The sequence below is a fragment of the Struthio camelus genome, chromosome W (genome assembly GCF_040807025.1).
Source record: "Struthio camelus isolate bStrCam1 chromosome W, bStrCam1.hap1, whole genome shotgun sequence".
Classification (NCBI taxonomy): domain Eukaryota; kingdom Metazoa; phylum Chordata; class Aves; order Struthioniformes; family Struthionidae; genus Struthio; species Struthio camelus.
The window spans coordinates 44,685,241-44,807,136 of NC_090981.1; the positions used below are offsets into that span (position 1 = coordinate 44,685,241).

Consider the following 121,896-nt stretch of genomic DNA (forward strand, 5'->3'; position numbering starts at 1 on the left):
ACTGAGTAGGGAGGGAGGAGCAGCACTTCTGCTAACTCTCCAGGACAAGGAGACCATATATGTACATCATTTCAGGGTCATTGTTAAAAGGAATATTTCCATCCACTCCTCGCACAAGTATTTTCAAAGCAAGAATGGCTAAAGCTTTTTCCAATTAAGGCATTGCTAGCTTGCAAGGGACGTGAGACTCTAGATTTTCAAAGGAGAGGAGAGTGCTAAAGAAAGCACTTCTGCATGGGTTGCTCTGGGCCTTGGTCCCTCCATCCCTGTCCTAATGACTGGCTGCATAGCACGTATGCTAGTTTGCTCCTGAGCTTCTTTTTGGAGTGGACCAACTATTTCCTCCCAAGAGTAAACCCAAATGTGGCTGACGAGGAGTACTTTGTTCCAGGATCTTCTCCATGCAGCCAGGGAGGATGTGGGCTGTGCAAGGATTCACCCCTCAGCCCACGAATTTTTTGACATTACCTCTGTAAGTCTTGTGCTCCCCAACATCCCATGCATGTGCGACACATCACTGCCTTCCTGCTACAAAAGCACTGTGCTTGTGGGTTCTCAGGACTTGCTCTCTAAATACATATGTTTTTTCTCCATTTGGGAAACTAAAACCAACTAGCACGCTGTAGGGGCACAGAGGGGCAAGCTGGGGCCCCGAGGAGACAGAAGCTGTATGGATCAGGCAGTTTCTGGCAAGTGACATGGCAGCTTTGCAGGGTGAGATACAACCACTGTGCAGAGCAGTGCCAGCTTGCATTTCAGAATTTGAAACCAGCCTTTTTAAAGGCCAGAGATGCCACCAGAAGGTCTGGTACAAATCAACATAAATGTGCATGCTACGCCAAGCAATACCAGGGCTTTGGTGATAGGGCCGTCAGTGCTCTTCCCCTCCCACCCTGTATTCAGTGTTCCTCTGATCTGGGACTGGGACTGCATCTGAAGCTTGAGAGCCCAGCTGTCACTTCTGTGACCTTGACTTTCAATGCTATGGAGGAGAAACCAGGGAAGGGGCTACCTAACTGTTGGATTGTTATCCGCTACAACTCCTGAGGAGAGGGTGCTCCAGAGGAAGACCAAACCTCTGAAAGGAGATAGGAGCTAACCTTGAGTGAGTCAGACTCAGAGTTTTTTTGTTGCTAGTGCAGTGTTACACGTGTGCATAAGTGGCAACAAGTGCTTGCCTCCCATCCAAGGGGACAGGCGCATGGATGGTCATTGTGATTGAGCCTGTATAAACCAGACAGCACTGTCCTGCTGTGGCCAGCTGACTGGAGCAGGGACATGCAACTTGTTAGTTGCTCCTCCTAAAATGGGAAACTGCTGGACAAAGGTCCTCACCACCTTAATTGGGCAGTGTGGACGATGTGGGTGCACAGCAGCTTCAGAATGGCACTGCAAGCATAGTTAGGGGCTTTTCAGTCCCTGTCTTGACTGCGTGGTTAAGTCTAACACCTTCTCCATAAGAGTGGCCTCGAAGTGTGGTGAGGTGGCCGTGAAGGGGCTTCAGGTCCCAGTCAGGCACCTTATAGGTGGCCTTCCACCTTTTAACATATTGCATCTGGGACTGGTTATCTCACGTTGTTAGTCCCCACCAGGGACAGATGCTGGTGTCCGTAACCCAAAACCTTCCCCATATGAGGGAAGGACTGTCATAGGCTGCAGACTCCAACCATGTTGTTTAGAAAGTGAGGATGTATTGGGCAAAGCTAAAAACAAGATCTAGGGGTCAGATTTGCTCCATACTTGGTGCTACCTGTCACCAAAGCCTTCTTTATCCCCATCCCAGCCGGGCCCCCCAGGCTGAGTTCACCCCATTGAAGGACCTCTGCCCTCATGTGCTGAGAAGGAGTGGATACAAGCATAAGTGGAGCAGGAGCAGAGGTGAGGGTCAGCCTTGTAAGTGAGTAATAGGCAAAGTGTGAGCTCTTTTTTGGGGTCCTCTGCTGTGGTCTTGTGCAGAGTGCAGCACAGAGGATGATGAATGCTATGTGCATTTCAAGCTACTAGGGCATGCTGGTGAATTAATATGAAGGGGCTGTGGGATTGAGACCAATATATGATTTGTTTTAAGTTTTGCTGCAGTTGGTCTGCTCCAGGGGGGCTAATCATGAAGAGTGTGGGCATGAGTCATCCACCATCAGATGATCGGAAGCCCTAGTCTCCTTATGTGGATCACAAAAGCAGTATATACATAGCCTAAATGTCTCTGTAAGCATCAAGAATCAACTCTTAAGCACCACTGTTATTCACTGCTTCCCATCTGACAGAATAAGTTCTTCAGAGTCTGTGTTTCTGATAAAATCCTCTAGATTTCTGGTTTTGGGTTTTTTTTTTTTTTTTTTTGCTCTTGGGTAGATGTCCAAATGATAGTGCTGTACAGGGAGAACTTCATGACTAAATCTTGCTGGAGTTCACAAAATTTACATCCTCCTACTGGAATTCACAAAATTTACATCCTCCTACTTACCTCACTTTGCAGCTCATTGTCACACACCTATTCTGAGCCTACCAAACACAAAAATGTGTGAAAAGGAGGAAAAGAGCCTGGTCACAGTAACACCTCCTTTCATCAGCTTCCTCAGAAAGGACCAAGAACCTGGCCCTCTCCAAGCCAGGGCGCCCCAGAGCCCAAGGGCTGGAGGGTTCATCAGGCTTGAGACCCTTTAGTCAGCTGCTGCCCAGACACATACCCAATCACCAGGTGCGCTGAAAGAAGGACTCTGCAATCAACATCTTGGGTTGCCGCTTGGAAGAGAGGAATGACACTCTTTCTCCAAACTAGTTGTTTCAAAGAAGAGTTTAGACAGCTAACCATGGGAGAGGGTTCATGAATCAATAAATCGTCAATTTTCCCCAAAATATTTTAATCAAACAAGCCAAAAAAAATCCTCCCTGCCAACTCATATAGATCAGTATCAGATCAATACTGTAAAATAATCCCTATAAATTCATGTTTCTCTATTAAATATATTAAACTAATTTCTGTATTAAATGTGAACAGGGAAATGGGAATGTCCAGTTCCCATTTTGTAACAAAAATACATACCCAGGCTACTGTAAATTGCATCAGTTTGGTTTATATTGGTCTGAATTTCTCTATAAATCTGGCAGGAAGGGCCATGTTTTGTAGCATTGATGTTCGTAAGTGGAGGGGGAGGAGTGGCAGATGGTAGTCAAGAGAGTCTGCAGCTCTACTGTATTAAAAATACTGGAAATGGCGCTCAGGTCTTCTAGTTTAACTGCAGCACAAGGGAAGACCTTAGGAATGTTTAGTGGTTTGAATGAAAAGGAATGAAGGTTGTGGATCTTTTAACAAAAGCTTCCTTATTTCATCTGTTAATTAATAATCGATGTTACCTAGGTGTTAATAAAAGCAAATGAAAGACAAAGAGCTTTGAACAAGCCATCTTAACATGTTCATACTGAGTTTTTTTTGCCCTTCATAATCTCAGCAGTTCATTAGCTCTTTGCTCAGTCTTCTAGTCTGCAACGTCTTCTAGCCTGCCTTTCTAAAGTAAAAGAAAAAGAAACTCCTAGCGGGAGGGATGCCTTCTTGCTGTTCATTAGAGCAGAGCCCAGCAGTCATTGGGACCCTGACCTAGTAGCAGGGTCTGTAGCTACCATGCCAGTGACAATCATGATAAGGGCCAAAAAAGCCATCCTTGACTTTAGGCTGGGACCCAACTGTTCCCAGGCTCTTCACGTGATGCCGTGCACCACTGTCATTTCTGTAGTGCTGCAAATGCTCACAGCAGATGATATCACCACGAAATCAGCCTCCTCCCTGTTGCTGTCTTTACAGCTTCCTAGGTGCTGAAGAGCTACCACTTATCAGAAATCTAAATATTATCTTTTATTCTTACTTTACAGCCATGGGTCTCCACAGTTGCCTCACAAATCTCAAAGGGAGGGCTCACATTTGGGGGCTTCATAAAAATGCCACTATAGTCTAAAGCAAAGGAAATTTTGCTCTTCTCAGTCCCACTCATTCACACTGTGCAAAGTCAGGCCTGCTGTCATGTGAAGTCAAAAATAAATGGCATATGCTTGTTAATTATTCCTCTGTTTACTCTTACTTTTATTGGAAATACTCCTATAGTACATTTTCACTCTCAGTAAGATCTGATCTGGACTCATGGCATGACTTACTGCAGTACCTTATCTTTCTTCAGACAATAACATTAATATTTCTTGTCTTTATTGCAACAGAACATATCAAGTTTACTTTTTTAAAAACTTAAATGACCTTTCAATTTCATCTCAAAAATCTATTTTAAATAAACCTACAGCTTTTCCTGTGACCTTAACTTTCCAGCTAAACCTGTGTCTAATGCTAGCTATTTCCTTTTCATGGTGAACATCATTCAGTTCCTCCTTCCCAGGCAAACTCCACACTGAATCTTTTTGATCTCCACAGTAAAAAAGCACTGAGTAAGTAAAAACATAAGTGTCTGAGATGGGTCACATCCCCAGCCCTTCAACAGTTAAGTAAAGGTAGTTCTTCATTCGTGCTGACTTCATCCCTTTGGGGTTTTTCCATCCCCTCAGACATGTGGTACACTCTGTCTTTCCTTTTTCTGATGCAATGCAGCCTACATTATTGAAACACTCCATTGCTGATTTACTAATTAGCCTTTATTACCAGAATTGGTCTGACCTTATCTACCTTCAGTACTGTTCTTCCTGGCTCTGTTCCCTCCAGAGCATTCTCATCTATTCCCATGTACAACGTACATTCAGGAGCTTGTTTGGGTTATGAGTCAGAAGATAAGCCTGTCTCCCAGTCTGCAGCTGTAGCTGGAAGGCTCCTGAGGTTTCGCTGTAATCTCCAATATTCTTTACAGTAATTGTTATATTCTTTACAGGACAGATTGAGGGATCAATATCTAAAAGCAGTAAAGACGCTATGATAATCTGTCTGCATCTGTAATCCAGACTATAGCTGCTGAGAGCAAATCTCACAAGTATGAAAGTGCACGCATGCCCTGAATATCCCAACAGTTCTTCTTACAGTTACAGCAGAGGGTCAGTGCTGAGAGACTGTGGTGTGAGGAGAATAATCATCTCCGAAGGCAGACGACCGTTCCACCACTCACTCCTTGCTTTGACAAGGATGCCAGAGGTTGGCGGGAAACAGTCATCCCACCTTCTCTTTCCTGAGCGTCTGAGGTAACCATGCCATGACATAAATAATCAAAATAACATTAACTGAAACCAAACGCAAACCAAAGCGCAAAACCTTTCTGTTGGAGTAGGTGGCCATACACTGCAGTCTCCCACAAATGTGTTTATCTGTCTGCTCACCACTCCTAAGCAGCGTGTAGGAAGCCTGTCCAATGGGACTGATTCACTAGCAGCCAGCAAGATTACATGAGATTATGGTTTTATTTGGCTGAAAGACTAGGGGTTTTGTGAGAAAAGGCTGAAGAGTTCAGCTCAACGAGGAAAACGTTTTTTTGGACCCCTAAAACCTGCTGCCTTCAGTGCAGCAATACCTTCCTGCACCAGCTCAGAGCTTAGGCACTAGGAATTACATATTGTTGAATAACAATTCATCCTCTGTATTTTAAGAAAGTCACAGTACCCACACAGGGCATCCTGGTAATCTTAACATTTTGCTACCCACCTGAAACGTAGGAGGAATTCCCTGCATTACATTTTTGAGTGTGACTACATAATTCTAATCACATACAGTTTATCACAGAGATTTGGAAAATAATTTCCATACAGCATATCTTTGCCCTTGAAATGGAACAATTTCCACAAAGTCAGAAGCATTTCTTACAGAGGGCCCTTCTTTTTGCTCCCCTGCATATCAGGTAGACTCACTTTATGCTGTTTTACTATTATGCTTAGCAAATTTTTAAGCACAATGCAGAGCACTTCTAGCAGAATACTGTGGATAAATCTGTCACATAATGTTGTCTCCCTCATTTATAAAACAGACTATACAAACTGCTTGTACATGGGATATACTGTAGGCAGAGGAGCAAAATTATTGCATGGGAGACATTGCTAAATTATTGACAGCTTATAACTGCCCAATCATTAGCAGGTTGGAACATGTTGTAGCGCTTGGAATAACACCTGTGGTTTTCCCCCTAGATTTTGCCCTAAGAGAAGATGGTACAGTCATTATTCACTCTCTTTCTAAAGCTACAGAAATTTGGCACTCAGTCCAGTTGAGGGAGAAGAAAGGGACTGTGGTCTTTATTCAGACACAGCCATTTTCAAGAAAATACAGCTGACAATGACAGACCACTTCCCAATAGAGTACACAAATCGAGGACTGAGAAAAACTAAAAAAACTCCTAAGTTTCCCCAAAAGCATGAACCACCCTCCTCAAACAAAGAAAAGCGTTTTTGCCGTAGTGACCAATTTCCTATTCCTAAGTAGGTGCTCTTGAAAGAGGATAAACTTACCATTTCTTCTGCTAAAACTATTTTCTTTTGATCGTACTGGGACAACTAGGAGATTGCAAGAGGCTGGGTAAAAAATGAAAACAAAATAAGAACAGCATAATATTAGTGTGATGGGAAAGGCCAACACCTGCTTCAATAGCATCCAACAGTGGCAGACTGGGTGGCTCCATGCAAAACCCTAGAAAAAGCATACTGTACTCCCTGAAGACATAAAACAATCATCTATCTTCTCAGCAGGAGTATTCACAGAGAGCGAGAACAAGAGACTGATCGAATGACAAAGCATGCAAAAGGATCAACTCTCAAAAGGTGAGGCAGTTTGGGCTATATTCATAATCACGATGAAAGGCGATGGCATTCAAAGGAAAATGACTCAAAAGGCCATGTAATTCCAGCAAGAGCTATAATCTCAGGCTAGGCTAATGGACAAGCTGCCATCCAAACAGAGAGCAAAGACCGGATAGGCAAAGGGGCTGCTTGCCAAGGCACAGCAGAATAGTATGAAACTATGCCAGGAAATGGAGTGGCATAAATATGCCCAAAATACAGAGGAGACAAACTACAAAGACAGCCCTCTGAACAGAGTGGCAAAAATGCTTACAAACAAAGGAGACAAAGGAACCAAGTCACAGAAACAAGCAGGCGTTCCAGGGCTGAGTTTTTGTACATATATGAACTCAGTACAGTGCAAAACAGTAAATGAAACCACCAACCAAAAAAACCACAAACAAACAGAAGATGTCCATAAAACTATATGGAGTACCAGATGCAAGAAAAGGGCATAAGCCACAAATGAAATAGGAGCCAAAAGCCAAAGAGACACTGGGACATGGCTCAGTGTGTTATGTCACAAAGGCACCTTAAGCCTTTTGCAAGAAAAGGAAGTGAAATTACAGCGAAGTCAAATTAAAATCATATGATGGCATGCTCACAAGACTAGAAAAAGCATGTAACCTACAGCAGAATGCTGAAGGAAAGTATGGAATTTCAGGTGGTATGGAGAATACAAAAGCCACTACTTTTACCAAAATATATGACCCTAACAACCTCTAAAGCCAGAAGAAATGCTTTCTTTCATAGATAAACAACAAACTGAAAGTGTATGAGGAGGAACTAAATTTTCCGTTCTATCAAGGCAGCAAGAGGCTAGTAAATCACTGTGATGTTATTTTTTTGATGGACCAGGATGTCTTCCAGACTTCTTACATGTGATAATAGATAAAACAGTTTGGCTGTTATAGGATCTGCCTCCCAGAAAATCAATTCTATTACAACAGCAAAACAACTAACAATGGGAGCCGCAAAGGGAGTGGAAAAGGAGATAGCATTGCCACAGAAGCCAAGAGTTGGATGAGTAGTATGTAGTCACTGAGAAACCAGGCAAGCTATTTGACAGAGACCCACTCACTTCAAACAAAGCACTAAAAAGAGCTCAGCATCAAAGGCCGGCAAATGAAGAAATATAAACTGACTAGACATCAGCAAAACATGTTAGTGACTAGTGCCAACAATGAATATTAATAAATGTCATTGGAGCTACTTCACCATATTTGGGATGTCATCAGGTTGATAGAAATGGCAAAGAATGACATTTGAGGTAAAAACTGAGGGCAACACTTTCAGTGTTACCAGAAGGATGTACAAACAAGATTCTTAAGGAGTTGCATCATAGTGGATGATGTTCTGGTGACACAGCCTGGTGAAGGCTGCTGCAAATGACAGCAAAAATCTTAACTGTCTGCTGGGAGCGTCCAGGGAAGCAGAAGTGTAATTACATGCAGAAGCGTGCTGACCACCCTAGGTCTGTGACCTGACCTTGGGAAGGCAAAATTAGTAGAATAGAAATTTACGCTAAAGGGATTCAGCCAGTTTAGAGACTATTAGACTTTGTAAACATGTTACATTTTTTTCCCTGAGAACCTTTAAGTGTAGTAAACTTCCATAATTACTGTTACACAAATGCATCCCAGGTGTATGGTTACCTCACTGTGACACAGCTATCACACACCTCAGAGACTGCCTACCCATTCCAAAATACTGGATTGTGAGCAGAAAGATGTGACAGAGGCTGCAGAGGTAATAGCAAGTAGCTTTTGTATTGAAAGCTCAAATTGAAACAGTGGCTTGCAGGACTCCGTACATGTGAAAAGAACATGAAAAGTACATCCAGTGTGTCCAAGGGTGAGAAAACTTCAAGGAGAAGGTGACCATGAATGAACGACTGCATAACTTTTTTAAAAGCTGCTAGTACCAGCCTCTGAAGGCTTTCAGTATGTGTTACTGATATTGCTAGCATTTAACTATACACTTCAAGGGACTAAGATGTACCTAGTTGGCTTTTTCTCTAAAGGAACCTTGTAACATGAAGCACAGCAGCTGACCAAAAATATGAGATCATCAACTTGAAAGAAATACAGGCAACTGAATGACACAGAAAACATCATTCAAGGTAGTTATGAGGCAATTTTAAGACAGAGGTTAGAAGGAGTCTGAGAACAAACTACATAAAGCAACAGATCGCAAGTAATCATGTCAGTCATTCCACTAAGGTGGTGAACATTCAGAATGAGGAGGTATGGTCTGCCTCTAAGAGGCAGTGAGATAGGTGGAGCGAACCATGATAACATCACACCTAAAGGCAATCATACTGCAGAGAAATTTTTCTCAAGAACACGTCGGAACTAGTTCGGAATAAAAGCTGGGAAAGCAGAGATGCCACAGCCAGCTGACCGTGAGGCTGTGGTCAGCTCTGATATATGTGAGAAGATTCAAAGGCAACCACTTTCCCAACAGACCTTGGAGCACTGCAGGGGTGGAATTTTTCTGTGCAAGTCATCCAGTGTGTATCCAATAAAAACTGCTACTCAGACTTCTAGGGAGCAGAGACACAGGCAACACAATGACGGTGACCGACCCAGACAGTGCAAGGAAGATTCAGCTGGCCTGTAACCTCACAATGTAGCTTTACAGAGGAAATCCAAGTTACTCAATGTTTTATGCAGATTACCTATGTCTGCGAATTCACTTGTACCATATCACTACCCACAGATGTAGGCTATAAATGTTTTTTCCTGTCCAGCAGGAAGATTTGATTTCCACAGTTTGCCCCTTCATTGGCAAAATTTACCAAAGGCATTTCACATTTATTGTGAAAAACAGGAGGGAAAAAGACACTCGAGAGAGAGAACATTTGTAGTTGAAAGGTGGGGCTCCCATTTTTCAACTGTGGTAGATTCAAAGTTCACATTCTTTACCCAGTGGTGAGAAAGGATTTTTGCCTGGGTCTTCCATATTACAGGAAAGTGTCCCAAGTAGCAACATACTCTGAGCTGAGATGATTTGGCTGGATTTTCTGGAATTAAAAAAAAAAATTCTGGTAAGGATGTCGCTATGACATAAAAAGGTTACTTTTCATAGAAAATTGACATTTTTAAATGAAGAAGCATGTCTTTGGTAGGATCCTGATCAGCTCACAAGCTGTCAAATGCAAAGAAGTTATAGTTAGTAGAACTCAATTAGAGTACAAAAAATTTCAAAAAGTCCCTCGAACACATGGACAACTCTTTTTGAATGATTATGAAACTTGTTGCCACAAATTCCAGCACTGGGCACAGTGATACGAGTGAGGGCCAGACAAAGAAGAAGAGATGTACAACAAGGACAGCCGAGTTCAACCAACAAAGTGACAGCTTCTGAGAAGTGTACGTACAGGAGCCTCTCTCTCCTTGGGAAAGAAGCTTAATCTGGGTTACCCATCGCCAGGGTTTTCAGTCCAGTCGCGTGTTCTGCTGCATCTCCAGGAAGAGCACCACTGAGCAGCACCCGGAAGTCACCGGAGGCCCTCAGGGAGTAGTGAGCATTGCTGGAGGTGCTCTGTTCACGGTCCCCCTTTGCCCATCTGGCCCTACATTTTTAGTCTTCTGATCCTCACCACTTCCCTTTTTACTTCTCTGAAGTCACTTAGTTTTTCCTTCTAGTTTCTTTCCTTTGCTCCTTCCTGCCTGCTCCTCCCCCTGCTTACGTTTGCTTTGTCGGGGGAAGCAGGGGAGGAGACATCAGTTTTGCTAGGCATAGGCTGGAGAAAATCAATGGGAACAGTGTCCCATGTCTGGGAAGAGCAAGAACAGGGCAGCCCTATATGATATTTCCTCAAGTACTCTAGCTTTGACTACTTCGGCTCAGGGGATATCCTGAATTAGATGTGCCTTAGCCTATTTGTTTTTTTCCAGGTGCTTGTCCAGTTTCCCCTTGAGCTCCTGTAAACTTTCAGTAGTTACTACTTTGGCATGCGCTTGTTTTATGCGTGTACACTGAACACAGACAGCTGCCTTAAGCTTTTGCTTGATTCTTCCATGTGGAGAGTTGTAAAATAGCCTCTTCAGTAAAGAAAATCCTTGAAGTGGTGCAACGCTCATGATCTGTAGCTGCATTAATTTAAAGAAAAGTCCCTGATGAAGACAAGAAAAATGAAACACTCCAGATTTTTCATTTTATCAGCTCGTTTTACCAGCAGCATTGCTTAGATTTAGAGTCTATCCCCACTAATGATAGTTTTAAAACTTCACTTGCTGAATGGAAAGTTATGTTCAATGGGATGTTTAATTAAATGACATTAATAGCTACCTCATGAATTTCTTCAGTGCTCCTGCATATGAGCCTCATACTGCATTTTTCTGAGAAGTCATGAACTCCAGCTAATACCAAAACATCTGTTTAAATTGACCATCTCTTGTAATGTATAGGCACATTAAGCTCTTTCCTAAATTCTCTTAGATGAAGCTCTAATCCTTGCATTGTTGATAGCAAGGGGAGAGTCGATATTGACTCCAGTGAGAGCAAGATTGGTCTGTAATCACTGAGGCTCACTGGCAGGTCAACTTCTTTCTGGGTCTGCTTTGTATACTATCATAGCAGAGGTCTGCTGCCAGTCATGCCTTATCTCCCTAAAAAGGGTTGGGGATAAGATTTTGACCAGAAGGAATACAGGCCTGATATTAAGAGTTAATAAGCCAGAACTAGCTGGCATCAAGGATGAGTAATATTGATCTGAGTTCATGACACAGAAATGATAATAACTAGACAGGGGCAGATTTCTTTTTCTCAACCTAGGGGAATCTTTAAGCTTTCATAATTTTTCTGTGTCTCAAATCAAGGCAGAAAGTTGAAACACTGGAAATCAAGCCAAACTCTATCCCCCTCTCCCAGTTTTGGATCATGTTGTTCAAAATATCTTCTTTCAATTTCAAATGTATTTTTCCTTTTTCCTCTATTTTTACTTCGGGATTTTGAAACAAAATATCCTTTGATATTTCATCCCAGTACTGCTGCCCCCTCTGCCCTCCAAAAGGCTCGTGCTCACTTTGAATTCCTTTTCACAGTAAATCCTTGTTCCTTGGGACCAAGCCCTCTCACAGCATCCCTGTGAATAGTGGGACTGAGCTAGCGTAGGGCTCCTCAGCTCTGTTCCTCTGTTACTATAGTACCTAGCAGGCATCATATAGTAAGGAACTAATTTTTTTAATTTAAAAAACATTTAAACAAGATGTTTCAACACTGCAAAAATGCTTTTCCAAATGTTTCAAGGCAAGAAGTTCTTCCAATGTATCCGTTGTCATAGACATTAAGTTTGGCAGCAGAAAAAGGGGGCAAAATCAATACTTCTTATTTTACTTACATCACCAAACTAGTGACTGTAGGTAAGTCTGTGGTGGGCTTATACCTAGTCTAGAAAAGCAAGATATTATGTCTCACACAAAGAGATCAAGCAATTTTACTCAAAAAAATACGTGTTAAGCTTGACAGCTCCTGACATATATTGTCTTTGCTTACACCTTTAATGCCACAGGGTATGTATATCTCCAGCGAATAAAAATACTTGATATCAATAAGGAATCTCATACCATCTAGACACAGGTGTACACAATTTAGCTGTGATCAAGTGACATTCCCCCTAATGTGTTGCCTTCCTTCTCATTACTCTTTCCTATTTGTTAGTCATTTGCACCTGAAGCAAATTGTAAGGGAGCCTATTTTCCTACAGAAACTAGGAAAAAGGTGTCTTCCTCTTGAAGGGCACTTTTGAGCATAGTAACAACTATTTTGTCTTTATATTGCCGTGGCATCTAGAAACTCTACTCAGGATTCGAGACACTCTTGTTCTTGTGGCAGATGAGCATATTAATTCCACAGTACCATGTCTTATTTTTTGTTCTCCTTATATACCTTTTAAAGACAGAACACAGTGGGCTGCACCATTCTCCAGCTGAGATCCATAGGTTGCCGCTTGTGTTGCCCCAGCCATAGTAACAGCATCAGCTGGTTAATGTCATTGTTACAGTAGCCGGCAGTCTTTGCTGCACACCAGGAGTCACTAGGCCAAGCAGGGAACAACCACAGCATGCAAAGACAGTCCCTGCTTTGAGAGGCTGCAACATAACAGACATAGGAGGGCATGAGCAGATGGGAAAGCACCAGGAAGCAATAGGAGGGCACTGGCTAACATGACAGAGAGTATTCACACTCCCAACAGCACACTGGCGGGCTACCGCTGGCAGGTCGCTGGTGGACAACTCTGCAGAAATGGAAGCAGAATCACCTTGTGGTTCTCCCAGCCATGAACCAAGTGCACAAAAATCAAGTGGCAGACAAGGGGGAAAAATAAATCTGCTTAAATGCCTTCTTAGAAACTCAGAGACTGAAGCACCGAACAGGGCTGGGATCTGGGGACTTGCTGAGATCCCTGCAGCTCCAGGTTCTTTGTCACCAGGAACCACACTCAAAGAATATCTCCAGAATCACCAGAGTATCACCACTATCCTAAAAGTCCTCTGACCTTCTGATTACTTGGCTACCAGGGACGACCGCTCCCCTCAAAAAATTTTAAGTGACACCGGAAGCAGCAGTTCAATAAGGGAACTGATTCATCGATATTTGTTAGCACTGAGGCAATTTTGATTAAATGAACATAGACGGATTCAGCCTACTTCCTCTTCAAGTAAAACAGTATTTATCCACTTTCCATGCACACCGAACAGGAGAGTTAGCCCTTTTTTGTGTTTAACCCGGTATGGTGGATCTTATCAGTGGATCCAGCATCAAGAGGAGATTTTTGTGAATCAACATTAACAGATTTCCAAGCCAGCTCCATTTCTGCAGGAATCCCCAAAGGTTGTGAAACTGCACAGTGAGATAAGCAAAAGGGATGACAGTAAAATAAGAACAACAGTGACTGGAGACTCAGTAAAAACCTCATAGAAGCAAGATGGCTTTGTGCAGTGTTTCTGATGCTTAGGATTAGTGCTGTGACTTAGCAGTCAGGCTGGGAAAGAGCTTGGCCCTGCATCCCTGGCTGTGGCCCAGATCAGCTCATGACATGAAGAAATCCCTGGAAGAAGCTGTAAAGAGGAACATCAGCAAGGGAGCGCTCTCTGTTATACCTCTGGTCTGAGCCCTGACATGGCAATGGGGTCTCATTGCCAGACCCTGCTGCTGTGGTGGCTGCCAGCAAGTACACACAACACTCCTCAGATACACAACATACCACATCACTCGAGCTGCGGGGCTGGAGAGATGACAACATCACACTCCTTCAGCATTATTCTGGCCTTTTCCAATTCCTCTACTGTCTCCAAGATGAATTGGGAAGTGCCTGGCATACCAGCATTCAAAGTTAGGGTGCTGCACGTCCCTGGCAGTGATGTACTGTTATCGCTTCAAACACGAAAGGGAGCTGTGGTGTTTTGCATGCGAGACTGGTGAGGCCAACGGCAGCAGCGCACCCTCTCGTCTCTGAACTCAGTCTTAAATAGAGTTTTAATTTGTTTACTCAGAACTATTTATCAATCATTTTTAAACCGCACACACAAGGTGTCAGCCATTTGAAATGCTTTAACCCATTTTACACCTCCTCATTGTTGAAAGAACACATACCTCATATACGTTATTGAATACTGAAGATGGATATAAATGAAAAACAGACAAGCTAAAGCTAAAGAAAATATATTCAGCAGTATATCTGTTACACTCTTGCTTGGCTTGAAAAGACCCAGTTGAAATTAGCCTCATGATATCCAACCTGTGCTATGTACCATTTAGAAATCAGAACCTAAGGAAGATCTTTGGCAATGTTTTGTCAGCAAATAAGCTGGCTAAACATTAACCTCTTTTTTGCAATCCCTAATCAGAGATTTCCATTCATACAGCTGCTCTGTACTCTGAACCTCGAGTTAATGTGTCTCCGTTTTACAGGAAAACTTTGCTCACGTAGCTTTTGGGTTCTGCAGACTTTACAATGTGACCTCCTGCTACCAGCTCAGTATGGAACATGATATCGCCTTCACTTAGGTCACATTAGTTAACAAGTTCGCATTAGGTCCGACGTTTAGCTTGTTAAATATGACTTGTGGTCTGCTTCCAAATGAAGTAGACCATCCTGAAGACTAGAATGTTACAGACCAAGAGAAAGCACTGTTATTTTGAAATGCACCTTAGATGGACAAAAATAAGTTTAAATTCTTATTTAGAAATGACGTAAGCTTAAAACTTATTGTTTCCCTGGAAAAAAAAAAACCCGCAATAGAGCACTTACAAATCTCTAAGCTCCTCAGGATTCATTTCCCATCAAAAAATCAAAGGGAAAACTAGATGTTACGTTTTATAGAGTTTCTAGATAGTATATTAATGTGGTCTATTTTGTTAATATAAATAAGAGATAGACATTAGCTCAATATTCTCATTTGTCAATACTAAGTATTAAAAAAGAGATAGAGATAAGAGGCATAATATCAACTGAAGTGTTAGATTTGCATAGACTAATGTCATATTTTCATTTCAGTAATTTAGGAAGGCTTTGTGATTTCTCTGTAATTCAGAGTTGATGCAGTTAAGCTGGTCGCTGGGCAGATGCAGGGTTGTGGGGTAAAAACATTTTTGCAGAGCAACTCAGTGGCTCCCTGAGCCATAATAAAGCCCTACCAGCAGCACAGCATGAAGAAGACTGGAGGATCTGGAGCGAAAAACATCTAATGATATTCTTCCTCTTTCCCAGTCTGCCTGTTCTCCAAGACTGTTGTGTGGGCAGTGCTGTGCCAGCACACCCCACACAAAGAAATGACCATCCCCTTTTTCTCTCCCAAATTCTGTAGGTCAGTGACCTCCTGAAACATAGGAATACAGGACATTAACCTTTGGTGTTTAAGTGTACAGCTGCAGGCTTAGCCTGTCTGGTCTGCATTCTGAGAACCTATTTCTGAAATGCTTCTCCTCAGATATTTTATAATCCAGACAAGAAAAATAGCTAGGTCACAATTCGGTAAACCATCCCCATTCCACACCCCACTTCATCACATACTTAACCGCAACTTTAGCACTGACCTGAAGGGGATGTGAGCACATACTCAACTTGCTGTCCATGCTAAATTATTTTCCTGAGCAAGGACTGGCAGAAGGATCAATCCTGAACTGAACTGGGGCCTTGCCAGCTTTTATTTCTTAGAGCTCAGCTGTTTTTTGTAGCTGTTTACGTTTAAAAAAACCAACAGTGGTGCAAGAATTCATTTTGCAACACAAGAAAGGATATGTTTTTTCTACTCTGCCATAACTCAGTAACCATTGAAGGGATAAAGCTCACTAAAATAATTTATTTCTGTCCAGAAAGCAAAGATGAACAATTTCAGCTCAAAAGGTGAACGTTTTGAAGCTTACAGAAGGCGAGAACTAAGGGTGAGAACTGAAACTGTCTTGTGGTCTTATTGCAGGTTCTGCTGGCAGCCTTCATACAGAAGCTGGTGGGTAAATTAGTTTTTCTTACATATAGTCTAAGGCAGTAAACTTTTTTAGGAGAGGTCCCTACAGCATTGCAAAGCAGTCCTGTGAACATAACAGTGCCAGAACAGGGATTGTACTTATTTTTCCAGTTTGTACAGCTCCAAGCACATCTCTGACACTGAACAAGTAGGGGATAGTAGCCTAGTACAGGGTCACATTCATCTCCGCATTAGAGACCTAACATTGGTTATTGCATTTGCTTTGAATTTGGACTCACATGAAGAGACCATTTTCTGTTTGCCTCATAATTGTGACCATAATTGTGGCTCTCCACCAGTTTTCAGCAACCGCCATTCTTGCATGAGAATGTGAATTTTAGTCTCCTGTAAAGAACAGCCATAGCACAGAAGCATCCCCTCTTTCTCCACATCCTTTCTGTGTGCACCATGCGGCTTAGGTGCATGTAGGTTTGCTACAATATCGACAACAACAAGCTGTTTGTAAGTATGCAGGTCCCCTAGAGCCTTCTGTGATGGCTGTACTGAAGGTAACTCTCCCTGCTGTGTCCTTCCCTTCTGGACCTCTAGAAAGCCTTCCTACAGCCTGTGTCATGTAACCAAGGCGGGTTTACTTCTTTCGGAGGTCTTCCGTGCTTCTTCTAGAGAGTGGGGAAATAATTTCCTCCTAATAAGAAGTCTACAGGTTTACTTTCAAATCCCCTGTGACTCACTCCTCTTATGAGCAGATTTCTGGTACCATTTTTAATGTCAGATACAATCTAAATTGTATTTACATGTTTCCTAGGCTTCTGCCATGTAAAGGATTTCCAGCATATTGAAGCAAAGCCGGATAACTGCTTAGGACTAAGCAGTATTATCTGATTTTTTTTTTTTTTTAGCGTCTCAAGAAGAGTAATCATACAGTACTCTGCGGTAAAGCCATTATATAACTACCCATCTGTGGAAGAAGAATTGCTATGAACCTAGGGGCAGAGAGATGACCCATTTTAGCTGCCTATCACTTCCATGTTGAAGTACAAGAGCACCGCTGTGTCACCCAGAATTTCCTCTCCAGGATCACTGGTGAGGAGGAGAAGCCAGTGGATGGTTGAATTGTAAACATTGAATAATGTTTGGTATGGAGAGACTGCATCATTATAAGTATCTGTATCTATTCAGATTTAATTCTGTGTCACTGAGGGATATCAGAACCATATAATGTCAGGTGCAGTTACAGACTCCATCCCTCTCCACGTGGGAGGAGGCAGTGCAGCTTTCATTAAACATTTTTTTATTCAGAGCTAAGAATTGTATATAATTGATCAATAAACTACAAAGTAAAATACATCTTTTGTTCAAATTAATAAAAAGTTCAACTGAAGTACTAAGCACAAGAGTCCTTATGTGATGTCCTTATGGGCAAAGAACAGCCCTGTGTGTGGCTCAGCGGAAGCGAATAGTGGATGCCAGAGAGCCAAGCAGTTATTCAGTCTCAGGAAAGCATCACAGTCAGACAAAATCCTGAGGAAAAGAAAGAGAGAAAGAAGAGGAGGAAGAAAAAAAAGTGAAGGCAAGAAGTCTGGTACGGTATCACCAGGGTTTTAGGAAACCTAACGGTTTTTTTTCTGCAGAGGTATGTGAGACGCTTTTCCAGATATTCAGTGGTTGATACACTGACATCCCTTCTTACACCAGACTTCCATAAAAAGTTCCCATTTCCGATGAACCTATCAAAACCACTAGCTCTTGCACTGCCTCAGTGCAAAACAAAATTTGGCCTCATTTTGTGTGAAACTTCATCTCCTTCACTCAAACTGAAGACCATAGCCACAAAATGTGAATCAAACAATCAGAGAACTTGTGTTTGTCACAGACTCCTTGTTTATTTCATTTTGTTTTATGGTTAATGCGAAAGTTTTCAGTAGATCAATAGCAATTTTTTTCCTGTTGTTGTTTTTAACTGAGAGTTAAATGAGTCTGTGAGATGGATGGGAGCTTGTGGTCACCAACAGTAACCAAAAGCTTCCTACAGGCCTGGTTATATATAGCCTATAACTGAAGGGAGAAAACTACCCAGATCGATAGACCTTCCTCCACCAAAACCTGGGATTGACTCATCCACAAATCTGAATTTTCCCTCTTCTCTAGGTGTTGTACAGAGCCTAGAGCTCTGAGGGTCATAGTGAAAAGTGCAGCTGACCAGCTTGCTCAACTACATATTTTCTGTAGTTGCCAACACATTGATGTATAGAGTGCTATATGCTATAGAATATAGTTATATGCAGCTATACGATATTTATGCTATATGCATGTATGCTATATATAGCTCTTAGGTATATTCTATAGCATAAACACATTACCTGCTATAGAGTGGCCACTGCAGAAAAATGGCAGTGACCCTTCACAACTTCCAGCGAAGTGGGTAAACCAATAAAAGGTAGCAGATTTCTTCCTGCACTTGCAGCACATGGAGGATGGATGCACATTCTCAAGAATGAAGTGGTGCTCTGTAACTCTTGTTTTCGTTGCTATTATCTGACTTTCTGTTGGTTGACTTATCACTTACTTGTGCCTCTTGCAAGGTAACTTGATGATGATGTGAGTAACTCTTCAAGCTGCTCTGGGCAGTGCTCTTTAAGTTGGCTTGTACTTCCAGGTAATCATAGGATTTTGGTTTGTTTGTTTTAGGGGGTATCTTTTGTTTTGCAATTTCCAGCTCTTGGCTTGGAGGTATGATTTATAGCTTGCTTTGTTTTTATGCAAGAGCAATCATTCATTTCTTTTCTGCACAAAAACTTTCATCAGCTTTTTTGTAGCTGCTTTGCTCTTCAAGATTAAGGCTCCAGGCTCAAGAGGTCCTAGCTCAAGGGTTGAAATAGTCAAGGCAATTGCAGGCCAGCAGTTAGAAGGCACAGGGCACTAGGGCTAGATGTAGGCTGCAGCATTGACTGGGGAAAAGCAGATGAATGAACAATGCTGGTGATTCCCTACTCCATATTATGTGTGCCAGATATACATATGGTGGGCAGGGAGGGCTGTCTGGTGCATTTGTCCCTGGATATGTATCTTCCCATGCAGAAGGCAGGGCTTGATAACTGCGGATCTGTTTGAAGAACTATTCTCTTGACCAAAGAGTAAGATGTTAAGGCAGGCCCTCAGTACATAAACAATGAATGATGCTAATCTCACCTGTGTTAATTTTGTACCAAACCAGCTGCCTTCACTTTGTGTGTCAAACACAGACAACCTCCTTTCCTATCCAGTGGTATGCACCACTGACAACTGCCAGCATTGCCCCAAAAGTGACCCAATTCATTGAGAAGTCCTTTGAAACTGAGTCCCACAAGCTTTCTCTTTTGCGACAAAGCATATACTCTGATTTATCTTCATGTCCATGCACAACTGCAAATACAATTGCCTGTGACAAAACTAACATCTAGCCCCAGCTTTTAGCTCTGTAGCCACTTCTGAAGTGTGAGCCAGGAATATTTATAGTTCTGCTGTTGAAAGGTGGGTTTCGGAGATCAGTGTGTCCTCCTGGATTATAGCATACACAGCCCAACAGAAATGAACATTTTATCCTTCCCTAAAGCAAAATTCCCAGGTGAAAAAGAGCCAGCAAGGGACCTAACAAGATACAGATCTGAGACACATGCTTAAAGGTGAGTTCGTCCCTAGTAGCTCCAGAAGCATACCCCGGGCTCATCAGCCTATGGGAAGAGTTTATGGATACCAAAGGTTTGGAGTGATAGACTGGGGTAACACAGTTCTTAGTAATAAGGTACTAACAGTTATACAGAATGAATCTTTGCATTGATACAATGCAGCTCCTCTTTCTCCTGCTAACAAAGCACTTTGCAAAACTTGCATCTTTACTGTCACTCCCCATGAACAGGAATTCTCCCATTTCCACAGATGAGGTAATCGCATCAGAGAGGTTAAATGATTTACCCTGATACAAAGTTAGAAACAGATCTCAGAAATATCTGATTCGTCTTCCGGACTTGAACCATCAGATGGCAGACGGACTAAGAAAATATTCAGCTTTTGAAAAGTAGGTCATTATTGTTCCACCACAGGGAAGACTGCAGGGCTGTTATTAAGCAGTGTTTGTAACCATTAAGAATCTCATTTTAAGAGGTTAATAAAATGTGAACCATCATTATGAAATGATTGTTCTGGTCTCTGTTCTTCTTAGTACTGGCCTTGTCACTGTGATCCTTCTATGTCTCCAAAACCATGCCATTTGTCTTCTTCTTCTTTCAGTCTCCAAGGAGTTCTTCCACAGGCTCTGTAGATAAATTTGATATTTTACATAAATGATTTTATGATGGATCTTAAAAACAAATACAGTGGTCAAATCTTGCTCCCTATTTATGTGCTTCTGACTGCCACAGAACCTCGTAAGTCAGCATAATAGAGCATACTCTCATGACAAAGGCCAAGACTTGACTAACAAAGTTGTCTTCTAAGCTTTGAGAGAGTCTTCACAGAGACTTGTGTCATCTTTCTTTCCCTAAGTGTTGCTTTCCTAAATGATGCAGATTTAAAACACAGGAGGGGGGATGGGCAAAAAAAAAAGTCCCAAACCCCATGGCCTAAATACGGAAATCAAGACAAATGAGTAGAGCAAGGAATGTTTTTAATAATGCAGGGATCTAGTTCTTCAAGTAGAAAGAAGTTTAATCGATTTTTAAATATTTAAACTAGGGAATCTACCGTAGGAAACATTTGAGATAATTCATTCCATTAAAAAAAAAAAAAAAGGATTACCAGAGATGTGATGGAAAGCTAGAATTTAAACCCAGCATGGTGAGGGATTCATGGTATGCTCCTGGTTACTTTCCTAATATGTCCTGGAATGTTTTTCTAATTCTGTTTTCAGCTGCACTTTTAGCATTAGGAGTGACAACGTTTGGATCAAGGGGGCTATAGAGGTGACAGTGGTAGGTAGTCAGGCCTTCAGGGGTGTATAGGCATGCTGTATGGCACTAGGGGATCAGAGAGCTCTCCAGAGTAAAGTATCAACTCCCAGGCAGAGAAGAAACAGGGCATGCTGCAGTGACATTGCTGTTTTCCTTGGATGAGCTAGCCAGAACTGTGCTAAAATCTTTCCATCTGGGCATTGACAAAGATCTAATTTTCACAGGAAAGAAAGATTGCTTTGGGCCCTGTAAGCAGTTTCCTTGCTTTTTATTTGGCCTTTGGTATTTCTTTTTCTTTCCTGTTTTTCTTCCCCTTTTCTATTACACCCTAGAGGAAGAGAGCAGTGCCATTTGGGGTTCAGAAACTTCAGGCTTTGAAATTCATAGCAGCTCCCCTGGACTGCTAAGAGAACAAGATTAGGATGTTATCTTGTACTCAGTGAAAGCAGATCATGTAGCCAGTTTGGGTAGCTGCAAGCAGCTCTTTCTAGCTCTGTGCATACAACTATGCCTGACTGGTCCTTGGATGCGACATAAATCTCTCTATGCATTTAGCTATTCAGATCAGATGGAGGCAAGGAATGAGAGGATGAGGCTCATCACTGTTTCCCCTCCTTCCCACCATAAAGACGGGACATTTATTTCCAGGCTGTATTAGCTGTCCTAAGGATAGACTCACTCTGCAGAAGAGGCTGCAACGAGATTCATCAGTTTGGCTAAAAGAGGTGATTCTTTGAGGGTCCTCTGGGACGTATAGTAACAGCATTGGTCCTTCTATTTTGTGGAAAGCTCTCCTCTTCTTGCTTTGCTTTCACATATTAAGAAGGGAAATATGGACATAGCTGGATTGCAAATAATGCCTTTTATTCACAGGCACACAAATTTTCTCTGAGAGGATTCTAGTGATTTCTGCAGCGCAAGAAAAACTCAGCCAAGGGACCCAAACTAGCAGAATGGTTGCAAGCCTATATCTTTGTGCAATTGGAATAATCAGGGAAAATCATCCTAGGAAAGTATAACTTTCCCCTACCTGCTTCTGAATGTGGAGTGTTGTATGCGTTTTGGAGGCTGCATTGAAGCTAAGCACTCGGTACTAGCAGCTCCTTGAATTTAATCATTGCACAGGCAAATCTGCCCAAGGAATCCAGACATGCTGTTGAGTTGTAATCTATTCTGATGTTGCAGGAGCAAAAACCTTTGATGAATAGAGAGGTGGTATGGTTGTTTGCTCTTCTAAGTGTTTGTTACTGAAGTATGTTTTATTACTTCCACTTGGTCTTGTTCAGAGTTCACCCAATGACTGCTGTTGTGGTGCTAATCTGAACTAAGCTCTTTCAAAGGTTTCCTCTTCAACTGCTTGCACAATTTCTGAACGGAAATGAGTACCAAATCCCACAAGCAAGCATGGATTTTTTTCTTCTAGACTATAGGTAGATGATATCCTGTAAGTGTTACTAAAAGTGTTTTAATACCATAGGTCAGTTTCAGGGACTTGCCTGGTGGTCAAAAGATTTAAAAGAAAGCATTTCTTCATAGGTATGTCTTCATTTCCATGGCTGGTAACTTCATACTTCAAAAGTGCTTTGGAGCCATGCATAATTTATGGGATTTGTCAGGTACAAAATGTGCTGAAATCTGGGAGAAGGGGAAATATAACTTCTTGTTGCTTTGTGTATGGTTGTTCCCATGTGGTACGGGCTTCTGCAGTGCCAGGGATCCCTGATGCATACGTTTGTCAGTCCCTCACATCATGCAAAGCTGATTTCTGGGGAGAATGGGAAGCACTGAAAGCTTACAAGTGGCTTTGGAGGCTGGAGTGGTCTGGAGCGTGGGAAGGACTTCAACTCCTGCAGAGGCAGAGCTGAGAGATCTCCCTACCTCTGCCACATCCATATGTAGGATTTTGGGAACACTTGGAGGATGTCTGAATCTGATAATCTTTTCCATAACTTCTGTTCTATTTTCCTTTTTCACAGTTCTGTGGGAATGGTTTGGGGACAGCTTGTGCTTAAGTGGTAGCATATTTAGCCATAATTCCTTGTCAGCTTTTCAGTGTCATGGTCCAAGGAGGAGGAGACATTCTTAGAGGGAACATTTCACCTGTGCAGCAACAAATGGGTTTGAGGCAGGCTGAACATGTAAGATGAGGTTAACGCACAGAAAAAATGCACTACTCTGTTGAGTTTTGAGGTGCAAAGGGAATAGTGTTATATCATAAAACGGATTTGCATCCCTTAATTCATTCTCCCTGTAGTATAAACTGCCCTAAACAAGCCTCTGTGCTTCTCTTCTTGATGGTAAGTGTACAGAGAAGAACAGCAAAGGATTAAAAGAGCCAAGAAGAAAAGAAATGACAAAAAATTCTAACACTTTAGAGTTGTTCTGTGATGAATCAACTTAACTCTTCAGCATAATGCTTTGATGTGTGGGGTTCTTAGCTGATTTGTTGTTAAGAGATCTTATGCTGCCTGCATGATGATTAGGAATGCCAGTCCTTCCTGAGCACCAAGAGGAAGGTGGGCTACCCACTTGGTCAACACTTTGTAGAACAACAAGCTTTTAGGTTTGGCTGGACACTTAAAGTGTTTCAGTTTACTCATTTCCAGCCTGAAAACAGCCATACATAAACCAAGACAGTTTAATAAGAACACAAAGTGGGAGAGGGGAGACTTACCATCAATGAAATTTGGATCTTAGTTTTGAGAGTATCCAAACAGAAAAGCTGAACAAGCACACTGATTGCAGCTAATGAATTTGTGTTTCTTCTTATAAACACAAGATTCAATATATGTTTCACTGAAGAGTTGCTCTTACAGTAATGCCATCCATCCTGTGGTATCCAACTTGAGCCTCTGACACAGCAAGAAGCTCTAGTCAGCTATTGCAATGTAATAAACTATAGCTCACCTCTCCTGGGCCTGATCAAGCCTTCAATATGTGCACTAAAATCTCCAGAACACAATCCTTACCTTCTGCTTGGCCCAAACACAATCCTTCCCCATGCAATTAGAAAGGTTAGGTCAGTTTTCCTTTAGGAGACTTTCCTTTGGGCTGTTCCACCTATATCCCCTGTCCCTGCAACAGCACTTTACTTTTTTCAGTATAAGTAAGTTAAAGGTGCCATGTCTCGGTGACCCAGTATAATCAGTGCTGGATATCTTTCTCAGTGTAGTCAATAACTGTCAATAAGATAGTGTGTGTGGAGCATATACTACTATCTAATGAACAATGAAAGTTTTGTTCTGTTCAATATCATATATTTTAGATGGAAGAGTATATTTACAATGAACTAATTAAAATGTAATAATTCCATTCTGAGTTTCCATTCAGAAATAGCAGTGTCCTTAGGAGACTTGTGGCCCCTAAACACAGTACAATGGTAACAAAGTAGAAAGCCCAAAATCTTTGATTGCGGAAAGGATCAGGATTGCACAGAGTTCAGTGAAAAGGTAGAGTAGCCTGAATGTTATCAGATGGGTAGGTTCAAAGGTGAAAAATCCATAATTGTGAGTAGGATACTGGAGGATTGTCCTGTTACTACTATGCTTCACTCTTTAGTAGAAGACACAGTTTGATCAGGAACTTCCAAGAAAATAAAATCAAAGGAAAAACTTCTCTCTGAAGAACTGCAAGGCGGCTTGGACAGACAAATGGGGATTTAACATACACTGGGAAGAGGAAAAAGATGGGTTTTCCACTTTGATTTTAATAGAGCCAGTGCTCTGTTTGAGCAGTCCTAATGAGAGGAATGCATTAATAAATGTAAAGAAGCTAATGAAGAAATAGTCCACAGAGTGCTTTAAGTATGAGGTTTAGAAGAGTAACTTGAAAGGAATATGAAGGCAGGAAAGACAGTCTCTAGACGGAATTGCAGGGAGCATAGGAAGTATTAGGCAGTAAGAGGCCTGTATCTATCACAACAACGGATGGAGGAAGAAGTAAGCAAATAGAGAGGAGCTGTGCATAGAGGTTTAAATACAGACCATTTTTGGCTTTGTCATCACCCTATGTGTGACTACAGCCAAGACATTTTACTTTCCTTGCGCTTTTCTTTTTTTCCTTCCCATTATGGAAATGGCTGTTGTTTGAAGTTTGCATGGTTCCTAGTACAGGAAGGCTTCAGGTTTTCTGAGGCCTTCAGACGCTCTGGTAGCGAAATATTACCCAATTATAACAGAAATAATAGAAAGGAGGCCAGATCCAAGTACACACATAGGCTCCTGTGTTGAAAGGCCTGGAAAAATGATGGTAAAAACGCAGAGGGAAAACACAAAATGTCTATAGCCTTTACTAGGAAGGAGGAGTGCTCATCTGCTTTGAAATCTCTGTGTCTGCTTTCCTTTGTCCGTTCCATTCTTTCTTGCCATTCTTCTTACATTGTGCCTTGATTTTTATAGCTAGCAGCTGACATCCAGCAGCTAAAATCTACATGTGTCATTCCCAACTACAGCTTACACATTGCTACAAACTGCCTTTCTAGTCCTGTTTCCATGGAAATGGAAGCTAGCAGCATGACAATAAAATAAGAGAAAATCATCAAAAGAGAGCAGTCTAATACCTTCAACTTGCTTTTGCTTAGTAGTGGTAACAAGGCAAATGCTTTCTATCTGGAGCTATTTCCAGTGGTAGATCTCAAAGTGCTTCCCAAACGACAACTGTAGTTAGCCTCAAAACATCCCTGAGATAAATATTGTTCCTATTTTATAGTAAGGGAATATAATTTTTTGATTTGAAGCTCCCTTCTCAGGTGTATACAGAGTCCTTGCTTCAGACTGGGTCTTTTAGGCACTGCATAGTACTGATGTACATTACGTGATAGGACCGTGATAGCGTGTTCAGGAATAGACCCAAGGGCCATCAATCCCATCCCTTTCCCTCAAGAATAATCTTTCTAGGCGCAGAAGGAACTAAATGACTTTTTTGGCTTTCCAGATTCAGATTCAGATTAAATATCACCAATAACAGCAAAAGTCAGCATCTAGCTTTCATTCCCACTTCCACTCAGAGAAATCAGATCAGGAAAAACAAAGCCTTTCAAGTACCTTTAGAAACAATTGCCTATACCATATATCTGACCTTCTCACTCCAATTTCCATGGAAACAGAGCAAAAAAAACCATGCAATAGAGTGGGACAGAGAATAGTCATGCAAGTATATGTTGCGGTTCTTGCTAACAGACTCTAACTTCAGGTTGGGTGCATTTTAAGCAGGGAAATTAAAAATATGCTGCATATCAGAAGGTGGATCTCTCCCCAGGCAGAACGTTTGCCAGCTAGTCAGAGCTCTCCTTTCATAGTGTTCACATTATAGTACACTTTATGGCATTGATAGGTCTCTTCAGCTATGTCTCTGATCGCAGCAAACCCTGTGGTACAAACGTAGTGGAGCAGGTAACTATGAACACCAAAATCTTAAAACAGGTACCAGACACACTGAAAATAAATATGTCTGTCTATCTATCTATCTATCCATCCACCTTTGCATTATCTGTGGAGTTCTGTATTTCTACTGGGCCAAGCACATAGCACTGATTTCATACACCAGCTGCAATACTGTTTTCTTCGCATTCTGCGGTGAGACAAGCATGGTATTGAAATGATGTTATTCATTCTGAATAATAAAACAGTAGGGAACACTACAGCATTTTTTCCCATAGGTATTTGCTTTACCTATGCTTACTTGCCCTCAATGAAAATTGTATATGCATCAACAAGTCCATGGGAGGCAGCAGACTACAGAATTGGGATATAGGTTCATGGAGTAAGAGAAGGCTCCTGACTTCCTCTAGTCTTTGGCAGAGCGAAGAGGGAATGAATCAGACAAAGCAGCGCTGATGGGTTCATGCGCAGTTGTTTATTTTGTGTCAGTGACAAGAGCGATGACAGAAAATTCCAGAACAGTATGTAATATAAAGCTGGAATATTTTATGTGGGTCAAACTGACATTTAGCAAAAAGAAAGGAATAGGTTTCTAGAGCTATTTGCTGTCATCCTGGTACAGAGCTGATCCCACAAAGCTGTGCGCATGAGGGGACACTTCTGCATAGATTGAAGGTTGTCGAAGATGGCCTGGGCTCCAAAGTTTGCCTGTGGGCATCATTTTGCAGGATAAATCGATCTTCCCATGACACCCTCCTAGACAAGGTGTGTCCTCCACAGGAAAGCTCCTGGTTACGCACAGCAGCAGAGGGGGATGCTCACTGTTAGTGGTTCACCAGGCAAACAAGAGCTCACTTTCAGGAAAGAAAACCTGAGCAAGAGCCCATGCAACCTTAAAACAAAAATTTTATAAGATGCTGTAATTCTTCATTACAGCTACTTCTGAGCTACTTCAGGCTCTGCCCTCACTACAGATCATCCAGCCAGAAAACGGGGAAAAAATGCCCTGTGGCCAGGAGCAGGCAGCCACTGCAGGCTGTCCTTTGAAATACCCAGGGGAGCTCAGAAAAGGAGGCTAAGGGATTTCAGTGTGTAGAGGGGAGTTACTGAGGGGCAGGAGAGGGGGAGAGACTCTGCAGAACACGTGGGTAGGAAAAGAGGAACTGTCTAAAGGAGTTCTGCCGGCAGGAGGAGGAGGGGGAAGAGCAGGTCAGAGAGTAAAATTAGTCTTGCAACACTCTTATTGGGAAAATGCAAATAAAGAGTAAATGAAGGGGAATTGTGGTCTGCTTATGGATATTCTGGAAGCAGAGAAATAGGCTGACTTAAATGAGTATGATATCAACTGTGAATTATTCCTGTCACCTTAATGATTAGCAAGTCTGTTTATCCTTGCAGTCCATTTTGTATTTCTTTATAGATCTCGCAGGTAATGCAGCATTGGTTACTTAGGTAAGCCATTTTGATAAAGGAACAAGGTAAACTAGTCAACTTGCTTACAATGGCTTCCTGCCCAAGGGCACTTGACATAGATTACCTTACACAAAGAAATAATTCAGATGTGACTCTGAAGCAACAGCATGACTTGCACTTAACCTTTATTAGAAACCTTGTTAATTGTTTACAACTGCAATTAAAAAGCATGTACTTCATTTTGGCATGAACAGAGCCGGTATATTCTCCTTGAACTTTACTCAGAAAAGACTGAATTTAGTATAAGTAAAGCTGATATACTTTTATCCATAGACCCAAGTGTTTTAGTTTGTGTCAACCTGAACTGCAGACAGTGTCCTTCCACTCCAGCAAAGGAACGCAGGAACTGCCTTACTCACTGGCTTATTTATTATCTTAAGATATTGCTTGGACAGAGAATTTGCTACCTTGGGAGAACCCTACCTTTTCAGTGCTAGGGAACAGTCAGGGCAGGCCTGTTCAGAAAAAAAAGGGCAGCATTAAAATTCGGCTCTTCTTAGAACAGTTTTGAAAATCTACCTCTTTGCTTTCTGCCCCATCTATCTTCCGAATTAAATGAGCTCCTAGGAAGCCTAACAAACTTCTTGCCTTGTCCGATGGAAGCAGAGCCCATAAGCTGGGGCAACCAGAACAGTTTGCTTGCTGCTTCTGAGGAACGGACGACAAAACCCTGTTTTCTTGTGAGTGGCCCGATTGTCATGGTCTTCTGCCCTGGGCCGTCAGGAACTTGTACGCACCTCTGTGCAAAGGGTCTTGCAGGGCATGGTTCACCCAGAAGCTCTTCCCTTGCAGGCCGATGTATGCTTGGGACTGCCAACATGGCCTTGCATCCTGTACAGCTTGAGTTAGTCCTCCTTCTGTTATCGCAGCTGGGGTCCCTGGGTGTGTTTCCTCTGTCCTTGAAGCCCACACAGCAGGGCTCCTTCATTATGTAGGTCCTACCATCAACAGTCACAGGATTTTTAATCTGCTTATCCGGATATTTTGGGCCTGGTACCCTCCTTCATGCGTGAAAGTGGAGGGTGATTATTACAGCTTCTCTATTTCCCAGTCTCCCACCTCCTTGCTTTGTGCCCCCCTTTCTAATAAGAACACCTTGCTGGTTGTTAGACCAGTGACTCTTTATGGGTTACTCTGCTTTGTGGCTACCTTGCAAGGAGCAGCACAGGGGTCCAGGTGCTGGGTAGGGAGGAAGGCTTATGTCCGCCCTTAGGAGCTTGCTCCCCACTTCAGCCATGCTTACCGCACCAAGGCAAGGTTTCCTTCCCAACCTGAATGCTAACGCCTCTCTTTTGTATTCGAGTGGATGTTTTTGTCATGCGCCGCTCAGAGCCAACGCTGTGGGAGCTGATGTCCTACAGTGGTTCCTGTGCCCTAGAGTGAGGCACCTCTTGGCCCACTCAGTCACCCCATAGCCATGCTTTAGATGTGGTTTTGGGAGCCAGGGGCAGGTCTCTTTCTTAGCAGATTCTCAAACCTAAGCTCTGGCTTTCTTCCGTTGCCTAAAATTAAAATGGTAAAAAAGGCATACAGTGGAGAGAGGTAGGGCAAATATGGAAGATATTTGTACTTGAATCATCTTTTGGAAGCAATTTCCCTTGTTTACTGGAGACCCTTCAGGTCTTTTGAGGAGGGAATCACCCTTTTATAGGGACAGTCCAGCTCATCCTTGAATTTCAAGAATTGTATTTAGAGCTGTATCTGTCTCACGCAGAGGAGTTCAGTCATAACTTCTCTGTACTGCAGTGCCTCCAGGATTTCCTGATGCGGTGTGAGGGGATTCAGCTGGCAGCTGGCAGCGGGGGGGTCTCTGACTATGCCCTGCCACACAGAGATTATATATGCCACAGGACACTAGGGAGAAGAGGGGTGTGGAGCCATTCATTTCTTCAAAGCTTGCATTGCCTTTCCTGCTGATGTGGTTGAGACTGTAACCTTGGAAATGTGCTGAAATTTTGCAAATATTAACTTTTGCTTCCAAACATTCTTTAAGAATCTTATTAGCTATGCTGAACTGTTTTTGCATTAAGCTAAATTGCCAAAATAGCTATTTAGATGGGTTGTGACTCAGAAGACCTGGCTTCTGTTCCAAGCTCTGCTATTGTTTTCTTCTGTAGCCTTGAGCAAATTCCTTCTTCTGTCAACTAGGTGAATTAATAGGGATGTGGTGGGATTTAATTAGCTAATGTTTCACTTACTTGGATGCAGAAATTATCATGGCCACTAAACACCTTGAGAAGAAAGGGAGACAGTGGAAAACACCAATCAGGTCTATACTGCATCGCCGTAGCACCCAAGAATGGAGAAAAGGAAGAAATAAGCTTCTAGAAAATTCCAGACAGTCCTGGAGCTATCTGGAGTCTCTAGAAATGTTTTCACATTTATCATATCAGAGCCTTTCAGATTTTACTTTGTGGTTAATTAATGGTTTCATACAAAAATGAACAACCATGTATGTGTATGTATTTTCGTATGTGTATATAGCTGTACAGATGTATAGTTCTAAAGTTCTAGTTCTAGTTATAAATGTAGGTTACAAATATTGTTTGTAATTTTTATATGTAACTCTATACCTACTATAAACCTAAACACACACACGCACGCGCGAGAGCACACACACACACACACACACACACACACACACACACACACACACACATGTGCCTCTCTCACTATATATATATTTTTCTGCTTTAAAGCAGCAGTGAAAACTATTCCCAGTATCACAAGAACCTCTCTTGAAAGAATATCAGCTCAAGTCTATCTGCCCTTCTAAGTGTGGTAGAAATTAACCATCTCTTCAAAAGTTATTGGGAAGACAACTAGGCCAACAAAATAGCCTTCACTGCTGTAGAAAAACAGGTCAAAAATCAAGCTTAGCATTTGGAAAGATTTCACTTACACTGTACCACTTCAACAAGCAGAATTAATTCTTTTCAAATGTCCTTACAGAAAATCTGCTTTATCCATGTATTTACCTTTTTGCACTCTAATTTCGCTGGGTTATTTATTGTGTTGTTCAGACTTGCATCTCCTTTGCCGCCCCATTCCTTCTTCTTGTTGAAAACAAGTTGTAAAAGAGCCAGGCAAAAATTTGCACAGCCCCATGCTCAGGCCAGTGATACCATGGGTCAGATTCTCCCTACCTGGAAGATGATCAGTTTCATCTTCCTCTGCAAATATCTTTTAAATTAGGGGTGTCCAACTGCCAGGCCAGTGACTATATCCATCCTGTGAGATGCTTCTGTGCAGATCTAAACTGACTCCAGATCTTTTGTAGCTGTCAATACATGCCTGCACCCTGAATCTCTGAGCTGTTGTTGCATCCAACTGACTGGCCTACAGCACTGCCCCAAAATTAGCATCCCACTTTTGGAAAGGTTGGTTGACACAGTTCTCAGCTTTAAATGAACCTCCTCAGGCACCCTTCAGTACATACACACAAATGCCCTTGTTCCTTTCCTCCCATTGCCCAGAAAGTCCACCAGACCGCTACAGAGCTTGGGCACACACAAAAACATCAAGAGAGACTTGGTAACCATAAAGAAATTGAGAAAAGAACAAAATTGTCAGCTATTTATAAACAATAATATCCACTACTTATTTTTGACCCAGAGTGTTTCTTTCTTCCCTTTAAATGTAGCTTATGAAGTATTTTTGCATTGTCATCTACACAGAGCAGGAAACTTGGTCTTTTTGAAGCACAGTGTGGACGCGTTGCTGGTCGTCACCAAGCGAGCGCAGCCAGAGGTCTCTCTAGGCACTGATCTACACAGCATATGTTTAATGCATATTTGAAACACAGATTCATGGTGTGAAAAGCATTTATGTGTCCCCGTCTCTGCTTCCTCCCCCAAAGTCCTGTTTAGACTCAGAGAAAGGAATCAGAGCTGTTTTCACACTTCTCCAATCTCGGGCCACTAACAAATCCTGTTCAACCATTTTCAGCAATGGCCACAGAGTTCAAAGCAATTTCAAGGAGCTCTCTCACTAATGGCAGCTCCAGCAGTGTCAGTTCTCCACTCAGCAGAAGACTGTACGGGCAAGAGTCCCACATGTGGCCAAGGACGCAGGGCCAACCTCCTACAAACAATTGCTTGTGATCTTAAGATCCTCATGAGCATTATCCTTTCAGGGGTTCCTGTGTGATGCCAGTGATATCACAGAGAATTGAAGAAATTCGGCACAATATATAAGGGATTTGGCCCAAAGAAAGCCTTCATTGCATCTGGACAGAGCGGTTAATTTTGAGTGCTCTCGGGGATGAACGATGCTATCTAAACAGAATATTAGAGATAACACAACAGATATTAGACTAACCAAGAGAGCTAGGCAACATTTTGCTCTGAAAGAATTTTATCATTTAAAATAGCCTTTCCAAAAGGCTATTCATCAAGCTGTAATTCTTCTCAAAACATATCAGTTTTGGATAACATTTTTTGGATGACTGGGGCTTGAGAGTACTTACGGCCATATTTGACAGGTTACCTAACGGAAATTCCCATTCCTTGTGACTTTGGAACTGAAGGACCCAGTGCAGCATATGATGCAGGAAGTTCTTCTAAATCCTACCCAGATACGCATTCCCCTCCCTCCCTCTCTCCACCCTGTCTCCATGACCTCCACTATCAAACCCAGTGTAATCTTCCAGGGCTTCTTGCTCAGCAGCCCAACCTCCAAGAACAGGAAAAATCTTTGCAGGATCCTGATATCATCATTTACAAAGTTCTGTGTGCTGGCACAGCTGATCCTCTTGGAGGCTGCTTACATGCAGTGCAGGCACTGGCTTTTGGTCCCATCTATCTCCTGTTGTAGCAGACTCTGTGTTTCTTGCCATGCCTGTTTCCCTGCTCTCCTGCTCTTCCACTAGGCTGCCTCAACTGCAGTGAGCACTGTCTAATGACCTAAAACATAGCAGCTATAAATATTTACATAAAAGCACAATACACAGTGAAGCTAACACAGTATGTCTATCAGAAAGCCCAAGTACATTACTTACCTTCCCAACCTGATGTTTCTTTAGCTCTTTTTATTTTCTACATTTTTTAAAGTTTACAGGGACCGGGGTTGCTTTTTCCATCTGGTTTTGTATCATGTTGATCATGGTGGACTCTGTTCAGCAGCAAGAACAATGATCAAGAGGAAGATGGACATAGTTTTGGACAGAGCCTGACACGAGGAAGCTAAGCCATACCAGTCTGAATAAGCATCATGGTTTTTGAAGCTAACTGGTAGTCTCTTATTCAAGCCATTAATTTATTAGAACCACCAGAATAAAGTATTATCAGATTTTGTGCATTTCTCAGTGCTTCAGTAGGTATCCTGTCAACTGCAGAAAATCATTTTTTGCCTGAAGGTATTCAATTGCATAAATAACCTATTAACCCAGCAGGATGTAGCCTGAGCTAGCGCAAAACATCAATGGTACACTTCATTTTTGAGAGCATGTCTTTCTCCCATTCCTATTGGCTGTACAACTAGTCCTGGCTCTGACAACATACTTTCATCCGGTCACAAATGGAAAAGCAAACAAGCATATTTTTGCACATCTTCCATAAAACTCTGTGAATCACTTCACTATAAACCCGTTTCTCCTATGAAGAAGACACTAGCTGCTGACACTAGCTGCACCAGATTCTGCTTCAGAGCACACAAGAAGTTAGGGAAAAACGGTAATCTCCAGATTCAGTTCTGACCTGTCAGATTTCCTGTTTTTGCATTTACCGTTGGTTTTCATGTTCTAATGCAGTTAGAACAATACACAGCTTCCCTCTTTTAATTCAGTGGCTTATGAGGGAAAAAATCTCCAAGAAAAAAATCTTTGAAATTCTTCATGCTCTTAGGTGGATTTAGGTCCATAATGTTTCATAAAATCAAGAGTACTTGATCAGATTATACTGATGGAGGGTGAGGAAGGGCAGGTAAGCATGTTTTAACATAGTGAAACGCCTTGAAAGATCTCAATCAGTGGGTGGAATAAAATTCAATAGACTCAGCGTGCTGTTGAAGGTTATTTTTTGCAGCACAACTTTGCCTAAACACACTCTCCCTGCTGCTGTAATCTGTATTAGTTGGCCACAGATTCTTCAAAGAAGATGAAACACTGTTCTCTCCTGAATTTCACGTTTATTAAAAGATTTCATCTTCTCCTGTGTTATGTTTGCATCACAACACAAATCATCAGCTTGCTTTGACCCTGACACCATTTTATAGGCTTAATAATAATAAATCTATGTCCTGAAATAGTTTCTGCAGATTACAGCAATCAATCAAAATTCAGGGAGCCTTAAACCATTAATGTCATCGGCAATGATCCAGCACCCTGGGAATCCATCTAAATCAGCCATTATTACTGAAAATGCTCCTTAAGAGCCTTAAGATAAAGGTAGTATTTGGAAGCATAAATTGCAGTTCTATTTTTATCAGCCATTGAGGGATGATTTTCATAGTAATTTTTGTATCTGTTTTGAACAAGACAAAGCCAGAACAATTCTTTCTTTTGCCTCATGGAGATGTTTTGGTTACTGTAATGGAAAAATAGAAGCCAATATATGGAAGATTGCTTTACTAGGATGAAACTAAAGTATTTGTTATATAAAGAAGTCTCTGCATTTTTTGAAGGAAAAGAAAAGAACTGTCATCACAAGTCCTCAGTGGACTTTATATGGCAACATTTCAAGTTCAAGACCACACTCCTAAGGGAAGCTGTGTTCGGTTTCCTGGATTACAGATATCTATAGGTTTTGGTAATTTCATACTCTCGAGTTTTGTGATGTGGAGAAACATTGCAAGAGTTCAGGATAAAGCAACTCCTTCAAAGAGTGATACCTTTACAACTATTTGTCTTAGGATTTCCTGTGGCCTTCCGTTAACAGAGTACTTGAAAGTCTATCAGGTAAAATCAATGGCTATACTGAAAACTTGCAAAACTCTTTTCTCTTTTTTGGGTAATATTTGGTCATTGTATGTAGATTTTTTTATTTTTTTTTCTTTACCTGTTCTAATTGTATGTGAATGTGGATTTTTTTTGGTTACTGGTTAGGTTGAAAAAGGCTAGTAAAACAGAAGAACTACATAGTTGGGGGTAGGGTCTTTAAAAAGTGTCTGAAGCATATCCTCTTGATTATCATGCCTGGCAGATTTTTCCCACCCAGCCTGAGCATTCAACACGTCTCAAACTCATCAGCATAGGTTTTGTGATCAGCATTGCTGTGAGAACAGCTATCATGTTATAAAAATCAGTGTTTCATATCTAGTAGTAACGGATTCAAGAGGCCATTTAAGTTTAGGACTAGCCTCACAAATTTGCTAGAAGTGAGCTAATCTCACAGCAGCCTAAACCATAATGAAAAACATTGAGAAGCAACTGAGGCAGTCCAGCAGTCTCCATCTTCAGCATTCTGCATCTCAGGAGAAATCTAACCAGATAGCTGCAGTACGTACTAGCAATCTCAAATTCACATGAAGCATTTCTAAGTCACATTGCTACAGATTAGCTAATCAGACTGTCTCTATCACAAGCTATCTCTGAACCAAGAACAGCTCTATTTTTAAATGGCCTAATTTATCCACAGGTGCAGCTACTATTGTGTCGTTCCTGTCATGATTTTTCCCATAAATAAAGCAAACATGAACTTACTGCATGGGTGACTTTGAGTCCTGATATCTACAAAGAAAAGAAAAGAGTACAGACAAAGCCCTGCGTCAGAAAGCACATCATAGGAGACTCACTGAAAAGCAGCTCGTGTTTTGAGCCAATTAAAAGGAAATATATCAGGAAATATATACAGACAGGTTTTTAGCCTTCCATTTCATACTGAAAAGTGGAATATGTACGAAAATGATCTTCTGGCTCCCTGCTTGTATGAGGCACTCCAGTCTCACCTGATGGTTCCCTGTTTTTTCAACTGTTATAATTCCCTGATAAGAGATTTACTACTGTTTTGCACTTGAAATATGACATTGACATTGTTCTCTGATGATGACTGAAGCTTCAGGTGTCTAGGGAAGAAGATTTCCACAGCTGACTCATTCCCGGTGAAAAAGGGCTAAACTTTGCTCCCCATCCCCACACTGATCTATAAAATTCTGGTCCCACCAGTGGCACACCAGGTTCCTTTATCTGAAGCTACATTATAGGCCTGCAGAGACTGTGCAGCAGAGAGAGCCAGGTGTAAGGGGAAAAGCAAGCAGGTGTTCCTCTTTCTCATCTGTTCTGCAAATTAATACAGGAATAATCTATGAAAATCATAATCTAAGGAGCATGCAGCTGAATGATCTTCTCTTGTTCTCTCCTTATCCTTATATTTCCTAAAATGATACACTTGACCTTTTACGTCTTTTAAATTTGATAGCAATATCTTTCAAAAACAGACAGGCAATTGTGACCTCGACAATGTCAAACAGTTTTATCTACCATTAGATGCCAGCCTTTCTCATTTAACTGATTTGCATTCGGGACTGCAGCTCTCCCTGAGCTAGGTGGTTGTTAATGGGGCCTGCTGCTGTGGTTGGTGATGCAATAAGCTATAAATGCAACCTTTTATTTTAGCTTTTACTATGCAAGTAACACCAGTTACTGTAAAAGCTATTTGGAAATATGGGTGATGAAACCCATCAGTTGAATGATGTAGCCCAACCTATGTCTGAAATTGTGCTACAGGAATTACAGCTAAAGATGGAGGGTAAGGGCCAAAAAAACCTCAAGGCCAAGACTTTGGAGGTGGATAACTACTACTTTAATGGAGTAGAAGAACAAGAAACAAAGTTTTTATTACAATATCTGAGTAAAGTTTCCCAGATGTACTGAACAAAGCATTTGGCTAAAGAGAGAAAGCACAGGAAAAGGAATTCTACCTTTTCCTGGGGATCTTAAAATTCCCCAGTGTCAGGATTCTGGGGCTGGTCTAGTCCCCATCTCACTGCTGCTACCCATGTGATAGGCAGGATGAACATGAGTTTCTTTGGGTGCTTTCTTCTTTCCACCTTTAGCGTGTGCCACATCTATCTGTGTTTCCTTCAAGCTACGTCGTACGGCTCTAACAAATGGTTTGGAGATTCAAATGTGAGGTAACGTTATGACCTAGAACTGGGCCCTTACTGATCCCTGGACAATGATGAAAAGCATGGATCTGGGCTCAGGGATGTGCCAAATAATGACCTAATCCTCAAATGAGGATAAGATCCGCTTCTATCCGAGTTACATTTTATCTTCAGCAGAACAAGCACAGGTTAATGAAATGCCTCTATTCTCCAAACAGGTTTGAAGAGATTTAAATCCCTGGAAACTCTTGGGAAGAGCATCTGGACTCTGAACAGCTAACTCTTGACACAGTATCCCTGCTCTCAAAGGGATGTTATCTTATCTGAGAGAATTGCTAATTTGCACTGAGTTGTAGTCCCATGCATTCCAAACAGGAAGAGAGTATTTCAGAACTAGGACGTCTGGTGTGTGCAGACTCCTTGTACTTTTGAACGTTTAGTATTTTGCTTAACTTTTGACCTTCCAATAGTGACTGTCTCGTTCTGGAAATCTGAGGCTTTTGATCTGTGAACTCTAATCTTTCACCTAACCTGCAAATTGAGACATTGACATCAGCACAGCGAAGGAGAAAAGACCAGCAGGATCACCTACATGCACAATATGTTATATGGCATGGACAGTCCTTCTGGCAACTAACTCCATCCTAGAGATTTCTAACTGTCTCCTGGTTCTTTTGAAGAGCAGCCCAGATTCTGTCATGTTTCACCCTAGTGAAAATACTTAAAGGAGATTTGTTATATCAGTGACAGTGTGTATACTATGGACATAAATTAGATCATAATCTTACAAATCTACAAAATCTACACCTGATCTTTACAAATGCTTAAGTGTATTCCAAAAAAAAAAGTTCATTGCATTCAATTAAGTGTATGCATAAAAAGTCTCTAAGATCAGAACCTTAATTATTGAATGTATTTAGTGCTGTCCCCCATTCCATCTGATTTATACCATAAAGAAGACATAAGTGAAAAGCTTGCAATAATGTGACCTTCCTGGAGGCTAATGAAACCAAATGAGTATAGAAAGACCTGGCTTATAACTGTATATGTCTTGCTAAATAAATCAAATCCTATCCTTCTGAGTTTGTATGAGTTTCATCTCAGTGGATTTCCAAGTTCCACAGACCTGAAGATTCAAAACCTTTCTGCTAGTCCAAGCAGCTCTGTTGGTCCCAGCGCCACTGTGTAGCTGTTCCTTAGGCACTCCTCCCCCACAAGCGCGTAGCACAACTGTGTATCTGCTGAACGTTAACATGCTCCTCAAGAACATCAAGTACCCTCTGCAGGAGCTCCTAGAGATGTGAGGTCCTGAGTGACTTTGAGATAAAGAATATGATTCAGAAATGGCACTGGGCTACACAACCGTCGTTCCTGCCTGCAGGCACAAGGCCCTTAAATCCTGCTATAGCTGCAAGATGGAGCAATTCAGTTCATAGGATGGAAGGGCATATTGAAGAGAAAAATTGGAAAGAGGCAAAAAAATTAGTTTGGTCATGCAAAACTACATAGAAAAATTCTTCAAAACATCTGTAAGCTTTTCTGCTCCTAATCTGAAAACCCACATTTCTTCTGCAGTGAACTGATACTCCCAATACCTGGCACAATGCCTCTGACTATTTCCTTATTGGATGGGGACAAGAGGGAAACAGCAGGAGGTGAAGGCAGGCTGGTGACCTGGGAGAAAGCAGTACTTATAATATTTATTGAATTTAAAGTCTCTTACTGTTTATGAGATCATTTATGAAGCTAAAGATGGAAGCAAAGATTACTTTTTTGGATTACCATTATGCTACTTATCCTCTGAGAGGGGCATTTAACAATCTCCAAACTCTTCATGAGGAAGTGTTGGTCTTTCCTGGATTTTCAGAAGATTAGGCCAGCTATCTGGTGTCTGATGTTCCACAGACCCAAGGGGGGAATTAAGTACAGTTATGAATAGTAGGATTAAAGTTCTTTTCTTCCAGAAAATATAAATCGGACCTTGCATTAACAATTGTTAGAAGCATCTCCGACTCCTTCCTTTCTGTGTAAACACATGCTGTCATTGCCATAGGGTTTACCTGGAGTTTGCATGGGAGAAGAGAAAGTTGAGAGTACAAACTGGTGTTGTCTTTACAGTCGTAGAGTATTGGTCCATAGCTGGAAAGCACTTCAAGCATCAGGATTTGGTATTGTGATGAGGATTAGTGTGCCCAAGGACTAAAGCAGCCTATAGAAGAGGTTGGTCAAAACAGAGAAGCAACTTTCTTCATCTCCTTTCTTATCCACATTGTTCCAGATGTAGTATGAAGCAACCTCAAGAAGTTACTGCTCTGAAGTGTCTAATAAGATTTCTTCATCACACAATTTAAACTGTGAAGTTTTTCCTTCTCCAGGATGAAATGTCAAGTGGAAGCATTGTCTTAATTGTGGATGATGAATTCTGAGTGCAGTGAGGGAGCAGAGAGCTGACAACTATACACGGGAGGGTTTCTGAAAACTGGCTGTGGTTGTGACTCATTAATTGTACAGCAAACCTGTGCTTGGACTGACACTATGCTTTGCTATTGGCAGAGATGTAACTGAGAAAGTGAGTATTTCCCCTCTCAGGGCTTACCAAATGTGTAATTCCCAGTGGTGATGAATATTCCTGAATCCTGGTGAGGCCAACAGGATCAGAAGGTGCTCAGCATGTCTTCTCCGGGGAATAAGCCTACAGCTCATTGCAAATCAAGTCCCAGGGCAGAATAGGTAGGGGAGTGCATATCTGCTAGTGAGCTTGGGGTTGAAAGATCTGTAACTCCATGCTTAACATCAATCCAGGCAGGGTCAGTCGCAATCCTGAGAGAAAGTAGCAGTCTGGCCTTGTGTAACAGAGAACTGGACTTGGCTGGACAAGTTGTTACTGATAGACGTCCCGTCCATCCATGGTGGTCCTTTAAATGTTAACTACAAAACAGAGCAATGTTTCATGCTTTTTTCATGCATATTAGATTGCCTGCCTACCCAAAACAGCACTAGAGTACTACAGAGGGTGTTGTGCACCGTTGGCTGTTTGGGATGCGACTGAGTACAGGGCTAGAAATATCAGCAGAGGAGAGCGAAGAAAAAGTAGCATATGCAACACCTCTATACCGCAGCAATGGTAACATTCGTGGCTGTTCAGGAGTTTGCCTTGTTAATTTTGTTGGCCAGAAAAAACAATCCTCGGCATAAGCTTACCCTTTCATTCCGAATTCAGTTCCTGCTTCCTCAGAGAGCCTGTCTCAGTAGGCTAAGAGGCATCATTTTTCACTCATGTTAGCTCAAGCAGTGCAATTCATGCAGCTCAAAAACTATATTAGGCTGCAGGCTAATATGCTCAAAAACTTGTTAGCTGCCTATATTTGGCCCAGGGCAGGAGTCTAGGCTACAACACCTTCAAACTTTGCTTTGTTCTTAACATAATGTAAATAATAACAGAAGACCATATGGGTATAATTGGATTCCAAAGAGACGTATCCAGCACTGATATGTATGTAGATAGATACACATATATTCACTATCTAGCCTCTCTAGCAGGTTTCCAGCGGCATTCACAATAGGGAAGTGAAAGCCCACTGAAAAGCTATTGGATATTTAGAAAGACGCTCAAAATTTCACAAGCTGTAGTGATGTCTTCATTGTACTGGGCTTTTCAACCATCTTAAGTTAACTTAGCTGTACCTTTTGCACCCCCAAAGAAGGATCAGAGATGTGCGATCAAAGACATCTTGTCTGGATCCCTGGTTTGTGGTGAATGAGACTTATCTGGCTGAATAGTCAAGCTAAATCAGCAAAATAATTCTACTTTACTTAAACAAGTCTGTACAAGAAACACATTGTATATACAAGAAATCCCAATGTTCCTAATGCTCACAGTGGCTTGGTGTAAATAACTGGATACAGGGGGTTGCTTCCTGGCTGCTAATTTCAAACCCAGACTGAGATCCAAGGTTCAGATTTTTCAGGAGTTTGGATTCAGGCCAGTAAAGAGATGAGGACATGGTGGCACAGTTCCGACTCAGAGCCACGGTTTCTAAACACACAGGTGAACTGACATATTGTTACTGCTGTAAGCTCATCCCAAGCATACAGCATGATACAGATCTTCTGCTTCCCAAAGCCTTCTGGTAGATTACTATGTTTGCTGCTGTGGTGGCTCCATTTCTGTTTGTAGTAAAATGCAACAATAATAAAGTATTAAAACTAAGAAAACAATTCCTTAGTTCACAGTGGAATAACATCCTGCGTGAGCTGGGCAGTTCTCAAACCTTTCCGCATGAAACACCCTCTCCGATGAGAGACATTCTTGTGTACTGACACTTTGGGGTCTGTTACCTCTCCCCTGTTTCTTACGCTCGGGCTTACATGACTTCCACCTCCATGCAGCCTTCACCACCAATCTTCTTGAATGCTTGCTTTAAAAATCTAACCAAAAAACATCTAGATCACTTTGCTAGTCTTTCCTATTACTCATAGCTTTAAAATATCTAAGCAGTCTATTTTAAGCCATTCCTTCGTCTAATTCCATGTCTCTAATCAAATTATCCTGCTGTTGGCTATTCTCTTTGTAATCCTCAAAAAATTGTTTCTTAGCTAAGCTGATTTGTAACAAATTCTCCTCCATAGGCTCAATTCTTGGTCCCTCCACCCTGACCCTGAGCTTTTAAAAGAATTCAGCATTCTTAGGATTGGTCTGCCTTGAAGTAGACAAGACAAGGTGATGTCACACCGCTGAAGGGCTCGACAAACAAAGCCTGTTTCAGATTATTTCAATTTCCATTTGCAATAGTCCTTGGCCTCCTTCTCTGTTCCAGACATCCCTGGAAAGGTACCCACTAAACTGAGGCAACCCTCCAGCTGGGATGCAGCCTTTTTGCCACATTAGTGGCAGGCAACTGCTTGCTTCTTTCATGAAAGTAAAATATATTTAAATAATGTTGCCACTGCTCATGGGAGAAAACCCAAGGGGAAGGGAGACTAGTCTTCTGCTCACCAGAAAGGCTAATTTGACCTGTTGTCAGCAGGTCGAGGGAGGTGATCCTGCCCCTCTCCTCAGCACTGGTGAGGCCTCACCTGGAGTACTGTGTCCAGTTCTGGGCTCCCCAGTACAAGAGAGACATGGCACTACTGGAGAGAGTCCAGCAGAGGGCTACCAAGATGATGAGGGGACTGGGGCATCTCTCCTATGAGGAAAGACTGCAAGAGCTGGGCCTGTTCAGCCTGGAGAAGAGAAGACTGAGGGGAGATCTGATCAATGTGTACAAGTATCTGAAGGGAGGGTGTCAAGAGGATGAGGCCAGCCTCTTCTCCGTGGTGCCCAGCGACAGGACATGAGGCAACGGGCACGAACTGAAACACAGGAAGTTCCGCCTGAACATGAGGAAAAACTTCTTTCATGTGAGGGTGACAGAACACTGGAACAGGTTGCCCAGAGAGGTTGTGGAGTCTCCTTTGCTGGAGATATTCAGAACCCGTCTGGATGTGATCCTGGGCAACGTGCTCCAGAGGACCCTGCTTGAGCAGGGGGGTTGGACTAGATGATCTCCAGAGGTCCCTTCCAACCTCAACCATTCTGTGATTCTGTGATTCTGTGTAATTACTAATGAGTTTCTGTCTCTGAGTTGGTTTAAGAATAAAAGGCATCTTTTTCCACAATGTAGTGGAGTGCTCTCACCATGAAGCTAATAGGTACTTGGTACAGGAGTCTTTTAAACAAGATCTCTTGTTAGGGCTATTAAGGTGGATGAATAGTGCTTATTAGTTTATTTACTGTAGTGTTCTATTAGTGTATATAAATAATTAAATGGACATTGGAGCAGGATCTCGAATGTTGTTCTCCCATATCCCCAGTGAGAGACCCAGCCAGTGGGCCATTGTATCCCTCCTAATTGCTTATGCTTGCTCTGGTCCCATGGGTATTTAAATATTTCTACAAAGGGGAATAATTCCCACAGAAGAGACAGGTGTTGGTTGGATTGGTAGTGATATTGGTCTATGAGCTTAGCATGTAGTTATAATATTACAATGCTCCTCCAGAAGTGCTGTGTCTTTGCTTGTTTCTCCCAGGCACTAAAAGTTGATGTTTGATGATCATAGAGCCTGTGGAACTTCTCCCATTAATTTTTTGTGGTTTTTTCCTACTTTTTTGTTTCTAATTTCTCACTTTGTATTTCATGTAGATTGAGTGCTGTCTCATGCCCTCCCTCGCCACCTCAAAGCAGCTTATGGCAGCAAGCTGAAGAGATAAGGCTTTGCTGGGACAGAGAGAAAGAAGGATTGTGACCAATTGCCATGACAAGCCTGCATTGGGTAATTTACTATACGGTCAAACAAACTCCCTGCTCAGTATGCTTGCCCTGCAAGCTTGACTGCATTAGTCAGTTGTAGTAGTCAGACGGCCACAAGAAAAGAAAGAACAAAAAGGAAAAAAAGAATCTAAGGGAACCTCAGAATTACCGTTTTAAGAAAACATTGCAGTTGAATTGTGCCCACTTCTCCCCAGAGCCACCTGTATTGAAGAAATGAGCTGACGAGAGTGGCTGGTGACACGGTTTCTGTGAACAGCCTGATAGGCACGGGGCTTTTGCAGAGTCTCCTGTCAGTTACCCCCTTTTCTCTCATAAGGCCTGAAATGAAGTAAAAATGGCTCTGAGGCTACTGAATGAAACTGAAGAAGCAAGGAGTGGAACAAAGTAGATCAAACCCATGTTATGCAGTCTCTCCTATTACAGAGCTTCAGCTAGTGACTGGAACGAACTCCACTTGCTTCCTTGTATACCACTGAGAAAGAATTGGAATATTTGCCTTGAAAATGACCCAGAATGTACAGTTTGGATCGAGCATGGCTCTTTATTTCAAAGCTGGAGGAAAAAATTGGATTATCACTGTCTTCAGTTGAAAGGTGTGTTTGCTTTTTTATTTGCAGTGTTTGGAAATAGAAAGGGAATCCACTGTGCTAGTACTTGTTCAAGTAATTCAGAATGACAAACCAGACAGATGACAGGAAGAAATACAAATTCGTAAATACTCAGATGGGCAGGTAATGACTGACCCATGATAATTCAGGGATGAATGGACAGAATCTTGCATGACTCTAGGGCTCTTGTTTTCTCTCCTTTCACTCCAAGATGAAACTTCCCTTTATGGCTAAATACTGGGTAATAATGAACGAATCTTCATTTTTCATCCTTTTTGGAGAGAGTTTTCTAAAACGAAAGAGAGGGGAAAGCCTTATCTAAATGCCTGGAAATTAGAGGGACTAACTGATCAGGAAAATATTTTTAACAAAGTGAATGCTATTTTCATGCAACATGAGTTCAGGATATTACAGGCCACTACATACTGAAAGGCAGCTACTGAACTCTGGGCTTCAGCTTGTTTGGATAGAGTAGTACCTTAATTCTTCTTCCCCTTTCTGTTAATGGGAAGAACAGCAGCTGGGAAGAACATTTGCTGTGGGCAAAGTATAGACTGCATTAAGGATCAAACATTTAAGCAGGACATTTCAACAGGGATGCAGAACCCATTTAGATTTCAGCTGTGAACATGTTTAATCTTGTTTAAAACTGAGCCTCCTAGAATGTGTCTGTAAAAGCTGAGAAATACTAGAAATTAGGCTTGCATTTACCGTCAAAGTAAAAGGTCACAACAACACAGTAAGAATAACCCCTTATTTGTTTGTGTTCTCTAATACTTGGTTTAATTTTAGTATGTGTAGTTATGGTATAGTACACCCAAGAGTATAAATGTGAGTCTGACATCCTCCTTTGGGGATGGAGTTCTGCCAGATTTTCCAAAATCTTTTATTAGATCAGTCATGAGCTCCTGGAGATTAAAAAAAAAGAAAAAGTAATATTCATGAGAGATAAGTGACTCCAAATCCTGGAAGAAAAGTCAAAGCAGAGAAACACACCACACTTTGGAACATAGAAGTCTAAGTAAGGATGTGAAGCTGTATATTGCAGCTGAAGTTATAATGAGGCCAACCCCCAAATCCGTAACAAATTCATCATCCAAGTCTGAATTATGTCAGCAGCATTTTTTCAGATAATCTGGTTAGTCCCTCGATAATAATTTTCTTGTTTCATTACGGTTTCAGTTCTCAAAGAGTACAGAGAAATGCAATATAAAAACACAAAGAAGGCTGTATATGTATTGAATTAGTGGTCCATGTGTTTTAATTTTCTGTCTTCTAATGTGGCCAGTAGCAGATTATTTGAAAAATAAGTATAGAGATAGTGCACCCTAACACTTGTCTTGACTGTACCCCAGCTTCTAGCTACCTGCAGTTTAAGGATTTTATTGCCTGGCAGTTGTAGTTGCAGGTTTTTGTTTAGCAGTCCTGATGAATTTTATTGCCATGAATTTGTCTGATCACTCTTCAGCCTTCAGCTTCCCAGGTCAAAGAGTTTCACAGTTCAGCTATGTATTATTTGTATTCATTTGTTTTAAATCAACCACTAGTTAAGTTCCTTTGATACCCTTGGCTTTTGTGTACTGAGAGGCAGTAATCAAATTTTGCCTATTTGCCTTCTCTCTGCCTTTCAGAAGTGGGTGTACTTCTATTACACCCACTCATCAGCTCCTTTTCCAAACTAAAGCACCCTAGTCTTGCTAATCTCTGCTGCCAATGAATCCACTCCACATCTGCAGCCATCTTTGCTGTCCTACTTGATCTCTTTGCTTGTTTTATTACCTGCTTTTCCAAATAGGTGGGACTACAACCATATGTAGTCTAAGATTTCCACTATCCTTAGAACAGCAGGGTTGCTTACTGATTTCTGAACTGAACTTCTTCAGGTGGAGTACTATATCAGGGTTTTCTCACAGATTTTTCTTTGATAAGGCAACAGACTGAGGTGTGAATTTCCACTGCCCACTTGCAGAATGTGAGAAAGAAGGTACGTATGAAGCGCCTGACTGCTTGTGCTTACGGTGCAAGCTGGTGCTGCAGCAGGGTCAGTTGTTCATTGGCTTGTCCCATATGTCTGTCTACCCCCGAAAAACCCTTTATACTCTACATTTTTGTAAGATGAAACGGACACCTCCCTTTGCCCTTACCACTAACGAAAAACCACTTCCTTCTCCCACCCCCTGCTATCCCCACAATGAAACAGGAACCAAAAGAGATGAACCTTGCTGATCCAGCCGACCCCCACAAGATTATCTTCACAAGCCCCTGTGAATTTGCCTTGAGATTAGCTGCTGGTCCCATCCTTAAAGTGACTATTGATGGCCAGGTAAGCCAAGCATCTGATCAGACTACCAACTTGCCTGCCCTCACTCTCTTCCCACAACTTATTGTTTAGGTAGAAAGGTGAACATGCAGAAGAACACTAAAAAAATAATATAATAAATCCTCAAAGCTAAAACCCAAGGACATCAGTGTGGGAACAATCTTCAAGCAAAATTTATAGCTCAGATTGGATGGGCAAAGAACTTACAAAACTTAATCGTCTCTAAGAATAGTCAAGCTCTCTAGTTGGGAATTACAAGTTCCATTTTCCATTGCAAATATCATTCAGACAACTGGGGGCATACAGTCGGGCACACAAGAGGAACATGTTTCTGTGACACTACTACAAAAGCTCTCCACAGGAGTATGTGGCAGCAAAATTAAATGATAATAGTTCACACTTTCTCACTTACAAATGCAATATCATCAGTGCTAGATAAATTATTGAAGAAGCTGACAAATAAATTGCCTAGTGGCTAAGATCACCATTTTGCTGGCTGAAGAACACTTGGACAGCTGTTTCTCCAATGCCCTCCAAAAGGGATTATTTGAGTGAAGCTGTAATGTGACTGTTCTTCCACTGAACCTTCTTTAATGAATACCCTTGGTTTAATTCTATCACCCATTCTACCAGTGCATATTTTGCACTTTGATTTTGCTCCCATGGAAAGGATAGGAGAAAATTTGCTCCCTTACCAGACGACGTATGTCTTTAAGACTAGGAGGCCAGACTAGTGATTTCTGTTCATTCACTTTTTAACATGTAGGTAAAGAAAGCAGAAACTAATATTAAATATTTTAGCTTAGCAAGTACGTAGGGCTGATCACTTTAATTTAACAATTAAAATAGTAACCTGGACTGCAGCCAAATCTATGTATAGAGACTGAAAATAAGTCAGGGGAGATTCTTGTGCTGGGATAAGTCAGTGAACCTAAAGAGATTTTTGGCAGACTCTGCCCCACCATGTATATTAGTCCATTTCTAGCTCACATGAATTTGTGCTAGGGTTGGAGTAATCTGGAGGGAGGGGTTCCTTTTGAAACTAAAGTTGTGAGGGTCTTTCTTTTTTGATTTGTCATTTCTAAACAGTTAACTAATAGTCATGCAATTTTAGAGCCACATAAGCTTCTAATGCATTAATTAGCCTTTTTGTTACTGCTGCATTCACGTGCTCATGTTTCTGATCCACAATGTTAGACAGTATTGAGCTTTTCAGTAAAAATGAGCCAAACAAAAAATGAGGATCTAAAATACCTTTGATTTTTGGGTGGATAAAGCACAGTTAGGAGAACACCAGTCCACTCTGGTTTCTGGGTCTCAGTCAGATGTGGCTAGGCTTGGTTTCCTGTTCTATTTTTGAGTTCGCTCTGTTCAAAGTAGAGCCCTTGCAGCTTCTGCAAATGTATGAGATGGTTTCTCACGGCAGAAAAACCTCCCAGATTTTGGTCCTTTAAAATCCAAAGCCAGACTCACATCACAGACCAACTAGGCCTTGAAATGTGACTACTGATCTAAAAGTAATTCTGATCTAGACACCACTTCTTGAGCTGTAGTACTCAGTAAAGAACCAAGAAATCAAACTGACTAGAGGAAAACAACAGCATCTTTATAGCAACACGGTGTGCTTAGTTTTCAGGAAGCTTGAGGCCTGATGCTATATAGATTGAATAACCAATGAAGGAGGGATGTGAATTCAGTCTTCTCTTGTCTCTGGTGAGTACCATAATGACTGGTTACTGTAATCAGTTTTCTTTAGCCCAATGAATATTTTTATTTATACAGTGTAAAACACCACCAGTGGATTGAAGCTAATTCTTTAGTGTGAGGGGAGAAAAACTCACTCAGGATGCCAGATCCCTGATTTCAACCGCTGCCCACCAGAGACTTTGGCCCTTCTAGACATGCTAAGTGATTGCTAGTATGGTCACTGTTAGCCAATGAACTATTTTAGATGGAAGGTGGAGTCCTTCTTTTCATTTTGAACAGTGAAAAAGTTTTACCCATGTGGGGGTTTCATATCAAATAAATGATTTTTTTTAAATGAGAATTTTATTTGCTGAACTATTCTTGACCAACTCCATTACTTGTATGCTCAGCCAAAAGATAAATAAAACCACAGTTTTAGAAGACTGTGGATAGAAAAGCTACTCGTTAACAATGCTGTCATATTTCTGTGCCTTGTCCCCATCCCCTTGCATTCAAGTAGATCCCCCATGAATGTGATCCACTGAAAATGACGAGCAAGCAAAACATTAGAAACAAAGTTATTTTCCCGCAGGTCTCATGGTCCCTCTCTCTCAGCGGGAGCCAATTCCCAAAGCGCCAGAGCCAAGTTCACTTCAGAAGAAAAAAAAGGTGAAACCTTATTGAGGGACTTAAGATGCGAAGTGTCTGGTGGGACTGATAGCCACAGGTACCCGTTATTTTTATGCTGGGGAGCCCACAGACACCCACCTAATTCAGCTTCAAGACTGTAGAGAATAGAACTCAAATTTTCAAACAAATCAGGAGAAACCAGCTGCCTAACTGCTGCTGATGTTCTGGTAAGCTAAAAAGCTTTGAAGATGGCAGCTCAAAGAAGACAACATATTGAATTTGGCCTGGACACGCGTATGTAGCAAAGGCTACATATTTACTACCAAATATGGGAACACTTTCTCTGAGTTTTTGAGTTCAGGCATATTCCTCAGCTGCATCTTGAGTTCACATCAGGGCATAGCTCAGCTGCCATCTTTCCCTGCAACCCAGTTGCCACAGAAAAGAACCAGGAGTGTGGATGAGGGCAGCTTTGGCCCACTTCAGCTGGTCCTCCTGTGAGCGACAGGAGTATTAAGACTAGAATATAGTCAAAAAGACCCCAGTCTTTCTTTCTGAATGGGGAATGAACCATGCAAATCTGATCTAGAAATCACAGGCACATTCAATAAGGATTGGACACAGTGATAGAGCTGTGATAGACTCACTTCCCAAGCTCCAGAATAACTTTTCTGGAAAAAACCTACAGCAGCCTGTTTCACTTGTGGAATATGGTTACGTCTTTCTTAAGGGGTGATATGAATTTCTCAGCATTTCTCAAGAAGCCTGTGGCAGTTGTTACTTTTCGCAATTTTCACAGCATTTTCACAGGACAAATTAGTTTAAAAAGTAGGGGGGAAGGTGGCATATCCGGTTAGAGGATGTATTCTTCTGTACATTACACCAAGATGAAATTAATAGCAATCCTTCCTTCCCCTTCCCTTCCCTTCCTTTCTCTGAAAATGGCTGCTCTAAAACAGCATTACGCAGGAGCTGCTACATAGAGCAAGCCGAGAGAGTGCACATGAATCCCGACATGACTTACAGTGATGAAAGACAAGCTGAGTCCAGCCTCTGGCTGCACCCTGCTGGAAGTTCATGTGGCCCCAGCCAGATAAGAAGCATTTTCTCCACTGGAGAACTGGGAATGAGGCCTTGCTCTACTGTCGATGACAAGATTACTGTGGGAAATAGACAGATCATGACAAGATTTCAGTTTTAATAATATTATCATTAGTAATGAAGATCAAAAGATTTTGAAACATCAGCATCATTTAGTTGTGCAACTTTGTACGCCAATAGGTGCTTTTTTTCTCAGCTTATCCTCTCTTCCTCTTTGAAATACTCAGCCATGCAAGGGGGTGGTTGTGCACGTTTATTCACCTGCTGTCTAGAGGACACACTTTTGCACATATGGCAGGCTGCTTGTGATAAAATTCATAAAACTGAGCTTTTAGCATGCACCCAGAAGGAGACATCCCATTTCTATGCATTTTATGTTAGTGAATCACATTTTCAAAGTTCAAATACAAGAAGCTCAACTGATCTTGAAGACTGGGAGGATTGTTCTGCTGTCCAAATGCTTACACTGTCTAGGAAAAGAATGGTGGGATACTGTGAAGCCATCCTGAGGATGTTTTTTACATAGCTCAAGGACTCCCAGTGCTTGTTGGTTGTTAGACAGTCCACAGTTTTCTTGTTTACATGGCCTGCTATAAGTAGCGCAACAGATACTTGTGTAGCAGCTTCTTCTCTTTCATCCTAAGTCTTCCAAAGCTTCTCCCCAGAATTTTGTTACTGCCTTAGACCCTGATCCTACAAGTCACTGTACCTGCTGAAGACCCTGGGGCTCTGCAAGGTCACACCTTCTGCCTCACCGCACAGGGAAACGCCCAGGGCAGTCTGCAGACCTTTCATGGCGGAGCATTTTCCACTAAAATGCTCATTTGAACTGTACTATACATGCAGTGTTGCACCCAGGAGATATTGTAGAGCCTGCCACCTTTGTGAATTGTTGAAGTAGTAGGTAGATGCATGGGGAATCTCACACAGTACTCCCACTCTGAGATAGAGCTCAGTCTGGCTGGGAGGTAATATGACTGAAGTCATTCCTTTCTTTGTTTTATTATCATTACTATTGTAGCTTGTGTTCTTGGCTAGGGATGGTCTGGAACGAAAGAAAATCAAGTTCCATAAGTATCCCCTGCATAAGAAAGAAAATATAGATGTGGTGATTAACAAACTGATCTCACTTGGAAAGACCAGCAACATCTTCTTTAGCCATGTCTCTTCAGCTGATCACATGGCTGGCAAGAGGCCAGATTATTCCTCAAAAGCTAGCTCTCCAGTTTCCACATAGATAGGTAGTTGGTTAGGCTCCTGCAAGGCCAATGGAAGAGAACAGAAGGCACAGAAGCTATCAGTATCCCTGTATTACTACTCATTCTCCTTCCTCTGCACGGAGTCGTAGCGTTACAGCTCCGAGAGGAATAAAATCCAGCGTATTTTACAACCTTTCTACCATCTTCAGAGGAATTATGAAAGAACCAAATTTTAGAAACCAGCTGAACTTCCTAACACAAATTAATTGTCCCTTCTCATTATGGCTAAGAGCAGAGGATATCACAGCTAATATCGGAGGGATTAAAACTGAACTGTCTATCAGCAAAAGAGAGATTGAGTTCGTCTGACTTAGCCACCTTAAAGTTACTTGTCTGGTATAAGCCTCTTGTCTGGGCTCCCTCTACAGTCAATGGAGTGATTCCAGAGCATGAGTCACTCTGTCCTAAGAATAGTGCCTAAGGTAGGTGGGGTGAATCACCCTGAGGAATTGCCTGTCTCTCTCTATGAAGAGAGCTTTGCCAGCTGTCTTACATGATAAGCCTTCCTTCTAGGTGCTTGAAATTAGGTTAGATGAATCCCACTTCAAAATGTCCAATTTCAGTCTCCCTGAAAGAAGGAAGAGCCAAAGGGGAGGCTTGAGTTGAGAGTGTTGCAAGTTATGTGCATGTAAATTGCTGCTGTTTCTAAGTGGCAGCCGTTACCCAACAGAATATCAATCCAGCATGGATTTCACAGGGAAGGAGAAAGGCGCCTGTGACCCCAGCTTCAGCGTGTTGCCGTGTGTGTCCTGCCCAGAGGCTGTGGTGAGAGATGCAAGGCTGTCCCCTTCACCTCTGGCCCCTGGTTTGTTATGGCTGGCTCCAGCTCTGACAGCTGTTGGATTTGCATTCCTGTAATATTTTCATTTCAGGCTCTCTCAGGTCTTTACTCCCAATCAGCCTCACAACATAAAGCTGCTAAGAATTGCTATAGCAAGCTTTTGGGTAGGTAAAGGTTAAGTCTTATTTCCTTGAGTGGGGTGACAGGTTGGGGAACAGAGAGAAAGCCAGTATCAGCATGAAGTAGTGCTTGGGTACTGGAAAGGCAAATGTGATGTACCACCCTGTCACGTAAAGCAACCATGGATTTCCCTTCAGGCATAGCACAAAAAACGTTGCCTCAGTGTGTCTATTTTACCTAATTCCAGGTAGACAGTTCTGCAGAAGTACTTCGGGTGACTTGTAATATGAAGAAAAAAATTAGGAGGAAATAATCCAGCAACCCTCATGGAACATTTCTTTTACACAAAGCACAAAGTTTATGGAGAAAAGAAAGTAAAAAAAATAAACAAACATCTGTAGAGGGAGAAACGTCCTCAGTTATGGATTCATTATTTTTCTTCTGAAGAAACAGTTTTCTTAGTATTCAGCAATACCAGACATATGATACTGAAACCATCATCTGAATAAACTATATTCATGTCTATTTCTGTCAATATTGTTTGTTCGAACACCTGAGGATGGCAGGTTTAAATGCTTTTGTGTGCTACCTGTTAAATCTTTCTTTTGGAAATATTTGTACATTTAAATCAGTGGCCTAAACTCCTTTTTTTTTTTAGGCAAAGGTAATTTCTTCATGCTAGAAAGGACGGAGAAAGAAGGCATGAAGCATTTTCGTACTACAGCTCTGGCAGGAAGTATGGTCTGGACACAGCAGAGGGTAAAAACTCTGATTTTTTCAAAGAATTGTCAGGACTTTTCTGGTTATCTGATTGTTGTTCAGAGGTTAAAGTTCTGGTCTCCACAAAGACTAGGCAAAGTTTGAATAGTGGTTGATTGAATGATACCTGTTTACCCAGAATCCAGAAAGTCTCCACAGAGTTTCTATTTCTGGCAGTCTATGTATTTGAAGACACAGGTCCTCAAAGAGATTAGAAAAAAGGATTTACCAGAACTGTGTCCTCAGTGGAGCTCCCACAATTAATGCTTTCGGTTGTGTCAGAGGCGTTATGAAAAGCCTGATATCCTTTGTGCAACCAAAGTCTGGCCGAAATCATGTCTGATCCTGCTTTCCCGAGTGTCCATCCTGCAGGAAAAGCAGAACTGGTTATTTATTCCCATATTTCCAGCCAGGGAAGCAGACAGGATTTCATTCTGTTTATCGGTCCCTTAGCTACCAATCTCTACATATGGATCATTTCTGGACAGTGGTCCTGTGGCTGGGGCATGCCGCAAGCAACGTGGGGAGGCTGAAGAGCCACTCTGGGCCTGGTCCCGCTGCTGCTCTAGCCTTGCTCAGTCCGGTCTCACAGGAGGGCTGTGTCACTGGGCCTTCCTTCTCCTCCTCCTCCTCCTCTTCCTCGTCCTCCGCCCGCCTGCCGCCACGCGGCGCTGAGCAGCCGTGCGGGGTGTCGGGAGGCAGGCAGCGGGTGGGGGAGGCCCGCCTGTGGTGCTGGTCCGTGCGCCACCTCGGCCTCGGCCGGCCGCCTGCTTCGCCTGGCAGGCGCCGTGCGTCTGCTGCTGCCCTGTTTGCCCCGCGGAGACCTCTGCCCGCGCAAACAGCGGTGCCTGCTCCCCGGCCAGTTGGTTCAGGCTGATGTGTGGCTTGCTGCGGGCCTGGTTTGCTGGCTTGGGTGAAGGTGCAGGAAAGGAAACCGCCTGCCGGCCACGGTCGGGCCGTCGGCTCCGCGCCTGGCTGTGCGCCGGCACCGGAGGGCAGCCACGCGTACGTTCTCGCCCCAGGGCTAAACGCTTACACATGGATAGGACCCAAGGCCCCCGAGGGGCTGCTGCCTTATCACTGGCTGTGCAGCCCTAGGCGGGAACAGCCTTCACCTGGTCTTCCAATGAAGCCTGCAGAAGCCAAGAGCGAGCAGCCGAATGCCACCTCTTTCCTTCTTGGCTTCGCAGCTCAGGCAAAGGGACCTGCGTGGAGAAATTATTTGCACGCATGGCTTAGCACAAGTCAAACGACTTGGGGCGAAAACAATACAAAAAGCATTCCTAAGCCTTTAAAAAAATCACACCCACTTGTAACTGCACAAAGATAAATTTAATTGAGCGTGGCTTTTCATATAGCCAGTGAAAAGTGACCATCGAATCTCAGCAAGAAAGCAGGGAAGGAAAGTGGGAGTGTGTTTGTCTGCAAACAAAAATAGAATGACATTTTTGCAAACTATTTTTTCCACTGTCTGCCAAGTATGATTTCTATACAATGTACGCTACAGGCCAGAAATCTGCTGGTCTGCAGACTTCTGCAGATTATGATCAACCAGTCATATTTTCTCCCAATAGCTGATGATGGAAGATGTGTGATTCATGACCTAACTAACCTTATTTTTAGATGCTTGAGCTCTGCGGCTACAGAGGAGTTTGTCTTGCTAAACATAGATTCTGGGAGCAGAAAAGAGCTCAACTGTTTAAAATAATAATGCCTACTTAAAACAATCAGTTTACTAACTGAGAAAAATTGTAACAAATACGTTCATCTGAGATCTAACATGACTCTATATTAAATAGAACAAAACTGTAACAGTAGCCTTTAATCAGTATTTCTTATTAAGAACCTCTAAGGCCTAGTGACAATGCTGTCATTATTAATTATTAGTTATTAGTAATTATTAGTAACTACTACAATTCTGTGGTGCCCAGATACCAGTCATGGGTATTACGTCATTGGAGTGAGCAAAATACAGGCAGATTTTGGAATGGAAACTTGGATAGAACAGGAATAGAGATCTCTTTCCGTTTCTAGACTGCCTGCCTGACATCCCTGGAGAACCTCTCCTGAGGCAAAATACAAATGGGCATGAAGAAACTAAGATACTGCTTTCTAACGATGAGTGGAAGAAAACAGTGCTTAGACTCTGTCTTGCCCCGTTCCCCCTCACTTCCTCCCTCTTCTTCATTCTCACATTGTTTTTCACAACCAGGTACATTCACGGAGCTGGTAAATGATGTTTGGATACAAAGATGCACAGGCTGGCTTCATGGAAATCAGTGACAGAACTCGCACTGATTTCAGGAGAGCCAGCATTTTATCTGCAATGTAAAAGGGTAGATTTATAGATCATTAATATTGTACTGCTTTTGCAGGAGTATGAGAACTGTCATTTTGGCCCTATTCGGCATGAGCTTATTTTGGAGCTACTCAGCTACTCCATTCAGTTCAATATACAGGAGGGCTGTGACTCAGCTGAAATTGTTTGCTTTCTAGTTCCCTCTAAACGGGCATTTGGGTCTCATTTTTAAAGCAAGACACTCTTTTTTAAGCAGGAAGAGTCAGCAAAGGAGTCTGTTGAATAAACATATCAGTCCTTACTGAAGCCCCAACAACTGAAATGCAGTTTCAAAACAACCTTTATTCTGCTTGAAGACTTAGTACAATTTTTAAAGCAACTTAAAAACAAGACACAGCTCCATCAACTCTATAGCTTGAACAAAATTTCAAGGAGGCAAGTTTTCATTGTTGCCTTGTAAAGGCAATTTACAACCCACCTTACCCTCCACCTCCTCAAAGACCATTTTGAAACAAAGTAATCTCAATGTTTTAAACACATTTAACAGAACAGCTTTATTTTTAAAACAAGAATAAAAAAAAAATAGCAGCATCTTGGGCAGCTAATGCAGTCTCATTAGGACAAGTGCAACGTAACGTTACCAACTCACACAGTCCAGTTTAGTCTTCTACTGCAGTAAATACATGATTATTCTACATAAAATGTTGCATTTTGGAACCTTGTCCCATGGGAGGCATTGTGCTTTGAGCTGCCCATTTCTAAAGTGACCCTGAAAAAAATAATATCAGGTTTCACTTTCCCAACTTAATAACATGCATAGCAAAAGCACTGTGTGAAAATCGGCAGAAGTTTTCCCCATTAGAAGCATCTGAAGGTTTTCCCAAGCATTATTATTTCATTGCCAATTACAAGACAAAGCCATTTCTTTACTACAGAACAGTTGACACCAAATAGAAAATTTGAAGATTTGGTTTTACAGATTGTTTGACAAGATTTCTTAGATAAGTGAACCATACAGTCAAGCTTTAAAAAGAAAAAAAAAAGCACAGAAACTTAGCCTTTTAGTTGTTTTTGGAAACATGCTGCACACACCAAGATCTAGTGTGTATGTGCATGTGTGCAACCAAAGCTAATGACGTCACTTACTGAAGTCAGCAAAAAGATTATGTTTGGTGCAAATGGGCCTATATTAGGATCTATTAATACATACACATGGCATGTGTGTGTGCTTACGCACACAAACACGCACACCCCCAAACCTTCACGTTCAAATTTCAAATTAAAAAGAAATCAAAAACTCGCATGATTTTTCCTCATATTGCTTGGGAGTGCTAGGTTCTCTGTGCTGTGTGTCATACCTTTCAAAAGCCTTGTGAAAGTGCTGCTGCAGGACAGCATAACTCAGGGATTTAGAATAAAATAAAAAAATCCCCAGACCAAAAAACCAAACTAAACCAAATCCCACTCCTGAACCACATTAGATGGAAACACTATATATCAATAGAAATACAGAAAAGCACCACGTTTCTTCAGTGATATTCACCTGTTTGTTTTTTTTTTCCCTGATAAATAGTCTGTTTTAGATCAAATCAAAACTGAAGTGAGCAATATGGTATATTAAGGAAAAACAGCTCCGCAGTGGACAGGGCCTTTGGCAGGATGCGGTGCTGTGCGTTGTGGAAGAAGGGAAATGCAGAGGCCACCCAATGCCTGGGTACCACACAAGTCCCTCGCATGCCCACTCTGAGGGTTTAAGTGATCCTTGTGCATTGCACGGACCCTGCACAGGCAGGACTTGAGACTCTCTAAACACTAATCCTTGCAACGCAGTGCTTGACTCACTGTTTCTTATGGAAGAAAAGCAAGTGCCAAATTTGCAAAAACACTAGTTTTTCTTCGCTACAACCACAGATGAAGTGAAGCAGTATGGCATGACAGAAGAACAAACGGTATCCCATAATAGGCTGGGCATGCTAAAAATTTAGATCCAAACTTAGATCCAAAACTACCATAAAATTTCTTGAGAAATATTAAGTGAAACATCAATTCCAATTGCGTACAATTTTCCTATAGAGAAAAAAGTACAATTTTATGCTTAAAATTTCAAAAATTAATATACATCAGAGGAATACTTTGGATTGCTACAGGTGTTAAATTGTTGTATATTGAACTAATTTGTAACTTTAAGCCCAGCAGTATGACCGTCACACTAGAATAACTGTTGGTGCCTGTAATAGTAGAAGAAAGTTACTAGAAAACCAAATTCACATGCTCCTATCCTGAGACACCTGACTGGGGGAGAATGAGAAAGGGAAGGGATGAAGACCAAAATTCTATCCAAAAAAATTCACAATAATTTTTAAAGTGATGACTTATCTTGATACTTTAATGTTGATTGAATCTTGTTTCCTGATATAAGTTTCAGTAAGAAAATACATCTACAGGAAAGCAAGAACAATCCACCAAAAATAGCACAAAATCCAAATAAAAACAAAAGCCTTACAGCATCAGAAATGAAGGGATAACGTAAAAATTAAGAGATAACATAAAAACTACTGGTGACTGGCAAATTTCCTATTATTTCCAATAGCTTAATAAGTACTGCATACTTTGTCTTAAAACATATATTTCTAAAACGGAGCTATTATGAGAGAACTCCGTGGGTCTTACTCCTTTGATTGTGTATGCAACTGCCTTTAATAGTAATGGGTTTTCCCTTTGCATCTCAAGGGAAGAATAAACTCTTATCTTCATTTAGTCAAAACTTTTCCAAGATTTCTCTGAATATCATTACTTTATTAGTTTGTAATGTGTGAATTTACTCAGTATGGTTAAGGAAATTAATAACCATTTCAAGCCACCCACAGTGAATAGCCCCAGAATTCCTAATAAGTTTGTGTTAGTGGGATTCATATATTTGTTTCCTTTAACAGAACCACAATTCTGTAAGTCTTTGGTGCCTGAATGGTAAAAGTGTTCACTTTGATATTGCCTCAGTCCATAAGCTTAAGAAAATAAATCCAGAATGTTAACTTTGACAGCCTGATGATATTTTTAAAACAAAGGTTTTCCAATTGTAATTAGCTCTATGTTGTATCTAATTGTTCTGAGCAAAGGAAAGCGCTTTTTTCACAACACTAATACAAAAAAAAAAAAAAATCCTAGGCAACAGTTTAGAGAAACTTCCTTCATATGAAATGAAAATATCTTGACATGCTAACAAAAATTCTGCCACAGTAGGTCAAGATGTGATTTATTTACTATGAAGAGCAGATTCACTCTGAAATTCAAACTCTCTCTCCTCATAGCCAAATTTTCCTTTGTTTTTTCTGCAGTCACTATCAGAAAAGGATATACAACTTTTCCTCTTCCAAATACAAAGACAATCAAGACAGAAGTTCAAAATGCTTCATGAAGCAAACATAGCACGGTACCGTATTCTAAAGATATCTCTGAAACAATATTGTTGGACTCAATGATATTTTGTAATGTTCATATATTTTTATTGAATAAAGCAGCTTTGAAGCTTATCAGGCACTGCCCAACAAAATATTTAGTCAAAAAAAAATTATGAACTTTTTAAACTTGGAGCTAGTAGCTCAATATTCTATACAAAGAAAATTGTAAAATATTTCATAGTTTTAATTCTGAAGCCAACTCTTGCTGGCTTCCTGTACATTTCTTTTTAAAAAAAAAAACAACAAAATGAATAACAAAAAATTATCATCAGGAAAAATATTCTCAGGCAAAAGAAAGAAAGAAAGAAAAAGAAAGCAAGGAAAGAAGAAAGAAAAACAAGCTTAACCTGTAGATATGCTTGAGACAGGACTAAAGCCTAAAGAAAATTTAGTATTGCATAGCACGGTCTAAGGATTCAGCTTTCAGCAAACAGAAAAGGGAAAAGAGAAGCAGTTTGGTATTGATAGTTTCCATCAATGATAGTTAGTCATCCAATACTATTTACATTATTATATACTGTATGCCATTGAAAGTCCTGTTTTCTTCAGTCTTAAATATATTCTTAAAACAGGGTTTTTAAATGTCTAAACAAAACACTTCCTGGCACTTCGCTATTACGATTCCTCTGAACAACATACTGTAACTGAAGTCCTTTTAAAGTGTCCCTTATAAATGAAAGTGCCGTTCTGCTACATATCTTTCACCAGAATCCAAAAAATCCACAATGCGTTGTGTCTGGATCCACTGAGTGCAGCAACACCAAATCCAAACCAGGTCGCGACCAAGACATTCCGATAATCAGATCACAAAGACCTCTTACACCTGAGGTCCGCAGAATCCAACGTTCTAGCTGGTAAAGCTTCAGAAGTGGTCGTAAACAAGCACCATGGTTAAAGGCCTCTATGTCCCTGCAGGGAGATCAGGTTAGGATTTCTCTCTCTTGTGTTTTTCTTTTCTTAATTAAAAAAAAGCACTTCAGATTAGAAACATACGTTCACAGCTTAATACTGTGATCTCTCCCACTGCAGTTGTGAAGAAAAGCTCTAGTCCCATCTGAAGACAGATAGCTTTGATACTGCAGCTCAAATTCTTGAGTAAGGCTGAAAGGAGCCTTCTCTCTCCAGAGGCCTCAGTGTTGTCAAATCTTTTCTTTAGAAAAAAAACCAAACAACCCAGAGTATTAAGATCTTCATCGCCTCTGCTGTGCATATACTGGGTAGGCTAGTGTGACATTGAGAGAGTCATTGTGCTGCACAAGTGATGTATGTTGATAATGTAGCACCAGTTCTTTGAGTGAGTTGTACAAGTTATATGGCTCTGCAAATCCATACCCAGTAGGTGTTTTGTTTATCACACAGTGCTTTACCTCTCCATCCACCCTAAAAAGGAAAACGAAAAGCAATTTTTAGTTTGACAGCAAAGTTTAGCTAGAAGATAAGGTATTAGCAAAAAATCTTCCAATGCTAGTCACTACATAGAATTCCTGTCTTCTGTACTGGGATAGTGGTAAAAGCTTAGGTTTAACCAAAATTCCCAGATGTTGTGTTAGCTTTGGAAGGCAGTAGACAGGCAGGACGCTGCAGCTGCACATAAAGGAGATATTCCATGCTCTAATTTCCCTTCCTCTCCATGAGGCTTATCTGTGGGAGTGCCACAGGTTTCATCTATGTAGGAAAGGGAAGAGTAGCAACAAGAATAGGTGGCCTCAGGGCTTGGTAGTCTGTTTCTAAGCCCAAAGATCCAATGGGATCCATGCATATGCAAGTACACATCTGCCCCTTGCTCAAGGTAGGCCTCAAACGATGATTGCACCATTCACAAATTAGGGTACGTACACAACAGAGCAAGCATAGCAGCCTTGTTTGCTGCTCTCTCGAACAAGGAACGTTCCATCTCGCTTTCCTCGCAGCAGATTTTCAGCTTGGCTTCTATTGATATTTCCCACATTCCATGTTCTCTCATCATGATGGGGTAAGTCCTCATCATCTTCTACCATAGAGTATTGGCTGTTGAAATATGACAAAATACATTTATGAAACATATTACAGAGCAAAAACCAAGAGCAAACTACTTCCCCCTTCACACTACTTGAAAAAGAAGTAAGTGAATGGCTAGTAGGATGCTTCCCTGGTAAAACCATGGATGTAAACCATGTAATACTGCAACACTTCAACTGCTGAGTAAAAATAAAATATAAGTTCTGGTCCTTGTTTCTTTTAAAAATACTCATGTAAATCTGAAGAAGGAAATAAAAGGATGCTGTGTTATCTTTCAGAATCTACTGTGAGAACTTTAGTACTTCTACTGTTGCTCGCTGTTTTGGTAAATAGCAAGCCCAGTGAAATCAATACCTTCTGAGTCAGCTTCATTTCCAAAGATCAGAATACTTGGTCAGCAGTGAAAAATAATGCAGTATATCGACTACAGCTGCTGCTTGGGAATGCTATGAGCAGTCGTACAGGTAGACAGATTAGCTACTCATAGAGGAGATGGCTGTGTGGAAAGGGTGAAATAATAGAGTGGTATCTCTCCTTATAACCAAATTATGAGAAGAGCATATAATGAAGAGTTTTCTCTTCCAAAGCAGCCACTGACTATAAAGAATATTCAGAGCTATATGGACAAGCTACAGATTGTCATGAAAAAAGACGTCTCCAGATTGATTGTGTGGACAGCAGTGACATTCTGCAGCTCCAGAACTCTCTACTTGTCCAGTAGCCTATACTGGTGCACTCTTCCTCTCCAGCTCAGCTTGTAACCGATGTGTGTTTGGCAAATATATTCATTTCTCTTTTTGATAGGTATTTAATCAGTCTTTGTTCCTCTAAGAAAACATGACTTCCCACTCATACACAGCTCTGTCTTTCTGAAGATTCTCAAAATAGTCTACACAAATCAGCAATCTCACACGGAATTCAATTTTTCAGAAAGAGGAGAGTGTTCTTTTGTTTCATGTGACACTCCATCTAGCTCCTTTATCCCATCATACCCCTTTGTCCTGCAAGATAATCAAATGTGTTCAGTAGTGACTGTCTTCAACCAGCACCTAAAGAAAAGGATTCCTATTTTCTTCTACTGCTCCCTATACTGATTTTATCTGCTTTATAACGTTAGAAAACAGTCACGTTCCAAAAGTTTAATTTGTTAGCAGAAACCTGAATACATATCAGATTCACTGGCAAGGACAGTCACAGAGTTAAAGAAAAGAATGATTTTCTTTAAACAGATTCACTTACTAGTTTGATGCAATGTTAAAACAATGGCCTGGCATTACTCTTTCTGTTCAGTTGTTCGGTGATAGGAATACCAAGTGGAAACAGGTGCCTACATATTCTCCATTGTATCATCTTTGATCTGTGCTAGCACTGGCTGAATAACATGGCTTCAAAACGTCTGTGCCATTTTTATCCCTTGCTTCTACCAATGCAGCCACAGCAGAGACGCACAATTTCCAGGATAACAGTAGGAGACTCAGCAAGCAAACCAAATTAAAATAGACCACTAACATGGACAAGGCTAGAATGCAAACTCACAAAACAGTCATTGTCAATCTGGTTTTTTTGCTAAATGTCACTGAGCCAGGCAGTGTAAAAAGCATGCAGAGGAAGCTGTACAGGTGACAATGTTGATATGGATTTTCACTCAGATCATTGTGTTTTTTATATTATTTCATTTCTTCTCTGTTTAGTATTTTAAATTGTGAATTCAAGTCACTTTTGATATTATTTTATGGTTTGCATTTGGTTACATTTGGCCTACATTCTCACCAACTGGATGCCTTTTGCTTTTTGTCCAGGAATTAGGTGATAAATATTCAGTGGCCAAGCCCAAGTCAAAAACATAAATGAAACTGAACTGCTCAAATGACAGAATACTATCCTGCTACTTCCCAGAAAATTAATCAGATCACAAACCAGAGAAGGACCGCTCCTCAACATAAAAATTTTATCATCTCTGATACCACTGTGATATAATAATCTGGTACCACTATACCGCTCCATGATACCAACACTTGAACTTTGGAAAGAGCCTGCCTGTGCCTGAGGCCTTCCGAACATTTATTCATCCATGTAACACCCCTCCAAGATACTAACAGCTTATGATCTTTACTTTACTGGTAAGAATAAAGACTCTGGTTAGGCTCCAGGGCTTTGCTATAGTCACCTGATTATGTACCTCTCTGAACGATAGCAGAGTAGGGGGTGAGATAAAGTCCTTTCTAATACTTGCGTTACGTAGGCTGCCATGTGTTAACAATGTTCACTGTTAACTTGGCTTGAGATTTCCTCTATGTGGTCCTGGAATTAAATATGCTTTATCTCATTATTGTGTAAGATGAATCAAAATACCAGGAATATTTAAATCTTTTAATACTCACTCTTCCGTATTTTCATTGCCCAGCCATTCATTTAGCTTCTTTTGCCGAACACCTTTTTGAGTCAGCCACCTGCACAGTAATTACAAATAAAAATAATTGTTATTCACAGAAGTTAGATGTCAATAAAAACAAACTTAAAAAAATATTTTTATTAATTCATAATGGTACTTACATCAAATACTGGTCTCTTGTCTTCCTCAGCTGTATGAGGTCTGGCTTAATGCTGTTCATACGCTTGTCTATTTCTCTATATTCAGCTGCCTGCTTCTTTAAATCCTCTTCTAATCTTCGTCGGCTGTCCACAATTTCACTTATTCGAGACTTCAATTTTTCATAGTTGTGCATAATTCTGAATGAAATAATTTGGTAGGTTATACTCTCATGAGGTCTTATTCACAAATTTATCTGCTGTTTTCTCATATAGATATTTAAGAGAACGGATTATTTCTCTAGATGTAGGTGCACGTTTTGCAAGCTCACATCTACCCTAGTTAAGGCTTGCTTAGCTTACACCTGAATAACTGTAAACTTGCCAACGTGCTTTAGTTTTAGGTAGATCTATACTTGGCATTCTTTCTTTCCTCAAAAACACACAATCTGAAGTGCAAATACAAATACTGACCTTTGTATTTCCTTCTCATTTCCTTCACGTTTAAATTTTTCAATGTATTCCTTACTGTATCTTTCTTGTGTCTGGCACTGCTCTTCAAATATTTTTATCGTTTCATTAAATGCTTCAATAGCTGTTCTTTTCATTTGAATTTCCTGCAAATAAAATAACTGTTATTACAGTTCCTATCAAACAGAGAGGATGATTTATTGGCCTCTATCACAGAAAGACTTCAGTATATTGTAACAGAATGGCTTAAATCTCTTTACCAAGAATGCATTCTGTCTGCAGAGCCTCACAAAACACAGAAAAGAGGCCTGTACAAACTGCTAACTGATGAGGCTTTCCAAGAAAGGCAAACTGCTAGACAAAGGCCTAGTTTCAAAACTTGTTTTATATACATAAGTTTTATTTGTGATGACTGGAGGCTTATGGCACTGCACTTTGCCCTTTGTACTAACTAATGTCCTTAAAAGTATAGCTGCATTTCTAAAATAGAATTATAAGATATAGGGCTGGACAGACCTCAAGAATTCATCTAGTCTATCCTCCTGCCCCTACATAGCTAGATGTAACCTAAGTCTTTAAGGCAACTTTCAGGTTGCCTGCACCTTGCTTCAGCATTTTCAGGCATATTTCCTGTACATTGTAGGAAGCCATCTTGATCGTGGGGCTGTAAAACAGCACTAATTCCACTGGCTGGCACTTCAAGACCCGGTTAATTATTGGTTAAGATGAAAGAAGCATAAAGGCAGCTTTTCAGTCCTGCACTGTATCTACACGTCATCTCTCCGCTCTGTGTGGACGAAATCAGTCCCTTCAAAAACTAAGAATAAAATACAATGATCCCTTGCAGATACGTCTCGAAGACCTGAGCTTGATTCGATGAGGTCAGTGTGCAGAAGTGTTGCTAAATCAAGGGAGTTCTGAGCTTGCTTTGGACGCAGGTGTCAGACTTAAGCATGGGGTTAGGTTGCAGGTGGTGACGGTTAAAACATGAGTAAGCAATTCCATTATACTGAGCAAGCACATCAAGCACTTTTCCTCTTTTGGGTGGTTGTAGCAGCAGAGGAAGGGAGGAGGAGGAGGCAGCTATCAAAGATGGCAGTATGAATTTACAGTAATATTCTTCTAAATCCACAGAAGATAACCTCCACTCTCTGTCTGGTTTCAAACATAGCTCACCTGAGATGTTCTTGTATAGTCTTCATAGAGTCTGTCATATTCTCGGCTTTTTTCTTGGAACTGGGTATTATATTCATGTAATTTCTTCCCCACTGCTTCAATACTGTCCTCTTTCACCACTTGATCCTGGGAGGATGAGAAAAAGGAAATATATTCAATAGAGAAGCAATTACACTGCAAAGATTTTCTGGATAAAACTGCTTAAAAATTCCCAGATATTTTACATGGGAAATGTGTTATCTGTCCTATCAATATGGAGCTATTACATACTATATGCATATAATATGCAAATCAAAAACAAAATGAATAATAAAAACAATTTTGCATTGCAAACATGCAGCTTTGTACTGAAAATTATATATTTCATTGCCAATGAGTGGGAAATTTATTAATATAATAAGTTTATTTCTTAATGATGTGTCTGCAATATTTAAAGTTGTAATTATTTATTTGCAATTTGTGGGTTTTTTTTTTTTAAATCTAGCTTTATATCCACTTTATTCTTTCTAATACTAACAGATGTGAGTTTCTTTATAATCAATGACTCCTCAGGCTGTAATAATTTCTCTGTATTTAAGTGGAACACAAAGAAAATAAACCAAATTACCTGCTGGTACTTAGATACTGGATAGAGTAATTTTACATCCAGTTTAGGATTGTACTGGGCTAGAGATTCATTCCGGTAGTGGTTTATTAGCTCAACCACAGAGTTGAAAGTTAATGGGTCAGAAAAGCCGTATTTCCCATCTCGGTGAAATATTTTGATTAATTTGTTATTTCCTCCTTTCCTGCAAATTAAGTTTGTTGAAAAGTTAGGCATACTTCAAATACTATTGCATAAAGAACGTGGTACTGGAGATTCAGTACTGCATGTATACTGTCAAGTATTACAGACCTAATGTAACTATCTTACCTTAGTGTAAGTGTGTAGTCCCCATGCATTTTGGTTGAAGCATCTCGTACCAAAAAGGTACCATCAGCAGTGTCTCGAAGCTTCTCATTTACTTCTTCTCTAAAATGAAAGCAAAAGTAACCATTTCAGCTACTTCTCACTCATTTCTTCTCATACTGTGCTCTAATTTCTTCTCTTTTAAAATAACTGCTTTTTTTTTAAGAGCCTTCTTGATCTCCATATGAACAAAAGCTGTTGATTAATAGCCTATTTAATATTACTAGGGAACAAATGGAATTAAAAAATGGTATCTTCAATATCCTCTTACTGCTGGAACAAAACAATATTCATGCAAAAGTCCTTCTGCTTGTTCATACAAGCCTGAGCAATTGGAGAAGCAAGTGCTGGTCTAATGTACCTATATATAGTACAGTTAAAAATGTTGCTAATATATGGCACTTGTTAGTCTGGCTTATTAACTATTGTGGCTGGAGCTGAGGTTCGCGATGAAAGAAAAGAAGAAAATACTTATTTCTTGGTATTGTCCTTTCATGCTAGCATTTCACACAGTTGTCTTAAAATAATACAACAAGCACCAAATCATTTTACATATTACATTCTAATTGACTGCCAGTAACTTTTTAGTCATGTTTGGAACAAAACCAGCTGTGATATGTTTGTGTTGGAAAATATCCTAAAATTGGCTCTTAGAACTACGATTTTTCCATACTTAAATGGAATACATATATAAAAAATAACATAGCAAGAATATAAAGCAAATATAAGAAATACACATCTTGAGCTGATTTACCTTGAAATATCTCCCCAGTACCATTCAGCATCTTGTAATGACATGTTGTTATTCATACCGTTGTTAGTTACAGTATTAGGTTTTGGTGGCTTAGGCGGCAGTGCTGCAGATGAAAGGACAAAAAAGTTGATTATAACTCATTGAAAACCTGCCTGTATATACCTTGGAACTATACACTAGTACATGAATGAGAAAAAATGAATGGTTATGAAATTCAGCTTTCTATCACTAACAGTCTTTAAAAGTGCTAGGAGAATCAAGATATTTTACTGGAAATAATATCATTCAACAAGAAAAATGTACTGTTTCAGAAAGTATGTTACTCTTGCAATAACATATTTTAAGCAAACTAACACTATACCTTCCCCCACCAGTCAAGAAAGCATTTGGAAAAAAAAATCCGAAGTTTGTTTTTACCTGCTTCCACTGAAGTGAATATAAATAGTAAAACAGGTAAAGTTTCTTTTTTTCCTCCTCTGTAATGATCTTAGAGGAATATTGCTATTTTCTCATCTAGGAGCTAGGTAATAAAAAACGCAAACCCACAGCAATACTGTACATTTTAGAAGAATTGGGTTTCTCTGATCCTCAGCATTTTGTGCAATGATTTGCTGCAAACCACTTTAAGAAACCCATCTGTGACCCATATATCCATTGTGTTAATCTTAGTATTCTACAGAATAAATTGTGTTCCAAATGCCAGTACTGATTAAAAACCACATCCCCTTTTCTCAATGTCAAAGCTGCATACAGATACCAGTGGGTGCCAGAGAAGATACTGCAGCACTCCTGGCTTACTAGCAAGGGGGACTACATTGGAATCAGGATTAAAAACCAATCCAGCTCTTTTAGTTCTCTAGTTAGTACAACATTTGTTACGAACGTGCCTCTATGTATAATATGACCAGCTACAAAAGACAGAATTGCAATGAATGACAAGACAGCTTAATATTTGTAATACCACATGATAAAATGATGCGATATCAAGAATTCAATTAATATTGCTAGATTTTAAAATCCGTTTTTCCTAAAACAATCCAAAACAATGATTTGTAATCACTGTTTGAGGAAATACAAATGTCATTACAGCATCTCTTTTTAGCCACAATGTGGAGCAGACATAGCAAAAATAATAATAAAAGAAACGCAACATTCTTAGAATATGATAGCAGAGCTAGAGCTACATATGACAGAAAAAATCAAAACAGAAACAGGTCAATTCAGGAAAAATTCAATTAAGTAAGCAGACAGGTATTTCTACAGGTTACGATTCTAATTACTATAACCATGCACGAAATCACAATTTAATTCTAATCTATGAAGGAAAAAAAAGAAAAAGGAAAACTATTTGTATCAATTACATAGTAAATATATCTTAAATATCCACTAAGGATTTTTCAGCAGCTATCATAAAGACCAAAATGAATTAGCCTTCCATAATAAGACTGCAGTTTTACCTGGTGGATCCATTTCTATGTAAAACATCAAGTCTGTGCCACAATTTATATCTGTCTTAGGATAGTCTATATCCAGTTCTTCCATATTCCAAACAGTATTGTACATTTGTATGAGTTTCACTGAGTAAGCTCAGATATAAGAAAAGAGTCAGGCTCCCTTTGTAATGGTGTCTTGGAATTCATTTTAAAACCTATAAGGGGCTGCACTGTAACCTATTACATCATAATCCTCAGCCAATCATGTCAAAATAATGTCACCAGACCACTCCTGTTTCATCATTTTGTTCTACATTAATCTTAAAACAATTTCGGTTTCAGAAAGAATCTACATGTAGCCGAACTGCAATATAAACCTGGTATTACAAGCAGAAAGGCTGAGCGGGCTCCCCTTACACACATCTCCGTTTCATTTTCCTGACTCTCTGCTGCATGGTACAGTCCAGTCCTGGCAGGATGACAAAAGGCTGATATGCTGCAGCACGTAGCTTTCGCACACACACGCACGCAACACATGCACACTCACACACAGTGGAGCTCCGCTTATAGCTAGGTAGGTCACTTCTCAGTTTCATTATGCTGCTCAGATGCCTGAAGCTTATCCCATGCAAAAAGCTTTAATAAGCACGTGCACCCACTGGATATATAAAAAAATGGGAAAGGGAATAAGAGCTTGACTCCGTGTGTGTGTATATATCTGTTTTACACGTACATACACACATATAGCCACATAAAGAAATATTGTTTTTAAACTTCACAAATTTCTTTAGTTTTACAGACACAAAGGTCTGATGCATTTGATATTATCATATAAAACATACTTATTGCAGAGATGTCTTTTCTCTCTGTATCATTCTGTAATGCAATACAATAGTAATCATCTGTATTAACTAGTTTTGAAATCTAAAAATCAAATATTGTAATCTTGCATTCAGGATGTCACTGAGACTTTCCCAAAGCATGGAAGAAAATCAGAACTGAGAAAGACCTTGAAAAATGATTTTGGTGAACATAAAAAGCCAGACTGTCAGGATACAAGATTTAGTCTGCCTTTTCACACTGTTTCTCTACCCTATTCTCTTTGAGATATTTATCATGTTAATTGTTTTTAAAAGCAAGAGTCCTTGTCAATGTCTTCTTCCTAACTTGAGTTTATGTCATCAGTATCCTCCTACTGTTTAGAAATATTCCTTCTCAATCACCCCCCATCACTGGCTGTAACCCTCAGACCTCTTGGAAGAAACATGCGCAGAATATACTATTAATTCCAGAGCAATCTGAACGCGTTATATTCACTATAATCTATGGGGGCAGAAAACCAATGCCAAAAGTAACCACAACAAAAAGTAACTGTAGCAGCTCTCAGAGCCTACATCATAAGAAATCTTGGTGCAGCTGAAATGTGCTCTATCATACAAATACTTATTAAGAAATTAACACAATTTATACCCTTTCAAAATATTTCACACATTATCTATCCTCCCTCTGTGTCCCTCACTAGCTCATCCACTTTAGACAAGCATTGACATGTAAGATCATGGCTGGAGTACCAACAGCAACAAAAACATACATGCTAGTTTGCCTATATGTTAAGCCTAAATTCATTTTCCCCTCCCTGTTTAGGTAGACATGTTCCAAAGATTCCTTCCATTTCCAAAGAGTAATAAGATACTTAGGATCACTCCAGACACAAGTCCAAACACTGAACTTCAAGGTTTAGCCCACCTGCTACCCAAACACTTGAGTTGCCATGGTTAATTACTTAAATTAGGTTATTAAAGATTTCTGACAAAGACTATATTGCTGCATTTAAGTTTAACGGGGGATCAGTAAGATTTATTTATTCCATCGAAAAAAGGCTTTCAGGAAAAAATAAGTCTCCAGGGTTTCACTGGTGGCCAAATTCTGAACTGCCCACACTTGTATAATTAGGTTACTGCTCAGCTCAAACTAGCCCAGCTTGCGGGCAGGAAAAGGCAGGAGACGGATAGGTGATTTTCCATTGCCTCTGTATAACCTGGAGAGGTACTGAGGCACTTGACTTTCTTTCACGTATCTAAAGACCATGAAATCTCTGCCTGGTAATCAGTTACAGTAAAGTACTTCCACAAGGTGATGAAGAAAGCACACAGAAATTCAAAATCACTTACTTTGTAAATTATGCATCACAACTGCTCGCCCTTGTAATACAGCCTGAAAATACAATCCAATAACCTGAAAAATTAAGTGGTTTCCTCTTATAGAAACCTTTCTAGAAGAAAAAAAATCTTTTTATTAGGAAGTTTCTCTGAAGCAACTAAGCAAAAAATAATTCAAAAAAAAAAGGCTATGCTTTCCAAACAATGCTTCATAAAAATCACTAGAAAAGCTGTAACATGCAGCCAGAAAATCCAAGCCTTCTCTCTCTTCTTGACTGGGTAAAGCTCTGTGCTGTGCAGAAGGTATCCACTTACTCTGGTTCATCATTAAAAAGTGAACCTGACTTTAGTACTGTTAAAAAAAAAAAAAAAGGAAGGAAAGAAACCACCCTCAGTAGCTTGCACGTCTCTTTCAGATAATGATCTCAGTTTCATGATTAACTTGGGCAGGTTCAAATATTTGCTGAGCCAGGGATTTCAGGTGGGGGAGGGGGAGCCAGATTCAAAGGAAAAGTTGTCAATCAGCGAACAAGTGGCCAATGCAAGACTAACTTTCTCATCTTAGCTAAGTAAATGAGAAGACCATTGTAAGAGGTCTTAAAATAGTCTCTGTAACTAGCTGCTGAGTGCAGTGTTGAAGTCGAGAAAAGCACTATGAACAGCCAAATAAAGGAAGTGGCTAACTTAGTTCAGAAAAAAAAAAAGAATCAAAATCTTCCTTGAAAAGAGCTGTACCTCTCAGAACAGCCCTGTGCAAAGCAGCTTGCTTGCAAGCACAGCAGCACCTCCTACGCACTCGTGCGGGACCACAAACACACGTGTTGCTTGAAGACCCTTAGAACGAAGTGGTGAGGCATTTCACCCATTTCAGATGAACCGAAAACGCTAGAAAAAACACCTGTCCATATCCATGGTGTTTTCCAGGACCTCAGGGTTCTTCTTTTCATTTCTTAGTCAGGCGGGTGGGAAAAGGGGCTGTACGGAGAGGGAGCACTTTAGCTCATATGTATTAACCTTGCCCTAGTGTTTGGTAGAGTATCACACTTGCTGAAGAAATGGAGCAGCAACTGAAGAGCCTGCTCCCCTCTGCCTGCACCAGCTAACTTCCTTACCAGCTATACTTTTACATGGAAAAATTCAAAGTGAAAGGAGAAATAGACCAAAGGATTCCTTTCAAAGAATGGAAGGAAGGGGTTTAATACTTTCCTCCAACTTGCTGTTGGAAGCAGTGAGAACCTCTAGCAGCTGTCTTCCTTGAGATCAGCTGCGGCTCCCTTATGAAACTCAAATGGTAATGAAAAGTTTTCATCTCCCTCCCCATACACTCCACTTACCAAAATTGTCCTGTGCTACAAACTACCAAACCTACTAAAAAACCACTCGTGCCTCACAACAAAATCCCAAATATCTGCAGTATATTTTCAGTGTTTTATAGCTGATTAAACAGTTTCGCCTATAATGATTCCTTGCTTTTCTAGTTTTAGCCTTTGCCTACTAAAACAATTGTCAGTTCTATATATAATTCAAAGTAGCATAATCATAAAAGTACAGCCTACTTCAGAGTTGGTAATCCTTGTTTCATAACTAATGACAGTACCCAGGAGGAGAAGAGAAAAATCCAACTTTTGATAATAACTTATATGCCTCCTATTTACTGCTAAAAATTTACAGAAAAGGGTGATAACACTTTTGGTTTATAGGACCACAGTATACAAGCGCATTCTGTAGGGAAATCAGCTACTGATGACAAACAAACTCTGGTTCATTTAATTGTTTATTATTTTAAAAAGCACTGCTACCTACACAGAGATAAAAGATAAGCTTTTGAAACTACTGAGGGTGTTCCTAAGACCAGGGGGTTCTTCTGATTTCAGCGCCCTGGGCAAAAACGAGTGGGATCACATGTCTGGCCAAAAAAAGGTACTGACAGGCAAACACCTACCTTTTCACACAATTGCCCCATCTTAACTTTTATTCAAAACTAAGAGTCCACCACCTTGAGTGGTGCTCATCAAATCTATAGATTTGTATTTGCAGAAACTCAGGGGCCTACTACTTTTTTGCACCATACTCAAAGCGCTCTTCTGGTCTATAAAGGAATTTTTTTTCTAAAAACGCTGCATGAAGCAGGACAAGGAACTGATCGGCATGGAGAGGTTTGTGTGTGTGCGCATGTAAATGTGTATATATATATATATGTACATACATACACTCACACACAAATATAATCTGTAAAAACTAACAATGCCATACATGTTGCTTCAGTTTCACTAAATACTTTTAATTAGGTATTAAGAAATGTAAGGTATACACTACTGTCAAAATCTAAATCAAGAATTCAGTATTGCTAGGGCTGGAAATTATTAACAATGTATTTTGCTCCCTGTTAAAGCAGGTATAAAGCACATGATTTTTATTAGCTTAGAAGGGGGGCCCTCTGCCGGGTGAGAAGCAGACACGCACTACACCGTACAAAATCAATTCTTCCTTGACAGATCGTTCTCTGCACATGCAAAAATATTCTTAGGGCTGGCTGATGATCCAGCCAGACTTACAAAATTATGCAAAAAAGTTCTGATAAGGCACAACATTCTTGCTTATTCTGTTGCACCCCTGAGACACTGCAAGCCAGGACCGCGGCTGATCCAGACCAGTGCCGTCAAGGGGAGCTTTGGGGCAGATTTCAGGAGGAACAGCACTGGCCTTTACATTCCTGTGCTCTGGCTATTACTCTATCAAGCTTGCTATATTTTGTTCAGCTTAAAGCAAAGCGTCTGCATTTTGGCTGTACTGCTAGGACTCTCACCCAAACCCCCAGCAACTGACCAGTTAAGCATAAGGCAGGCTCATGACTTCATTTATTTTAGCTAGGATCCCGTGAATACTAAAACCCACCTCTTCATGCTTATATCCTGTGGTATTTTACAGCTGGAGCCATTATTTACAATATTATTTATACGCCTGGGAAAGAGGAATAAGCTGGGATACACAGCCTAGTAGTAGTAGAAGCAGCTCAGCCTGAGTTAGTGTTCGGGCCATCGAGGCTTCAGTTTGTCACCACAGGACAGGAAGTGGCCCCAGCGGCTGCAGGAGCTCGTCCTGGCCCCCGTGGCTCTCCCTTCCCACCGTCCCAGGGGCTCCGCGTTGCCACAGCTGTCCCACACCACACCCACCGCTTCCCCCTTCCTTCTCTACCTCCCTGCAATGACACACCTTCATCTTACACAGCCATGGGCCGCTCCGTGCTCTTCAGTGCTCCCCCAAAAGGACCCTGATTTCCCTGCGTTCTCCCCCAAACCAACCTCGAACCCTCTGTCTCCCCACCTCTCCCTGGGCGACCTGCCAGCTGGCTGTGAGCTAGTGCCGGCGTGGCATGACAGCCGCCCAGCAGGGGCCCTGGGCACTGGTTTGCTGGTGGGCTGTGCCCCGAACGGTCCCACGAATGGCTCTGGGACCTGCTGCTGCTTCACAATCATCAAAAATGAACTCAAAGCTTCCAACCTTGTAACCCTACAAAGAATTCATAGCCTATTTTTCAATGTATACTTCTAAAAGCACACACACCGTCATACCTTCAACCTGTTCTGTCAGATTCTGTTAGGTAATAACCAATACTTAGGCATAGTCTTTTTTTCTTCTAATACTACTGTTTCAAATGGCATATTTGAAGACATGCGCTTTGTTTCTGACTCTGTAAAAATCAGCATTACTCTTTAATGTTTCTGTGGCTTTTCATCAAGTTGGGGTGTTAAAAAAGGATGCTATATCATCTAATTTGTCCACTCATCCCAATCATCCATTGGGTCTTTGGCTGATTAGCTACAAAGAATAAGGTAGGAATCAAAAAATGGATTTCATCACCAATTATTCAAAACATCAACCAAATTCATAATCCTACTTCTCTTGCAACATTATACTATCTTCACATATTAAACATTTTAACTTCAGTACTTTAACTTCTTGTGCAGGGCTAGACTATACTCTAATTCACATATAAAAATGCATAGTTCCCCACTGAACACTGTGACAAGGAGAAAAATCAGTCCAGAGTTGTGCAATAAAAAAATCAAGTAAGGGCCTAACAATAACTCCTGGTTTTGCACTATGGAGCGCATAGCATCACTGTAGCTATAAAATGTCCAATTTAAGATGTTAGCCCTATTTGCATACTTTCTATTGTTTGGAAGTAAGAAGGATAATTATTGGGTGATGTGATGAGAAAATAATCAGAAGAAAAGAACCCTGGCAGCACTGGCTTGCCTGTTATCACTTAGTTGTCATTAAATTATTTTCAACAAATATGATTTTCTGTTTAAAACGTCTTAAGTTCTGAACTTTTAACAATTCTATTACAGGTTTTCATGCTCTGTTCAGAACACTTATATGAGAAATAAGTTATCTTTTCTAGGATTCTTCCTTTATTGTAATGTATCAAAACATTTTTGAGGGAAGGTCAAGCCACTACAAACAATAACCTTGGAGCTGATAATTTTGAAAAATATGTCTCTCAATCTTCTACAAGAACTATAAAAACTCAGTGGTTAAGACAATCACGTGACTGATTTTGGAGCCAAAAAACAGATTTGTGTCCCAATCCTGTAAAGAATCATTTGAGATTTTATAAATACTCAACTTCTGAAAATTATTCAAGTGCTTTACAGTCCTTAGAGCAGAATCTAGATAACCACAGGCTACAAAGTTTGAAAATCTGTATCTAAATTTTTTCAGTATATTAATAAATGTGCAAATATTCTACTAAAATACATTCTCCAGAACAGACCCTGAAATACAAAGGGAAGGAGTTTTTTTTTTTTTTTGGTAATGGATCACATGAAAAATCTCAGAGGGAACTCAAAGTAACCAACTGCAAAACATTAATTCATTCATAAGTTTGATGGATATAGCTGCATTTCTTCAAGGGCTCTAGTGAAACAGATATTAAGATACTCTCAGGATGACTAGACTCCTTGTCCTCATTGGCAGTTCGAACATCAACACCTTTCACTTATATATTTCACTAGTATAAAGCAACTCAAGACTAAATGCAATTAACTGATCTCCTAAGTGCAACTTGAGAAATTGTCACTTCTCGACCCTACCTCTGTAGCTTCTCACTCTACCAACGCCTCAGGCCATGTCAGTTTACATATCCAAAAGTGTTTGCAAACATATCACTTCAGAAAGTGCTATTATCAAAGTCTTTAGAATATTAGGGGATTCAGTAATGTATTTTACTTTTTTAAGGCTTATAACATGCGGCAAGGGTAAAATCATTCTTTAACAATAAGCAGTTATTTGCTGACTCTTCGTAAAATAAGACAAGCAGGCACTAAAAGTTTGGACTCTCTTGGTTTTTATGAAACATTAGGAAGCAAAAATATACAGTTGTGCTGGAAATGTCTGCTTTAACTATTTTAAAGAAATAAAGAAATTTGTTAAGAAATCTGAACAAAACCATACAGGTATAATCTAGTTGAGAATACATGTACGCTGACTATTTGGAAAAGGTTCCTAATTACAATAGCCTGTGATGTTAGAACATCCTTCCAAAGCAGCAGGAGCAAAAAACACAGCCGTTTAAAACAGATCTTCTTTAGTTTATGGTTGGAATTATACAGTGTACCTACTTAAAATAAGAGAAACAATGCATTCTTCTGCTACTGTTCTGCTACTGCTGTGCTCCAGCTCTTCATATCTTAAACAGCCCTGCAAATCCTACTGACATGAACTTTACCTTGTACTTTTAATAGAGAGGCAGGAGAGCTACAACATGCCTAATGCTCTGTTCACCAGGCCCTACCCTTTGTTAGGATATTCTTTGTTAATAAGCTGTAAAAAGGATTACTTTAAGCTACCACCTAAAGTCCCCTGCATTAACAATTTCCTTTGCACAGAGTTGGCAACTCTGCCTTGCTCATACCAAATATTTGATTTAAAAACAGTGGGGTTTGCATAAATTAGAGGTGGGTCTTACTTTTTGTTGACTAAACTAAATGCACACTCACAGAGCCAGAAAAAGTGTAGTATAACTTTCCTGAATAGGGTGTTAATATTTTCTGCACTGTTTATTGATATTGAAAAATAATTCTCCCAAGACTCTGGATTAAAAAATGCATATAGGTAAACACAGGCTCAAATCCTAATTTCTTCAGATGATCCCTGTGGGGTATAGTACTTTAAAGAAAATTTTACTGGGGCTACAGAGTGAGAGATAAGTAAGATCGTCAAAATTTGCCCCCTCCTACATCCCCCTCCTTAATACTGTGCATTCTATACTATGCAGGATTCTGAAATGATTTTAACTGCAAAATTTCTTATAAAACAAATACTGTACACATATAAACCATTTCTACACAGTTCTGTAATTATGCAGTTCTGCATTAAGTTTGTTTAATTTTAAAAAAAGAGCATTTAGTGTCCTTATTTGAATTTCAATATTTAATAAAACAAGAGTATATAGCTTTTTAAAGTACAAACAATTTTTACCTGGTACAGGCTGTCTCTCATTCCATTCACTTGTGATTAAAACCTCTAAGATTTTTATGTGGTGTTCAGTATTATCAGAGCTGCAAGAGATGGATCAGACAATAAGAACCAGCAAAAGTACAAAAGTTTGCATTAGTATCATTCAAAAAGCATTGCAAAAATTTACAATGCCCTCCAGAAAGCACAGCAAAAGTAAAGTCAGAGAAGTAATTTATTCAACTTACTTGCCTATGTAGCTAACTCGTGTTTACAATATAGAATATAATAAAGATGTCCCACCTACCTTGCTATCTGGAATTTGAAAAGCAGAGGGCCGAAAATTTCAGCTAGAGACCTTGCATTCAAGAGATTTTTGCTGGAGGCTTGACAAAGTCTGAGGAAATGTTTGAGCAAATATTGGAGTGTGAGCCAATACTGGGGAGGTATATTTGGAGCTCTGATGAGTTTCTTCAGCAACTGAGCATATTCCTCTGAGCTCTGCACTTCTGCAAGCAAACAGATAAAAGGCTCTTGATATCAGCACAGGAACATTTAACAAGTAAAATGAAACTGTATATAACTCCTTTGGAAGCATCAATTTTACAGAAAAAAGTTATAAATTTTGTCCTTCATTAGGGCTGTAAGATTCACTTCTTCTTCTGAAAAAAGTGAAATGCTCAGGGAAAAGTAAAGAATAAGTATTTAAAAGTCAAATGGAAACAGATATGCATTTTGGTAAAAACCACAATGTGTTCAGAGTGTACTGGCAGAAGTCTGTCTTGTGTTTAGCGTCACACATGATTGGGTAATTCTGAGATGCACTAGATAAGTCTCACAGGTGCTGTTCTAACTTTGAAGGTTACCAGTAACAATATCCTGTCCTGAGACATACAACAGAGTACTTGGCCCACGTGCTGAAAGCCTGTAAGCTGCACTTGTTTGAAATGACCACTGTGTAGATGATGAATCTTATATGAATGCATTTGTCACTTCATAATCCGTAACTCCCAACATACTGCAGAACATCATGACCTCTAATACATTTACTTTGTCAGCACTGATAAAAAGTTAAAAATTAGCTTTCTGCATACAGATAAGTCCTTGATTTTTTCCTCCTCGTTTCTTCTATAGCTATTCTACTTATTAAAAGGCAGAGAACTGTGTTAACCCTTATATTTTCCATTATTTTTGCATAAATAGAGAAGTAAATAATACATCTCCAGATTTGAATTGAAGTAACTTTCATCAAAATCAGTGAATGTATATATTTTTTCTGAGATTCTGCCAGGGTATGCAGAATCTTTATATTTTTTGGGAGACAAAGATTCAGCTGAATCACTGGATACTCAGAATTCTAACAAAAGCTTTTTTGTTTGATGTTTGAAATATTTGATATTCATACCCTGAGCTGCAGAAATCATGTCACTGTGAACAGCTGCTGGAATGATGGGATTTGGCAAGTCCAGGAGATACCTCTTGAGAGCGTCTGATAAAGTATGCACATCAAATGTTTCTAAATCCAACGAAGAGGCATCTAAAGGGAAAGAACAACATATTTTTCAGATATTAGAAACCGGAAAAATATAGAGGCTCATGATATTAGCACTTTATACCAAGCCAAAACTGCTAATCTGAATCTGGTTTACAGGGAACAACTCGTAATAAATATTTTAAGATACCAAGACACATCTTTAAGATCAAGAATATACACTGCTCAACACAATGCACAGGCTCTTGGTATCTGATGGACGAAATGGCTTCCAGAGCCACATGTGGCCTCCAGCCATATGCTTTGCAGGGCTGAACTCATAATGGTGGTAGTGACTTGCACTATGTTGGCAATGTTATGGAACATCAGAATATTTTTAACAGGTTTGTGTTTTACCTGTAAATATTTTGCCTAAGAAGTATTAATCAAGGGTTTGGTCAAACTAGTAGCTTTTCTACTAGTAGCTACTTCTATTATGACTAGAAGCTACATTAACAACTTGAGGCCCCAAATCTGTAAATATTTATGATAGTAAGTGGAAACAAATACGCACTTGCAGAATTGGGTGCTTGGTGTTTTATGCAGCAGTTAGGATTTCTCTTGTAAAGCCTGGCGTCCTTCCAGTATATTTACGACTCGAGCTAAGGTTTCAGCCTGTCACATACAGGACCAGCTGAATATCAAGCAGCAAAAATATAAGTAGGTAAATTCAGAAATGCTTGCTTAGTGCAAGCAAGATTGGGTTTCCTCTTAAACATGAAACTGGTCCAGAAAAGACCCAAAGGATTACAGAAAGATCTATGTAAGAATTTAGAGTTATTAATGCTGACTGACTTTTTAGGCTAATCAGGTCCCCAGTAAAGTAACTCTTGAACCCATTTGGCCATTTTGAAGCAAACTCAACAGAGGACTCAGATATATGGCGTGTCCATGAAAAAAGGCAGCAAAGTGAGGACAGTGAGACACTTAGTACTGCTCCTCCTCTTCTTTCCTGTTTTGCCCAAAGGAAAGCTTGCAGTCCTTATTAGACACCAAAGAATCCACACAGGAACAAGGACATTATGAATAAAAAGCTGTAGCCTGGGTACGAATGATGCAAGTGTAACTAGGCATGAGAGAATCCAACCACAAATTTACAGGAAATAGTTTTCATTAGTTCTCCAGCTCACACACTTTTTTATTTCCTAAATTGAGTTAAATTCTGGTTCTCTTGGCGTTGAACCATTCTCTGAAGTATATCACAAATTATTACAATCAAAGCTTTAGTAAGAATAAACTCCTGGTACTTCACAACTCCTTGGATGTAACGTCATAAACAGATCTGAAGTCTTGTGTCTGCTGAGATGGCCAGATGCAAGTCAGCTTTGATTTCAGAGCCAGATAGCACTGTATGGAAGCTAAAAGGCAGTTATCCAATTAATACACAGAGCATTTTAACCATAAGCACAACAGCACACTAATACAGCTCACAACTTTTGAGAACAAAACTGACTTGCGCTCTGTTAACTCAGAGAGTAGGCAGAGGACATCAGAGCTGTTTATATCCATCTGTCTGGAGACCCACTATATCGGCTTTGTCCTGGAAGATTTGGATCCTATCTTAAGAAGAAGAGAGAAAGATACTCTGTTACTAAAGGGTAAAGTCCTATTTTCGTTTTCTCAAACATAATTGCATTTTAAATAAGAACACATGTAAACCACAAATTCTTGATCTCAGGAGATAAATGAACCTTTCATAAAAGTACACTTCAGTTTAGACACTTAACAAGGGATTCAGATAAACTAAGAGATACTTTTGCATTGGTGCCTTGGAAAGTCTGGATTTACCTGTACTGAAAAATAAAATTACAATACTAAAAATAATGCTTTGACTGCTAGCACCGCATGCCTAGCTCCTCTCCCTGCTTGCACACATACACTTCTTCCCTCCCACCAAAATCAGCAGAGGACAGGATGCTCTTTTGAGTTGAAAGAACAGTCAGCTCAAAATATCATCTCTAGTTCATTTTGTTAACACTCGCCAATTACTAAAAATGAAGAGTGCTGAATTCATGGTTTGAGTTTGCTTCCTTTGCCCCTTTGGCAAGACTGCATGTAACCAGTTTCATCTCCTGGCCCTTGTATTTTCACGCTCTTCTATGCAACCGGAAGCTCACACCCGCACCCCACCTCGGCTTGCAAAGGCGCGGTCAAGCACTCTCACTACAACAGCAAAGCTCCTGATCTCTCACAGTGCAGCTGAGTGCTGTCATGCCACTTTACTCTGGCATTGGAGAAAAAAAAGTGTACCAAAAGAAAAAGAAGTATCAGAAAAGTTGAACAGGTATGTGGTGTTAGTGGTGTAGCTGCATGTTACTGTCCAAAACCCGAGAACCCTGCCTACTGCAGCAATATCAGTTCTTTTTCTTTCCCTTCCACCATCATCTCCGTGCCGGGGAGGGAGTGTTCAGTTATTGCCTCCCCAGTCACTGGATGAAAGGAATCAGAAAGGGTGCACAAACAAATGCATGCACAGAACTGCATGTCTGTACATACACAAACTGTCCATTCGTTTACAAAATATTAACCTGCAGCCTTACAAGAATAGTGTATCTTTATCTTGCTTCTCAGCAAAACAACTTTTTTTTGGTACAGCTAGATTTTTAGTCCTTGAACAAGTGACCAAAAAATTGTTAAAATAATTATTCCTGGAAAAACAACTAGGTAGTGGAGCCCTGAAAAAAATATGCAAACTGAACAAGTGAAAAATACCTTTCATGTTAAGTGTAAAAGTTACAAAGCTTTTTCCCTTAAATTGAGCTTTATAATACTATATCATTCAGAACCAGACCATACATAAGCTGAGTAGAAGAGCAGAGAAAACATGATCAATCTGACCACAAAATCTATCTAATGCTTCAAGGAAGAGCTGTACCTACCACATTCAAGAATTTGTCTTAATTCTGCTGTGCTGCTTGAGCCTTGTGTTCCATACAAAGTCGAACACTCCAGACCTTCAAAACAAATCGAGGGGATATATTAATATTCCTGTGATTGTTGCCATGAAACACCATACTTCTGTTTTCTTCAAAAACAGTATAATTTATTATCATTCTCCCACCACCATTCTCCTACAACATATTGAAATACTGAATGTGATTGTATTTCAGGGCAGTCAAATACCTCTTTGTACATGCAAACTGCTGGGTCTGCAGAAAAGAAGGATCAGTGATCCTGGTAGACCCACATGTTCCTTACAACTCTCCATGGGCTAACTGTAGAAGGCCAGAACTAGGAAACAGATACACATATCCCAGGGAAGAAGACAGCTTGCAGGAGCAATATGGGAGCACCCAGATCTTTCTTTACACTCTACATGCTAGCTGGAAACAGCAGGTCTTTTAAGTGGATGTCACAGCGTCGGTCTCTCACAATTGTCTTCAAATGGGATAAGAAAAGGTGATGGGGAAACGTAGAAACGGCAGCTGTTTCACCTCTGCTGCATAAGAGGTGAGAAGTTTGAGTTGCACCACTACAGGAATGAGACAGGGACAATGCACACATTCTGATACATCCTACTTAGCCTGAAGACTTAACTGAGACCTGTAAGTTACAAGCATGTCTAGTCTTTGGCACCTTATGTAGTCAATAGAGACAGAAAGGCCCTCCTACAGGATGGTTAACTCTTACGTTGCCTTTGACTATCAAGAGAGCCCCAAACCTCACAGTGTATGCAGGGTGTGTGTCACATCATTGTGTCTGTATATGTCACATAATATGTCTAAGAATCCACCTGAAAAAAAGACATCAATACAATTTTTTTATGTCCTATGTGAGAGGTACCGTTTACAACTTCAGAGTTGTTTCCCTGCTTCAGAAAAAATACACAAGGCAGGTGGAAAGGGAGCACAGCCAGGAATCCAGAACACTGATGCTTTAACAGTGCCAGTGGGCCTTCCTGGAAGCTGTGGTTGCTTATGCAAGCTGTCACTGAACACTGGCCTCTCTCATTGACATTAGCAAGCTCCTACTCATTTGATAAGAGTATGCACTCTCTTGAAGAGTCACAGCACTATGTGAGGTCCTGCTGTCCCAAGAACAGCAGTTTGAATCAGATTAGAGTACCACTTTCCCACTCACTCCCAGGCTGTAAGGCCACTGAAAGAGCAGGACCATGTGGGCAGCTCCTTGCTGTACGAGGAATGCCTGTCAGAGAAGCCGAGACTCTTATATAGGCCTCTCCCTAGCACCGACTCAGGGTGCTTGACCCACCCCAGTCGAGGGCCAGCTGGAACAAAGGCCCCAACTCCCTCTGATCGGGCAACCAACAGAGCTCCTTAGCAGCAGCTACGCCTAGCTAGAGCTTCCCAGGAGAAGTTAAGGCCTCCTGTAGCTGTCCTTGCCTAGCTCTCCTTACCTATCTGCAGCAATCACCCTCTAGTTACTCAGAGGGTCCCCAGAAAGCCCTCCCACAACTTCCAATAAGGTTCTCAGAAGTTCTAAGCAGATCCCTGTCACTGCTGCACAAACTGCTGCATCTGTTCATTGCCTCTGTTAGCTGCGAGGTGGGGGAGATGCCATTTATGTGAGAGAGCCACTGGAATATATTGAGCTCTGCCTAGGGGTGGATGATGAGCAGGTCAAGAGCTTATGTGTAAGGATTATAGGGCAGACTAACATGGGTGACACTGTTGTGGGTGTTTGCTACAGGCCACCTGATCAGGAAGAGGAAGCAGATGAGGCCTTCTACAGACAGCTGAAAGTAGCCTCATGATCACAGACCCTCATGATCACATGGGGGCCTTTAACCACCCTGATATCTGCTGGAAGAACAACACAGCAAGGCGCACACAATCCAGGAGACAATCCAGGAGGTTCCTGGAAAGCATTGAGGATAACTTTCTGAAAGAGAAGCCAACAAGGAGAGGTGTGCTGCTGGACCTTGTACTAACAAACAAGGAAGTGCTGGTGGAGATGTGAATGTTGGGGGCAGCCCTGGCTGCAGTGATCATGAGACAGTCGAGTTTCTGCAAGGAGGAAGAAGGGCAATAAGTAGGATCACAACCCTGGACTTCAGGAGAGCAGATTTTGGCCTCTTCAGGGACCTTCTTGGAAGAATCTCATGGGATAGGGCCCTAGAAGGAAGAGGCGCCCAAGAGAGCTTGTTAACGTTCAAGGATCACTTCCTCCAAGCTGAAGAATCGTTCATCCCAATGAGCAACAAGTCGAGTAAAAGGGCAGGAGACCTGCATGGATGAACAAGACGCTCCTGGCAAAACTCAAACATAAGCAGGAGGTGCACAGGAGGTGGAAGCAGGGAGAGGCCACTTGGGAGGAGTATAGGAACGTTGGCAGAGTATGTAGGGAGGCAACGAGGAAGGCCAGGGCCGATTTGGAATTGAATCTGGTTAGGGATATCAAGGAACACAAGAAGGGCTTCTTCAAATACATCATTAGCAAAAGGAAGACTATGGAAAATGTGGGCCCGCTACTAAGTGGAGCAGGTGCCCTGGTGACAAAGGATATAGAAAAGACAGAGACATTGAATGCCTTGTTTGCTTCAGTCTTTAATGCTAAGGCCAGCTCTCAGGAATCCCAGACCCTGGACACAAGACAAAGTCTGGAGAAAGGAAGACTCTCCCTTGGCAGAGGAGGATTGGGTTAGAGATCATTTAGGCAAATTTGACACCCAGAAGTCCATGGGCCCTGATGGGAGGCACTCACGAGTGCTGAGGGAGCTGGCAGACACCACTGCTAGGTCACTCTCAATCATCTTTGAAAGGTCATGGCCATCAGGGGAGGTGCCCGAGGACTGGAAGAAAGCCAATGCCATTCCAGTCTTCAAAAACAGCGAGATGGAGGAGCCAGGGATCTACAGGCCAGTCAGCCTCACCTCAGTCCCTGGAAAGGTGATGGAGCAGCTCATCCTGGATGTCATCTCTAAGCATGTGCAGGACAAGAAGGGGATCAGGAGTAGTCAGCACGGATTCACCAAAGGGAAGACATGATAGCCAACCTGATAGCCTCCTATGATGCAATGACTGGCTGGGTAGATGAGGGGAGAACAGTGGATGTTGTCTACCTGGACTTCAGCAAGGCTTTTGACACTGTCTCTGATAGCGTCCTTATAGGCAAGCTCAGGAAGTGTGGGCTGGGTGAGTGGACGGTGAGGTGGATTGAGAAGCGGCTGGATGGCAGAGCTCAGAGGGTTGTGATCAGTGGCACAGAGTCTAGTTGGAGGCCTGTAGCTAGTGGTGTCCCTCAGGGGTCAATACTGGGTCCAGTACCTGGGACCTGGGAGTCCTGGTGGACAAGTTAACCAGGAGCCAGCAGTGTGCCCTTGTGGCCAAGAAGGCCAATAGTGTTGCCAGCAGGTCAAGGGAGGTGGATCTGTCTTCCCCCTCCTCTACTCAGCCCTGGTGAGGCCTCACCTGGAGTGCTGTGTCTAGTTCTGGGCTCCCCAATGCCAGAGAGACATGGAGCTCCTGGAGTGAGTCCAACGAAGGGCCACTAAGATGATTAAGAGACTGGAACATCTCTCCTTTGAGGAAAGGCCGAGAGAGCTGGGCCTGTTCAGCCTGAAGAGAAGACTGAGGGGGGATCTGATCAATGTGGGTAAGTATCTGAAGGGAGGGTGTCAAGACGGAGAGGCCAGACTCTTCTCCGTGGTGCCCAGTAATAGGATGAGAGGCAACGGGCACACACTGAAACACAGGAAGTGCCACCTGAACATGAGGAAAAATGTCTTTACTGGAAGGGTGAGAGAGCACTGGAATAGGTTGCCCAGAGAGGTTGTAGCTCTCCATCCCTGGAAATATTCAAAAGCTGTCTGGACAGAATCCTGGGCAACGTGCTCTAGGTGACTCTGCTTGAGCAGGGTAGTTGGACTACATGATCACCAGAGGTCTCCTCCAACCTCAACCTTTCTGTGATTCTGTGATAAAAGATAAAGAGCAAAAGGGACAGGGCACACTAGAAGAAAGGGGAGAGTCTCAAAAGCATCGAGAGGCATGACCACGGGAAAGCAGGAGAGTCAAAAACCGTGCAGCTAACACTAACTGGCTCAGCAGACAACAGCAATAAAGAATTTACTCCTGAAGTATAAAAACAGTCCTTGTAACTCTTCCATACTTAATGTTTTTTCCTGCTTTGGGGTAACACATCACTTGTTCAGCCTTGTATCCATTTCAACGTTACGATGCTGTTTCCATGAGCAACTTGAGGTGTTCATCTATCAGAAAAAAAAAAAACCAAAACCAACTCTCCCATCACTTTCAGTAAAACTTACATTAGTTGAGTTACTAAAGGTCATTTGGGGTAAGCTTGTTATTGCTGCTATAATACAAGCAGCCTCTGTTCAGCAGAAACCAACACAGTAAACCTTAAATTAGATTATTTTCATATCAGTTGAGTAACGTGATGCATTAGCAGCTCAAGGAATGGGAGATGCCAGCTCTGAATCTGATTGCCGTCTTGGCTAACACAAGTAACAAAAACCTTCTTAGGCCGTTCATCAGCCTACCTTTCTTTTCAATTGTCTCCACTATCTTGATAAGGATTGGTGGAGCAACATCAGGAGGTGAAAACTGCTCCGTAAGATCTGGAAGTGAAAAAGCTGTAAAAGAAAAATAAGAAAAATAAGCCAAGCTGCACTTGAATGTGATTTCCTTTTATGAAAGTCATGACACATAATGCAACCAGTTAATTTTTAAACACTGAACAAATTCATTTTATCAGCTGTGAAAGACAGTGCAAACATCCTACTTCTCAGGCCTAAATGAGAACACCACATAGCTGTCCAAAAGCTGAATAAAAATTATGACAATTGCATTTTTATGGCATCTTCTTTTAGAGAGCTAGATCACTCTTAGAATCACCCTTAATATTAACAGAGAAAAGATAATATAACAAAAGTTTGCAATCTGTAGAAAAAACAATGCAAAGAAGAGAAAAATAGTTTTTTGGTCCTGAAACATTTATATCCAGTGTGCACCAGAAGAGGGAGCTAAACACATCACCATCTGGGAGCTGCTGCTCCCCCTGCCTGAAATAGCAGTCAAAACAAGTATTAATACTCATACAAAAGCTCAGTGACAATTCCAGTTTGTTTTCAATTTTCAAGCTTAATAGTATTAACAACACAGTTTTCTTGAAGCAAGAATTTTGTTTTGTACAATGATCGATGAAGAATAAATAGCGGGATGATCTGAAAGGAACATCCTGCAGCTTCAAACCTGCATACTGATTTTGTACAAAGTCAGTTTTTACATGATGCAATTTCTTCACTGAAAGAACACACTGTATAAAGGAGCATTCTGGCTCTGTGATATGAGGGATGATATATCTCTAAACATTACTAATTTTGCCAAAATAATTATTTCAAAGTTTTATATCAGTCCTATTTAATTCTTGGAAAGCAAGAGCATTTACATACTCTCATTAAACTGCTGCCAGAAACATCTGGCATACTTTGATGGATTATGATTGATAAACATAGCTTAATCATTGAAGCAAAAGTTGCCAGTTGCCTGGGGGATGGCGATCTTTGCCCGATTAAATTCATCATACACAAATAGAGAGCATTCTTAAACATGCATGCATATATGTGCATGCATGCATATGTATACAAACATACATACATATTGCACACACTGTACTTCTAGAAGCTGAAACTGAACAAAATCATGAGCATAACTAATTAGGAGGAAAAAGAGCAAAATATGAATAGAGATAAGAGAGCTTTTAATGAAAAAAATTTAGATGGTCAAAAAAATAAATATACTACAAGTGAGAAAACAATTTTGGCTGAGAATTCACACTATTTTGAAGGCAGAAATTAGATACCTTTTTAAAAATGCAAATAATTTAAAAATGGGAAAGATAGCAAGGAATATACAGAAGAGGTTTGGAAGTGCAGAAAACTGAGGAAAGAAGTTAAAGATAATAAATAATGAATATTTTTGAACTAATAATGGAAGTGGAACATACTGGACATTGAGACATGTCCCTTGCAAAAAGAAGCAGAATGATGGAAAGATGGTGTGATAATGATTAAATACTTTCCAGTCCATTCATAACTGAGAAGGACATTAGAAAAACATCTGTTAATCATAACAGCTTAACTTAGGAGGCCCAGAAAATGAGCATTCAGGAGTCCCAAAGAGTTGCCTATGGAGATTTCTGGCCTACTGCTGTTACTTTTTAATGAATCATGGAAAATCAGGGCAATTCCAGGGGAACAAAAGAGGTCTAATGTTCTATCGGCACTCCGAAAGACAAGTAAGATGACCCTGATGACTACATCCTAGTTATAATATCAATCCTGGACAAAATAATGGAAAACCTGATACTAGACTCATATGATAAAGCAGTAAAAGACAGCACTGTAACTAGGGATTGCCTGCATAGGTTCATGGAGGATGGGTCCTGTTAAAAACCACACTACTTCCTTCCTTGATGGCTTAAGTGGATCATAGTTAGCTGAAAAATGCAAATGAGTAATCATAATAACTCTGAAGTTTTGACAGATATTTGACTCAGTGTAAACTTAAACACATGCTTAAAAGCACGTGTTAAATAGATAAAGATCTAGCCAACCAGCCAATCTCTACAACAGTTACTAATGCAGAACAAACTACCTATGGAAGATTTTTTTTTTAATCTCTTCAAATCCATTTCTGCTTTACCAAACACAAGTTGAGCTCAAATGCAAGACTCCGTAGTCCAGCCCTTGACGAGACATGCTGAAAAACAGACTATTTGATCTGTAATAGTCAGGTCAAATAGTCCCTTTTGACATCAAACTATGAATCACTCTTGGAATAATGTCAAATCCACTGAAAGAATCAAATTAGAGGATCGAATGAGAGTCATAACAAAGGGTATGCTATGAAAATATTCATATTATGATACTAATAGACTCACAGAATAATAAAGGCATAAATTGTATCCCCTACATGGTAGCAAAGGAAGAGCAGGTTTTAAGAACAGAGTTTACATATTTTACTTATGAAAACGACCTTCTGCTCCTTAGGTAGCAAGTTACATGAAGCGCCCTTCTCCCCTTAAATAGCAGCAATGAAACCGCATCATCTCTGAACAAAGACGTTCATCTCATAATTGCTGAGGGAGGCAACCTGTAACTAATAGTCTAAACTGAAACTGAGGAAAGAAGGGAGAGAGGAAGGAGAAACAGACAGAGGAGGGAAGTCAACAGACCATGCGGATGTAGAGCAAACCTCAGACTGGTTAAAATGAAAGATTTCACTTCTCTCCTGCCCTAAAATATGTAACTGAAAAAACATTAACATTCTGGGAGTTCAGAGGAGTTCTGATTTCTTCTCTTCCTCCCTGTATCCCATTCCTCTTCCCCAAAACAGGCAGTTTCCATCTACCAGAGAAACTAGTGAACTTTTAGATATGAATAGAGCCTTTGAAATAATGACAATCTATTCTGTAAATACTTCAACATAAAATACTTATGAATTTGACTAAAACCTCAGGATACTCACCTCCCTTTTAATACTAAGCATACACTAGTGAGTAACAGTTCTATAGCAAAAAGATACACACAGACACACACATACAGTAGCAATAACAAAACCTATACTTACCTTCAACACAGTAACCAAAGAAGAATACAATTAAGAAATCTAATTACAGTGCTCAATAATTTTGAAAAAAAAATGTTCACTTTAAAAGCACTTAGGAGATGCTATTAACAAATTAAAATTATTTAGCCTCCCACCATTCTAGGATTTCCTATTCATTACTGTCATTTCCCATATAAAATATCCATAGCATCACAGTGCCATTTGTATAAACTTTCCACCTTTTGCACAAAATAGCAAATGATGGACATTTAAAGTTGAAAGGCCTCAGAAAGCACGTATCTGTCAAAAGAAAACCTCAAGAGCACTCGTGGAACTGAAGCCATTTTATAACGTTTACACAGACGTCAGCTAAATTTGGGCACAGTGCCCTTCATTTTCAAAATGCTGACAGGAAACGGCAGAGGCTAAACTGAAGAAAACTATAGCTAAGTTAGGAAAAAAAACAATTTGACTTCTGGAGCCAGAATACAAGATATCCTTAAAGAAAGTCTAGATTCTAGATTAGATGTTCTGAAAGGAAAATACAGCATGCATACTAAGAGATTAACAGATGGAAAGGAAAACCTTTCATATATGTCACCTTTAGTAAAAGGAAAGAGAATAAAATCCCACATGCAGGCTACATTTAGTACCTGATTTCAAAAGTATCTTTTGCTTTGAAGCATGCTGTAGCACAGCACAGAGGTTTGGAGAACCAAATCCACTTTTAAGAATCTGAGCAACTTTCGAGATCCCTTTGCTACAATCCAGTATCAGTTTTTCACTTAGAGTAATCATTTTTTCCCCCCAAAGAAATCCTGTAATTTTTTGGAAATCCCACCGTCTCTAAAAGATTAAGGGTCTGAAAAGCTGTCATACAGTTTCCGTGTCTTCTTTCGAGTCACAAGTCTCGGAATAGGTCTCCAGACAGCAAGGAAGCCTCTGATGACACATCGTAAAAGCTGCATTTTCCACTGGCTCTATTTTTACCTTGCCACAGTGAGAACCAATGAGAAGAACCACAAGTCAGGGTTCCTCCAATCTGCAAGCTCTTCACTTTCCCTCATACAGACAGGCCTGAACAGCACTAAGGCAACGGCAATGTGTGGGAGATGAGAGCATACCTTACGTTTAAGGGTTGCCAACACAGCTACAAAGTGCAAGATGAAACCAGCACACAGCTGCACCTTTTGGAAGGGTTCTCAGTAAAAAGAGATATTTTAGAGTTAGTACCTGGCAATGACAAGTGGAAATTTAAAGCTGGAATTTGGCTTCCAAAGTTTCTGAGCCAAATCTTTCATTACTGCTGGAAGAAGAATGAAAATGAAGATTTATATATATATATATTAAAAAAAAATATATATATATATATATATATTATATATAATATATATATAAAAGGATATAATTTAAAATGTAACAACATACACCATAGAAAGAAGTTCAATTTCTAAATATTTTTACAGCAACTATATACTAACATTACTTGAATTTAGCTCTGGATCAAGATCTCCATGCATGTTGTTCATGTTTTTTAAGAAATGGTCATTTAAGGTTATGCATACGTACTGCAATCAATGACAACACAGCTGTGCACAGAAGTCTAATATTTGAAAGGTCAGGTCTTAACGATGCTTATAATTTGCTTATGTGCACATGCAGATATGCTCTTTATACCTGCAACTGTATCCACTAACAGTGCTTCATGCCTTCATAGATTTGCACATATCCTTGCATGAAAGTCATACAACATGTTCAAACACGAATGGTTTGACCAGCACTGAAATTAACTGTATAACACACATAAACATATTAATTAACACAGAAGAACAAAGGCAACAGTAAGTGTCATTGTCAAGCAAGTTGTGATAATGCCTCCAACAAGTTCAGCTAACAAGACTGTAAAGAAACAAGCCTATGGTACTTTTGCTGTGGCATCATCAGTACCATAACGAAAGACAAGGTGTGGATAGTGGCAGGTTCTCCATAGAATTCAACCTCCATGCTTACTGTTGAAAACCCTGGGAAACAGGACCTTCCCTTCTTGCTTCAAATGCAGTTATTTCAGGAAATAAGCAGTTACACGTTGTATTGGGTAGGGGAAAAATAATTCAAAAATGTTTCACTATTATCACCCATCTTCCCTGAAGTAGATTCTGAATTTAAATGAAATTCATAATGGCTGAATTTAATTGCTTGTCAGCATAAAATGTCCAGTTCAAACGAAGATACACATTGGAAATAAGGGCAGTTTTGCATTCCTGCAAAGCCTTTCAGGCAGTGGTTGGAGTCGAGGCAATCAGTGCACTCATAGTGGTTTACTGCTAGGAATCCACAAAACAGCGAGACAGAAGCATTTAGGAAGACTACACTGAGAACACATCAAAAGCTGTGTCTGTGCAAACAAGAGTTCAGATTTCTTAACATGGGAAATCACCAGGAGGTCCCTCCTGGGAAGCATGAGGGAGGAGGCTCAACGCTTATCAGAGACTGTCATGTGGTGACTGCTCCAGATGCAGAGCCCAAACCTTCACTGCCCCCTCACATCTGCTTTCATCAGCTGGGGAAGAAGGGTCACAGGAACTTCATAGCCCATAGTAAAAGAATGAAAAGACGCTTACTGACACAAAGTTTATAACTTTTACTGAGAGAGCGTTTCATGGTCCATTGTATATTTCTTTATATTCTTAGGAAGGATCAATTTTCTGCAGAAACTTTCAATAAAATACCATAAAACAGAAAAAAAAACCCAACCCTAAACAAACAGCTCAAATTATCTCGGTATTTGTAAAAAATCAGCTAGCATTGTCACTAGTAGCGAACTGTAGCCTTCCTTAGTTCTTATAGACTAGATACAAACTTATAGATACAATCCTGATACATTTTATCAGGATTCAAGAGAAAGTCTTCATAGAGATCTAAGCTTTGGGCTCAATGCCAGACTAAGACAGAAAAAAGATGGGTCGGATTTTACAACTAACACCAGAGAGAAGTTCACTCTGAGATTCAAGAGCCATAACTGTGCCTTGCCTTTTGTAATTTTAGAGCGCTTAATGACATTTACCAAAAGAATAAACAAATGGAGTATTTAGAACTGCTGAGCTGCTATTAGGAACAGGTTTTAACTGGGAAAAGATGAAAGACAAAAAGGTGAGAGTGAAGACAAAGAAGTTAATGTCACTGTCTATCACAGATCTATCAAGCACTGAAATATCCAGTAAAATTATCTGCAACTGTTGAAGGAGAGAGAGACTTCTCCTTATGCCTCTCTGCACCCAGAAGATCTGGTTTTGGCTACAGTTAAGTTCTCCTAGAGGCAGAATCCATCACTGGACTGGCAAGAAGAGCTGTTCAGAGTTTAATCACCTCCTCCAGTATTTGTTTCCTGAGCAATACGCAAAAGGTAACACTATTCATGGAAAAATATGAAAGGGAGGCTTAAGCTTCAGTGAATTTGACACATTCATTAGGAACAGCTTAATAGGCCCGTCTACTATTACTTGTCTTTTATTTTTATCAGATGTCGTCAATCAGACAGACCGTGGACTCAGAATACCACAGAAGCCTTGGCAGCAAAAGACGACTAGATCAGGGAGAAATGAAGAGAGATGAAGAATATCCCAGCACTAGATAGAGAAATGGTCTGGCCCACCAAGACTATCAGCCTTTGGGCTCACAAGAAGCCCACTTTCTATTTAGGCAGAAAAACGTCTGCAAGTCAAGATTTATTGGGATAAGAATGATCCCAAAGCTATGAAAAGGAATGGAGAAATAACATCTGCTGGTGACCTTACATGACTACAGTAGAATTGGGAGGCATGACAGAAATATAGCTAATTCTAAATTCCCATCAGAAAATTCTTCAATAATATGCAGCAAGCCCAGTTTATTTCTTCTATTGACAAAGCGACAACCTCATTCAGATGTTCAGTTTTAACGGTACACTGAGGATTTTAGTCACAGCGGGAAATATAGCTCTGCACTGGAAAAATAATTTATCATATCAGATTGTCAGTCCTCTTCCTCCATCTGCAATGGAGAAGCATGTGAATAAAGCACACAACACCCTACTTAGGGAATCTCAGTGATATTAATTAACTCTTATGAATAAAAACTACTCTGTTAATGTGTTTCTGGACTTCAAATAGCTTTTTAAAGCCTTCATATTTCTGCTGTGGTCCTGTATCAGTAATGCAGAATGATAAGAATTTTTCAAAGGAGCTTATTCTGAACTATCATGACCATAGGAAGAGGGGAATCCTTGCTAACATAACCTCCTGAACTTTTCAGTCAATTCACAATATACTGGTAAAACGCCAGTGAACATTTGTAGAATCTTGTATTGTGAGGAAGGTACTTACAACATCAATTATAAGGTTGAAAAAAGGCATTTCAAACTGATTTTTGTAGAAAAATGAAAAAGTATATGCAAATTGTTATAATATACATGATACTCAACAGAATATGGCTATGCAGTCATTTTTCCCAGAGGACAAATATATGTAATGTTATGATTGGGCCATTTATAGTCCAACCCACAGAACGTTTAAAAGTTGGAATGTTACTTCATTTTATCTTGGCTACACATAACATGTAGAAAAAGACATAGTTACCTGTATAAATTAATGCTGTAAGTGAGACAAGTCAAATATTTTGCCTAGATACTTTCCAGGGTTATCAGCACAAATATGCAAGGAATGATCTGATTGATAAAATATCATGTGTGCGGTTATTACGCAGGAAGATGGGGAGTGAGAAAGAATCCCTCTCTCATCCCCATGAATAACCTTGCACCAGCTCCATTCTCAGGGCTAAAGAGAGTAAGGGGCAACTATAGGAATGAAGGGGAAACAAAATCCAAGGCAAATATAGATTAATATGAGAAAATAATCTATAAACAATAGATAGCAGAAAGCTCTGATCTGATATCGAAAGTTGCATTTTATAATGTATTGATTCTTCAAAGAGAAAGCTGGGTTCTCTTTACCCTTCTCTGACACAAAAATGAATGCTTGTCACAGACCTGCTGCACTAATCATCAAACAAATTACTCTAAAACAAAACAAAATGAAAGTTTGGGGGAAAAGAAGGAAGGAAGGGGGAAAAGAAGGGGGGAAAAAAAAGGAATGTACCTGACTTGAGGAAAGTTTAGCCGCACGAATGTGCAGCACAATAAGACAGATTTATTTGGTAAGAAACCACCAATCAATCAACAGTAGCATTGTAGATGTATTCTTTCATTACAGTTTAATTCTTCTAACAGTGGCTTCTAATCACGTTTCACACTTACTAATTTAACGTTTCATAAAGCCCTGTTTCTATCATCTGTGAATAGGCACTATCACTTCCCTTACTGAGGTGGAATTCTGTACATAATATTCTAACAGATTAAACCTCAGTAACTTTATGAATTATGAGCTGTCAGGCACTTTTCTCATCTGCTACAGAATATACTTCTTAGAAACAGGAGCTATAAATAAGACAACAGATGTTTTGTGTTGGCTTCAGCTGAAGCACAGATAATTTTTAAAAAGCTGCAGTTAAGACTGTTGTAATGACAGTATTCTGCTTCCCTCTATGGGTGAGCTTCTGTAATACTCCTTTTTGAAACTGTAACTGAATTTAGGATTTGAAATGGCTGCAGCTATTACTAACTCTTATAGAACACAGGCAATCAACACGATCAGAGAAAGAAGCCTCTCTGTTCCGCTGAAAAACTGCAAGGTTTATGAAATAAATATTAACTAAGTACAATATATTCCTGCATGCAGTACACTGCATTCTAATGCCACACAGTGTTTAACTTCAGCAATTCTGCAAAACAAACAAACAAAAAAAACACACGCAAAATCAAGGAAGAGAAGGGGAAAAACACGTGTTTATTCAACTGTTCTGTTGAAGTGTTGTGAAATAAGCCAAAATAGTAGAAGAAAAAGAAAAGAAGAAACTGAAAGCTGCCTTTCTGCTTCTAAGTAGAGGAGAGCATCCAGGAAGCCGAGCTGAGGGGACCAGAGCATGCACAGGACAGACACAGTTGGATGCGGAGCTGGAGCAGGCAGGCACGAGCATTTCACCAGCAGGGCTCTGCGTAGGAGGTGCCCCTGGGTACCTCCATCCGTGGGCTGCAACCCTGCAGGGCTTACAGAGCTCCCACGCGTCTCAGGGGCTTGGAGGCCGATACAAATTTCAGTTCTGTCCTTCATTTCTCACAGCTCACCCTAAGTGACTCTGCAGGAGCACAGTGGATAGCAAGGTTCTCACAACCCCTGATTAGCATTTGTTTAAACAGAAAATCAGGTTAACGTATTTAAACTGAACAATCAGGTGTGGTCCTCAGAGTGTGATTCCGAGGGCAGAGAAAGAAAACATTTTGAAAGCTGACATCTACTCTTCGGATCCGGCTGATGTGTGCAGGTTCCCAGCTAGCGCTTTTCAACTAGAGAGATATTAGCAGATTACTGTAAAAATGTGGTATAGGTACCCAGTTACAGCATGCCCCACGAGCCAAGGTAGCATCACAGAGGTGGCAGTAAGGGGGAGAGGGACAGGGACAACCAAGGTGTTGGGCCCAGTAAACTGCAAAACATTGCCTTTTTTGCCAAATGAAGCTTGTGCATATTCCTTCCTCCTCCTCCTCCTCCAGGATGGCAGCTCCACAGTTAGAAGCGAGCTGAGCTCCGAAAGGGTTTGAGTAATTCTGCTAATTCACTTTACATGCTAACTGGCAATGAAAAACGTTGCTGCAGAACAAAGGCTCTGACTTAACGTTCCAGCTTCTGGCAGCAGTTTTGTATGAAACCATGAATGATGTGAAGAAGGAAAAACATATTACACTGAATATTCAAGGGCACTGTGGATAGCATAGATGTGAGGGCAAAAGGCATGTTCTACTGACGGCTGCATCTTGTGACCTACTTAACAGGTTCCCTGTGCAACTTTCAGGGTTACTATTGCCATTAAACACCCAGATTGCAGTAGCAGTACCTAGAAACCTTATCAGACTCAAACAAACTTGCAATAGGTTCTGTACAAACAACGCCTCCCTTATTGGTCTTATGATTAACTAAGCAATCTCTTAAAATTGATACCAGTTGCTCTATCAACCTTTCCACAAACTTTACCTCATCTTTCCCTAAAATATTAAAGCCATGATACTCTAATACTTCTTCTGCACTCTAGATTCCTTTTTAAAGAATGAATAGTAAAACTCTAGTATAAATGTACTTTATTTTAAATAGATTACGTAAACTGTTAATTCATTTACACGAGATTTTATTACAGTCACTCTTCAAGAAATAAGCAGCAAAGCTCCCTCTGTCTGACACGTGAAATACTACACAGACAAAGAAACATTAAAGGAACATCAAGATCACAATCAACTACCTAAAGCTTAGGACAACTAAGATTGCATGTGTAACATCAGTTCTTTTACCTCTTTCCATACTATGATTTAGCATTTTCCCCACCAAATTACTCTGCTTCAATCAACAGGCAGAAAGTCCAGCACTCCCAGGGGACAGTTAAGTAGTTGAGGTATTTATTAACTTCAGCTTTACTCAGTTTGTGAAAGGACGTATGGTCTTCTAGTAAATTCATATTCCTCTGTTCACTTGCCTCTTCAAACATGGATGCCGAAAGTCCTCCAACCTATCCCTGTATTATCTCTTCTCCAGCCCAGCTTCTCATGCAAGAGTACTTTGTTCCATAACTTGTTCTCTAGTTTTTCTAGCAAATGGGAAAATATATAGTCTTTTGTTTCTGGAAACCTCCATCACTGAAGAGAGAGTGACAGCTGCCTGACTTGTAAAGGAAGCAAAGCTGAGGTCCATCTCGATAAGGACTTGAAAATTTTGGATCTGGCCAGCCATTAGCGTCTTCTACCTTTTCTGGGCAAAGCTGTGGAGAATGCCATGGTCAGACGGCCGTCTGTGAACTCCATCAGTTCACAGATGAAACAAGTTCCTACGCTGTCAGACCTCTGACCCAAAGCTTTGCTGGCTCAGCTCAGTAGATGGCTACTAATGAACATACGTTAGGATAAGCAGTTCTTTTACTGAATACATACCCTTGCTACTAGGTAACCATTTGGTACCGGGTGTTAGACAAACAGCTTTTTTTAAGACACCCACTCAGTCAACTTTTGACTATCTGCATTTCAGTAGAAGTTCCAGACCTTGCCTCCTTATGTGGACCTTGCAACTGATGGCTGTAGCTTTGTCAGCTCAAGATCAGAATAGCGCAGTTTCCTCTACAAAATGAGCAATAAACTGAAACTGGCACAGGGTGCAAAGGCTCAATTATCACATGCTGTGTTTCGGTGGGAGAGGGTGCTACTTGATCTAAAAAATACTGATATATATTCTCTTCTGTATGGTCTGGCACTCACCTACCAGGATGACTAATCTCACTCCCCATTCCACATAGCCAAAATGATGGTTAGTAACGGTGCTCCAGTAGCATCCACTCTTTATAACAGAAATAGGACTGCTGGATGGACACTCACTGGAAGAGACTGGGGACTCTGGAACTCTCTCCTTACTGACCTGCCCCACCTGAAGAGGATCTTCATTCCTTATTGCTGTTTCCTTCTCTTACTAGCATGAAGTTCGTTCTTATGCAAAGCCATCGCTAGTTTCTGATGTTGACTCTGCTTGAAAAGTAGCTTTCAAACTGTTCTCTTTTTATTCAATAATCTTAACACATACAACTTTGGGATAGTGAGTTGCTTTGCTCTGCAGGAGTACTTTATTTTGTTACTTTTTTGCTAAGGGGGGAGGGGAATCCCATGGCTCTCAAAGTATCCACAAGCAAGCAATCTAGAGGAGAAGAATAAGCTCTTCACTACTGCAAGAAAAAGATAGTGTATATTATTGTGTTTGAGAAGTTAAGTTGTTTAGATCTGGAAGATTTACATTAAAATACTGGCAGAAGGGGCTGACAGATAAAAGCCAAAACAGCTCCTTCATCTTTTGGGAATCATGAGAAACATTTATAAGCACATAGAAACTTAAAAATAATGAGTGCAGCAGTCACCTAGAAAAAAAAATGCAATGGTAACAGCAATCCAGCATCAGAAGGGCTTTTTTTATTCTGCAAGCTGATATATTTCAAAATTAGTCTTTGGCGTTTGGGAAAAAAAAAAAAAAAAAAGCAGCTTGGGGCTCTAGCCGTAGCAACAGATATACGGAAATAGGGCAACGCTGAAAGGCAATCTTACAGAAAGTAAAAATGGGTTAATCCTTACAGCCATTAAACCATGGGCTGATCTGACATAGATACAGAAACAGCAACATTATTAACAAATTCCTGAACTGGATCTACAGAGAGTTAATGTCATCGCCTTCTTTAATTTCAGATAAAGAAGAAAACTCTCAGTTTGTAGGTAGTAAGTTTTCTAATCCTGATCACACAGCTGCCTAGATTTCTCTACACAGTGGTGTCAGCGTTGATTTCTCATTGCAACGTTTAACACTATCCAGATACAATACCAAAAGGGCCTTATGGAATATGAAGTCCAGCATTTAATAAATGAACTTAAAAGTTATCTATTCCATAAACCTCTGTTAAGTTTGTTCACATTGTGCTATCGAATTAACTAGATCAGATCTTAGCAGTTAAAGCAATGAATTGGTTTCATAGAGCTCTACATGCTGAAAGCAGTAAGGGTCTCAACAGGCCATTTAACTTGAACTGGACAAAGAACCTGCTTTCTGTATTGTCTAGCACACTGCATTGTAGAAACTCATACAGCACAAAAATCTGTTTATGGAAAGTGTTAAAAAAATTGAATAGAAAAGAACAAAGATGGTGTAATGAAAAGCTAGCATGAAAAATTGGCTACGTTTTTATATCGCCATCTGCAAGCCAAGTCCTGACTGAAGTCAGGGTAACGAGTATAGAACAGGATTTCAGTCTGCTTTGGCAGTACTCATTTGCAAAGAGAATAAAAGCAACAGCAAAAGGCTTTCTCTTTGAGAGAATCCAAGCTTAATTATAAGTACTTGAACTCTGAGAGAAATTCTTTTGCAACTTCAGTGCAAACATACAGTGTTAAACTGATTCAGACCCTAAGAAACTCTAAGAAAAATGTGTTCCTCTCCAAACGGGACACAGTTTTAGACCTCTTGAAAACAAGCAACATTTTGTGAAGGAGTGAGGAAGAATGGAGAGGTTGAAATAATTGCAGAAGTATTTTGTAAATGTTCTTGGAAAGCCCTAAACCAGAGAGTGGCTGGGCAAAGAAAAAAAAAGACGCAGCTGGTTAAGAACCAAAGATGCGTTCCCTGTGATTTGTAATTCAGGTGGTCAAATAAAAGCTGCTGTTCCAAGGAAGAAGCTGGGAGGCAGAAGCTCCTTTTATGTCCTTTACAAGGAGCACTCCGACCAGCCTCTCCCCTTCCTCGCTACTGCTGCTGGGCAGCTCCTCCGCAGTGGCCTATTTTACCCCAAAAAGAGTAAGAACTGCTGAGGAGGTTCTCCTGTTTCCCTGTAGAAACTTCATGGGGAGCAAGATCAGTATTTAAGTTGACTGTCTCTGAACTTAGGGGAGTACGGAGTATATAAATAAGCATGCTAAGAAATACTCATCTGTTGTGTATTGAAGTGTTGCAAGTGTAGTTTCCACAGGTCATACGCATACACAAACATATAGCTTTTTCACCACCTTCCTGCTCCTGCCAAGAAAGTTAGCCAGTATTCTAACCTACCCATCCACATCTTGAAATATAATAGCATTATCTATCTGTCCATCTATCTGCATTTCCACATATGTACACACACTGAAAGAGAGAGCTTGGAGTTACAACCACTTAGCTGTTTTAGAATGTCGATTATAGGATACGATAAAGGAGTGAAAAAAAAAATCCCCTACTTGCACAAGATGTGAAAACATAGGAAAACACATGAAAAGGTCTTCCAGCTGTAACTCACTAAGAAATGGGTGGAGGCTTGTGAGGCAAAAAGGCTTCTGGCTAGAAGGAGCATGCCTTCCTTCACACTGGCCAGCAAGGACTTGGATTGGCTGCCATTCTGTCAAAAGGCCAGATATATCCTAGTGGTTTTCCCGCTATCCTACTGAAGAAAAAAAAAAAAGAAAAAAAAGAAACTCTTACATGTCTGCTTTTGTTATTGCGCTCCAGAGGAAACCCTTGGTCATCATCTTGCCAAAAGAAAGAACTAGAGTTACCTTTATTTGACCCTACCAAATGGGAACACCTCTTTCTTTTTCTTCTACCTTCTTAAAAAACTTTTTTTTATTTGTTTGTTTAAATGTGGGCCATGCCAAGAAGAGAAAGGATGGCTTACTTGATTCACAGATGGAGAATCATTCCAAAAAACTTATTCCCTGTTGAGAACAGAAGAAAGAGGAATGCATTTGTTTTAAAATGATCTGGTTTTTCTAACAGGCTTATGACTCCCTGTTTGAGGGTAGTTCAACTGACCTGCCTGCTACATCAAAACAAGCATTTTGCTATCTATGTCTCCTTTTAGATTTACCCTTCCAAATTCATGCATGCAGCTGGAAAAACTTGTATCCTAATTAGCTCATCCCTGGCATCCTCAGAGAACTTTACTAAGGCTTTTAAAAGTTAAAGCTCTTCAAAAACGGTAGATACAGCAAACAGCTGGTGTAGCTCACCTAACCACTGCTGCGCTACCCACCAGGTATGTAATTCTTTTAGGACTCGAGATTGATAAACAGGAGCCTGCCACCTCCCAAATGGTTCTAATATTTCACAGTAACTGTGCCACTAATAGCCCATTTCAGGGAGATTAGTAGAAAAAAGATCATCTAAATCTGGGTCTTGTTTTAAGCGAAACTTTTTTGTTTGTTTTTTAGAACAGGTTATTTACTGATTTCTCAGGAAAGCCAGCCATTCTGCTTCTCTTTTTCTTGTATTTTACTCTATCAGCTTTCCACATTTTATACATTCTTCTCAAACTGAGAAGTCTTAGGAGACAAAGCAAAGCCACTGGTTATTCAAATGATATTCAGCTAAGAATAAATAATGCAAAGGAGTAAGAGAATATTGTAATTATGCTGCCTGATGTTGCGAAGGAACCAGACTGGAAAGAGGCAGTAGGAGGCCACAGGTGCAGACTACCTGGAGACACCCATACTCAACTTGTTTGGCTTCTGCTTCTGAGAGCCTTGGAGGACAGTTCAGTTCTAAAGCATTATGTATAAAAACTGGATTCCCCTCCTCCCCCCAAATAGCTACAAATTACCCATCCCGAAATTCCATGCAGAAATTTAAGACATACTGGGACTCAATACTGTAGTTACTGTAGTCTCTTATCAAGCTGTTAAGTGTAAGAACAAAGCTACAGGGGCTGTTACAGTGTTCAATTAAGCCATGGTCTAACAGTGCTTTATAAAGCTTCAAAGCCAGCTGCTTTTTATTTGAGACAGGAAAATATGCATGGATTAAAGATTTCTGACAGGCTACAAACAGGTGACCAAATCACACTTAACAGGACAAAAAACTCTAGATTTTCCAATATATTAAATTCATCTTGAAATTAGAGAAAAATCATGCTTTTACTTCTGAACGGCTATCAACTTGAGCTCAATAGAACAAACTGGAACCACATGTAAGCCTGCTTTTTCCTGCTCACTTTATAGCTTCTCCATACTTTATGCACATTGCATGTTCTCTCTTTCTCTCTCAGCATTTGGTCTCTCTTTCCTTCTGGCATTCTGTAATGCTGCCAGCCAGCAAGCTTTGCTCTTAATAAGTAGATCTGCCAACTTAAACACCAGTCTCCTAAGGCAATCAAATAACGAAACACACATGTATGTACTTGCACGTAATCTGTCAAATGCCTCTATAGTCCACTACAAACCCTTTTTGCAATTCGGGGTTTTCATAGGAGCATGCATTCATACACTCTTGGTTTTCAAAGATCCAATGCTATGATTTTTTAGAGTCCTGTGTCCCAGTTGTACAGATAAAACCTAATGCCCCTACGATTTACATACCAGTATCTAGAAGAGGCATGAGCTATGAAAAAATTAAAAAGATACAAAGGTTGTGCAGACATACAGAATAAGCATATCCTTCAATTCCTCCAATTTTGTGCAGCGGTCTGGTGCAAGACAACACAGATTCCTCTACTGCAGAACAATCTTCCCATGTTTCAAATGTGTCCAGAAAGTGCTGGAGAGTTAATGAACAACCATTCCAAATCTCAAGAGTATTTTTTTCTACCTCTCTCATTATCCATCTATCATTTGCACTGAAGCAGTCTGGATTTCCACTTTCTAAAGTAGTATTTCCCAAAAGAGAAATCTAATGTACAAGTCTAGCAACAGACTAATACAGGAAAAAACTTTGTCTGTCACATCAGGATGATGTTGCAGTGTCACATCTCCTGATTAAATAAGGTTGCAGTTTGCAGCACGGCAGAATAAAGATGGTAGCAAAAGCATCTTTCAAGCAAGTTACTGATTGGTATGGGAAACTAAAATCAGATTTTAAGAACTGATATTTACTACATAACTTGCCATCACTTGGAAAATTCCTGCACTGTTCCTGTGCATTACAACTGTGAAAGAGTGAAAAAAAGCAAAACTATTAGAGATGCATCATAAAAAGTGCAAAGCAGAAGGTACTTTAAACATGCATCCCTGATATGCATACTTATAATACGAAACATACTTTTACAAAGCCTGAGAATTTGAAAATTTAAATTCCTAGAATCAGCAAACAAGTGAGACAACACTAAATTATGTCATCACATCTGTTCAGTCTGTGCATTCCCATTCTAACGATTTTGTTTGCTTTTGATGCTTATATTTGGATTCCAGCCAGCGAAGCTGGAATGATGCAGAAGTATGCTAGTACGATTTGTTCTACAAGGAATCGTCTTGGACACTCCGTACTAAGTAACTGAAGCCAACAGTGGAGCAAGCAGATGGTACTCTCTCCTTGGGACGAATAAAGCCTTACAGCGTCCAGCTTACTTCGGTTCTGGGTGTTAGTTCATCTCAATGAACAGTTAAGTGAAATTTTACTCCAGTTCTGTCCCCAAATCCAGCTTCTTGAAACGTTTTTCCCACATGACCTCCTATTACAAAGAGGTTAACGCAGGCAGCTTAAGACTGTAGTTATTTTTTAATCTTATTTGTGTGCTACCTCACAGGAATCATAATGCTGCCTTTGCTCACACCCGTACCTTGAAGATGTCTTAATATTTGAGAAGCTCCATGATGCTGTTATGAGGAAAGTCACTGGAAAGAGCACAAGAGACAATGAAGAAATCTGCTTCCAGAGAGGAGTCTGAATACCGCAAAAAAAAAGGTGGCTTAGGACCACAAACTAAACAACCAGAATGAAGCAGTTCTCATTCAGTGAAGACATCTATAATGAAGAAAGCAAGGATAAGGGGCGGGGGGAAAAGGTGTCAGGTGACTATATAATCAAAAACTGTATCATACTGCATATGCTATGAGGAGGTGTAATTACATGTACAAACATAATTTTAAAATGCTCAGTTTTGCAACCTTAACAATGTTCTGCTAATATAGTGTGTAATTCACTGTATATATGCAAATGCATCAAGATAACAAAACTCTGTATTTATTTTAATATAGTAGTTCATTACCATAACAGACTATCCAATTAAAACTGTCATCATATCATTTCCTCGCTTATGAGGAGCGCTACTTATTGTCACACTAGTTATCAAATAACAGGCAGCCCTGAAAAAACAACCATCCTTGCCGAAGTGTCTAGCAACATGGAGCATTCTTATTTGCATCAGTGAAGATGACTGAATACAACAAAAGGAAATAACCTGTTTGAAAATAATCTTTATATTTTCCATCACCAAGTACAAGTAAGTGTAGCTCAAAAATTTAAAAGACATTTCTGCTACTAAATTTGCAAGTCCTACTATGTAATGGACTAAACTAAAAGTTAAGTCATATCCATTAAGCATGTAGTAAAAGGAGGAGTCAGAACTGATTAAAAACATACTTCAAATAATCTAGAAATTATGAGCTTGATATAGGAATTATTGAGTGAAATTCCATGCCCTGTGTTAACACAGGAGGTCAGACTAGAGGATCGTTAAGGTGTTTCCCTTCTGTCTTCGAAATCCATAAAAGGACAGTTAGATACTGTTCTTCTGTATAGTGCATATCATGTAGTATTTTACATACATCCATACTAGATGGAATTCGGTATACTGAAAAGGCAGGATCTCTTCAAAACAGAGCTAGCATAATCACAGCATTTGCGCGCCAAACCCTATAGGCAATGGGAATTTTGCCTGAGAGAAATGAGATTAAGAACTGTGGGACTTGTCCCAGTGTTGCTAATCCTTGACTATAGGTCAGATCCTCTTCCTTCTGAAGTCAAAGTGAGTTTTGTCACCAAGTTAAGGAAAAGTAGAACAGGAGCCTGCTGCTTCTTGTATGAACAAGTCTTTTCAGTAAACAAAATCATGTCTAATATTTACAACAACTTCAAAATAATCTTATTTTTTCTTTGCATCCAAAGGGATTGAATAAAACATTTTAATTCTCTTTTTAGAAGAGAGCAGCTCACATTAACAGGCAAAAGCAAGTTCCTTCTAAACTACTAGACAATTTACCACAGTATTTGACTAACTATTTAGATCAGACAGACAATGACAAGTAAAAAAAACAAAACAAAACAAAAAAAAAACCCCACGACCTTATTGGTGTGTTCTTAATGTGTCATAATAAAACCCTAGATATTTATTTGTCTTAGAGGAAACATCTGGAGCAAAAGCGTACCAGTTGGTAACTGTCTTCCCCTTTTTGCTAACTGTACATGCAGCTTAAGGTCCTGTATCTTAAATCACTGGGGAAAGCAACCCCAACCCACTACCCTTTTCAGTACAAGTTTTACTGTCGGAAATATAAGAAGCTTAACTATCACGATGAGACAAGCATAGTCCAAAGCAAGGATCAGGATCACGTACGATAGATAAGTGCCATATGTTCCTTTAACAGATAGTCGCACTTTTCTCAAAGGCCAAAAGACTACTCGAAAGAAGCAGGACTTCTTGTCAGGTGTTCTGCAGTAAATATTATTAACCCATTGACTTACTGTAACAAAAAAAGTGTTGCGATAATAATAGGATTACTTAAAATAAGATATTTTCATATGGGGCTGGAAATTATACAGACTAACAAGAGAGTTTTGGAGTTGTCAGCACTAAGTCTGAGCCCAGGAGGAAGTTAAAAAAAGCAAAACAAAACATAAAAGCAGTAGGGAATGCACACTAATCTCTCAACCAACAGTAATAAATCATAAATACAGCAGAGCAAGAAGAATTCAAACATTCATCCCTCTGTGCCCTTGAGGACCCCTAAAGTAAGTGAACAGAGGTCCTTTATTTCCAGATATTTGATATGAAGCTTTTGCTTCATACTGTTTTGAAAATGAGTTCCTAAACACTTACTCTGTTGAATAGGTCAGATTGTGAGAGCCACTAAAAAAAATCTTTAGTTTCAGAACCAGCTTACACCTGAACAGAAGGTCTCCCTAATCTTTCTCTCCATAACAAAATTGCTTATGCTTATGCTTATTGCTGAGTAACTATGCTATTCAAGCTTCAGAACAATTGAACAGATTTGGACTGGCAAGGATATATTCTAAATTATATTGAAACATCTGTCCAGATTTGACTACAAAGTACCCCAAATAACTGTTTCAAAATGTCAGGGGATGACATTTTCTGATGTTTCTCTCAAGAGAAAGGGTGTATTGCAAACAATGCTATGAATTTGAATCAAAGAATGGAAGAATGTATTACAGTAAGAGGCACAAAGCAATCAAGTCTGGTCAGCCAAGAATTTCCTGCTTTAGAGGAGCTCTCACATGGCACTGATCCACCACAGAAGACCTGCGTGCCACCCCTCACAGACAGCTTTAGGGTCTGTGCTTAGCATGCAGAGGAAGAGGATGCCAGTGAGTGACTGGTGCACCCTGGCCATGCCCACAGGTTTGCCGCTCCAGGTCAGCAGTGCGGGGAGACCCCCAGGTGCATGCCAGCCTCTGAGAAGGAAAGCAGGGAGGCAAGGAAGGCTCCGTCACCGGCTCCATTGCTCCTCACCTGTGCCAAGCAGCTGTGGCTCTGAGAGGAGACAATTCATGTCTAAGTTTATAAACACAACAGACATTTCTACTTCTCCATCCAAGCCTAGCACATTAAAAATTAAGAATTAGCAACAGAGGACTGGAATGTGTGGTCACAGTGCTAAATATCATGTGAAAGCATAAGAAGGATTATGAGCCTTTGCCCTTAACTGCTTATTCCTGGGATATTTCTGGATGGAAAGATAATGAAACCAGACACAGCTGCACAGCCTTATCTATCAGTGTGCATAATTAGTGGTTTCTTCCATTAATTCCCTAATTTAAGAGCTTTGGTCTACCTCCAGCCAAAAGCAGTTTAGGAAGAGCGCTTGGAAATGAAAGCACTAAAGCTTTCTCTCCTTCCTCAACAAGTACATTTAACTGATATAAGCAAGTCATTTTAAACAAAAATCACACCGACACGCATCCTGAGAGGTGCATGCCATACCTGTGCTACAGAGCTCATGGGAAGGAAGCCAGAATGGTGCAGGAGTGCATGGATATGCTGCATCAAATGAATCTGATTCCAGAGGAAAGAAAGAGCAAGTAAGATATCCTTGAATTACATCAATCAGATGTGTTTAAATGGAATACCCCAACTTTCAGCCAATATTTTTCCATTTTTAAATGTGAATGCTTTTTAGAATGAAGTAGCAAAACTTAAAGGGAAAGCAGAGTTAATGAAGTCTGATTTTTCCATCATACAGTAATTTGACTAAAAAAAAAAAAAACACAACAAAAAAAGAAAAAACAAAAAAACCCGGAAAGCCAAGTTTAGGCCTTACTGACTTATTGAAAAATAAAATAGCTGCTCAAGAACTTCTGGAGCCCTAGATGGAGCCGGGACCAGAAGTGGGAACTTACTGGCCTTCCTTCTGCATATCTGCCTTCTACAGGAGCATCTTCCCATCCCAGACATTACCAAGCAATCTGCCAGTATGGATAGCAATGGGTATCATCAAACCTACCAAAGGTAGATTTCACTTCCTGCCTTTGATGTCTGCAATCTCTAGTAAAGAAGCCATCTCAGATTGTAACCCCTGGGAAATACTCTAGCACAGCCAATGATGCCACGCATACAGGAACCAACCCAGTGGATTGTACAAGCAAATTGTCTAACAGCTAACTGAATTGTTAAAGACCCTTTTAGTCATTCATACTATAATCTACACAGCAGTTCTGAAGAACAAGATTGGTTTTAAAGATATTTTTAAACTCTGTGACCTGTATGCAATCACTTCTTTCCATAGCTCAGGGTACTAGGATGTTTTTGAAGGTCTATTCTGAGACTTTTTGGGTATAGATCTTTATTACCTAAATTGCAGCCTAAATACTATTTTTAAATGCTGTCTTACATGAAAACTTTTTTTTATAAAGTGGATCAAAATGGGAAAACAAAGAATAGCATTTGGGTGCTATTCTTCTGGACTTTTGCATACAGCATTCATGCAAGATTGAACAAAAAGCAATCAAGTTAGTACAGTTATACCTGCTAACACTTCATCAAAGGACTTCAGGCAGTGTTCAAGAATGCAGGTATTTCTATGACAGTGAAAAAATGCAATACGTACATAACAAAAAAAAAATAGTACTTTCTTTTACTAATGAAAACACAAAATAGGATTGTATTTTATACATATTTTTATACATATATACATATTTACATATACATATTTTCCTGAAAGAGAAAGGATACAAATCAGTGAAGTATTCACTGCAGTTCTTACTTTTTAAAAAAGCCAAAGATTTCTCCTTTAAATTCTTGTAAGTGCCTAGATTCTCACCAAAGCATCCGCAGGACTTAAAGTCCTCCCACTGAATTTTTTTTTTTTTTAAACAGTCTTGTAATTCTGCTTGTCATTCTTAGCTATTAAAATAAAACAGTTCTTTGTATTGTAGCCTTCAGATTGATTTCATGGTTGTTCATCATGGAAGCCAACTCTGGAGAAAGAAGCAGATGTGAAAGAGTGGGCAGCCAGCTGTAATTACAACACCTGCGTTCTTTCACACAAGAAAATGTGGATGTCTAGATGGCATCACACAACTATTTCAGCGGGCACGGTCATTTGCTTGGGTGCAGAATGATCCATTCTTGGCAAATACTTAGCACCATGTGTTGCTGAAACTCATAAGTTTATTTTCTCATACAAGAACCCAAGTAAGAACTATTTACTAACTAGTGTTTTTTTCAGATGTTCCTGGACCACAGCTACAGGAACAGACTAAGATGATTCCAATTAGAGGAGCAGGTTATTTCAAATTTGCCCATGCTTTAAATCTGCCCCAGGCACATTCACCTCAGGTGGAGTTATTAAAAGATTGAATCAGTATTACAGAAGGCTAAAGGTAAGCAAAGTCACTCAACATAGTGCCACTACTGTAACTATAAAAAGGCATATTAAGATTAGTGTAATATAAAAACCAGACAAATATTTCTTGCAGAATCAAAGAAGGAGCATCTTACTCTTTCAGTTTCTTAAAGCAAAATGTATGAGGAAAGGTAGTCTTTTTTGTTTCTTTCTTTTTTTTTTTTTGACTAATTGATACACCTGGGAAAAAAAGACCTTGATCAGCCACACAAGCATTTTTCAAGGACTTAAGTCTTCCTTGAGGACCCAAAAGAGGTCCTGTGCGCCACAGGTAAGATTTTTTTTGGTAGAAATATCAGTTGGTCAAGTGAAATAACATATTTTTCTCAAAAGGCATCTTTAACTTTTATGCTTCCACCATCACAACTAAACCACAACCTGGAAGATGCCATTTCTGGAGTTTTCTTCCCTCTTGCTTTCTTCCCCCCACGACCAGCAGATGGGGCCAAGCATCAACCATGAACTTGCCCAGCGCTCACTGCTAACGTGCAGCCTGAAGTAGTATTTACAAGCATAGTCCTGTGCTTTCTCTGCTCACACAAACTTTCCTCAGTAACTATCACCCCCACTCCTAGAGTTGTGAAAAAACTGTTCTGCCTCACGTTGGCACAGATTGCACAAACTTTGTTTTCGTTGGTGATACAGCAGGTGGTGAGAGCTTTGTTTTCGGATGCATGTGCTAATCCCGCAGTTAGAAATCGTTTGACTCGTACACCATGAAACGTGGCCCCGGAGGAGCTGGGGAGGTTCTCTGGCAGGAACCTGTCACATTTCTCACTAAAAGCAAAAAGCAATTACCGCTGAGGTGCGCGACTCTAGGGCAGCCCTGGCACCTCTGGCACAACTACGGCTTATTCTCACGCCAGGCTTCTTAGAACAAACCCCTTGAACGGCAAGTACATTCACCAAATGAGATAGTGACTCATCACTTCACCCCGTTATTTCCTTTTTCCATTTGCCTAAATCAGGAGAGATGATGACTGTTTTCTTCCCAGCTCAGACTACAGGCTCTCTCCACCCCATTCACTACTGTGTCCCCTACTTCACAAATGCAAATAGTTTTCAGAAACACAGTCATTGTACTGCAAGATTAAATAAATTGTAATAAAGAAAGAAACAAATCCTACAACATATGCAGTTCAAGCATGTACAAAGTGTCCTCTGCTTTCTGTCAGTTTGGATCTCTGTCAGACGTTGCATAACCTGGTCTCTGAAAGGAAAGGGTTTCCAAACGTTCTGTCTCATTATCTTGGTCTAATTTGCTGATCTGTATCTCCTCTACGAGGAGAGTAAAGACATTTTTTAAATTAAAGAAATCCATGCTATACCTTTCATCATGTGAAGGAACAGCTTCCAATGATTTCAGGCTCTAAAACAGCTCAAATGGTATGAAATGTTAACCTATACAACCATTTTAAGTTACGCAGGAAGTTACAGGAAGCTCCAGAACATCAAAACAGAAAAATGTTTCATATAAAATTCTAGTCTGCCTTGTGCAACCCGACCTTCATTTAAAAGTGCAAATTCAGCACTCCAAGTTAAGTCAGAAGATATTTCTATCAATCATTAAAGCTTTATGTTCCAAACTCTGTTTAAGATCAGCTTTCAGGAAGCAGGTAGAGAAACTATACTGCATGAGCCAACTCTAGACGTATACAGTCACGTCAGATGAGAGCTGAATCAAAGTTCAGAAAACTCAGCTGGACTCAGAGCAGCTTGTTCACTTTTCATCTTCAAAAAAAGTTGGGGGAGATGGGGCTAGTTGTTGCAATTTAGAAAAGAAAGTCTTTCAAGACAAGAGATAGATTTTACTTCTCAAGACTTTACTGCTTCACACAAACTTCAGACATCTAATGGAGGGCACAAAGACGACCCTATGTGGGGTCTCCACTTCTGGAATGGTCTCCATTCACCTTTCCTTGGTAGGACGAGTAACCTGGGAATAAAGGGCAGGTTGGAGCCCTGAGAGCCTTATACCAGCAGTATGGATTAAATCTGCTTTTCAGTAGCCCTGACTTGCACCAGGCCTGAAACTGAAAGGTGCTAGAGGCTTCCTAGGGCTCTTACCTGCTTCATTTCTTATCTTCACAGATGCACTTAGAAAAACAAAAAAAACAAACCCATGTAGTCTAAATCTACTCTACAGTGACAAAAGTAAGGGGAAGACAGACAACAGTACTAAAATTCCATTTAAATATCCACATTTGTTCTAGAAATTTAAATGGGTCATTGATAAAAAAAAATCTAAGGAAAGAGATGACTTAAGTGCTGTAACAAATAAATCAATTTTTTAAATAGAATTCAAGACTAATAGTAGTTTTATTTGTTTTCCAATCAGCTTTTAATGTTTAAAGAGCTCCCTGTTTATTTACAAATAGGACTGTGATTGCATAGGACATTGTCCAGATGAATAACTGCCCATGCTACTAGCCCCATTGACTGTAATGCATCTATTCAATGCGTATAGTTATTTGTGTGTACCTGCAGCACTGAGTACGGGCAGCGTTGTGGCTAAACATTGCAAATTTGATCTGAATTTGAAAACTGGCTAGCAAGTAACCAAGCTCAGCAAGACTAGGGGAAAAAACATTCAGAACAAACAATGAAGTATTAAAGACTTGAAATAATTTAGAAGTAATGACATTTTAAAATTTATATATAGTAAAATTTAAAGAACTCATGACTATATATACATTCTTAAAAATCTCCAATTAGCTTTCTGATATTCTTATTCAATACATTCACATGGGTACACACAGAATTGACTCTTCACAGGATGAGAGAAGCATATGGATTACAAAGAACTGAGTTACATTTAAAAAGTCCCTGTTTCCAGTTCCCCATTAATTTGTCATTTTGATACACAGCAGTTTCAAATCATCAAGCACTGAAAATGTAAACTTGACTGTATTTGGTCAAGCAAGTTTCATACTACGCATTAATTTATTTAAAATATACTCTAGGGCTGCAGCGAGAAGTATCACCCTGGGAAGAATCTTTTGGCCCACTGCCCATTAAGTTGGCTGCTGGACAATATTAACTGTGCTATTCTCCGCACCAAATTTTATACACAGAAATAGAAATTGCAAAGCCACCTCAAAGACAGATACACACTGCTACTTTACTCTTTATCTTTATCTGAACTGCATTTCCTCCTAATAACTCTGATTTCACTGTATCTTTTTTTTGTATTATTCTGCTCACTTAAAATTCATCTTCATTTTGTTTTTGTTTTTATAATCTTCTTTCAGTGCAATAGTTCCCATATTTTGTTTCTAAAAATCTCATGCACTCCCTCTGTCCTAGTTTTTTATGGTAAAAAGATCTGTATAATATTTTAAAAGCCAGAAGATACTCTCTTATCTTTAATTTTCCCTGATTTCTCTTAAGTAAATACACACAATTTAAAAAATAATTAAACCTATCCCTTTTGCCATTTGGAGTTCAAAGTTCAGTTTTGCTCCTAGTCCTGTTAGGGTAGGCTTAATCCATGGTCCTAGGGCATTACTGAAGCTCTCTAGCCTTTTACATGAAATTCAAACACTAAGTCAAAAGGAGTTGCAGTGAACTCAAAGATTTCTTAACCACAAAAAAATATATGGCTTGACTGTAAGATGATTCTTAAACATTTTGGCCCATAGCAACATCCTGTGTACAAGTTTCATTTGAGGTTGTCAGATTCCCAGTTAAATTAGCACATTTCCTTGTTTCCAATCCCTACAGTTCCAAGCTATATAAAATAAGTGTATCACACATAAATAGTACTCTGTCTAGAGGCAATAAACTTCAGGTTAGGAGAGATCTAGTCACTAATGGTTGGGGCGCTGTCTCATCCCAAGGAAGCAGAAGGAAAATAAACAAGCAAAATCACTATATTTTAGTAAAGCCCCTCCAAAACCACAGCAGAATTTCACAGCATAACTCCCAGCAGCTGTAGCTTCCGTAAATGCTCGCTGTGAACCCAGTCCCATGGCGGGCTCTGAAACCACGAGATCAGCACCAGGACTTCTCTGCGCAGCGCTGTAGCCAGCTCACAGCATGGAGTCAAGAGTAAGAGCATCAAGCAAGCAAGACTAGAGAGACCAAGCAAGTTACAAAGCACTGTGTTAAATTTGAAGCAATAAATGTTTCAAAGCCTAAGATGACGGTTATTTCACTGGAGCGTGCACATGTAAAGAATCAGATTTTCATTCCACCTCCTGTCTCTCAAAATGACCTGCCAGCACCAAGGTGTCTATCCAAACACCAATGCTTATTTTGCAATTACAATATGATGGAGACATCCACCTCAACAGGTGGATTTAGAGAGAGGGAAGAAAAAAAAAAAACACAAAAGAAAAAGTTTTACCTGACCAGCAGCACATATTAACATTTAAATCAAGCAGTTATCAAAAGTAGTAAAAAGGATTTCTTTCAAAAGCAAAATGAGAGCCCACATGACTACAGATGAGGTTTTGAGCACTGAAAAACTAGGGACAGTACAACCTAAAATGCTATTACATCCCCATCTGACCCCTTCCCTCATTCTAACTGCAATGTACACCAAGATATTATACAGATATAAGCAATTTTTCAGTGCTTAAGGAAATCATTATGAAAAACAGTTCAGGTCTACCCTTTAAGCCTCCACCAACCTGGAAATGCTTCTTCCAGGTTTCCACTTAATTTTCGTGTACAATTTTCTGCATTTCCTTTATCTTGGTTGATTATTAACACAGTTAAACATGAACTTGTAGCAGGCAAAGTGGGATGGAAGCTGACAAACGGATACTACAAGTTTGTGAATGATACTGCATTTCTACTCCATTTCTATGGAGGCAGAGGGTAATGATACTGTTCATGACTATAGTATCACTAGGAGAATCAGGATCACACATGACGACTCCTATTTTCTGCAGGTAGAAATATTAAGTATTTAAGAAGTATTAGATGTTAAAGTAATATGAGCCACTCTAGACTTTCAATAAGTGAAAGACCAACGTAAAATCTATCTTAGGATGGCTCTGGCTTGTTTATTTGGCTTAACATAAAAGCCAGTATCTGAACGCCAGTAGGTAGAGCAGATAAAAATCACTTCCAGTTTGTTTTTTTTTTTTTAAACCTACAGCTCTTTCAATTAAGACTCTTTCTTCTATTAGCAGAAAGGTTCTGATCAAATCTGTCCAAGTTCTGCCCAGCATACTGTTGCATATGTAGTTAGAAAGTGATTATGTTTAAACAAAGGAATTATCTCCTTTTGTTTACATAAGAGCTATTTTTTTCTAGCGCATGCCCTACCCAAAACCAAACAAAACATAAAATTAAATCTGATTTTTTAAAAATCATCATTCCATTGCTTATTTCTAAATATCTACTCTTACTTTTAATGCCACATATAAACCTCCATGACAAAGTAAGTAATTTTTGCTGTTAACAAGAAATTTATTCTAGGAACATACTGTTTGCTTGGAATTCATACTGTTAGATTCACCAAGAAATTTCTCACTATTGAGTTTGACAAATCACTGTGGGAAGCTCTTCCATCAGCTTCTCGAAAACCTAAAATAAATGCTAGCCTGCTCATTCTCCATTTAAGCCTTCACAGTTATGAGTTATAAGCTTTCAACCTGTGAGATGTACCTCACAATCAGGCATCGCAGAGACCAGCAAGTGACACAAAACACATGAAATCATGAAATATGTGATCTAAGTTTTATGTAGCGTAAATAATTCTTATAAATATTCATGAAGTGTAAATAATTCTTAATTGACTGAAATGAGGTGTGCATTAAGGCGGCTGACAAGCACGTGTTATATATGTAAATGTACAGTCATCTAAGTCTACGAAACAAAAATATCTGATAAAACGTGGAAGAAACACCCAGGAACACGCACGCACGCACACATCTTCTGAGAACAGTACTAACCTTGTTGCTCACTCTCTGCTTCAGCTTTTGCAGGACTTGGTGCTACAGGGAGAGGTCGAGGAGGACGAGGCTTCGGAGTTGGGGGAGAGATTTTTTTTCTTCCAATGTACTCTACATAAGTTCCTGGAAAATCCCCCCTCTCCCCTGTGGTTTCATTAAAGCCGTTTAACCAACCAATTTCCTCAGGCTTTGCTTCTTCCCCTTCACTGAATCCAAGTGCTAGTAAGGTACCTTTATTCACAGTTAATATATCTCCTAAGTGCAAGTCAATGTCTTCTTCTCGCTCTTTTTTGTAGTCATATAAAGCTCTGTATTGATATCCTTCGGCACTCATCTTGGCAAATGATTTATCATTCAAAAGTACCAAAATGCAACTGTCCAGTTATATTTTTATGTACAGATTCAAGATGTATTAAACAGAATAATAAAAAATGTCAACAGCAATGTCCAAGTAGTAAGATCCACCAGAGAATCAAAAAGCACCAGGATCTGTCATTTTACTGCTGATATTTTATTCATGTACTTATTCTGAGTCAATGATTGTTGCAGAAGAACGTGTTCCAATTCTTCTATGTCTAGCAATATTCTTCCAATTAGTTCCTTTTCTGATTTTTCGGGTACTTCTGGGTCTCCATACTCAAGTTTAGCTGATTCTTATAGCTGGTCACACCTTCTTCCGATGTACTTGACATAGATTGCCCATGTACCTTAAATATTCTGCCACACAACTCTTCAGACATGCTCTTCCTAGAAAGAGAAAAGAAAACTGGTGGAGTCATTTCACACACTCTTGATACTTGTGAACCTATGATTTCACATACGATTTAAACATTCTGCAACCCAGGCAGAGGTCATGTATCGCACAAAAGGGGTCTAAATAGCAATAAAAAAGCAACCTCACAAAAAAATCTGTCAGCTAATGCTTGCTTTTTCATAAGGGATATATTTATTACTTGAACTGAATTTGAATCCCAGCAGCATGAGGCACACTGCTATGTATTCCCTGCTTCATTCTCTGTGCATTGTGGCTATTCAAGTTTCTGAAAATCAGAGGGCTAAGCCCTCGAGTATCCCTGTCAGTGCTACCTGTAACCTGGCAGCATGATTTTACATAGTGTCTCCCCGAAGACACAGGGCCACAACTCCTCTCCACGAGGTCTACAAAACGGAGTAGGAACTCAGTGTAATCAGTGTTGACATGCTCAGCATTCTTTGTTTGTCCTGCTCTTTGTACAGAGGATGAAGGTGTGCAACAGTCTCTAGCCCGAAACCTAAAATCTCCAAACCTATTGGAAGTGCAAGCTTTTCATAATCTGCAGTGATGACTCAAAAGTCATAAACGCTCAACAGGTGCATTTTTTCTTTTTTTCTTAAATAGATGGGCTTCCCCACTCTCCCATCTTCCAGATGGTGTTTAAGGTGTTTATTCTATAACGTTAGAAAAACGATCAGCAACTGAAACGGGCACACCCAGACCACCTAAGCAGCACGAGGAGGAGGAGAGTATCAGGGTGTATGCTTAAATTACACTACAGACAAGAGACTACAGGCCTAAACATTTGAATCAATTTTGCCTGACTGTAAAGTAATAAGGAAAAATATGATTGAAAAAACAATATTTTAAATTTAGCAAACAGTAGCTTAAAGACATACAGAACAGTGCAAGTTTTCTAAACATTATTATTTCAACTGTTACTCATTTTCATCTACTTGAAAAGTCAAGCCCAACTGTAATGTGAAGTGCTACACTAGAAATTAGAAAGTGTTAACTACTCAGCCTTGCACAGAAACACCTAAACGACCGCTGCTGGATAAAAGACTTGAGGGGGCTATATCGTGCCAGTAGGTACACACTGACTGCATACCCTATTCTTAATGTAACAGAAAGCTAAATTTTTTCGATTAACAATCCCTTTTACATTGCAAAAGGAGAACAGCAAGCAGGGCTGTATTAGGCAACCTCTGACAGCTCTTTTTCACCTCATTTTCTCTAACGTCTCGGAAGGTAAGTCCTTGGAACACCACTAACTGAAAAGCTAAAAAGTATTTTTAAGAACGTATGTGGACTTCACTTTTCAAGGGATGGCCCTGACCTCTATTTTCTATGTGGCTCCTTTTCAGTCCTTCAGGTCTAAATATAATTCCCTGTAGCTTATTGTGCAACATCTCCTGTAAGAGAACAGAGAAGAAAATCTTGCAAGTTCTTCAAGAACTTCCTTATCATCCACTGCAACCATTTTTGCTGTAGAAAGAATCATCTGAGCCCGAGGTAGACTGCTTATTAAGAAAATAATCTACACTGAAGTATTTATGTTTGAATATATCCACGTGTATTAGCCATCCAGCTCCCACAGAAATTTTAATGAGAAATTTCTGTAGCCGCTTCTGAAAAACTAAACTATGTTGCTTAGCAGACACTAGCAAACATTACAGACTTTGAAATTAACAGGAAGATACTTTTATTGATATTTTTGTGTTTTCTACCAGAAGCAAATGCACAGAACCTGACAAGAATTGGAGGGGGAAAAAAAAGAAACAAGATCTGCAGCATAAGTATCAATTAAATTGTACAGAAGTCTCTTTAAAAGCAGGGGTTCCTCCCATTTCATACAGCAAGGGAACAAAATGCACTTACACACCTTAGCTCTAAATGTTGGAGCTAATCTAAATGTTTCCAATCAAAACCAACTATGCACAGCAAAACCTGCAAGAAAATTACCACTTCTACTACATTAAATATTCTGAAAAAATTATTTTCTTGTTAAGAAAGGTTCAACAAGCGCTCCACTACTACTCATTTCACTCCTACTGCCTGCAGGCATTTTGGCAGTTAACCAAATAAGTCTTCTAAACACTGCATAATTTAACTGACTTGACCTACTCCTCTGATCTTTTATCAAATCTATCATATCATCTCTATGGCCAGATACTTAAAACGAGTATTTGTGCGTCTTACACCTCGTCTGACAACACAAAATTGGAAATGCTGTAGTAATGTAAAAATTGTTTATGACAGTTTTCAAACCTATTTTAAAAACTCAGAAATTGAATCAGAGAGAACAAAAGGCCTCACTTACTTGCATGTTAGAACAGCTCATTACAGTTACAGCAACAAAGTTTTCCTAAATCCAGCTTCCCTGGGGCTCAGAGCTGCAGTACTGGTTGGGAGGTACTGTGCAGCACTGCCCTCGGTTCAGGCCCCAGCACCCTGTCACCTGGCTGATGGCTGCTGTGCATACCTGGAGACACTGCGTGGGTGATCCACATGGAATTTCTTGAATTCTTTTTATATAAAGATATTATATATAAAGACATAGTCTCACTATCTGTCAAGTTTGGGGATGGAGGAACACCGAGACTCCAAAACCGTGCATACAGCCCTAGTGCCTATCAATGGGTAAAAAAGAGTGAACAGACACTAGCTTTCCTCATCAGCTAGGCAACACTGTAGTGTCTCCAAATAACTTTCTTTGACACTTCTTCATTCTTTGTCCTGTTAAGATTTTATATAAATAGAATTTCATTCCAAGTGGTGTTACAGTCTCTCTACCCTCAGACATTTTGAGTCAAACTGATTTAAGCTGATTACTCTTAATATAAATAGCCCAGAGACCATCTTAAGTAGAAGGAAAAAACCCAAACCAAACACTTTATGCAAGAAACATTGTTATATTTGAGATGATATATTACTGGATTTCCAGTTGGCAGATGGAATGGAAAAGGAGGAAGAAGTATTGTGAGAGAGTCAAATGCTCATTTGTTTTTTATTTACTGCCTAAAGAGCTCAACCCTGCTGAAAGATTCCTGAGTTCCGGCAGAATTCCGTTCTCTCAACAGAAAGCTTTATGTTGAGCATATCAACAGTTAGAAGATATAAGACTCAAAAGCATGTTACATGAGGTTCTTATGTATCCTCCTCTTCTTCCACTTAAGGTTACATGAAAGCTTCCTCTCTGCCCCTCTTTTGTCCCCCTATTAAAAATGATGTCCTCCTGCCACCCCACTGGTACCTAAGCATTTCTTCCCCTGACTGTCATTGCTTTTTTGACTGAGGAGAAAAAGGTTTTCTACTTCACGAGTACCTGTTACCACCAGCCGAGCCAGAAGGGTACTTGTGTGCTACTGCTCCTGCATCACTATGTCACATGGCAACAATTTTCCTCACTTTTAAATAGACACATTTGATAAGCATACCTCCTTGTACTGTTTTCCCCGAAACCTGAATCATGCATACAATTGATTCCTCTAATATTTATTCCAAAAATTCCTAGGGGAAAAAGTACCCAAGACATTAACTCTCCATTCGCAGCTACTATGAACTTTGTCAATAGAAGATCAGACTAACATATTTATGGAAGCAGAGCTGTGCACTGAAATAACAGGAACCGAAATCCAACCCCGGAGTTTTGCTCGGAGACGGACTCTTCTCCCCACTAGGTGTCTACACACCTGTAACTCCAAACTGCAGTTATCTCTAGAGCGGGGGCGCGATGCTGCCGTTCCCGAACGGAGACGCACCAAGGCGAGTACCACACCGCGGCTCTACTTCCTGCCCTCGAGAAAGTGAGGTCCGTAACGATATCACATAAGAGAAGTATTAGGCGATGCACGTGGCTAAGACTTAATGTGGGGCCCGTGCCCCAGGCTTTGGGAGAGGGGGTGGGAGCCCGCGGGGACGCTGCCGCGGAAGGAGCTGGGGCACTCGCACCCCGCGGCAGCGCCTCGGCCCAGCCGGCGGCCGGGACCTCCCGCCGCCGCCGCCGCTCTGCCCCCTGCGAGGCCGCCGGCCCCGAGGCGCCCGGGCGGCAGCGGGGCACCGGGGCACCGGTCCCACGAGCCCCGGCACCGCAGCGGCTCCGCGCCCTGCGCGGCCCGGGCGGCTCCGGGGCCGCGGCCCGGCCCGGCCGCCCGCCCCGCACAGCGCAACCAGGAAGCGCCCTCTGGCCCGGCCCGGCCCGGCCGGCGGCGGGAGAGGCCCCGGCCCCGTCCTGTCGCGGCCGCCGGCAGAAGCAGCGGGCTGGCCGCAGCGGCTCGGCCGGGACGGCTCGGCGGCGGCAGCGGCCCGGCCCGGCCTCGCACGGCAGGAAAAGTTGCAGCGAGCCGCGGCGGCGGCGCCTCCCGCTCGGCCTGGCTGTCACCCCGCCGCCGCCAGCGCCCGGCTTCCGGGCGGCGCACGGCCCGGCCCGGCCCGGCACTGCCCCCCGGCCCGGCCCGGCCCGGCCCGGCCCGGCCCGGCGGCCGCCGCCAGCGGGGCAGCGCCAGGTGAGCGCCCGCCGCGGCGCCCCTTTTACCTCAGCGCGGCGGCGCCGCCGGGCAGCCACCGCCGCCGCCGCGTCCCCGCTCGCTGGCGGCCGCCGTCCCTCCGTGCGCCCGGGCCCGGCTTGCCCCGGCCGTGCTCGCCGCCCCAGTGCCCCGGCGGCGCGGCGCGGTGCGGTGCCGGCCGCCGGCGCTGCCTGCGCCCCGCCTCCCCGCCGCGCCCGCCAACCGGCTCCGCCGCGCCCCCGCCCGCCGCTGACTGGCGGCCGGCCGGCCGCGGGGCGGCGCCCGCCGCCGCCCGCCCCTCGCCGCCACCCGCCGGCCCGCGGGGCTCCCTGCCGCCGCCGGCGGTCCGCGGCGCTGCGAGCGGCGGGGCCGGGCCGGGCCGGGGTCCAGCCCCCCCCGCCGCGGGCCGGAGCAGGGGCGCGGGGCGGCCGCCGGCGCCGCGGGGCCGGCGCTGCGCAGTGGGCGGCTGAGGCCGGGGCCGGGGCCGGGGCCGGGGCGGTCGGGAGGAGCGTGTGCGCCTTCCTAGCTCGGCCCTGGGGCCTCTGCTCGTGCCCCCGCCCGGCGAGAGGTGCTGCGTCGGGGCAGGATGGCCAGAGGGAAGAGGCCGCCCCGCCGCAGCACCTGTGTCTGTATAAGCACGTGCCGGCGCGTCGCCCGGGCTGGCCCGTGGCTGTGGCGCGGCGGGAGGCACCGTGTGGTGGCTGTGCCAGGGCCCGGCGCGGCTCTGCAGGCCCCCAGAGCTCCTCGCAACGCAGCTCCGTCCTGCAGAGCGGAGCCCGCGGTATCCTCCTTGTCCTCGGCTGTCTCCCCTCGGTGGTGCGTGCCGTGAGTCACGAGGAGCCTGGTGCCGCTCCAAACGCGTGTCAGCCCCGGCCTAGTGAGAGGTTCATAGCAGGCACAGGCAAATGGGTGGAGTTGGTAGCTGTCTGAAGTAGCCAAGATCTTCAGTTGATATCGTTAATTATCATGTGATGGTGCCAAAGTTTGCGAGGCTCCGTGCAGCACAGAACAAAATTACATATTCCCTGCCCCAAGGAGTTTACAATCTAAAGTGGATCTGACAACACGAGGGTGTGACAGGACACCACGAGGCTGCAGCAACAGGATCATGCTGTTGAGGTATGTGTGCTGTGTTTGAACAGGTCTCTGTTTATCTTTCAGATGCACAGACGCAGTTCTTGTAGGTGTCGCTGCGAAAGAGGAGAAAGTGGTTTAACCATAGGGCCAGCAAACTAGGAGGGAAAGAAGGCACGGGCAGCAGCAGCACAAGGAGCAGGCTGAAGGCTGGTCGAGGCCAGGGCCAGGGTGTGCTGAACAGCACTGCAAGGGGTGTCTGAAAAGTGGCTAAATGAGGGCAAGCGATATGCAAAACTTTGAAAGCAAGGACAAGGAATTTGTGCCTGAGGCAGTGGCACAGATAGGTGCCACTGTGGTAGGAGACTCAAAAAGGCATGTGGCAGGATTAGGTCAACTGGCCAACGAAAATTTTTGCAGCTCTGCTCTCTGTGGATTTTAGGAAGATGATTTAGGTGTTAGAGAAGTCTAAATACAGATGTTCCTGATTATGAAGAGAGGACATAAGGGCACAGACAAGAGACTTACCTATCCAGACAGACCACAAGGATCAGGTCTTGAAGTACTGTGTGAGAAACTGTACGTTTGGTGAAGTAACACAGATATCCAGAAATACATATGGTCTGAAGTCTTATGATCAGAACAGAAGGACCGGTTGGCTGAGAGGAAGGGAAGAGTCTACCTTGCTATAATTTGGCAATTGGGCATTCTTAAAAAGCAAATGAGCTCATGGTCTGATCACAGACAACTAAGTGAAAAAAGTGAAGTGGTTTTACTACGACGAGGGGTAGTTTTTACAAAGAGGTTACAATAGGTTAGCGCGCCTGAAAGAAAGTACGTGCTTTTGGAATCCTTACACTTTCGGAGATATGTTCAAAAACGTTCTAAGATGAGGAATTTCGTTGTACTGAGCTTGGAGAAAAAAGCAGAAATCTCTTATTAGCTATACTTTTTTTTTTTTTTAAGATGCTGCTCTGTGGCATCTTCCTTATGCTTTGGAAGGGTTTTTTTCCCCTCCATTGAGTTCCTGACTTTCTTTACAAGCTTCCAAGAGAAACTAGAAGGATATTTTCTGACATCTGTTAATCATTTCTGCCTTGGTTCATTAGGTCTCAACTTACTCCAGCACTACAGACGAGAGAAAGCGACAGCTCCAGAGGCCTCTTGGGATGGCAGGATGGATCTGACAAAGCAAGGTGTGACAGAATGCCACAAGGTTGCAGCAACAGAATCCTAGGATCCAGTGACCAGATAAAGGTAAAAATGCCCTTATTAGAATTTCTGGCAATCTAAACACACAGAATGACTTTTAAATTTAGCGCTCTTTCGGAACAGAGACCAGTGCATGTACATAAGCAAAGGCGCTGCTGTAATTTAAATACTAAATAATAGTAACGTTGAAGGTTATTGAGAGAAATGCCAGCCTTCATCTCATGCGTTTTTTGTGTTATTGAAAATGCAGGCAGAAGCAGAGTTAAGAAAGAATGTTCCATTTCTTCTGTCCAGACTGCTGTCTCTGGCATTCGCTGTTGCTGAGGGCAAAAACAGCATGGATTTTGAAGGGGATTAGACAGACTGGCTGGTTGGAATGCCAGTCCTGGGCACTGGCCTGACAATGGAGGATTTAAGGGAACTCAAAACCTCTGGAGTAATGGTTCCCAGCTGGCAAGACTAGACTTGTCCCACGGGTGAAATGCAAGGCTAGAGTCAGTGGTTCTGCTCCCTCCCTGCTGGTGCTCTGTCCCTCACTGGAGGGGAAAGTCTCTAAGGCAGGGAAGAATAGACCTTCTTCCTCCGTCCCCTCTGTAGCAGCCAAGCATATGAGTCTCCTTTCTTTATGAAT

The 121,896-nt window shown here is 40.8% G+C and overlaps 1 protein-coding gene across 1 annotated transcript; it reads right to left on the bottom strand.

The window, feature by feature from the left end:
• Positions 1–55,198: 55,198 nt before the first annotated feature.
• Positions 55,199–119,110, bottom strand: LOC104152968 (phosphatidylinositol 3-kinase regulatory subunit alpha). The gene is made up of 16 exons (XM_068924609.1): positions 119,009–119,110; positions 113,718–114,464; positions 85,259–85,351; positions 80,676–80,750; positions 77,671–77,802; positions 76,573–76,774; positions 76,290–76,369; positions 66,212–66,314; positions 65,422–65,520; positions 65,116–65,296; positions 64,509–64,634; positions 63,336–63,478; positions 62,886–63,062; positions 62,714–62,782; positions 60,171–60,341; positions 55,199–59,714 (listed from the first exon to the last, which is right to left on the bottom strand). Exons 2-16 carry the CDS (start codon positions 114,049–114,051, stop codon positions 59,525–59,527), a joined length of 2,175 nt encoding a protein of 724 aa, XP_068780710.1. The 5' UTR covers positions 114,052–114,464; positions 119,009–119,110; the 3' UTR covers positions 55,199–59,524.
• Between the last annotated feature and the right edge of the window lie 2,786 nt (positions 119,111–121,896).

What these genes read in the sequence shown, in the direction of transcription:
- LOC104152968 (XM_068924609.1), bottom strand. Translation starts at nt 114,051, where the DNA reads ATGAGTGCCGAAGGATATCAATACAGAGCTTTATATGACTACAAAAAA. An exon ending in CATGATTTCTGCAGCTCAGG is followed by an intron (nt 76,775 to 77,670) that starts GTATGAATATCA and finishes GTTTGCTTGCAG; the next exon opens with AAGTGCAGAGCTCAGAGGAA. An exon ending in TGAGAGACAGCCTGTACCAG is followed by an intron (nt 66,315 to 76,289) that starts GTAAAAATTGTT and finishes TTTCATCTGCAG; the next exon opens with CACTGCCGCCTAAGCCACCA.